The sequence below is a fragment of the Camelus bactrianus genome, chromosome 12 (genome assembly GCF_048773025.1).
Source record: "Camelus bactrianus isolate YW-2024 breed Bactrian camel chromosome 12, ASM4877302v1, whole genome shotgun sequence".
Taxonomy (NCBI): Eukaryota; Metazoa; Chordata; class Mammalia; order Artiodactyla; family Camelidae; genus Camelus; species Camelus bactrianus.
Window position 1 is genome coordinate 18,682,909 of NC_133550.1, and position 144,179 is coordinate 18,827,087.

Genomic DNA, 144,179 nt, shown 5'->3' on the forward strand with positions numbered 1-144,179 from the left:
AATCGTCCAAAAAAAAAAGGAAAAAAAAGGAAAAAAAAAAAAAAAAAGAAGAACCCCTCAGACCCACAAAAAAGCCCGACTCACACCGAGACCTTCTCTGTTATCATGGACCCAGGAGAGCGGGAGCAGGGGCTGGCAGGTCCCAGCTTCACTCTCTGGGGACAGCTGGGCAACTCAGCCCCACCTGGGAAGATGCTTTTGTTTACATCTCAGATTGCCGCCTGACGATTGGTGGCTGGGCTGGAAGGGAGGGTCCACAGGAAACGCCACACTGGGGATGCTGCCCCCTATCACATGATGGAAATTTCCACTTTGTAGAAAGGCGAAAAGAAAGAAGGGTCTCTCAATCCACCCTTTTCCCCTGGATCCCAATCGGGAGAGGGAAGAAAAAGGCGGGTGAGTGAAGCTGTTGATATTTTTCCGTTAGACTTGAGAGACTTGTCATTGTGCAGACTTGTGGCTGGATCCCAGCTGGGATGAGTGTGGGTGTGCGCACGGGGACACGCACACGTGTGCAGCCTGGTCTCTCAGCCATCTGGGGCTTAGGTCTCGCGTTGTGACTCCTCATATCTTGTTGACTGTCCCAAATCCGTTATCATTTGCCAAAGGATCCCACTTTGGGTGGGTTATTACAGGCTACAGGATTGACTAGAAATGAAGTAAACCAGGGCACACGGAGGGAAAGGACACCGGCTGGGAGCGTTCCTGTGAGTCCCTTTGCCAGGACAGGTGGCTGTGCCAAGGCTGCCTATTCCTGGGGAGCGGGCAGGGGGTGGCTGGCGCGTGGGGCGCCCCCGCCCCCGCCCCCGGGCCCGGGATTCCCTGGGCGCTTGAATTTCGAGATGCGTGTACTGAGTCAGCCTTGCACCGCTGTGGCCGCGCCGCCGCCTGCCTGGCGGAGGAGGCCTGAGCCCGCTGTGGGGGCTGGCTCTGCGGCAGCTCCGGATCGTGCTGGCAAGGTGTCACCCGAATCTCCGGACCCGTGCCCGCGTCCCCAGGGCGGGAACACTGGCCGCAAGACCCAAAATAGACTCATCGTCTCTGACAGCTGGACCGCCAGGAGGCCAGCACGATTCCCTCGGGTGGGGGGCTCCGGCCCGGGGAACTCCGGGGGAGGCTCCTTCAGGGGAGGAAGAACGTGTGAGCAGAGCTGGGTCCGGGGGCCTCGGCTGTGGGCGGTGAGCAGGTTCCAAGACTGAGTCCGCGGTTCCGAGGGCGGCGTCCGGCGCCGTCGGACTGAGACGCCTGGGGAGCGCTGGAAAGACGGCACCCGCGGGCTTTGGGGAAAGGAGAGGAGAGCCGAGGACAGGAGAGAGGAAGTCGGGGAAGCGAGAAAAGTCCAGGGAGGAGGCGAGAATGAGAAAGATAAGGGTCCAGATCCCGGGAGTGGTAGGAGTAGGAGGGAAAATTGGGAAAAGAGGAGAGGATGAAAGAAAGGAAGAGAGGGTGGGAAAAGGAGCGGGGACGCAGGGACCACCCTCACCCCCACCTTCCCGCTCCGGGAGATGAGCTGGGAGCCTGAGAGAGGGGAGAGGCGTGCGCGGGGAGCAGCCTTGGCGCTGCGGGGGCCCACAGAGAGGAGCTCTTAGCACAGGGGGGCGTGCGCCCTGGGAGGGCGCGGACTGCGGGTGGATGCGCGGAGTGGGGAACGCGCGCGCCCCCCAGCTCCCCTTAGTGATCCAGCAGGTACAGGTGGATCGGTGCCCGTTGTACGTGCATCAGGACCAGCCCAGGAGATGCGCACCGGGCTGCTGACTGGGCTAGAGGAAGGGGGTGAAATAAACCGGGGGACCCAAGCCCGGGAGACTGGGTCGCTGGTGTGCCGGGGCGTGCGAGAGGTAATGAGGGGCAGGAGTTGGGGGTCCCAAGATAACTTGGGGAGGATCCGGAGATCCCGGCCGCTGTCCTCCGCAGAGCCTTTGAATACCTGGCCCTGGTTTCACCGGAGGAGGACAGGTTGGCTCTTTATGCGTATCTCTCAGTGCAAAAGATGTCTCTCCACCTGTCTCAGGGGAATGTTAGATCCTGAGAAAAGAGGTGAAGGGGAAGCTGTTGCCATAGAGGTGTAAACAGGCCTGGGCCCCTCCGGACTTCCTGGCCGGTGCCCCATCCCCCAAGGCTGCTGGACCTGCTTTCTTCGTTATAGGTGGGTAGCGGTACTCCTTCTCACCCTTAAGGAAGGGAGGGAGTGGCCAAGCTTTCACCGTGACTGGCCTGTTTCCCAGTTTCCTGATTTCTTATATTCATCTTTATCTGCTCCCCAGACAGCACAGACATAATCATCATTATGACTTAATTGTCTTATGTTGGAAAGAGAGCACGGCACACCCAGACCACAATTTCCAGGGCCTGGTAGCTGGGATTTGCTTCAACTTTGGTTATGACCTTTTTGTAGATCTTAAATTTTGGGAGGAGGGGGTGTAAATTAGCCCATGGACTTTTTTTTCTGTCCCCATTGCAAACAAGTCTCCAAGGAGTGTGTGAGATTGGTGGAACTCTCTCATGTGGAACACAAGAAGTGTGTGCCTGTGTGTGTGTGTGTGTGTGTGTGCATGATAGAGCCTCTCAAATTCTAACAGATGAATCTACAGAAAATCTGTGCTCTTGGTAGAACTTTGTAAGGACCGAGGCACTGAAGAGACTATCTGATCTTCCCAAATGACTGCATACCATATGTGTTCAGAGACAGAAAGCTTCTCTTGGGTTAATTGTATCCCCAAACCCTCAGGAAGCAGGAAGGTTGGTATAAAGGGATAAATGACTTCCAAGGCTGGCAGATAAGAGGACAGCTCTTCTGCCAGAGCACACAGGGCTGGGCACTGGGAGGAGGATAGTCTCCACTAGGTTAATGATAGTAATGGCTCACACACACACACACACACAAATTACTATATTCCGTATAGGTTACTGAGTGCTTCTTTTATGTTAACATTTGACCCTCATAACAACCTTACCAGATCTATTCTACTGTTATAACCCTTTTACAGATTAGGAAATGGAGATAAACAGCGTGGGGGATATAGAACATCTTTGGCAGTTCTATTTTTTCACTTACTCATTCTTAAATGCAAAGAACAATTTTCTTTCACTTTGCACTTTATCATGGGCAGAACCGGACAGGTGACATCTAGGGACCCAAACCTGACTTCTTAGTCTGTTAGAGACTAATCCTGTCCTGAGAAAGCCATAAACATGATCATGCAGCTAAAGAGTGAATCTTTACCAGCCCCAGGATTAGATTTTTCACAAGTGACATTTGAGAAATGCACACTATAACTATGGTTACCTCTGACTTTCTCAAACCCGGAGGGCAAGCATAATCAATATAGCACCTTGTGGACTTCTATGTTAAATGTTTTTCTTCTTTTTTTCCTTCTTTTATATCATTGTCTTTGTTGATTTCTGTTTTTTTTTTTAACTTATCTATTTCTTTTTTCCTTATCCTTTGCACCTACTTAAGAATATTTTCTAACTATTTAAAAAACTTACACCCCTTTTTTAATTTTTTATATAGCCAAAGCAATGATTTCTATAAAAATTAAAGGTTTAATGAGGTTTTATAACTCTTTACATATTTTAAGATATATTATAATAATATTACAATTTCTTAAAATGTGCTTCCATGTTACCATGTGAAATCACCTTGTATTCTACTTCTGCTCTGATGGCTTCTTGCAGTAAGTGAGCGCCTGGAGCAGGGGAGAGACAGAAGAAAGAAAAGGAGGGCTGTTTCAAGCCAGGCTTTGAGCTAAACCCCTTCCATGCGTGAATCACATTTAATCTTCACACAGTACTCCGTGCTGTAGAGGTTTGTTACCTCCATTTTACAAAAGAGGAAATTGAAGCCCAGAGAAATTAGGGAAAGAGCCAAGGGTCACACAACTAGTAAGTGACAAGGCTGGCATCAGAACTCTGTCCCTCCTATGCCAAAGTTCCTGCTTCCGATAAATAGCAAGCAGTGAGATACAAATTACTAGGAGAACAAAAACTTAAAGCAAGAAGAGGCTTAGAGAGGTGACACCAGAGTAGGATGTGAGGGGAGGGGGAATGGAAAAACCAAATGACCTTCATGTGCCTGCTAATCTGCTCCTGATCTTCCTCCTACTCTGTTTGTAAAGGCCTAATTCCATTCATTCATTCCACCAAGCATCACTGAGTAGCATTGTCTCCCGGGAACTATATTAGGGAGTTTCTTTTATCCTTGTCTCCCTAACACCTTCCATGGTCCTGGGTAGATACTAGGTGCTCAAGAAATGTTTGTTGAATAAGTGAATCAGTCTAGTGGAGGAAAGAATAAATAAGCAAATGGTTGCACTAACAGCATGTGAAGGGCCAGGGTAAAAAAAAAAAAAAAAAAGAATCAGATTTGAGCACTCTGCCACCAAACCTGGCTTAGGACAGAGGTCAGAGAAGATTTCTAGACCAGATAATGTCTGAGCTGGGTTTTGAAGCAGAAATAAACATTAGCCGGGCAAAGAAGTGAAGAAAATGGAGGAGGATTCTCAACAGAAGGACCCTACTAAGCATTGAAAGGAGAAGGTAGGAGCCCTTTGGAAATTTAAGAGTTTCCTGGGAGGAGGCAAAGAGGGGACATGGCAGGGAGGTGTAGTCTGAAAGTCCTTCCATGGTCTCTCTGCAAGTGTCCCATACCTCTGCTCCTCCCTTGAATTTCGAAAGTGAACTGTGCTAACAAGGAACAAAATGACTGAATACAGGAGTCAGCAATACCTTTTATTACTTTATTATGGCCCTATAATAGAGAACTAAAGGTTTTTTTTTTAGACTATAGTGTTAGTGTTTTAAAATGAGCTCAAATGGAAAGACTAGACTTCATTGTCTCCTGTATGGGAAAAATAAATCATTTTTCTTGGTTCTTAAAGAGATATTCTATTTTAGCATAGATACAATCTACACAATCAAGAAAAAGACTTCCAAATGTTTCCCTTAGGAGGTAGCTAAGGGGGATTTCTCTCCTTATTTTAGTTTTTACTGGTTTAATTTTTTTTTTAATTTTAGTGTGTTATAGAGGAATCAGGAAGTAAAAATATTTTTAAGAAGTGAAGCGGTGGGGGGAGGGTATAGCTCAGTGGTAGAGTGCATGCCTAGCATGCACAGGGTTAGGGGTTCAACCCCCAGTACCTCCATTAAAAATTAATAATAAATAAGTGGGGGAGGGTATAGGTCATTGGTAGTGGGCCTGTTTAGCATGCAGGAGGTCCTTTCTCCAATCCTCAGTACCTCCATCAAGAAAGAAATAAAATAAATAAACCTAATTATCCCCCTTTCAAAAATAAAAAAATGAAATGAGATGACAGTAATGATATTTCACCCTCTTATCTCCGAAGTAGATGTTTATGCCAGTTAAGATTCTGGCTTTTGATAACAGACTTTGAAAACTTAACTGCCAGTATCTCTTCTTTAGGGATTTTTTTTTCTTTTGGTAACAACTTTATTGAGATCTAATTCACATATCATACAATTCACCCACTTAAAGTATGCAGCCATCACCACAATCAGTTTGAGAACATTTTCATAACCTTAAAAAGAAGCCCAGCATTGCACCCATTAGCTGCCACCCCAACAACCCTCAGCAATCTTTTATGCCAATGTTTCGTTCCAGGCTCCGAGGTCTGCGTGCCGCTTCGCCATTTCCACACTTGGGAAATACGCTCAGTCATACTTACATTAGGAAGGGAATTCAAAGCATAAATAAAATCTGTAAAGAATCCAAACCCTAATTTCAGTTCACAGATTAAAACCTCCACTTTTTAACATTATATCCTTGGGCAAGTTTCTGAATCTTTCTGAACTTCAGTCTCTTCATCTATAAAATCAGGATCATAATAAACATCTACCTCCTGAGAGTTCTGAGGATTCAGTGAGTTAACACATGTAAAATCCTTAGACTCATGCCTAGTACATAGTAAGCGTTCAATATGTGATAGCTCATATTATTAATGTTACTGCTTCTGCTACCCAAAGCACCATGAAATGTTTGCAAATGTCTGTACTAAGTGTTCTTTGATAAATGTGTTTTCCTCTAACTGTCGTAACTAAAATGAAGGAAACAGAAGGAAGGAAATGAAAAAAGGGCTAAATTATATTCATGCAGGACAGTGCAGCTGAGAATAACGTCATTCCCTGGGTAGTAAGATTGAAATGGTCCCTTATTTCCTGTTTACCATTTGCCCCTATTGGTCCTGCTACATCTAGTGTGTCTCCATCATTAAAACAAACATCATCTCTGGTTCCCTTGCTTTCTCTCATTTGTGTCTCTTCTGATCACTGCTGTCACGCTGGTGCCTCATATAGTAGGGCATAAACTGGCATAAACCACACTCATGCATGTTTGTTGAATGAAGGAAGGAAGGAGGAAAACCTGTCCCCTGCTCATCTTTTTTTTAACAATATTTTTCCTTCAAGTTAACACTTTATCATTGCAATATTAAAAGCCTTTACAAAGTAAATCTGCATTGTTACTAGTCAATCTAAACATGTTAAAATTAAATTATGTCTTCAGTGTGCATTGTTACACCTGGTTAAGCAGGCAGGTTGGGAGTCAGAATGTGTGGATATGAATCCTGGTGCCATTGTGGAGTTGGGCTTCCTGAATACAGATCTCGACTCCATCCTTACAAATTCTTCCAAGTTCAAATCTTGGCTCACTGGCTCGAGCAAGTCACTTAATCTGACTGCTTCATTCCCTTTATGAGTAAAGTGAGAGAAACAATTCCTACTTTGGAAGGCTTTTATGAGAATTAAAGGAGCTAATCTATGCAAAGCATTCAGAAGCATATCTGGCACTTGGTAAGCATTAGAGGTGTTTGTGAAACAGTTAAAAGAAACCCTGGGTTTCCAATTAGACATAATAACAAGCACCTACTTTATAGAATTAATTCAATGTTACTGCATGGCACATCCTGCTATTCCTACTGCTATTATTGCAAATCTTAATTTCTATTTTGTGCGCGGGAGGGGTTGGGTCCCTGACTCAGCCTTTCCACTCTTGGTCCATTGGAAGTCTTATTGATTCTACCTTACTTTTCCTCCCTACCCTGTGTTTGTCCTGTCATTTTGCCTTGCGTCATTCGGGCCTTTTACACGGCCTGCTCCTCAGGACAAGGACTTTGCTCTTTGTTTTGGCATAATTTTATAACACTGAGTACACTCAGGGTACTATAAAAATGTTAAAGAAGAAAAAGAAAAAAAGATGTAAGTCACCAAGAGGCAACTTTGGCCGACAGCTGATTGGGCTGCTGCTGGGTTTGCCCTGTTGGTACTCGGTGCGGACTGCTCAGTAGCATCTCCGGGTGGCTGGTGGCTGGTGGCTGGTGGCCGGTGGCTCGCGGGTGACGCGCGCGTCCTGCGCTGCCGGCAGCGGGGCGTGGGGAGCATGAGCTGGATCGCGGCGCGCAGGGAGGAGGACCGCGGGATGCCGCGCACCGCTCACAGGTTTGCCTGCTTTTACTAGGACTTCGCTAGAAAATCCAGGCGAGTGAGTTAGAAGAGCTTGGTGGGAGACTCAGCAAAGAACTGAAAAAGGAGCGCGAGAGGGAGGCGTTCGTTAAGGAGACAGGCTACGGGGACCTTTCTGTCTTAAGAGATGTTTCCTGCGTCCTGCGTGGGCTCCATGCTGTGGTCTTATTTTCTGGAAATTTTCCAAATGGGAGACAGGAATGTGGGACCTGGATGGAGAATGTCCGCGTAAACTGTTATGACCAAACTGACCTTGATCGTTAGCCTGCTCTAGGAAAGGGGTTCGTCTTTCCAGCCTCTCTCTGTGAATGCCTGGAAAGCAGTCAGACGGTTCAGAGCACTACGGAAAAGGGCGACTTTGTCTGAGTCTGGAAGACTCAGTTCATCACTATTTTGTTCCTTCTTGTCTTTGAAGCAATTCTTTAGTACCAACACATTTTTTAGAAAAAAGATCTGACACTTCTTTTGGCACGGGTTGTTATGTTATATTTATACTTGCTGTACAGAGGAGTCCAGGCTGTTGGTTGATTCCTATATATTTAAACTTTTTATTTTAAAGTAATTATAGGTTCTGGACCTGAAGATGGTCATTCTAAGGGAAGTGGGCCAAAAGAGAAAGAAAAAGGCCATATGATATCATTTATATGAGGAATCTAAAAATAATAATAATAATAATAATAATAATAATAATAATAATAATAATAATAATACCACAAATGAACTAATTATTATTTTGCTTTCTTGAGTTTGTGTAAGCACATTTGACTGTCCTTTATGACTGGAGTACCACATTCTGTTGATTCTTATTTTGTAGTTGGCTTTATTCCTTTGATAACTATGTAAGAAAAATAAAGTAATTATAGGTTCATCGGAAGTTGCAAAGGTAACACAGAGAGGCTCCAAATACCTTTAACCCAGTTTCCTCCAATGGTTACATCAGACATAATTTTCTTACAGTAGCAATACCAGGAAATTGACAATGGTGTGTACAATTTCTGTGCCATTTTATCACGTGCACAGATTTGTGCAGCCACCACCACAACCAAGATACAGAGCTTCCACATCTCAGAGATACAGAACTTCTCCTTTATAGTCACACCCACCCTCTTCTCTCTACTCTGACAACCATCCGGTATCTTCTGTCTCTGTATTTCTATCATTTGGAGAATGTTACATGGATGGAGTCAAGTGTATGGGATTTTTTTCATTCTGCATAATGCTCTTGAGATCCATTCAAGTCGTTGTATTCATAGCTGGGTTGTTTTTACTGCCAAGTAGTATGCCAGTTGCTTGATTGTATTTACTAGTATTTTTTTCTCTCTCTCTCAATTGATGTACTTATTTCGAAACTTAGTTAGATTAAAGAGTGAAGTGAAAAGTGTGAGAATAAAATCCAAATGTTTTTCTCTTAAAAATGATGTTTTTACAATTGGGCAAAAGGATGCTTAAACTGTATCTTTGTTTAAAACAGAGGCCACTAGAGGGTTGGAAAGGAGAAAGGAATAGGGCAGAGAAAAAGTATGTATTCAGTTAATAAGGTATAAAATTTAGCATCTTTTAAAATTTCCTCACCTGTATGATAATCTATTCTGTGATTTTACTTTAGTTGAGATAACTCAGGTTTCTTGAAACTAAGCAAAACGAAACCCCTGTAGTTAGGAATTCCCTGCCCGTCTATGCTCAGTCACATAGCTGATAACTCAGGGACAGATGCATGGCTGGCAATGTGAGCAAATGGCTCTTCTGTTTGACAAGGGTCACCCAGAGTCAAAACAGCATCTTCAGCCCTGGAGCAACTACCAAGGGTCCAGAGACAGCCAGTGTTACCCTACTCTGGCTTTTGCCCCACCTGCCAGTGGGAGGAGCATCTCCTAGAGGTCACATAAGTCAGATTTTAAAAGAGGACGTTATCCTTCACCTGAACACCCACAAGCATAGGGAACCTGGACCCTGGCGGCTGTAACCAGCCAAGGGAATTGTATCATTTCTGAATAGCACCTAGAACAGGTAGACTTGACCCCTCCATCAGCCAGCATCTATTGGAGAGCCCCCCCAACCATCACTGCCACACCCCCCAAGCAGAGGAGAAATCCCAAAATCCACTACTACCTGCAAGTGTAAATATCCCTTTAAGTTTGTAGAATTTCACATTTGGGGTTGTCCGAGACATAGCAATTCAAAAAATAACACGAACTATCAACCTGGAACCCTGATTGGACCCAAGTGTAACTGAAGGCACTGCTCTCAGTCTCCATTTGAATGATTTCTGTTACCAGAAACATATTCCTTATCCCAAACCCTCCCCGACGATGGAGGGTAGGTCCAGAATGCTGGTTCCAAAGCCTAAACACAGAAAGGACCGTCATAGCTAAAATAACTGACAATTCCTTTTATAGGCAAATCTGCTTTGCTGAATCTTTCAAAATGGGATAGAATCACTTGCGCTGTCTCTATGATTTATTCTGTTTTGTGAAACGTTAGATACTTTGTGTCCATTTGCAGACTGTTCTAGGTCCCATCTCCTGTGTTTGGACCACAAGGTCCCACAGCCTGTGGTGGGGCGGAAAACTCAGCCCCATAATCGTGAGGGAGCCAATGCTTTGCTGTAAATGGGAAGACTGAACAAAAGGCCCAGTGAATTTTGTCTACCTCTCTTATATTATACTGTTTACTTATATGACTAATGATGACAGCCATTGGCGTGGGGGACAGTGATGTAAAATGTAAACACATACATAGACCGTGGTTCCCAACAGTGCAGGAGTTGTTTTTTAAGAGGTGACGAGAAAGTTGGTTTGTTTTTTGAACTTTTTCTTTAAAGAGAAGAAATAGAGCTTTTCTGAAGGAAAAATAAGATAGAAATATCTCCTGTACTATCTCAATGTCGACAAAAATCAACCATTAGCTATACAGTTCCTTTTAAACAATTTTGTAATGCTACAGCAGTATCCATGCTTTGAAGAATGAAACCAAATACAATGCTTTACTGTATTTTTTTTATACCAGAATTCCATAAAGTCCAAACTCCTTAACCTGGCGGTCAAGGCCACCCTCAGTTAGGCTCTACATAAACATTCCATTTGAGCTAAAGTGGACCCAAGCTGTTTTGGTATTGCTGGGCCTAAACTTCTGATGCCATGTCTTCTGCCTGGAACTGCCCCCTTCTCTCTCGAAAGCCACACCATTTTTTCCTCCATGACACCTGCTCTGTTTGCCCCAGCTCCCATGCTGAGCACTCTGGTTCAGTTCCGTGCCTTGAAGACAGGGATCTTGTTAGGAACAGTGTCCAGTGCAGAGTGGGTACCCAGGGGTGATGAAACCAGGCTCTGCAGTCAGACGTGGGGGGTGTGAGTCCTGCTCAGCCAATCATTCACCAGCTTTGGTCTTTGGATAAGTTACTTAGTCATTTTGAGCATCAGTTGCCTACCTTGTAAAATGGGGAGGTAACAAGACTTAACCTGGAAGGTGAAGGTATTACTGATTTGATACAGGAGAAGTGTTTGGCACAGTGCCAGGCCGTCATGAATATGATAATTACTAATGAGAGCTAAAAAAAAAAATTCAGACTTTACAGAGTTAACATAATTTTGATCTGAGTGGAGGAGAAAGACCACAAAATTTGTTTGTTTAGGCTTCTCTGTGTCTTTCCACCCTAACTGCTATCAGAAGAAAGAAGAGAGTCCCTTTATGCCTGTCAACCAGGAAGCGAGAATCTCCAGCTGCCCACCCACTGAGACTGGACACAAACAGATTGAGACAGAGCAATTCTTCCCTTCTTAGATCTAAGAGAAATGTGTGTGGCTTGGCACCGATTTTATTTTTGGTAAGAGATAATCAAGTGATGGGTGAATTTCTATAAAGATGGGAACAAATGCTAGAATTATCTTCAAAGAGTAATTAAAATAGCCTCATGATGAGTCATCTGTCCTTGAAGCTACTTACAAATATAACCTGTAGCCTTAGAAAAGTGATCATTTCCATGAGTTAATTTGTTGTTTGAGCTGCATAATACCACATTATTAGGTGTTCTAATGTTTCCCTACAAAGTGGTTGATACTTCACTGAAGCAAGGCTTCAGTCAAATCAAGGACTTAACCATTAGCACTTCTTTTGGGTTACCCTGATGTCTAAACAAACCCCTTTTGTGCTTTGAATTACAGGTCTAAAAAGGACATGTTTAGATCACAGCATGTAGTTACAAACAGAGTGGCAATACATTACATAAATAGCACGGTAGATTGGGTTTGGGTTGAGGAGTGCAGTCCCATCAGAGTCTGATTTTTTCCTGTTCCTGGGGCCACACCTTAAATACTTACTCTTTGTTAAGTGATTGGACCTCTATGTGTGCAAGTGTTTCAAGGTGACAACCCCCTCCAAAGGTGTCCTCAAAAATTAAGTGAGGTGCACACTGATATGTATAAATTTCATAGGCTCAGAGGTGGAATATTTGCTTAAAAGTCTCCTTCGTCTAACTAAGGATATAGAAAAACTGTTAAATGATTGGGGAATTCAGTGTTCCAGTTAAGAGGAAACCACACCTGCCATGGATTGTCAATTTGCAAAGAATTAGAATACAGCAAGATCTATTTTAATATCAAAATTTTATCAAACATAATTTAATCTTTCAATGTTTCAGAGTGCCTTCAGCTCATCATTGTCAACTTCATCTGTAATGGCAAAACTCAAAAGTGCCCATTAATGGAAATTTCTGATTGGTTGAAGAAATTTATAGTCTCTTCCTCTGCCTTCAAACTTTGGGAAGAAATATCAAGGAAAATGTATGTAGTAGTTCTGAACTAGGAGACTTTTTTAATATGGAGAATTTCTAACATATTCCAAAGTAGGAAATGGTATAAGGTAACCCCATCTTCATCCAAGTTCAACAATGACTAATGCTTGTCTGCTGCATCTCATCTATACCCAAGCCTTTCCTCCCTGGTGCCCCTACCATAACCATTACTAGATTGTTTCTAAGCAAATCCCAGTTATCATACCATTTGATCCATACATGATTCAGGATTTATCTCAAAAAGCTAAGAAGTCTTCAAAAATAGCTGAGATATCATCACATCTTAAGTAAACCAACATTACCTTACTAGTATCCAATATCCAGGCAGTGTTCAAATATCTGATTCTCTCTCTCTCTCTCTCTCTTTTTTTTTTGTTTGTTTTACCCTTAGTTTTTTGAATCAGAATCGAGAGTTCACACACTCATTGGTTATTATGTCTCTTAAATCTGTTTTAACCCATGGGTTCAACCTCCATTTATCTCCCCCCCTCACCACCCTGTTGCAATTTATTTGATGATGAAACCCAGTCATTTGTCTTATAGAATTTCCAATATTTCGAATTTTGTTGATATAACTTTAAAATGTCATCCTCAAACTCTGATTTTCTGCCTTCTTCAATCTAGCCCTCATAAAATTGCTCCAGTTTTAAAGGAAAATTGCACCTTGTCAATTCTTTGCCTGTTTCCTTGGGGAATCCTCCAGCCCGTATTTTGCCCAGTTTGGCACAAATATCCTTTCTCTCAGTACCCGTGATTTACCTGCCATTTCTTCCTGATGGAATCTGGCTGACCTGGAATGCCCTTTCAGTTTGTTTTCAAAATGTGTGCTGGTCTACTAACCCATGTGCTTACTCAATGTTCTCTAAGATTGCAAGGCATCACCAGTAAACAGTAGGGGTTGCGTCGATTTTTAAAAATGTGCCACATAACTACTTTTTAATTTTTTTCTTTTTCTCCTTTTTAAAAGAAAATTTATTTATTTTTTTTATTGAAGTGTAGTTGATGTACAGTGTTACTTTCAAGTGTACAGCAAAACAAGTCAGTTATCCATATACTGGATTTGGACATGGTCGATCATTGCTGAAGCTAGAGAATGCACATGTGAGGTTTCACTAGGTTATTCCACCTACATTTGTGTAAATTGGAAATTGTCCCCAATAAGAAATAAAAATGAGAGGTAGTATATAAGTGAAGCTAAGTAATGAAAGATTTCATTTGGAGAAACTTATTGTAATCCTTTGCCAAGAACAATCAAAAAATTACATCTAAGGAACACTACACTTGCTTTTCTCATTTTGCAAGTCTGGTTTGCCTAAAAACAAAGTCAGTTTTAAGGTCAAAAATTTCAGCATTAAATAATATTTAAATAAAATGGGGGAATGGGTTGGAGTGACTGAAAATATGATTTCTGCAGAGGCGCTTCGTAGGTTTTGTGAGTTGTCTAAGCTGCCTTTCTTAAGACCCTTGGTGGCAGAGCCCACTAGCATGCCCCTGTAGTCTGCCCGTAGCTGACGAGAGACACCCTGAAGAGGAGTGACCCAAACCATTTGATTATCTTGCAAGAAAAGGTGCTGGGATGGATTATGAAGGTCACACTTACAAGCGTTCCCTGCTCCTGTGCCAGATGAATATGCAGGTCTTCTTTTCCCAGGTGAAAAATCAAAAACCCAAACTTTCCAAACACCTGTCAGCTTTTAACTTCAGTGTGATTTCTCTTCATTCTGTTTAACTATTGAAAAGAGAAGAGAATTAACCCCTTGGGGTTACATTAGCCATTTATACTAGACAATACTTTTTAAGGGGCATTCAGCCTGTATTAATAATAAATTTCTGTTACTTCATTAGCACTCTTTTAATCAAGTTACTTGATTTTAAAAAAAATTTTTTAATTGAAGTGTAGTTGATTTAGAATGTCAGTTTCAAGTGTAGAGCAAAGCAATTCAGTTATACATCTACATACTATATAATTTTTTCTTTTCAGATTCTTTTCCATTATATCCTATTACAAGAAATTGAATATAGTTTTCTGTGCTCTACAGTAGGTCCTTGTTGATCTATATTATATATAGTGGTGTGTATCTGTTAATCCCAAACTCCCCATTTAAATTAAATACATTAAATTGAAATTAGGAGTAAGTAATTTACATAATAGTAGTTAATTTTAACAGTAATCTGCTATGCAGCAGCAACAGTTAAGATTCTAGAAATGTTTTAGTGAGCAAAAGGTGAGAAGTTGAAATTTGATTGTATTTATTCACCATCAATTTAAAATATGTAATGATATCATTGGTGATATTTTTACATTTATGAGTGTACAAATATTTTACAGATTCACTCAGGCTTGGCCCCAAGCCCGTAAGCCATATCTTCTCTGTGAGCTATTTAGTTACTCAACCTGGAATTCTCCTGTCATGGACTTTTCAGGAATTTGATCCTCCCAACTGCTGAGAGGTTATTCTACACCCAGGTCCCCCAGTCCTTCTGGGGCATTACTTCCTACAGAGCCACTTTTTAAAAGTTTCGATCGGAGTTGAAATAAAGGGCCAACTGGTGCCCTTTTGTAATTCTTTTCAATAAAACTAATATTTTAGATGTATATAGTCCTGAGGTTCTAGACTTGTAAATATTTTGTTTTGCAAAAAAAATTAGAAAAGGAATTCAATAGCCCATGTGAAAACTTTTTTTTTTTACTCCCTTCGTCTCTATCAAAATTAAGTGAGAAAAAATAAATGAGGGCAGCCCACTTTTATACAGGGACAGTATGGAAATAGTCATGTGTATTGGGCTTCAAATTGCATGAGACTTAAGTCACCAAATACACCAAATATTGAAGCCAAAAGCAGGCCCAGTCACCTCCCTACCTGATAGTAAAGCACAAATCATTTTCTCACCATAAAAATAGAAGAAATGTTTTATACTTGTTTAGAAAGATATAAAGTGTCTTTTTTTAGGTTCTTCAAGGTTCATTGTTAACAAATAAACTTCAAACATATATGTAAAATATCATTCAAAATAAAAATAAGGCGTTATATTTACAAATCATCATTTCTATACAATGATAGTCATTAACCCAAATTCTTTGCCAGAGTCACTGTTATACATCCAAATACCCTACATTCTTAATTCCTTTTGTAAATAATAATAGTAATAATAGAAGTAATCAATACTTAGAAACATTCTAAGGATTTGGAAATATTCTTATGGTCTCCTATGAAAATGTTCTTACTATACACATTTCCATTTTGCAGAATATCTAGTCTGTACCTGTACAACTAACTTATTTGTGCATGTTTCTTTAAAAAAAAAAGATCTCCTTATCTTAGAAACACATATGGCGTTGTGTTGCAATGGTTGCTATGGTAAGTGTGTATATTTTAATAAATACCAGACCAGAGTAAACAGACATTGCAGCAGACGAGGGTAGGGCTGGAGGCATCAAGGTCGTGTCAGCATTTCTGTTATACATATACATGTTTTCAGGGCTTCCTACGTGTGAAATGTTAACTCTGCAACAAGTTAACACAAGGCAATGGATGCTAATGCTTAAGAGGCTGAATATCTGAATGAGCCCATGAAAGGAAGCTATTTCTCTCGGGGATCTGTGAATAGTGCAAATAATGAAAGTTTGGGGACCATTCCTGGAAAGTTTGCCAGTAGACCTAGGAATTACATTTGCCATCTGGCATTCAGCCAAGAATATAACATGAAATGTTTAAATTGGGGTTTAGTTAATATATGGTAACTTTTTCTGAATCAAAAATAATCTACTGTTGAAGAGGTTTCTCATAAAAATGTTAAATTCCTAGGCTATTTTATGAGGTTCACCAATTTAAAAATATAGAACCAACAAGAACAATTAATATTTTATGAGTTCTTACTTTTTCTCAAGCCCTGTTCTAAGCTCTGTACATGTATTTTATCCCATTAACAGAAAAGTAAATAAAAAGTATGCGTACCTTCTTTAATAAGTCACCGTGTTCAGTGCAAAAATAAGGAAGGAAGGAAAGAAGGAAGGTGGGAAGAAAGGAAGGGAAAAGTATTAGAATGAAATATAAAGAGATATTAATTTGCCAGTCTACTCAAGATATAAAGCAAAGTCTGTCACCGTAAGATTCATAAAGCCATGCTTAAAGAGTAAGACAGGTACTCTCTACCTTAGAATCCTTAAAAAGTAATTTTTTTCCCCAAATCTACTTATTACAGGCACACTATCTCACGTACATCTTCTGTCAATTAGTCTCAAATAATTTCAGCGACCACAATATACAATAACTAAGTGTGATTAGATGAGATAATACAAGCTTTGAAAGAAAATTATTCCTTTCAACATTTTTGGTGGAAACTCATGTGCCGAGAACACGTGACCGCACCTGTTTCTACACACTGAATATGAGTCTGTGTAGACACCCAAACACGCCTCGTGGGTAGAGCTACACTTGGTGATAATGCGTGTATAAACTGAGTGCTTTTCTTTGCTGAAATCCTAGGGAAAAAAGAACAAACAGAGCCTCACTTTTCCACTACAGCTGGAGTGATTTAGCTGATTGAAGTCATACAAAGGAAATTTCTCTGTTGAGAAGACATCTAAAAATGTGTTTCATCTTTTGGCCACATATTTCTAAATCCTTCTATTAGTTCATTAAAAAAAAAAAACAACTCTACTGGACATTAAAGAAATATGTAAACAATATTGTGACTAAAATGTGACCACAAAACACTGAGTAAAATCCTAGGGGATTTTTCAACAACTCACGGCAGCCTCATTTCCTCGATTTTATATTATAGTTCTTGTTCTTGTTGACTCTTTTCCTAATTGGGCATGGGAGAGTTAAAAACCTTGTTTCCTTAATGACTGCCCCAAAAGAACCAGTACTGGGGATTGAACCCAGGACCTTGTGTGTGCTAAGTGTGCACTCTACCACTTGAGCTATTCCCTCCCCCATGGGGTCCTGTTTGATTAAGAACTGGCTCCAAGAGAGCCAGTCATCCATCCACGCTGCCAGCTTGTCTGATTCATAGTGATGAAAAGGTCTTACCTTTGTATCGACTGATTCTGATTAGACCAAAGCTATGTGGCTGGACAATCTGAGAATTAGTACAAAAATGCCATCTCAAATCCCAGCATGGAGGTAAAGTGTAGATCATTTACTGTGGCATCTGGAAATGTCTTGGTACATATCGGGCTCTTCATGTTTTGTCAATCTCACAGAAAACAAAATAATCCAAAGCAAAGTCAAACCAAACCCCCCAAAATCTATCAGCACATTTGCACGTTTAAACACTGGCTCTGAGGGCAGGTTCAGGGGTAAATACGGACTATGGTGCTGTTCAGTTTCACAGGTTGGTTAATGTTAAACAAACACATATTGCAAACCATGTCTTATTACGAGGTTGTTTTCTGAGATTCTAGGGGTCAGGGTCAAAACCTGCTGTTCTATCTTTTCAGCAGAGCTGATCAATAGCTTAACAAATGACATAATCGTCTAATAAACAATGACAATACACTGCCTAAGCAAAAGGTGTTGAAACTAATTTAACTCTAGGATCAATTTTTGCTAATGTCACATTGCCCTTATCACCAAACAGCAATAAAAATGCTTCCATAATGCTTCAATATCCATTATGTCATTTGATCCTCACAGTAATAATGGTTTTTATTAGATCTAGTTTTAGCGAGCAAACTGATTTTCAGAATATTTACATGAATTTTCAACAAAGACTTACTAAGTAGGTACCTTATTAGGTTTTGAAGTTAGAGACGATTCTTTAAGTATATATACCAAATATTTATATTATGTTTACTCTGTGTCAGACACTCTTCTAAATGCTCTGTGAATATAAACTTAGTTAATCCTCATAACAGCAGTGTGAGGCGGACACTATTACTGTCTCCTTTTTACAGAGGGGGAAACTGAGGCGTGGCGATAGCAAACAACTTGCCGGAAGTCAGACGGTTATTAAGTGACAGGAATCAGATTTAAGTCTAGGCAGTCAAGCTCCAGAATCTACACCACATGCAGCTCTGCTGAATCAGACACACTGTCTGCCTCTGAGGAAGGGCTTCAAAGTCTAGGAGGGCAGACACATAGGCAAATACGTTAGTAAAATATGTGGGCACAATGGTAAGGCTTGTAGGAAGCAGAGACAGCACAGAGGAGGGAGGGATTAACTCTGCTTTGTCTCAAGTCTTTCAACTAGTAGGTGGCAGAATAGGGGCCCCATCCGAATCCTTGACTTTGGGCTCCAGAGTCAGTGAGCTCTACGTGTCCTAATATCATACTGTTTTTCAAAAACAGCCAGATGTTCAGAAATAGAAGGAGAGCCTAAAGACAGGGAGACACGGATGAGCGTCGTTTGTGGCTCATTATCGGTGTTCAGTGTTTACTCCTAACACCATATTTGATAAAAGAATTTGGAATTATGGTGAGAAAATAACAATGCACTCAGGAATATAGCATATGAGTCAAAGGATAAAAAGTAAGTTTCTTTAAATAGGGGGAAAAAGCACTATGGCTCCTAATAGTTATGAATGTAAATGTAAATACAGGTGTACAGATCTCTCTCTGTTTTTTATATGTATTTTTATGAAGTACAGTCAGTTTACAACGTTGTGTCAATTTCTGGTGTACAGCACAGTGCTTCAGTCATATAGGAACATATGTATATTTGTTTTCCTATTCTTTTTAATCATAAGTTACTACAAGATATTGAATACAGTTCCCTGTGCTGTACAGTATAAACTTGTTTATCTAGACCTCTCTCTTTGTGTATGTGACATATAATACATAACTTAATATATGTGTAGATACCCTCAGCCTTCTTGTGTGTATCAACCCAACTGGAAAGCTCTCCATTTTTCCAGGGCTTGTGGTCAGTCAGAAAAAAACAGAGGCAGATGTTCAGAAATAGAAGAAAAGCATAAAGACAGGGAGACGTGGATGAGCATCATTCCAGGCTCATAATGGGTGTTCAGTGTTTATTCCCTAATTGAATGATTGCTTGATCGACCAACAGAAAACAGGAAGAAGGAAGGGAAAAAAAGACTAAAAACAGTCCATTCCATTATTCACCTTTTAACTTGGTAAAAATGTTGATGAGCAGAATTATTTAAATCTAATTATTTAGAATAGGAATTTTATGCCAACATATCAGAATTTCAGTCCAGCGTGTCTCTATTGGACAAACACTTTGCTATTTCTCTGACAGTTGTATAAGGATAGCTACTACCTATTTATGTTTCTAAGTTTTGTGGTCCAAACGCAGCAATAGATGCTCCATGGGAAGAAAGAAAGAACTGTTTTGCCAGTTTGAACTATAGTCATGTTTATAAGTGTATTTTGGCACATAATAGGTCCTCATAAATGAATGAGTGCATTTCATTTGCTCCTTCCAATGGTTTTGTTGTCATCCCAGGAATGGTATATTTTTAATAAATGAGAAAATGAAGACCCAGAGAGTTTACCAAGTTGTTAATAGTTCCAAACGGTAAGTGATGGACTTAGAACTTGAACCCAAATCTTCGGTATCCAGTGCAACACTAAATGTTAGCCTGAAAAAGGAGGAAGACTTTGTTCAACCATTCAGATCCTTTGGATGTCAGAAGACGGCTCACACTCACATAGATTAGAACAGTTGACTAGAGACAGTTTCAAGACCAAAAAAGTGAGCTCCTCTCAGGCTTCCTCTGAAAAAACTAACAGTGAAAGTCTTAAGTTTCAAAGGAAATATCAGCCTTTTAAACTCAAAAAAGCACGAGCGAAATTATTTTCATCAATATGATTGTCTTATGCACATGGAAAAATCAGATCAGCCATCATTAAAAAGCAAGTATCAGTCTTCCAATTGTTATTTATCATACTATACTAGATACATGGGGAGGATATAGCTCAATGGTAGAGTGTGTGCCTAGCATTCACAAGGTCCTGGGTTCAGTTCCCCGTACCTCCACTGAAAATAAAATAAATAAAAACCCAATTCCCTCCCTCCTCCTAAGAAACATACTATACTAGATACCACAATAAAAGAATTAGAGACTATAGATGCTTTCAAATTAGGACATTAATATTACTAATTCAATTACTCATATAATTTAGTTATCAATCTTTACTTAGATGTATTTTTAAACAATTAAGAAAAGTTTAAATAGGTCGAACCTTAGAGTCTAACTTAAAAAAATCTTCAAATATCTAGGAATAACTAAAAACAGAATCAGGATTTCTATAGTTAAAGATTCAATTTTTACGAGTCTTGAAATTAGCTCCTTTTTCATATGTTTTACACTATTTGAAGCAAAATACCTTATGAACCTGAATTTTTCTGTTCTCAGTCAAAATATAATACAACAATTCTGTTGGTCTGAACACAAAGCAGAGGGCCCAGCCCACCTAAACACTCTCTCCAAGGCCACAATGCAGGCAAGAATTGCCTCATCCTACCCTGGTGGTCATTACTGTTTGCAGTAACCTTAATTTTTACAAATCCTAACAAAGCACATTTTTTTTCCCATATCTGACATTTTGAGCTCTATGTGGCATTGCTGGGCTGGTCTTTTTTATGAACTCATTTGAACTGCACAGAACAAAGAAAGACATGGCACCCAGACCCCCGTGATCCCACCAGTGACCTCTCCAGTCACATTTCTCAGCATTCCAGAAACACCAGGCAGCCAGGAGCCAATTCCGGCCTCCTTGCTTTCACTCATGCTGTCCGTCGGCCTGCAGTCTCTCCCCCTCCAATGCTCCTGGCCACTTCATGTTTATTTCAATCTGAGCCCATCTACCACCTTCTGCAGGAGGTCTCCTCTGTCCTTTTCAAGCTGAGTTGAGTACCACACTCTCTGATCCCTCAGTTCCCATGGGCATGTCACCCACCTCATTATAGAGTCATGACCTACTTAAGTAATGGATTCCCTTGTGAGACCAGGGCTTCTTGAGAGCAGAGACTGGGCCTTATGTTTTGTCTGTCTTACCTTGACCCCTGCTATAAAGCCTGGCACATAGGTGTTCAATAATATTTACTGAATGAATGAATGAAGATGGCTGATTACTATGATCTAATAGAAACTGACTATCTCACAGCATTATGAAAAATCACTGAGGCTCCAAATATATTTAAAAGTCTCCATTTCTCTCAACAACATTTTGAGATCTATTAGAGTACCTCTTGCTGATGGGGAGAAAACAATCCATCCTTCCAGAACAAACTGGACATGTATAATTTTATCTAGACTCTAAATAACTCATAAGTGCCCATTCAGAATCGAAGATTTTTTTTAAAGAGAGTTAATTGCTGCTAGTTAAGCACCTAAAATATTCTCACTAAAAATAAAGATTTACGTAGTGGCTAGTGTCTGGGATTGATGAACAATTGTTACAAAACCTAAGAGAGGGAGCTCTTTGTTTTTGTTGATTTTGTTTTTAATAATGTTTTTTTTCTCATTGTAAAAAGTTAGTTTTTTAAGGTTTAATTTTTTTTAAGTTTTTTAAAAATTTTTTAAAGCTCAGTTGGCAACCATACGTGAGAGAAAAATAAAGATTATCCACATCTTCACAATCTGGAAATAACTGCTATTTATATTTTGATATGTGTTTTTTCAGGCATTTTTCCCTTTGCAAATGTTTTTTATCCATTATATATATAATTAAAAATAAACACATATTACTGTTAGATTTTATCTCTTGCTTTTTAAAACTTGTCATAATTATAATTTTCCCATACCTTTATTATTCTTTGACTATTCTTTGAACATGTGATTGGTAATTTACTGCTTAATATTCTGGGAAAGCAGCTCTATTAAAGGACTAACAGCTCCTTGCATATAGCATGGGCATTCACTGTACCATCTCATAGCTGGCTCTGAGCCTCGGAAGGAACTACTGCATTTTAATATACAGCAGGATCTCAATTAGGACAATTATTAGAATGTTTCTTGTTGCAACCCTTAGGTAAGTTCTAAAGAATTGTTTTGGATGCACAGATTGAATCAATACTTTTAATAAAGACTTTTATTCATTTGACATTTATACAGTGCCTACTATGAACTAGGTATAGCCTAATATTAATAAGGTAAACAAACAAAAGAGATTGTTGACAGCTAATCTAAACTGGCTGTCTAGACAAACTTGAATCCATCCCCAAACCTCCTAAATATACCATCTGCCCAAATGTCCCTCTACTGCTGCCTGCTGAATGAGGTGAAGACATTTACTTTTTCTGAGTCAGCTTTCCTATATTTAAAGAAAGATTGGTGCTCCCAACTTTATGCACAGCCTTCCAGGAAGTATAATTTCTAACGCATGCAACCCATAAAGTACAAACATTTCAGTGAATCTTGCCATGCTGGGCGCTGCTAACCCTAGTAGCAAAGGACAGTACATCTGTCAACAAGCATGCTGTGAAGGGCTCTGACTGCGCGGTGGCCGGGCCCTGGGGTTGCTCACAGCCCAGCGCAGAGAGCGCTCCCCAGGCAGTAACCTGCCCTCTCACTTACTGAGGAGCCCTGACCCGACTCAGGAAATCCTCTGCATTCCCCGAAAAGTCCATGAGGAAATGTCAGTATCACTATGCTATGTCTTACTCTACTCAAATTCCTTTGAAGAACACTGTATGGTGGACACGCATTTCTTATTTCAATATTCTGGGTAGGCCAGCCTGAGCATATCTTTTGTTACTAGGACACTGATTCGTTTACAGCAAAGATTTGTGTCATCACCTTTTCGGAGAGTCCCCTCCCCTTAGAACTCCTGCTGAGTGCTCCTCTGCCTCCTCCCAGTCTAACCAGGCACCCTGTTGGGTCCCAGCTCGGGAAACTGTTGGCTGTCCAAATGCGAGCAAGATGACACCGGTTGACAAAGTCCAATCGCTGATAAAATTACAAAATCCAAGTGCACTGAAATCGTTCTGGTAGGGAATTTGCTTCTAAAGGGAAGGCATGGGTGGGTATATGAAAGAGCAGTAAAAATTAATGAGCTATGGCCCAAATAGAATGTAATTTTTTTAAACCATCAGTTGCTATTAATTTGAAAGGCAGTCAACTCAACTTAGCACCAAATTAATACTGTATTCTGTATGAAAACTTAAATTAACAAAGTGATTTAATTGTTTAGGAAATGTTGAAATTTAATCATTATAATCATACGTCTCTTAGCAGTGCTGTTTTCAGAAGCAGGCATTTTAAAGGATAGGAATCATTCTTCAAAGCAAGTCTTTAAGAGCTCTAACTGAACACTGAGAATGTCAGTCCATTACTTAAATTATAATCACCCATCAGCCCCACGGACCTTGTCATCCTTTTTCTACCATGGTGTATCTCCTAGGCAGAAGCCTGGAATGAATGTGTGATACCCTTTTCTCTGCCTCCTTTCAATGTGGGATCAGGAAATGAAACGGACCAGGAAGATGTGAGTTTCTTGAAGCTGGAACACTGAGAACAAAACATCGTGAACAACATGAGCTGTCTTCTGACTAGGTTTTTTGTTTTTTGGTTTTTCTGTCAGCTGAGGCTAAAAGGAATTTTCTATTTAGGTCTGTGGCCAAGTCAGTTGAGTTTGTCAACCTGCACCAAACTTGTTTGCTAAGTTTGCAACACAGTGACTATTCAAACATTTCCAAAATGCTCCATTGTATAACTGTAAAGGTGGTTTAGGCTGGGCTCAAGAGAGGGAGGAGGCCATCAACCAAGCAATTTCCTCAGCACGCGTGGCTCATTGCCCTTCTCTTGGTCAGGGGGGTGTTTTAGAACAGAAAAGCAGGGCCGCCCTCAGCATCCTGGGCTGGGCAGCCTTTTGGGGCCTCTTAATTGGGAGGGTCCCAAATTTAGACTTTTGAAAGTTCTCATCAAATAAGCCTATTCATCAAGTCACTTGTATATGTGTGTGAAGGTGTTATTTTGTGAAACAGGAACATTGAAAATGCATTACAATTTAGTCACCCTGTTTTGGATTTTTTTTTTAATTTTAAAATTATATTTGGAGCCTCGAGAAATGGAACTGGCCTGTGGACATCGGAGAGGCTCTGCCGAAGGGGAAGTAGAAAATTATTTATTTTTCTGTGTTTATAATTAATTTCGTCTGTGGCTTTTGGGGGCAATACTCATATTTTTCTTTTTTTAGTCTTTATTTCTTTTTTGGTAAATTGAGGTTAATGATTTCGTAACCGTGAAGAGAGAGACTACAGCACACCGACGCTTTCCTCACCCTGCAGGTCATGCAAAGAACGTAAGCACTCAGCTCACCTTCAGGGTAAGGTGAATTCTACTCACTGAATGATTTAGGAAGATTTCTGCAACATTTCTGTATGGATTTTCTTCTTCTTCTTCTTTTTTTTTTTAACCCCCCCCCCCCATATGTTCATACTAAGAGAGATAACATGAAGAATTTGGACACCCAAAGTATGACATCAAAAAAGATCACAAATTCTCCTCATTGCTATTAAACCCGAAACACAAAAGCTGGAGAGTAAACCCTACATTGAAAAGAAGTAATCAAAATCTTGTTTCTCACTGCAGTTGTGCTAGTGTCCTTCCATTTCTAGGAATGACTTGTTCAGATAGACGTTTACCTACAATACTATAAAAAACAGTTGGGTTAATGTATGTGTTGTCCGTATTTGGAAGCACTAATATTGGCTGTAGGATGAGGACAGACTTGTAATCTTGGAAACTGATCTACTTAATTAGATTTTGAGTTTATGAATCTAGAGACTGAACATGGTAAGAGGTAACTTCTGGGAGAATAAGGTATCAAGAAAAGTGTTGTACAGAAGAGTTAAAAAGAAACAGAAGTGAGGAAAAAGGTGACCCAAAGGGAAATTGAAATAGGAGCAAAAGAAAAAAAATCAAGTGAATACAGACACAAAAGCAATACAAAATTATTAAAAATTAGGAATTTTGTTTGTTTCTTAGTCAAAACTGTTTCTATCTTCTTCCAACTTGGCTCTAACCAAATTGTATTTCCAAGTATTATTTCGTCTCATGACTAAAATTAGAAATTTGGATACAATCATGATGAGAACAAGAGGTTATCTTTCCCTGGGTCATTGCAAAATGCCATAATGGTCTGGCTAAGGGATTTTTTTAATTGTTGATGAATTTTAACTTTATCCAGCTGGAACTTTCTCTTTGAGGACATCGATGAAGGTAGAAATTTGAAACAAGGAAAAGTGCTTTTAAATATGGACAAGAAAAAAATCTCATTCAATGCATAGGTGTGATCTGAGTCAATTTATTTTGAGCCAGCAATTTTGTATATTTGATAAATAACATATTGGGATTTATATCCTAGGACCTCTGTACCGTTTGAAAATGATAGCCACAGACTGCTGGGAAGGGTGCTGAAATGGATGAGTTACCACCATCTAGTCTCTTTCTCTTAGTAAAGAAAAATGAAGATTTTATTACTTTTATTCTTTCTCATAGAATAATCACATAAAATTCACAGCATGTGTTGTGAGATAGTGAAGGTGATGAATGGAAATGGTAGAACAAGAAAGAGGTAAACTACCACTGACCTCACTTGAAATCCTTTCCATCTGCTTTCTCTTCTGCCAGTGTCCTCAGACAGGCAAACATCGGCAAAGCCAAACCATCAGTCAGCTTCCTCAGCGTCCTCCTTGTCCCCAGCTCCCTCTCTACCCCATCACCCTCCCCAGATCTCTTCCCTGCTGATTTTATGATTTTCTTCAGAAGCTTTCAAGAGATCCTGATGACAGAAATCTGAGCTCCCCAGACTTAATGCCTTTCACAGTCTGGACTGCTCCATCTTACCCTTCTATTTTGTTCCAGAAGTCTCTCTGTAGCCAGATTAGCTTTTACCATTGCCAGAATATGCTTTTAGCATGTCTGCATTTTTCACTCAGGATGCCGCTCCCTTTCCTCTGTACCTGCTGGAATCTCACCTGGATTTTCAGACCCTCTTCAAGGTCCATAGGCTCCCTGAAGTCATCTTGGGTGGTCTTAGTCCCCGGAGATTTTTCATCTTCCGGAGTCCTGGGACATATGATGCAATGCTGCTAACATGACATTATAGTCTGGGAAGTCAGGTCTCCCTTGAAGTGGACATAGCTCACCCCCTGCAAACTGGAACTCCCTCCCTCAACACAGACCAAGTCTCATATACTTGCTCTTGGTGGCACTTATATGAATCCCTTATGTGAAGGATCAAAGTGTCATCTCATTGCTCAGACTTGCTTCATTATTCACTACCCACATATTTTTTAAGTCTGTACATATTCTGGCTCATTATCTCGTTGTATGGTGATACTTGAACCATATCAGAGCCTAACAGAATATGTGGCATTTGCCATATGTTAAAAATGAAGAGCATAAACTCATTACCGAATGTATAGGAAATTACATCATGGTATGATATTAAGAAATATTTAAAACACTAAACTATGTAAGTCTGTGTTTTCCTTATGAAAGGAAAGTTACTGTGAGCTTTGTCAAGATCAGACTCTATATTTCTTCATTAATTTTGACATGTCTAAACATGTCAAATATCAAGGGGGAAAAATTCCAAAGTGATTTTAATTCCGCCAACTTTTGTCAAATTAGTTTTTGTATGTTTATATTTGATTTTTAAGTCACTGTTAGGAAAGATTCATGATAAGAATTTTGCAATTAGAGGCGGTTTAAAAGAACTATGAAAAGACCCTTCATAGAAGTCTCGTGTGTAATTTTTATTTTAATCCAACATGTGAACTTACTATAGTTATTAGTGTACTTGAAGAAGATCAGAGTTACATGGAAGCCAAAACTTAAATTTAAGAGGGGTAAAACTCTAGGTATTTATACATTTATCTCTACCCTATTTTATATGAAGATATCATAGTACGAAATGTAATTCCTATTAAATGGAATTTAACTAGAATATAAGTATTTCATTTTCTAACAATTAGTGAAGGTTTTTGCTTGCTTAATCTTATTCTCGTCTGGTAACTTTGCAAACAGAAGTAACATTAAGTTGGAAAGATTATAATTAAATGATGGAAGTAATCTGGAAAGGAATATTCTTTAAATTTCTCTGAAATGAACACTAGTATATTTGCTATCATTTTTTTCCCTAGACCATGATAATTTTCATCTGATAAGGGATAAAACTACAAGGTAACTCTGAAAATAAAGAAGCAGCTAACTAAAAGACAAACGAAAGTAAACATACCATATTAAAGTTAAAGACCAAATGGGCACATTTGAAAAGGAAGAGAAAAATGGGTAATTGAACATTGTTCGTTTAATGTCGTGTGTCAACTTAAGAATTTCTTTCTCAAAGAACAATGTTTAGTTGTTTTTTTTTTTAATAGAAATAGGGAATTGACACAACTGTTGCAATCTAGCATTTCTTCTGATTGGTTATTGGATAGTTCGTTCATGTTATAAATATAAAAGAGGCAAAGAACCTTTAATTCTGGGTTGATTTTTAATCTGTTTTTCTCACCCCACTTTCAGAATGGTAAGTCTGCCTTTTACATTTTCATCACAGAATAAATTATTTGCCAACACATTTTAACTCTTCCTCTAGTATGTGGAAAGCTAAGAAGATTTTTCTGAAACGGGGAAAATGCCTATTTAGAATTCTTTAAAAACTCCAAACAGTGTTTTGCTTACTCAGCGCATGCCTTTGAAATGACAGCAGTGGCTGGAAGGACTTATGATCTCCAACCTCACAGCACCTTGAGTAACTTAGTGCTGTTGGAAGTACCTGTTATTTATAACATTTCCTCTGAATAAAGTTAGCAATTCAAAAGAAAATAATTCTTCTGCTATTTAATATTTTTTATACATTCTGATTACAGTGTTTCTTTGGACAGTCTGATTCCATTCTTATTGTATTATTTTACTTTGACTGCAGTTCCTAAACCGCTTGAAAAATGAACATTTCTAGATTTATCAGTCAACCAACCTGAAGAATTTTGATATAGAAGGACATGAATTGAGGCAAAACTTTCAGTAAGTGAGTATTTGTTGCCTAAAAGCCAAAATTCCCAAAGCAAATAGAAATTGGTGTAACCGATGTTTAATCCAAGTGTACAACAGTACACTGATTTAGCTTCTCTTTTTTTTTAAGAGCTGACGCAAGTTGGACCAAGGGAGGTGTTGGGGTGAGGTGGTGGTGGTGATTGGCTTGTCTCGTTCACTCCCACTGGTCTTTAAATCATTGACTAGATCCTCAAAGGTTCATAGAAGTCATCTCTGCTTCAGGGGTCTGCCATTTCCAAACAGTCCCGGAAAGATTGCACAGGACTGGATAAATAATTAAGGTAAAGCTGTTTTTAGATGAAAATTTGCAGTGTTAAAATAATGCTTCCTTTCTTCTTTTTAAGCTATCAATTATTTATTATGGTATCGATTATTCATTACGAATCAAAATGTTTGAAAATACTACTTGGGTAGCTTTATTTTTTTTTTCTCACTTAAAAAAAGATCAATTCAATAGAATGTCAGACATTGAAATTATTTACCCAGATCCTGATTGCCATTTTCTTTTGCAGATAATTTTAGGTTTGAGCATAAAATTAGGACAGTGGGTAATAGAAAAGGGAAACATTGCAAAACTAGCAATTAACAAGTGTTCAGTTATTTACGTCTCCTGGTTAATCACTGAGTAGAGTGAAGAGTTGACCTAATTTGTCTCAGGAAAAAAAATATAAAATTTGAAAAGTGCATTCTCAATGTCATAACATTAAAGACTTTCTTTATCTTGAAAACAAAAGCACCCACAAAGACTTAGTCTAATCAAAGAAGGAACGTCCTGTGACCACAGCAGGTGTGAGAGGCTAAGGGTTTGGGCTGCATCATTGTCAAATTAAAAAAAAAAAGTTATTCTTGTCTTATCTTCTTATGTAACCATTTTAATGAAGGAGTATTTTTCCAGCAAATCTACTAGAAGAAACTGAGAGATTGAGTTGAATATTAGCAAAGCTTCAGATTTTGAAGGACTGGAATCAATTATCTGAAAATTAGAACTGAACTCCTCAAATTTATTAATCAGACAAGGAGAGAATGCTCGGTGAATTTAAGTATCCTTGTATTTTGAGCTTCTTGTGGAAGAGCAGATGGTGATTATTTTAACTAGATGGCCCAGGGGATAATAAAACTGAGTGTTTTATAACTCAGTGAAAAGATATTTGAACTGACTATGTAGGTCATATTCATGGACAACTTGTTGGCTGGAAGAAGTTTTATTTTTGACAAAGGAAAGAAATTTAGGGATGTTTCCTAGAAAAGATTGTCATTTATTTTACAGGCCAAAAGCTTCCAGTTGTTCAGATTTATATTTAGATAATGTTTGGGTATTTTCTTGAAAATCTTTTTTATTTATACTCCTAAGAAGTATATCAATAACATTTAAGTACGGAGAAATGTAGTTTTGAGAGCTAAACTCTTGAGCTTTCTTGAACCATGTTATAAAAAGTGTGCTTCATGGGTTATAGAAGCTACTATTTTTGATATGCGAGTTACTTTTTTAAAAAGTGAAATAATTTATTCTCAAAAGAAAAAAAGTACCTCTGGAGGTGGTCCAATATCTATTATATAGAAAGTAGACATTTTGGAATTTAGTGCATCCTCAGTGTGTGACAGATGATTAAATATCACGCATTAACATGGGTAGCATAAAGAGCTCATTATGTTCATATCAGATATGCTACACGTCCCAGTGCCTTTCTGGAAGCTAACCACAGTTTGGGAAAATACGAACTAAAATTTATGCAGGAATTTAAGATGTTTCTTGACTTTTAAGATGACTAGAGAATCTATGTCTTTTTCTAAGTGCAGAGCTAGAAAATTTGGAAGCAAAAGAATATATTCAGATTTCATGAATAGTCCTTTATACTTCATTAAAAGGCTGCTTTAATTCTTATATTAACAAGCATGTAATATTCTTAATGAAGGGGAAAGACCTCAGCCATAGGGTTATTTATTTTAACTTTTCTAGTTCTCTCTTGGTATTATTTCTAAGTGACTAAGTAGAGGAAAGGAATGAAAATGCTGAAGTATCAACACCAGCTACAGTAGTTGGGTAAATGCGGTTCTGCTGTTATTGGCACTTTCTTTTCTAAGATGCACCTCAGACTAATTGATAGTGAACGCTTTTACGGAAGCTAATTTCTGTGAGAAATCATGCCATAGGCGGATAAGCCACCTGACTATCCGTGAGTGGCATTGTTGGGGACATCATTTAAGAGAATTTAATATAAAGGTCATAGTAGACTGATTTTATTGTCAAAGCTATGTTCATTTATCTAAGATACATTTTGGATGTGGATTTAAATCCATTCCTTGGATGCAAGATAATTTGGCTTTCATGATCAGCTACTTCCTGCTCCCTGAACCGAAGGGTAAATGAGCAACGAGTGAGGTTATCTGCTACATTTCAGAGTACGTTCGTCAGAGCTGGGCCGGCAGGAAAGACAAAACAAATAAGGATGATGGGAAATGCTCTGACAATATTTTCACTTTCACTTCTCAAGTAAAATAAATGTTAGTAAATCATGTTATAAAGAAATGTTGTACGTAATGTTAAATAACTGGAATTTGAATATAAGGAATCAGCTGTTCCGGACATTCAGATCGCTTAATAAATGTGATGAAACAAAGTCTTCAGAATGGTGATAGGATTGCAAATACCTTCGTTTCCAGTTTTGATTTTACACCTTCATGAATGAGTGACGTGAAGCAACAATACAGAAGACCACTGCACTGGAATAGCCAGTCTGTTTCTGCAAATTCTCCTTTTGCAGAGAAACTTAACTTCTTTGGAGAGAAACGCTTGACTATGGAAAGTGATGTCAAACCAAATGTGATTTTTCTTTTAGAAGGATTTTGAACATCCTTTGTGCAACAAAGCCATTCTTTCTCTTGGTAACCAGAAGGGAATTTTTCTATTTCACTCTGAAATGTTAACCTATAAAGCTGTAACAGGAATACACACACTTATCTGTAAAGGAGACGGTATAAAATTGCACTGGTCTCAGTAGAATGGACCACCAGGCACTGTGCTGGATGCTGGGAATATGTGTCGTCTACAAACCTGGCACTGTTCCCACCTTCATGAAATTTTTTGCCTAGTGGAGGAGACAGTAATTTATCAAATGGCCCAACAACTAAAAATGTAAGAGCAAAGTATGGTAAGTATTGTGAGGGGGAGGAGACCACGCTCCACGGGGACTGAGTTTTGATGTGAGTCCTCTCAGACCAAGCGGCATTGAAAGATTTTCGTATTCTTTTGGTTAACTTTGGGAGACACTTGGGTTAAGAATGTGGGGTAGGGCATTCCACAGGCAGAGGGAATAGCATGTTGAAGCATCCTGAGGTGGCAATGAGCAAATGAAAGAAATCCGGTGTCTCTAGTGAGTAAAGGGTGGGGAAGTGTGATTCAAAACAGGACCTTTTAAAAAGCTATGTCTGGATTGAACTATGTAGAGATTTACAGTATGTTAGGAAATTTGACTTTATTCTAAAAGGTGATGATAAAATCATTTCAGGGCCTTTAGCAGCTGTAGTAATCTGGAATAACATGATGGTCATGGAGAGAGAAGTGGGTGAATTTTAAATAAATGTTGCAAGAAGGATTTCTGGGACTTGGTGATGGATTGAACATGGGTAGGGGGTTCAGGACAGATAATGAGAGGTGTCAGTGATGACAGCCAGCTTTCTCTAAGAGCAGTTGGGTGACTGGAGGCACCGTGTACTGCGATGGGGAGCAAGGGAAGAATCTATAGCTATGAAAATTATATTATAATAGATAATACATTATATACCTATAATATAATATATTATTCTATTGTATTGTATTATACTTTTTGATCACAGTACTGGCCAGCATCATTCTTTTCTAGTCTCTCTATGCAGTGATTCATTGATTAGTTTTCAATAAATATTTATTCAGAGAAAAATGCAAAAATGTAAATCATGCTATAAACAAATAGTTTGTTCAAAGATCTGTTTTCTGTACTAAACAGATTTCATCAGGTGTAGGGATTCTGTCTTATTCATGCTTTCTCCTTCATAGTTTCTGGCTCAGATTTCATTCTCAATATTTGTTGAATAAATAAATAAATACCATCTTTACAATACTTCCATACTGAAGTATAATCATGTGATTAATCATGTGATTAAGTTTTGGCCATTATGTTGTAGTCTAAATGCTTCCAAGTAGGTACTTTGTGCTGCAGGCAAATGATTCAGTGTCCAGTTTCTCCTAATGTTCTAATTCTTTTAAAATAGTGCTTTTAGCTGTTGTCCCCTTAAAACAGATCAGTAGTAGAACCTTCTTCAGTGCTAGAGATACGAGCTGTGAAAATGGGTTCCAACTTTTGTGAGAACTTGGCTGGGGCCAAAATGAGGATTAAAGGCCAAGGTCTTAAACTACTATTTCATGCTTCATGGGATAGATCACATCACCTTCAGAAGAGAATGAAATACGTGTTTTATATGTGGTAAAAATAGCATAAGGCGAGGTTTCAATCTTCCTATTTGTGAAGGAGTACTGACCTCGCTTACACTGTTTGTGCGAGTTTTGAGAACGATAAACTGCTCCAACTGCCCAAGGTAAATTATATGCAGGTGTGGTTATGCATATGAAATACTACATGTGTTTGCCTGCAGCCGTAGACAGTGACTAAATTCTGATGTTTGGAAGAGGGAAAAGAGATTTAAATTTATTGAGGACCGACTATGAACCAAACTTTGACACGCATAATATCATTTAAACCCTCACAACACTGCTTTATGGTGAATGATATGATTCTCATTTTACATGGGAAGAGGGAATGTCAGAACTTACTTAATTTGGTCAGGATTTACGCCCTGTTTTATTTATCACCAAAGCTAGAGTTTCTGTTCCCTGTGTGGGCTTTTGGTTCTCTGCAGGAGAGACAGCAGCACAGAGGCGGCGTGGTGTGAAGGATACTTAATCTTTCTGGGCCTCCATTACTTCATCTGTAAAATGGGAATAAGAACAAAAATAGTACCTACTTCAGCAGGCTGTGAGAATTAGATGAACTGAGAGATATGAAGCCCTTGTGACAGTGTCTGGTATGGAGTTAGTACCATAGAGTGTTTGATGGTCTCTCTCTCTCTCTTTTTTTTATCCTGAGATGAGCATGGCTTAATGTGAGTAAAATCAGTGAGGTTTCTATGAAGAAGTGTAACATGAAACAAACCCTAACTGAAGTCCCCAGGACTACTGGCATGTATACTCCTGTAATCCCCCAGGGAGTTGACTTAGCAAATTGCTGAATGCGAGAGGGGGACAGCATTCCAGGCGCTGTGACCTGAATGTGACCTGAGGTGGCGGAGAACACGGTGAATTCCTGAAACTGAAAAGGGGCTAGTGTAACGTGGAAGCAGTGAAACCAAAAGTAGGTGGACCACCTAGAACCTTGTGGGTATGCTGAGAATTTTAGACTTTATCCTAAGAGTATAGGGAAGATATGAAAGGGTTTTACACAAATGACCTAATCTAAGTTTTGTTTTTAGAAGTTCACTCTGGCTGCTGGGTGGAAAATGAACGGGAAGGGGAAAGGTAGGCAAGAAAGGACTCAAGGCGTCAGTTACAGTTGCTGCAACTGACAGTGTAAGAAATAACTGTAGCTTGGACAAGACCGGTGGTGGAAGAAATGGAAATAAGTAAACTAACTTAAGAAATATTTTAGTTGCTTGTAAAATCAACTGGACTTTTTAAAGGACTAGATGTCAGGGGTAAAAACAATCAGAAGACTGATATTTCTGGTTTGAGGAGGCTGATAAATGGTGATGATGTTCTTTGGAGAGGAAACATTGAAAGAAGAGGGAACCATCACAAGTTAGGTTTTAGACACATTGAATTGAAAATACCTTTGAAATATGCAAGTGTATATATATCAAGTCACTGGACACATGGAACTGGACATAGAGGAGAGGCCTGGGCCAAGGCTGTAATTTGAGGAGTCCTTGGTTTCTGAAACCTTGGGAGTAGATTGGAATAAGGGGGTCTTGGAAGCTACACTTGAGGAATTCAAGCTATGAAACTTCAAGCAAAAATGATACTTTTTGTTTTGTTTCATTTTTTATTGAAGTATAGTAAAATGATACTTCTTAAAGGAATAAAACCACAAAAGTTCTGTAAAATAATATGAGTGTCAATAACAAATAGAAGTTTTAAGAATTCCTAGGAGCCAGAAAGCAGATAGGGCTGGAACACCTGTGAAAGGGAAAAGGAACCAGGGTGAACCCGATAAACGGGCTTTTTCCAGAGGGAGCCCTAGGGCAGCTCCAAGTTAAGTCAATAAATACAAAGAGGAGGTGTGGATCACGAGCCACTGATGACCAGGTGTTCACCAATGAGCCTTGGCTTGGACTTAATCTGTGTGGGCTGCCTTTTTTTTTTTTTTTTTTTTTTTTTTTTGGCCACTGGGTAAGACTGTGACCTAGTCTGTAAAGAGCCTGAGAATAGACTCAATAATAGATGTTAGGGGCTGCACAGCAGACAGCGGGGGATACCCGCAGGAATGGAAGCTCAGCAAGAGGAAAAGACATCACTGTGTTTTCCTCCCAGAGGAAGCTCTCCCGCAGTGCCAGCTGTATCTGGGAGTGGGGTCCTGCAGATGTGGGGCACACAGGCGGGCTGCACAGATGCCACTGACACAGGACCTACAGGGGAGAAACCCATCAGTGGCATGAGCTTGCAAGATTTCAGAGAAACCCCAAGTTAACCAGCTCACTCTTCGTTCATAAATATGAACTAACGACCTAGGATTGCTGAGAATTTAAGAAAAACCAGGCATAGAGAAGAGAAGGGCCAGGATGAACAAACAGGATAACTCCAGAAAAAAAGCACATAATTTAGGGAAGAAAAAGAGCTCCTGGGAAATTTTAATCAATATCCTTAGAAAGATTTGAGTAAATTTGCATCTATAAAACAAAACAAAACAAAAAAAAGGTGTTAGGAAAAAAGAAGAAGAGAATAAACAAATTATCAGATATTTGTGAAAAATAATTAGTAGACAGGTTGAAAAATGAAGTGAAAAATATTTCTAATTTGAAAAGCTACATGCACTCCAATGGTCACAGCAGCTTTATTTACAATTGCCAAGATATAGAAGCAAACCTATGTGTCCATCAGCAGATGAATGGATAAAGAAAATATAGTGTGTATATATATATATATGTGATGGAATAATACTTAGCCATAAAAAAAGAATGAAATTTTGCCATTTGCAGCAACATGGATGGACTTGGAGGGCACTAGGCTAAGTGAAATAAGTTAGAAAAAGACGAATGCTGTATGATATCAATATGTGGAACCTAAAAAATACAACGAACTAGTGAATATAACAAAAAAGAAACAACCTCAGAGATTAGAGAACACACCAGTGGTTACCAGTAGGGAGAGGAAGCGGGGCGCAAGATAGGGGTGGGAGAGTGAGAAGTACAAACTGCCAGGTGTAAGATTGACTCAACATAAGGAATAGGGCCAATACTTTGTAACAACTGTAAATGGAAAGCACTCTTTAAAAATTGTATTAAAATGTGCAGTGTTTTTCTAACCTACCCTCAATACCTGTACCAAATGTGTGGATTTTTTCACTCCGGCCAGTTCTCCCCAACTAGCTATAAATCAGATTTAAAAATCTTCTGAAGTCGCTCACAGAACTCAGGAAAGTGTGTCTACTAGGTTACTGGTTTAATATAAACGGATATAACTCAGGAACCACTAGACAACAGAGATGTTTAGGAGGAAATATGTGGGAAGGGGCACAGAGCTTCCGCGCCCTTTCCTGGTGAACCACCCTCCCAGTACCTCCGCATAGTAACCAGTTCAGATGCTCTCCAAACCCCTTCATTTAGGATTTTTTATGGAGGCTTCATTACCTAGGCACAATTGATTAAGTCATTGGCTATTAGTGATTAGATCCACCCCCAGCCCCTCACCTCTTCTAGGAGGCTGGGAGTGGGGCTGAAAGTCCCAACCCTTTAATCACACGGTTGATTCCCCTGGCAACCAGCCCCTCATCCTTAGGGGCTTTCCAAAAGTCACCACATTAACATAAACTCAGATGTGGTTGAAAGGGTCCTGTTATGAATAATAAAAACCACACACACCATTATCATTTCAGAACTATTTCAGGAATAGGGACAAAAACCAAATATTAATTTATCATATTACATTAGCAGCTCTGTGCCAGGAGCCAGGATGAAAACCAAATACATATATTTCTTATATGTATCACACAGTATCACACAGCTGAAGATCAAATTTGTTATTCTGAACATGACATTGAGGAATTATCCCTGAACACTGAGTATTAAAACAAAGAGATGGAAAATAAAGAGAAAATCTTAGCAATATTGATCTAGAATTCTGATACCTGGAACCAATACCAGAGTTCCAATAATAAAAGTTTTAGAAGGATTAAATACAGGGGGAGGAAATGGTTTTAAAACAGTGGAACATTTTTCTGATCAGAAGACGGATACAAGTCTTTTAAATAGATGTGCTCTCCACTTGTGGGGTAAGAGGAATTTTTTTTAAAACTACTCACATCTAGTTATGTCCTGGAGACATTTCAGATTGTGATAAGGAGAAAAATTCTAAAATCTTCCAGAAGGAAAAAATCAAAGAAATAAAACTCAGACTCAGTGGAAGCTAGAAGTTGGGAGACAAATGTCTTCAATACTGTGCAGGGAAATGATTTTGAATCTAGAATTTAATTTTTTTGGAGGGAGAGGTAATTAAGTTTACTCACTATTTTTTTAGAGGAGGTACTGGGGATTGAACCTGGGACCTCATGCATGCTAAGCAAGCACTCCACCACTTGAGCTATACCCTCCCCCTGAATCTAGAATTTAAACAAAAAAGTTTGAGGACAAAGTAAAGATATTTTCCAATGTGAAACAACTTAAAAGTTTCACTTACAAACCTGGACATATTGTGTGAAAAAAAAGTTGTTCAAGGTAGTACTGAGCACAATGCAAAATGAATTGAAGAAAGAAGATGGAGTGGCCTTCAAGAACCATTGGCAGCTGAACGAGACTAGAGGATGGAGGGAGGCCCTTCTCAAAGCAAAAGAGCATGAATAATTTGCTTTCAAAGTTTTAGTCATATAGGATTATATGTCATTTATGATGTAGTCAAATATACCACTTGGTTCTTTGGGACCTACCATTTACACAATCATAATGCTGTCAATGCTGATCATTGGGTGTTAGTGTTCAGAAACTTCCTTTTGATAACTTATGAGAGATTAAATTGTTTTACAGAATAGGATGAAATATAAATGAATCTCAACATTGTAAAAGTATTTCATGAACTAAAATGATTGGGGGTGTGGGGGAAGGAAAGAGGAGCCTAGAAGGAGGTATGATGATTTCCTTAGCTTTCGTTAAGTGTCAGTCTTGAGTTGACAATCCAAGTCAGAGAGGTTTTAGTGAATAGTTTAAATACAGAATGAGTAACTTTAAATGAAGAACTAAAAACAGTAACTGTCATTAGTGACGGCTGCTGGGTAGTGAAACTGATCCTGTGTGGCACTGAGAGAAACCTTTGTGTGCAGTGAGTACAAGGTTCTGTTTCTTCCTTTGAACTGTGTTCATGTCTCCCTGCTCTTCTCTTTGGTAATTTTAAGATTTTTCTCTTTATCTCTGATGTTGTACACTTAACACTACCTGGCATTAATGAATATATTTTCCTTCTGCTTGAAGTACTGTGCGATTTTTTAAAATCCTGAAAACTACTGTCTTTCTTTAGTTCCCAACAGTTCTTTTCCACTAGGTCCTTTTTGTCTCCTCCTAGTCTCGCAATTCTCTCTGATTTAGATTAACTATTAGGATATGTTTAAACTTCTTATTCTTGTGTTTCGTCCCTATGTCTCTTAACTTCATATTTTTCTTTCTTCCTTTGTGATATAGTTTGAGTGATTTCCCTTCATCTGTCTTCCAGTTTCATTACTCTCCCTTCAGCTGAAATTTTTTCAAATTTCAATGACTATATATTCTATTCTTAGACTCCTTTTGTTGGGTCTTTCTCAAACCAGCCTGATCTTCTTTTATAATGTTCTTGTTCTATGGATGCTATTTCTTATTTTGAGCCGTTTTATTATATTCGTTTTTAAGTCCATTTTAAATTGCTTTGCAGTTTGTCATCCCTCAGGTGTGAATCTTACTATTTCTTATGCCTGCTGACCCTCATCGTAATGAGTTTCCATGTGTGATGCATAACTTTTGCGATATGGGATCTGAACTCACCTTGAGTATAAATTGCCTTCCACGGATGGGCTACTGCAGCCCTGGACTGTGGAGGCTTTCTCCCGTGGCTGTTCCATATTTGTCAGGAGATTTAGGGATTACAGGAGTTCTGGAGCAATTTTTATGTTAGTTTCTCTGCTCAGGATTTCCTTACCAAATGGGTAGTGCCCGTTCCAAGAGCAAAAGTGTTTCTCCCACTATAAGGACTCAGCAAGAATTGAATGAATCTAATAGTAAAAGTTTCAGAAGAAATTGTGCTAACCACATTACTGGATTCATAGCTTTTTTTTAATGATGCCAGTCCACTCCTTTTCACTTTATAATGGAGGAAAATGAGGCTTAAAATAGTTAAATAACTTGTGCTGAGGTTCAATGAATTAAAGGCAGGGTAGAGCCTAAAAGCTGGATTCCTTTCCTGTTAAAATGCGTTTGAACTTTATATAGATGGTGACTGATGCTGATTCAAAGATAAACCCGTGCTTCCTTTTGTTACTATTCTTACCTCTGGCTTCCTGATCCAAGTGCCTGGAAAGTGGCTTCCTAAGCCTGACCCTCCCCTGAGTTGCATGTTATTAAGCATTTTGGAGGTGTTCATTCTTTCACGCCCAGTTAACAAATTAAAGCAGTTTTCTTGTGTTACTGCTAGTAGAGATGCTGGTAGATTCTGCCTTGACCAACCTTCCTGTATCAACAGTTTACCATTGTCGCCACTTCATATAGATCGTGCAACCTGCTTACGAATACCTAACGCTCCTTGAAGACTACTCCCATGGGTTGAGATACATTTTTTTCTTCTTACAGCGACTAGCCAAGAACCTGCCATACATTGACATTCTATAAATATCTGCTACTTTGGCAGTTTATGAATAATTTCCTTTTTTGCTTCCATTTTCTTTCTTTGTATTGGGTGATGGAAACTTTGGGGGCATATGTATGTGACGTTCTCAGGAGTTTACTTCCCTTTCCATGTTTTTTACAGAGAACACACACACAAATAGGTGATTCATATTTATTTATCCAATTTAGAGAAAATTTTAACGACTTATTTTGTGTTCTGTTTGCAGAAGAGAGTGTTCTGAACGTTAACACCCAGGGGGCAAGCCTTAAGCTGAAGGTACAGTATACTGTTTGCACTGACGGAGCCTGTGCGTGGACGAGGAAGCGCTGACAGCTCAAATGGATCCCCTGGAACTGAGCAATGTCAACATCGAACCTGATGAGGAAAGCACCAGTGGAGAAAGTGTTCAAGGCAGCTACACCGGGACGGGAAATTTAGAAAAGGCAGCAATGAGCAGGTATGGGGTTAAAAATGGCCGGGTCCCATGGGAAAATTTGAGAGATAACAATGACATTGATGTTAACACATCCAGCTCCCTGATCCTGAACTACACATTGTTACAGCATTTTGGGGGGTCAGTCCTCTGTGTGATGAATTTAGATTTGCAGGGACAGTGTTCTTGTCCCCATTTATAATATAGAATAATTTTAATTATATCAGCCAATCACTTCTCTTACCTGTGGTCCCATTTGGCATTTTCCCAGAACCCCCCTCCTTTGACTGCCCTTTAAGCATTGCTAGGTCTCCAGAGTTCTGCAGGGACGGTTCTCTCACTAAAAGTGTCCCATGAGCAAGGTCATTCACAACTATCATGGCTTCACCCACTGAACATGTGCCGTATCTTCAGCCTGTTAGGCTTCGCAACTGGATTTCAGCTCATCACATCCAGCTGTTCACTACCCATCTCTACTGGAGCAGGGCAAGAGAGGGACTGGAGAGCTGGGTGAGGACCAGCTCATGAAGGGTCTGAATGGCCTTATTTATACAGTCAAATGTGCCACGTTTAACACTGAACTCCTATAATTCCATTCAAAGTTTTCTCCTCCTCCAACAATCTCCATCTTGGCGAAAGTCACCACTAGCTCTTAGCAACTCAATCAAAAGACCCTTGGTGTCAACTGTGACTCCTCCCATCCCCCAGACGGCACATCCAATATTTGACTGTATCCAGTTGGTTCTACCTCAGTAACGTGTCCTTGTCTGTGTCCATTCTGTGGCCGTCTGACTCTAGACTCTCTTCATCTGTCACCTATTAGAACAGCCCTGATTTGTCTCTCTAATGTCTTACGTTTTGCTCTCTTTCAACTAGCCCTCCACATCCCTTGCAGAAGTCATCTTTTACAACTGCAGGTTGACTCATGTTCCATCCCTGGGTAAAACCTCTCAGTGGTTCCCCATTAGCTATAGGACAAAGATTAGATTATACACATTGCTTGGTGTATAAGACCCTTCATGAGCTGGTCCTCACCTGGCTCTCCTGTCCCTCTCTTGCCCTGCTCCCTGTCCTGTACCCTCTTTTCTAAACTTGCTGAGCCACTCAGAGCTCCTTGTGTCTTCATGCATATTCCCTCCTGTCTGCCTGGAATGCCCTCTCTCAGCATTACCCCCTCACCTTCACCTTCTTCTCCATTAACTGCCCTCATCCTTCAAGACTCAGCTCAATGTCAGGGCACCTATGAAGCCTTCCCCCAGTTAGAAGTGACCACTCTCTCCTTTGCACACCCTTTCCCTGTCCAGATGTTCATGATGCCACAACAACAGGTTCATGGCACTGCCTGGTCCATGGTAGGTGCACCATGTTATTTGATAAGTATATTAATTTCTCACAAAATGTTATATAACACAAATCAAGTCACGTTGTGTGACTTAAGACACTCAGAAGTGAACTTGTGACCAAATCTAGGCCTGAATTAGGAAATACTATCCTCAAACCAAGATGTCTTATTTCATTCACAATATCCAGGAGAGACTCTCTGGTCCGAAGCACTGTTCTTTCTCCAAGGAGTCAGTGCCATAAACTTCAGTATTGTTGGGCTGGAGAGGCCATGAAGGTGTTAACATGGCGCTTTCTAGGTTGGCTGACTCTTGAGGAAGGAAAATGGGGCTTTGGAATCTGCAGAGGAATTGCCTGACTTTGGAGAAGATATTTATCTTCTTTGACTTTCATTGGAAAATCCAGAATGGCCAACTAGCACCTACTTTACTGAAGATTAAATGAGTGCCTGGAAGATAGATGATACACAGTAAACTAATCAAATCTGAGGGCTCTTTTTTTTCTTAGAAGGATGCACATGGATATAAGCTCTCCGCAGGGGGCAGAACTGAAGGGGACACGGTCCTCAGAATCGTCCTCCATGGTTCTGCAGAATCATTCAGTTTGGTCCTCTGAGAGCCATAATGGAAGGAGCAAGAATGCGCTTGTTAAATTTTGGACATTGTGTTCTGGAACACTTACAGTGACTTAGCTTGTTACCCCTGACCCAAACGTGGGTTTTTATTTTGCAGTTTTATAATCACTTTAAAAAAGTGGGTTTTATTTATATTTGGTTTGGATTGACCTCTCAAATGTAAATTTCGGGGGAAGTTCAATATAATACATTTATTTGGAATCATTAAACTTATGTTTTCACTATATGCTGGGTTTGGTATTAAACCATTTAAGACGCTGGGGACATTTCTTATATACTTTATAAAAGATGGCATGTTTTGTGACTACAACTCATCTCATACCAAAATAAGAAGAAAATCTATTTACTTTCACATTTAAAAAGTTAAAAATTACTCATGGACTGAAGGATTCTAGCTTATTGGTTAAGGTGAAAGATAGAAGGTTGGACCTTCCAGAGTTTAAATCCAGATGGCATTTTTGTTTTTATAATCGTTAGGCCCAATTTAGGCTCCATTTCATCTTATTGTCTCAGTTTTCAACTCTGAACGTGACGAACCAGTCTCCACATAGCAAGTATATTAACTCCAGACTATTAAAATAAAGCACAAAAAAAATGAGGGGGAGTACAGAGACAGGAGAATGCAGCATCTGAGGTCATTATGCTGCCTACCAGAAATGGGAGGGAAAATGCCAGGAAATGGTCCTAACGTGTACGCAGCGAGGTACTAGAAAGCACGCTTCTTGGGTTCCAGAGGAGCACGTGTGACACTTTATGATTTTGCCTGCTGCTTCTAGCTACACTTTCTATTGTTTTCAAAGAGTAACGTTGTTACCCCTCTTTCTCCTAAGGTATTTTCAGGATTAGCTTCTACCATAAAAGAGAATTTGTACAGATTTCCTATAATAATGATTCCCCCCCCTTTTTTTTATTTCTAAGGGTTATTTTGATAAAACACTCTCCGATCATTGTATCTTACTTTCTCATGCAAGAAATGCCCTAAAAAGCACAATTGATTTAATTATACAGCACTTTTAAGAAGCGTGCATATTGGAGCATTTCCTATAACAAAAAGAAAGCCTGTGTGGCATTTTGCAGCTTCTAAATGCAATGGTGTTTATCTGTTTTATATACAGTAGTTTGTATCTGCTAATCCCAAACTCCTTTAATGAAAAAGAATATGAAAAAAAAATGTATATGTGTGTATAACAGAATCACTATGCTGTACACCGGAAACTAACACAACATTGTAAATCAGCTGTACTTCAATTTAAAAAAAAAATGCAATGGTGGCAGCTGGACTCATTAGTCAAGCCTTTTGGAGACGTGGCTGGTACTAGATCTGGGTCCTCAAATCCTCTGGCACAGAGCTGCGGGAGCCGACCAGTACAGTCGGGGTGAGAGCTTCCAGCCTGTGCCAAGTAGACCACAGTCACAATGTTCCGTGGATAGTGACATCTTAAAGTCCTGCTTCCCTCCCAACTCTTCTACTAATTCACTTGGATTTCTTTAATGTTTTTCTTAGTTTCATCCATTGTCTAACAACCCAAGTGCATTTTCAGAGTAATTAAAATACACACACTGACACACACAGATACAGCTGAACACAACACAGAGCTACCATCGGACTCCTTTCCAGCGAGGGGTATGTGTATAAACAGCTGGAGCCACAAAAGAGGAAAATGCTGGGTACAGGGCCTGTCTGAGACTGCCTGGTGCTATGGGAGACCCTAGACATGGAGTCTGGTGAGGGCAGGCATGCTGCCTCACTTTTCTGAGCCATAGTATCTTCATCTTTAGAGCAGGGACACAGAAGTTCCTCTCACAGGGACATTTGAGCATCAAGTGATCTTGGATCACTTAATGCCTAGTCACTTAACAAATATTTACTGAATTAATAAGCTCATCTGATCATGGTGCATTAGCAGTTGGGAAAACTCGGTCCCTACGCTGTTCTTTTTCTTTGGACAGGCTCTAAATGGCAACACATTTGGCTCTGATTATTCTCTTTCTTGCATCGTCCATGTGAGAAGAAGAAATGTGGCTTGAAAAAGATCCCAACTAAAAAATATTTTCTTCCTTCTTAACTTTCTCTCTCCCTCCCGAAGTATATTCACTAATGGAGCACAGTCATTGGTCTGGGGAAAACGCTAGTATGAAGGGAGGAGAAAAAGTGTTCTGTGTGTCTTGTTTTTCCTCCCCGAATTCAGGTACTTAGATCACCTGAAACACAAATCTAATTCAGAGCAAGGTACTTAGATGTTTTTGCAGTCTCATATTCCTTTTTGTGTGGGTTTTCAGTCAATTTGCTAATGAAGATGCTGAAAGTCAGAAATTCCTGACAAATGGATTTTTGGGGCCAAAGAAGCTGACAGATTACGACGATGAACATGTAAGTGAATCTCTGCTTTCAGGGCAGTAAACAGGACCCGAGGGTGTCTGATCTACCTAGGTCTCTGTGGGAAAACAATGTGACTGAAATTTTCCAGGCCTGGATCAGCAAATTCTCTGTTTATTCAGGCCCTTACTGGAATAAGGGCTTGTTTTTCCTGTTCGCCATATGGCTGCATAAATCATTTATGAAATTAATTTGTGTTTTTGGAGAAATCATTCTAACCCAAATGTGACTGGCAATCACGCACACTTTCCCTTCTTTTTATTACTTGACCTGTAATTAAAAAAAAATTTTTTTTTACTGAGATCCCCTGCTGAAACCAGGCACTACATTCCATTGAAAATTACATGCTCTTATTGAAGTTGAGAAGTGGCTTTTATCCGTTGTGATTTTATCTTAGTCTTCAACGTTGGATGGTAGCCTCCTCTGGTAAAGATAATGTGGGATATGAATAATCCAAAAAAGGGGTCATCCTTCAGCAACTATTTGCCTATAATGTATGTCTTTTCCCCCAAGCATCCTGGAACCACCTCCTTTGGCATGTCTTCTTTCAACCTGAGTAACGCCATCATGGGCAGTGGAATCTTGGGCCTGTCCTATGCCATGGCCAACACGGGGATCATACTTTTCATGTAAGTCAACAGGCATTTATGTATTTAGTTTGAAGCCCATGCCTACCTGGGGCTCTTTCAATGTAACAATCCTAAGTTGGATATTCATGAATAGGAATGATCTGAGAAGATATTAACATATTCTCTTGCTTTCAAATAAAACGGCAACAAGAAATCATCAGAGCAGTCTAATCATGGTGCTTGTTCAGCCAGCCAGCCCTACCCAAATGGGGGTGCTCCACCACCCCCAAAGTGCTGGGGTAGCCCTGCCAGCCCACAGAGACTATTTCAAAGTAATTCATTGTGAAATAATTTGATGTTTAATAGTTAGAAAGATCTTTCCTAGTAACAAATCTGATTTTATCACACTTTCGGGAAAAAGATCTGATCCCAAACTAGGCCTATAGAGTTCTACATGCTCTGGTCCCATCTCACATCCCATCCCTCCTGCCCCTATATGTCAGGTGCAGTGAGCACACTGGCCTTCTCTCCATCCCATGAAGGTGCCTTATTCCCTCTCACCACAGGACCTTTGCACGTGATCTTGGAACCTTCTTCCCTTTCTTCTTCACCTAGTTAACTCCTCATAGCTCAGCTCAGCCTCACTTCAGTTATTCCTTCCCCAACCTCCATAATTGGGACAAACCACTTTATTATACATTCAGCACAGTATTAACATTGTAGTGCAGTGGTCTGATTCATTTGGTTAATATCGCTCTCCCTTGCTAGACTACCATCTCCAAGGGTTGAGCCTTGTCTGTTTTTATTCACCCCATGTCTGTATCCCCAAGGCTGTGCTTGGCATGGGGAATATTTGCAGAGTGGCCAAAGGTTATTCCTGAACCTTTGCACTTTAACCACACTTGGTCAAATGCTGCCTAGGGATTGCCATGTCACATGGCTGGCCTGGAGGATGGACATAACACAGCCTGTGACAGACAGCCACAGGCATTTGTGCATTACGTACAGCCTGGTGTTCTCCAAGGCACAGTTGGCAGCAGTGGAATTCTTCACAGGAATAAAGTCTAATGTTAGTCAGGCATCAGTGTGAATGCAGACCGCAGTCCCTAATACGATGTTAGAGTGTTAAATAACTGTCTAAGAATGCAACATTTATATTATAAATATATGCTATTTATGTTCTGAACATCACTTACGATTAGGTAATCACACAGCTATTTGAGGGTCGAGGATCAGGCCAGACTATAAATATTTATATTGTGTCAGTGTTTTGTTTGAACTCTCAGGTATAATATTTTTTAGCTGAATGAGTTTTTGTATCCACTTTGCTTTAATAAGCCATATTTGAATTAAAGTAGTGTTTTTAAAAGTTCTCTGAATCTTAATGGTTAGAGATGTATTGCTATGTATAGTTGTGTAGTTTCATAATCTACAGCATGTCTAAGACGAAAAGACTGCCTTCTCCATGTTAATTACACATACTATTAAAATTAATTAGGAATTTTTCATAGATTACCGATGAATAAGAAGTAAGAAACACGTCCTCTGATCCTGGAGCCACAGGTCATTTTCACGGGAGGAGAATATTACACTTTGAAAAATGAGAGCCCCATTTCAGGCCTATAAACATATAGCAGATTAATTTGGCCAAAGCAATCTAATTGCTAGATATCACGGGTGTGTTTTGTGTATCCACATAGCCCAAACTGGATTCAGCTATTTCCCTTAATTCATAAAAAGTGACCCAGGACTTCAGCGGTTTTGCTTCTAGTCTTTTCTGCCAAAGCAAGTATATGTTTAGAATACAAGGAATGTTCAGTTTTCCAGGGAACAAAGTTATGTAATCTGAAATACAATCACATAATTGTTTAAAAATGGGTAAATTCATAAGGCATATGGGAAAATGTATGAAAAGGACATTGATTAGACAGTTCTGGTGAACATATTTTGTGGGAAATAAGAGCACAGTAGAGCTAGAGTAGTTATAACATTTGTAACTCATGGTCTGAATTAACATTTGCAGCACTGACTGCCTCAGGAATTACCGAAGAATTAGATCAATTGTGGGGAAAATGTTTAGTGTACTTTCATCATATAAAACAGACAAAGAATATGGTTTAAAAAAAATTTAAGTAATCACCTCACACCAATCAGAATGGCCATCATTAAAAAGTCTACAAATAATAAATCCTGGAGAGGGTGTGGAGAAAAGGAAACCCTCCTACACTGTTTGGGGCAGCCACTGTGGAAAACAGTATGGAGGTTCCTTAAAAAACTAAAAATAGGGTTACCATATGATCCAGCAAGTCTACTCCTGGGCATATATCCAGAGAAAACCCTAATTCAAAAATGTACATGGACTCCAATGTTGATAGCAGTGCTATTTACAATAGCTAAGGCATGGCAGCAACATAAATGTCCATTGACAGGTGAATGGATAAAGAAGATGTGGTATGTATATACAATGGAATATTACTCAGCCATAAAGAAGGATGAAACAATGCCACTAGCAGCAACATGGATGGTACTATATATAAAATAGCTAAATAATAAGGACCTACTGTATAGCATAGAGAAATACACTGGGTTTTTTTGTATATTTTTTCTATTGAGGTATAGTCAGTTTACAATGTTGTGTCAATTTCTGGTGTGCAGCACAATGCTTCAGTCATACATGAACATACATATATTCATTTTCATATTCTTTTTCACCATAAGCTACAAGATATTGACTATAATTCCTTGTGCTATACAGTATAAACTTATTGTTGATCTATTTTATATATATTAGTATCTGCAATTTCTTGTAAAAACGTATAATGGAAAAAGAATAGGTGCATATATGTATAACTGAATCACTTTGCTGTACACCTGAAACTAACACAACATTGTAAATCGACTATACTTCAATAAAAATAAAAACTTTAAAAAGTCAGGTAACTTTTAGCATCATGCCTTAATTTATTATATAGGTGCTTCTATCTACACTCTGACTTTTGCTCTCCAATTTTTGTTTTTGGAGAAGCACTGATCACTGTATCCATAAAGAAACCATACCTGCCTATGGCACATGGGGAGGGTCCTGAGCCAGAAATGATTTTTTTCTAGATACAACAGAGGTTTTCCTGCACCCTATATTTACCTTTCTCTGTTTTCTCTATTACACAGGCAATTGCCTGACACTCTGGTTCACAGAATATCCTGTCATCTAGTCTGCAGGATCAGTAGTAATGGAGCTCAGACTTCGCTTTGGCTTCCATATTTCTAAATTTTAGTTTAAAGTTTAGTCAGGTCTTTGAATAGCCCTTCATTTATAAATATGCATGAGAATGTCATGCAAATATGATACACCTATACCCACATGCTGAGTAAGTACATATAGTATTTGCTAATTTTGCTATATATTTAGCATCTAAGTTATCAACCAGATTCTACTACTGGGTAACACTGAAAAAAAAAAAAAAAAGCTAGGTTGGGGAATTCAGGTAGTACATTTTGCACATCAAATAAAGCACATTCCAGTTCTGTGACGTGAACGGACATTTATGGAGTTCTGAAGGGAATTTTTCAGCTTTCCCCAAATCTACATACTCCTAGAAAGTTAACAGTTTAAAAGGCCAGTGTAATAATGCATTGTAACATCTCACATCAGTAAGTCTTATATTTTGTAGAAGTGTTATTTCCTCCTCTCTCTTCCTTCACAGAATCTTGCTGCTTGCTGTGGCAATCCTATCACTCTACTCCGTTCATCTTTTATTAAAGACCGCCAAGGAAGGAGGTATGCTACTGTATAGACCCAAGAAATTACGTTTTGATTCTCAATAAAAGGTTTATTTCAGTCTATAACTCTATAACTATAGGATGAGTTTAGTCAATTTCCCATTTCATTTTCTTCTGACCCCAATGGCATGGTCTCTCCGTATTTTCAGTTAACTGGGCAAGTGAGAGAAGTTAAAGTCAGCCCGCTCAGGTTCAAGCCATACAGAGAAAAGGACTTTTGATGGATGACAGAAGTAACAGTTCTGGCTTCTTGTTTGGGGAACATTGACCATATTTTGCATTGGCTTTTGAGATTGTGTATCTGGGGTTTATAATTTCCCATGGTGTTTATTTACATGTGTGAGGAGGCTCCAGGGTAGAATTATATTATAAAGATATTTAAGTCATTAACCCAATCTTTCTAACAAAGTTCTTTTAATCTTTGATTATAGGATCTTTAATTTATGAAAAACTAGGTGAAAAGGCATTTGGATGGCCTGGGAAAATTGGAGCTTTTATTTCCATTACAATGCAGAATATTGGAGGTAAGGGGAGATAGCTTTCAACAGACCAGTTACACTTTCTGAAGGGTGTTCAAGAAATAAGAAAACTCGATGGCAATGAACAAGCACTTAAAATACAAAAAAAAAAAAAAATAGCTGCTTTTTAGTTCTTAAATTTAAAAAGTAAGGTTTCTTAAATAGATTTTCTGTCCCTCTTTACTTAAAAAGAGCAATATCTAAGAAATGCAATACTATATGAAACTCTGCCAAATGAGTTCTGGAATTAAAATGTAGAATAAAACCTTTCTTGATTTCAAATGTCTTTAATTATTACTTTAAAAAATTAAAGCATTAGCACTTACATCTGTCCTTGCCTAAACAGTAGATGTTTCACAGTTATGACTGAGTCTATTTCACATTTTTCATGATAAAAAATGTCCATTTCCCTTGAGACACAGCCTGCATAGAGTCTGCTCATTGGAGAGAGTCCCTAAAAGTCGTGCTAAGGCAAAACTCTGGCCAGACATCAGAAGCACTGTAAACCATAGATTTCTCGGTTCTCCAGATTCTTATAATTAATTCCTACTGAATGATCCTTTCCAGAGAGAAGCCTAGAAGTACATATTTTTAATAGTGTTCCAGGTGATATGTTTGCCCACCAGCTTCACTGGTCCTGTCATGTTTTTGACTCTCAAAAGGCATCTTGACCCAAATTTCAGACATCCTACAGGCTGCCGGGCTGTATCCTCTCTCATGACCCAGACTGTATCATCCCATAGTGGCACTGACTTCCTTACCTCCTGCCCACTTCCCAGATGTGTTATTCTACACTTCTGTTCTTTCATCTCTCGATGAACAATACCAGCAGCATCCAGTTTCTTAAGCTGGAAATCTGGATGTCAGCCTGAACTCTTCCCTCTCTCCCTGACCCTGACCATCCAATCAAGTACCAGCTCGAATCATTCTTTCTCTAACTTGTCTCTTGAGTCTCTCCTCTCCTTCTGTTCTCACCAGCATGGCTCAGGTGGTTGCTGTTTCTGCTCAGACGGTTGCAGTAGCCATCTAACTGGTCTCCCTGTCTTGAGTTTCCCCCTCTTCCATCTCTAATTCACCCTCCAAAATAACTTTCTCAAATTCATATCTACTCTTGCTTCTCCCACGCATAAAATTCGTCAGCACGCCCTGATTATTTTCAAGATAAAATTTAAGCTCTTTAGTCTGACAGATAAGGGTCTTCGTCATCTTTCCTTTGCCTGCCTTTCCGATATCTTTTCTACCAGCTTCCATCTCTCTCCCTGGCTATTCCCCATGTGTCCTGTATCTCACCATAACAAGCTACATTCAGTTCCCCTACTTTCACAGTCCTCCATCCCTGCCCCGTAACACACATTCTCCAGCTCTCCCTCTATGCTCCCATGTTCCATCGTTTCTTTAGGCTACTGGGTACCACATCCTCTGGGCTCCCGTGGCCTTGTTTGTATGTTACTATTTTTTTTTAAAGATATTTTAAAACCCTCGGGTCAAGAATAGACTTTTGGAGCCTGATGTACCCAAAATTGAGTTTGTTTCTGTCACTATTTGTGACCTTAGGCAAATCACTTTACACATCTAAGTGCAATTTTTCCATCTATGCAAAGGAAAGTAATATTTCATCCTCACAAGGTCATGGTTATAAGGGTTCATGCTTCCTCTCTGTGCCTAGTTCTTGGATTCCATATCCATGTCTCTGGAGCTCTCCCAATGGTTTTTAAATGGGCGTTTTTACAATTATAAGACAAATTTATTTTAATTGTGGAAAAATAAAGCATTACATAAACATAAATTGCAAATAAATGTTTAAGTGAGTCATCCTTAGAAATAACCACTCCAGATTTTCCTCTGTGTCAAATTTAACAAATATCTTGTTACTGCTAAAATTGAATCATCTTGTAATACTGATTTGCAGCTTGCTTTTTTTATTTAACAATATGCCTTGACTGTATTTGCATATTACTCTTTTTAATGACTTTTGAGTTTTCCATTGCACGAATGCACCATAATTGGTTTACTGACTCCCGTGATGAACAGTTTTGGGTTGTTTTTTACAATTGTAAACAATGCTGCAATAAATAAGCTTGCACGGAGATCTTGCAAGGAAGTCATTCGTTTTAATTAATAAAATCATTGAAATTATCTAGGGTTTCTGGAATGCAGCAATTCCTTTAATCCCCTTTATCCAACTAGACCTGCTCCTGACGATGGATAGTTGGTAAGCAGATAAACAAGATCCAGCCATATCTTAATGATTTGTATTTGTGTCTTTCATATTTTTATATAGTCAGAGTGCAATTCTGGGTTGATTTTGGCAGTAACACCAGAATTGTTTCATTCATTTTACTGGCATTGGGCCATAAGCATATAAGCCCCTCATTCCCCACCAGATCGACTGCTTTACATTTGTTTCAGATTTTCAGCCTTATCAAGATTTAAAATATAAAGCATTTCATAGGGTCCCCTCATGGGTCATCTAACATACTTGCTTGGACAACTGAACTGACTGGACATACAGGTATTTAGCCCTGAGCCCAGCAGGCTGAGAGAAAACAGCATTGTCTGTTATTCCAAATGTAGCTGCTATTATGCTTCTAAATAATGGAATAAACCATAATATGGTCTCTCAATCAAGCCCCCCCCACACACACACACACAAATAGCGTGGCTTTAAGGGAGTGAGATGAAATTTCATACACCATCCCTGAAAATGCGCCCCCTTGGGTTACTCTTTACCATTAGTGGTGATTGTGGCCTAAAAGAAATTATTGTATTTCTGTATTTGGCAACTCTACATTTAGAACATTTAATTTTCTCAATCCCTTGAAAAACGAACATTTACCACGGATGTTTCAACATTAGCAGAATAATGTTGACATTACCCAGGCCTGTCTGGATCATTCTGAATTTTCAAAGACCAAACACATTAACAGTGGTGACATCACTGAAAGTCAGCAATTAACAGCTCTAAAATTGAATGGTACCTCACTGAACCCGTTACCCAAAGATACCTCCTCTGTTTACGCTCTGTAAGATTTAGCGAAGGTCTTTGTAAAGATTAACTAAATGATGTTTACAGAAGATACATCACAGATATTGTAAAAAAAAAAAAAAATCATTTCATTTCACAATAGAGAAGAGACACTGGCCTGAAATCAGAGACCTTATATTTTGGACGTGGTCTGTCGTCTTCAAGCTGTGTGATCTTGGCCGTGTCATGTAAGCTCTCAAAATCTTTATATCCTCAGCTGTGGAATGAGGATGGTAAGGTGCGACCTGCTGTTTCGTGTGGCTTTTCAGCTGATCACGTGCAGGGCTAAACAATGTGAGGAACTGTGATCGCCACTATTACTTTTATTTGAAGTTAAGGATGTATTTTTAAACTGTTAATAGTTCAAGTTGCAACTTAGCTATCTACTTTAAATGTCTGTTCGCAAAAACTCACCGGAGGGGTGTGACACACATTTAAACCTTGCAATGTAAAATCTGTCAGTTTTATCTTTAATTGAGTCTTTTGACCATGTGTCAAATAACAAGTTAATATTATACTTCATTGAGTGGATGGACTTGTGAAAAGGATGTTGCATAAATCCCTACTTTACTGTAGGCAAAATTGTATGTTATGCATATGTATACATGTACGTTTTCCTGGGAGAAGGTTTACAGATTTTATAAATCAGATTTTGAGAAGAGTACATGATCATGTAAAGGATATGGAAAAAAAATTCATTGATAAAGGTTGGAGAAGCTATTACCTCGTGTATTTTAAAAATTTTTAATTTTTGCCATCATTTGGGGAGGGGTGGTGATTAGGTTATTTTTATTTCTTTTAATGGAGGGGCTGGGGATTGAACCCAGAACCTTGTGCTTGCTTAACACACACCCTACCACTGAGCTATATCCTCCCCATCACCTTGTTTTTTTATTTGTTTGTTTGTTTTTGTTTTTAAATCAATCCAGTAGGATGCAGTTTATAGAGAATCAATGGTCTGAGACTTTCCGTGCCACTCAGGGGGATTACAGGGGACTAGACTGGTGTCCACCCCGGGAGGGCCAGAGTGACATCTACTCTCCCCAACTCAGCCTGTGATCCCTCCCTCTCTCTTCTGGCCCCCGCCTTTTGTGGCTGGACCCCTGCCCGGGTTATCGATACTAAAACAGGCGCACTCAGTAAGGCTGTGATGACTTACTACCACTGAGGGAAAAGCTTCACGATTATGGCTTCTCTGAAAACCTCAGAGCTGGATTTAACACAGAATCAGCATTGATACTGTAAACAAAGCTCCGTAGGCAAGAGCCAAAGGGCTGAATGTCTGTTTATGAGAAGCACTTTTGGAAGCAGGACAGAATACACAGCAGACGGCTTTTCCTTCCGTGCGCGGGGTTACGGAGAAGGATGAGTGTCCCAAACGCCTGAACTTCTCACAACTTGCCTGTGACCTCTGTGCTGTGCACACCACTAAGCTGTCACATTTTCCATTTTAGCCATGTCAAGCTACCTCTTTATCATTAAATACGAACTACCTGAATTAATCAGAGCGTTCATGGGACTTGAAGAAAATACTGGGTATGTCTTCTGTTCTCTCTGTAACATCAAGTGACTCGTTCGACTTGGTCTTTTCTGATCCTAATATTCTTGTCTCTCTTTTCTAGAGAATGGTACCTCAATGGCAACTACCTCATCATTTTTGTGTCGGTTGGAATCATTCTTCCACTTTCTCTTCTTAAAAACTTAGGTAAAGTCATTTCCAGTGTTTATTTTCATTTCCTGTTCTAATAGGGAAGCTGACTGGAGATGCCATACTCACCTTGCAGAATCTCTCTGCTAACTCCTAGGTTACCTTGGTTATACCAGTGGATTTTCTCTCACCTGCATGGTGTTTTTTGTCAGTGTGGTAAGTGATTTTTGACACGATCCTTGGAGCTTGGTGGGCCTGTGATGGTTGTGGTGCCTGATTTGGCGTCCTCCGTTTTGTTCAGCATGAAATAGTTCTTGCATCACAAGCAATTCTCTTGTATGCTAATTTGGAATGAGAAAGGAACAGTGATGAGCTTAAAAGTAGTTGAGTTAGAATGTCAAGGCCATTGTCAATAGTATGTTCTAGGCACACTGGATGTGCATTTGGACAAAAGGAACACTCCTAGCAGGAATGTGACAACGACCCAGGATTTAGAAAGGGGGAGGAAGACGAAGTGAGGGGTCTCAGAGGATAAATGAGTAGGCTATATGTAGAATGAGCCATTTTCACATGAACCAGCCATTTTCTCTTACTCATTCTACCCAGGAAGGGAGGGTGACCTTAAAGAAAGTGGAATTAAAGAAAGAAATCCTTCTTGTCACCCCAATCCCACTCCCCTCCAAAAGGGGGAATTTCTTCTAATATCATGAAGGCCAGCATTTATACAGCACTTCCCCAAAGAAGCAAAGAACAAGGGGGTAATGTCTGATGACCCGTATTTCCATTAATTTGCAGAAATGAAATATGTGAAATGGAGCAAGAAAGTGACCCTCTTTCTCATGGAAGAGTTTGCATGAAGGTTGGGACAGGTTCATGCAAAATAGTCTTGTTGACTCTCAGGGATGGGGGTGTCAACCATAGTTCCAACTCTTTGCTTAGAACAGAGGTAGAGGGCGTCTCCCTTGTCCATTCATCTAAAATGAATCCGCAGCAGAGCTCCCTCACCTCTACCCCCTCAGCCACACAGATGGAGTTTTGTTTCATTGTTTTCCTCGAAAGGCTGACTTGTCATTGTTGTGAATGACTGGGTCTAGGTGATTTACAAGAAATTCCAAATACCCTGCCCTCTGCCTGTCCTGGATCACAACGCTGGAAATCTGACATTCAACAACAGCCTTCCGATGCACGTGGTAACGTTACCCAACAACTCTGAGAGTCGCGGTGTGAACTTCATGATGGATTACACCCACCGGAATCCTGCCGGGCTGGACGAGAACCAGGCCAAGGGCTCTGTGCATGGCAGTGGAGTAGAGTATGAAGCTCACGGTGATAAGTGTCAGCCCAGATACTTTGTATTCAACTCCCGGGTGAGTGGGAGGCCGAGGCCTCTAAGAGCCCAGCAACGTGGCCTCTGAGTTTTTATCTCATAAGCTGGGAGGGTCTGGGGTTGCCATCTGTGTTGGGATGTTAAACATGCGATGTTGTCTTTGTCTTTCAGACGGCCTATGCAATTCCCATCCTAGCATTTGCCTTTGTGTGTCACCCTGAGGTCCTTCCCATCTACAGTGAACTTAAAGAGTAAGGCGGCCATCATTTTAGCATTCTCATTTGCTTTGAAAATGTGCTTGTATGTTCAAAGGTGTTCTATGCAGAAGCAGAGTTTACAGCTTTCTCCTCACAGAAAGTTTTTGCTACAATCACTCATCAGTAATGAGCTTGAACCACAAAAGTGTGAATCTACCCCCTGACTCCACTACCTTCCCTGCTTCCTTTTCTCCTATTCCTCCACCCTAATGATCTAGGGAGGGGTTTAGGACAGGGCAGGGAGGAGCCAGTGTCCGTAAGGATTTGGGCAGCGTGGGGAATTTGATTTTGGATATTGGTGGGAAAAAGTGATGGCACCTCAACTGGAAATGACCCACACCCATGAAGAGCAAAAATTATGATTAGGGTGGCCTTGGTAGGTCACTGCTCTCACTTGTTGTCAGTCCCTCACCCTTGCCTAGAAGACATTCCATCGCAAGGATGGGCCACTATCTGGCCTTCATTGTCTGATCTGTATAATGGAGACACTGGCTAGACGATCTTGTTTCTTCCAGCTGATAGTCTATGATTCCTTAATTCTTTTTTGCCATTGACAGCTACTTGGAGATGAGTGGGTCTGAGCCCTCCACAGCAGCTTCCTCCTTTACCCTTAGGAGAGGGTATCAGATGATAATTCTCATCTTCTTTACCTAGACATCAATGACCTCAGTCTTCGTTCTCACTAAGTAGCAGTAACTTGCCCCATATCTTCTGATTTAGCTCTTTAAAACCTTTTGGAACATTTTCAATGATTTTTGATGTCTTTAATTGGAAAAATCGCATGGAGCAGTTACTCTACACTTGATCTTAGCCAAGAGATGAAGAAGTGATAGCAGTTTTTCTAGAGGCCTGATGACAGACTTTAAGCAGCTAGGGGCCTCTGGAATGGTTTCCAGAAGCTGTCCAGATGACAGCAGCAGGCTTTTGGGGTGCCTGAACTCCTGGAAATAGTGCTTTGCTGATTCTAGTGGGGTTTTGTCCTCAAACCTATCTCACAATGAAATGTGGAGGCATTCTACATTAGGAGCCAGTTTGATATTTGTGTTAATTGCGTTCTTAAATACTCAAGAGACAAGCATACTTATCACCACAAAATTAACTGATCCTCTTCTAGGGAGATAGTCATTTCTAAGACTGAAGGAGTAGTGTTTAAGGAAAATGGAAACAGATCTTCCATTGTTCCCTAAGGCAAATTTAAATAAGCTATGTTTCTGCACTAGAAATATATATATATACATATATATATATGTATGTATAATATATAATGAGCTACAGAGACATACATTCTTTTATTAATTTTAAATTTAATTGTAAATTTTAATTGTAAAAAGTGATTTTTTTAAAATTTTAGTTGTAAAAAGTGATATTTTCCTAAGTTAAAAAAAAATAAAACCCAAAGCTCAGTGTTCTTTTCCTTTTCAGTCGGTCCCGGAGGAAGATGCAAACAGTGTCAAATGTTTCTATCACAGGGATGCTCATCATGTACCTGCTTGCTGCCCTCTTTGGGTACCTAACCTTTTACGGTAGGTCACTCTACCAAAGTCATTCTCTTTATGAAAGTCCTAGTTGGAATACTTGTTTTATTTATTTATTTTTGGGGGGGGGATAAAGGTAATTAGGTTTATTTATACACACACACACACACACACACATATATATATATATATATTTTTTTTTTTTAAATGGAAGTACTGGGGATTGAACCCAGGACCTTGTGCATGCCAAGCATGTGCTCTACCACTTAGCTATACCCACTCCTCCTGGGGTAGGTATACTTCTTTTAATAACTCTCTACATGGAGCATGATCTATGGATACACATCTCAATTCACATGCTATTTTAGCCTTGTCATTTGACCTAAGAATATGGAACCTGAATCAGGCTGACAGGTTACAATCATTTGTGAATTCACACGTATTTTATAAAAAACATCCCTCAATTTTAATTCTTTTCCTTAAGGGACAGATGACATTTCTTCGGCTTGACTTCCCAGGCTATCCAAAGCTAGACGTGATGAGAGTGAACTGAATCGCAATGTTATAAAGCTCTTTCGGCAGAATAACTAACTAGCAAATAACAAGCAAATGTCAGAAAAAGTACAAATTCTTGATTTGGGGTCTGCTTCTTGTTTATCAGTCAAGTCAAATCTGGGGGCTTGGAATATCAGACAGATTTTCTGGTTTATCTCATTCTATTCTGTTACAGTGGATGGTGTCTTAAGAAAAGAGAAGGACATGATGGAATTCCCTTTGATCTGGGGATATATTCAAAAAATAAAGTGACGAAGGCCACGTTAGATTATGCCTGTGTGGCACCTTAACAGGACACAAAAGGAGCAGGGTTGTTCTTTTCCATAGAGATGGTCCTATAGACAATTTTCAGGGAATCAAACATTGACTTGGTAGCATATGTTCACCCTAATCAATGTTTATCAACATAAATATATTTTTAAAATACACCTCTCTAAGTTTTTGCCTTTTTTTTTTCTGACTGACTTGGTAAAATTAAATTGATTGCAAGACAAGTTGGGAAGGAAGAGATTGGTGGCGCCATCATTTGCTTCGGGTTTTGTTTTTTTTGGGGGGGGGGGGTTTGGACTAATATTTGGCTATTAACCAAGCACTGCTTTAGACTGGGCATTAACTCTTTTCTGGTTGTGAATTAACGAAAGTCAGGTCAATGGCATTGAAGGCATTTTTACCTCTCTTTGTCTGATTTTGAGTGGGAAAATTAACGTACATCTGATTCCTTGTCGTTTGTGTCCAGAATTCTGAATGAATGTGTTTTCCAGGAGGGCAGCATCTTAATCTTAGAGCAATATTCATAGGGAGACACTATAGAAATCAGACCAATTCATCCTTGCATTGTTACTTAATGTAATGAGTCTCATAAGGCAAACAAAAACTTGGAAAAAGCCCAAAGGTATGTCTATCAGTGTCATGATGGAGTCATGATTTGTTGAGCTTGAAAAAAACATTAGAGATCATTTGTCCTAGGGTTTCCATATTGGGTTTGGAGAAGCTGCGTCAGAGCTCACTGGGCAGGTGGAGGTGGAGGGGGGGGTGGCAAGATGTGAGGAACAGGATGGAGGGGTTTAGCCCTTTCATCCCTCTCCACCAGAGGACCTCAGCCTGTCCTCTATTTTGTGATGCTTCAGCAAAGCAGAGAGAGACATCACAATGCAAATGATTAGAGAAGAGCCTTAGCAATTTTATATCAGCTCCTGCACCTTTAAAAGCCTCAGGACCCCTTTGTTCATTTGAGCAAAGGTCACACAGCTAATAAGCTAAGAGACAGGATAACAACAGAGGTGTCTGGATTCCCAGACCTGGGTTCTTTCTGCTCAACTCTGTCTCTTTTGCAAAACATTGTGCTAAGTAAGCAGTGCCGATGTGGCCGCACCAGGTGGACTCATTTCCTTCTTCCTCTTTGCAGGAGAAGTTGAAGATGAGTTGCTTCATGGTTACAGCAAGGTGTACACATTTGACACCCCTCTCCTCATGGTACGCCTGGCAGTCCTCGTGGCAGTAACACTAACGGTGCCCATAGTCCTGTTCCCCGTAAGTACACGAACCTCTGGTAAAAGAATCCCCCGTAGATTAGGGTCAATCAGTACAAATGTTCTGACTTGCTGTTGACTCAGTTGTAATGTGAGTTTGCAATTGCAATGTCCAAGAACATTATTATTTTCATATAGCATTTTGGACCCACTTAAAATTGACCATTTAATATTTGGATAGAGCAAGTCTCTTCAAATGTTAAGTACTTTTTCAATGTAGAGGGAAAAAAAATAATTTCCACATATTTATTTTGTTTTACAGCTTTATTGAGATTGAAATTTATTTTTAAACTCAAATTCAAAAAAGCAGATCTTGAGTTCCTATCTTGTGGAGTAGTAGAAATGAGTAGGAGTTTATATAGCTTAATTTGAAAGCCAAAACCACATTATCTTTCAAATTCTATTGCATTTTTGCCACCGTTCTGAACGTATTTCATCCCCCACCCCCTAATCCCAGTTTGTTGTGCTGCCTTCACATCCAAAAGTTGCCTTAACATCCAAAACTCACCTTAACGATTCCTTGAACGCTAATGAGACATGTTAAGTAAATTACATCCTTGAACAAAATTTCTTGAAAAGTGGTCATATTATCCATCATATGTCTCTTCTACTGCCCCCAAGACTGACACACACCCTTTGGCAGACTCGTGCTGGGACACAGTCCCTTCATGACATTTGCTGTTGGGGTCAGTTGTTCTGGGATCACAGAGCAGGGCTGATCATGGAGACCTGGGCTGCATGCGTTAAAACCACCACCTATGGATAAACACAAGCCTGCACTTTCCTGCCAACTTCTCTTTCATAAACACTGAATTTACCACTCTTTTTAGGGGGGAAAAATCAGCAACATAGTAACCAGCACTGTCCTGGACAGAATGTTCCATACAGGGCCAAACCGATGAAGGTTACTCCTATAATGACACTGTGGTCACTTTAAACGCAGCCTGTGTGCTGAAATATTCTTTGGCACATTCCTTTTCCATGAGTGCATGAAATCAGATCCTTATTACTATGGTGGCTAAGAGTTTACTTTTAAATAATGTCTTGTCTCTTATATATCTGAAAGTATTTCAAATGACAGGCACTCAGCTTTAGCCTAAAGTCAGCTCCATTGTGGGTACAAGGCAGAAGACAGCTGTAGACAGAAAATGAACCATAGGGTAAACTTCCCAAAGCAAACGGCATCGCCAAATAAAGATTATCTGGAGCCTTTCTTTCTGTGTGTAAAGATATTACTGATGAAATTTTGGGACACAGTAAGCAGTCACATCATTGCTGAATCAATGCATTTTATGAAAGAAATCTGTTACGCGTTTCTGTGTTGGTCTATTCATAAGTCCTATATAGAGTGCTTGCAAGTCATGGTCTCAGGAGATTAAAGGACTTGGTTGTGGTTCCACAGCTAGTTGCTAACAGTTGAACTGATGCGTTGCTCACAGCATGATACTGACGGCTGCAGTCCTGATAATGGGCAGCGAAAGTCAGCCTTTCATTTAGTGATGACCGCTCCACCTTGACATTAACAATCCAGATCTCCCATAGAAATTCTTCCCCATGGTAACAGATAAGGCACTGGCATGAATCTGACTATCAGGAATGGCAACACATTTCCCACTAGGTGTATCTCCCATAGTAGTTTGGAAACATTTCCCATCAGATGCCCATTAAAACCAAAACTGACCATTAGAACCAGATTTCAGGAAAACAACTGCTGTCCTTTGTTAAGGATTTTTACTCCACATTAGCGTTTATGAAACTTTTTGCACGTACTTCTGTTTCACCCTTACGTTACATTGAGAGGCTTTGTATATTGTCCAAATCTTCCCCTGGATGTTAAGGGTGAGCTCAACAGTGTTTGCTAAGAAAAATGGTCTCCAAATGAATCTCGCCCTTTCTTGTGATTGTATAAACTGCCTTTTCCAGCAAAAGCGTAGACTCTTCTCCTGGCTGACATTCGCCATGAACATCAGTTCAGGTGGGGTTCTTGGCTTCATGAACGAAGCCTCCTTGGAGGTTATGGATGATATAAAGGTGGATCCAGTCTCTCTGTCCCAGTCAATTGCGACAAGGCTACATTCAGACCCTTCTCCCCAACAACGACAGAAGTTGTTAAGGGTGTATTTGTTTGTTTCTGACAATTTGGAGCCAAGATTTTCCATGTGTCAAACACTGAGTCAAACAGCATGGTTCTCCTGGTAAGTTTCTTTGAGTTAAGAAACTCTTGACCAATACATTTATTTGCTTTGCCTTGATAGCCCCACATACAAATAATGAAACAAATAAAACCCAATCTGGATTAAAATCTATCCGTTTTAGATATTTTTTTGTATTCTCCTTTATTCAACTACAAAGTTGGTTCTTTTTCTTAGGAGCCCAAGAAGAGATGACAAGAGTTTTGTTGTCGGTGGTGGCGGTTGGCTGGATTCCCTTTTCATTTCTCTATGCATTGTCTTTTTTTTCCCCCCCGAGTCAGGTTAGCTTTTTCCCTGTTAGTAAAAGGCACAGAATAAATGCTTGAAGTGTTTCTTGAGCACATAAATAAAGTGAATTAAGATGCTGGCTTTCTCACTAGCCATCCAACATTGTTTTCTCTTTCTTAGAAGCGGGAGGGAGGAGCCATGGGGCTGGGGGTGTCTATTATGGGACTGCACCTCCTTCCTGGGGACTAATCATGCCATTTTCAGCTTGTGCTTCTCTTTGAGCAGAAAATGCACTTACTACCATGAAAAATAGAAAACCCGATAACCCTAATGGGTTTATTGAGAACACATAGACTCAAATTCTACCCACCGCACCTTAAAAAAAAGAGAGAGAGATCATATCTCAGAGTCTCTAGCTTCTTCTATTTCATTTGATTATAGTAAAACCATTCCTTGCTCTTACGTTGCCTTTAGACCTCCCGTTTTGAGGCATATGTAGATATAGTCATAGAAAGATGGCAGGTGTCGCTGTGAACTGGACTAGAACACTGATGCCAGTGTGGTCCAGGCATTTCCAAAGCCCCTGTCCTAAGCAGTCCTGCAAAGTGAGGCTGTGATTCACTTCAAAGCAATAGAATTGACTGAGTGATTGATTGATTGAGTTCAGAACTAACAAGGCTTCCACTTTCTACGCAGCCTCCACATTTCCGACTTTCACATGGGGCCCTACATCAGAACACAGCATCTCCTGAACAGGCTCCTGTTCGGAACGCTGTCTCTGGAAACAACAGGTGTTTTCTCGAGAGCTGCGGGGAGCTCTTCTGGAACTGTTCCGGGGTTAGAGGCTGTGGAGGGTGCTGGGGATGTCCCCACATAAGGCATCTGACCCACACTTGCAGGTTCTTGTCAGTTTGTGTCGGTGGAGCAAAGGCCCCTAAGTGGAGCAGCCGGCACGGCTTTGTGGATAATAAGCCGGAGTCGCCTGTGTCCTGACACAGCCAAGGGGAGCTGCCGGGACCCGTGACGCCAGGCGCACCCTCAAGGCTGCATTTTAACCTGGAATGACTAGCAAGCTTCCTTCTACTCTTTTCCTCCACCTAGCACGGCCGGCAGCCTCTATCTCCCTGTTTGCCCCATTGCCCATCTAAGACGTGCACTGGCAACCCTACATGCCTTCAGCTCTGTTTGGGATTTCCTTATTCCCTACTGACTATGAAGAGCAAACTTTCACCATTTATTTCAGCCATTATTCCACAAACTTTCCATACTATTACATCATTAGACCAAATCTTAGTCCTTCTGGGAGCCTTGAGACCTGAGAAAACTGCATTTATTTACATTCCAAGACCCCATACATATAGGATTGCCTCTAACTCAGCTTACTCAGTTAAACACATTATTTCAACAAAGGACTAAAAAGCATATACGTGTGACCTCTGCCCGAAAATAACCTGCATTCTGCTTGCTTAGGCTATAAGTTTGTCATTCTCAGACAAATAAACCCTTAAACCCTATGTGTGTACCATAGAAAGCTTATTTTTTATGTTTATTTTTTGATTTACAATGTTGTGTTAGTTTCTGGTGTACAGCATAGTGATTGAGTTGTATATATATATATATATGTGTGTGTGTGTGTGTGTGTGTGTGTATTTAGAAAGCTTATTTTAAGCTCGGACAATGTTGAACGAACACTAATTGTAGGTCATAATTTCTAGGATGCTGAGGAAAACAAAATCAAACTGTTTGCTTTGCTCAGTCTACTTTTCAGAGTGAGTTTCATAATTTTCGCTCATCCAACTTTTAAAATCCGTTACAAACTCACTCTTTAGTCGTTTCCAGAGACTAGCTGGCTTTGCCATTCTGGAAGTGAACTTGCCTTTTAAAACTAAACAGATGGCTTTAATTTTTGACAGAGTGGTGTGAAAGGAATGTCACGTTAGACACAGCAAGCCATTCAGCTCAAAGCATTTGTCATTCATACGTGTGTTTCAAAATATAGTTTACATTTTCTCTCTTTTAAAAGAATTCCCACCTCTATACCATTAAAAGACTTCAGAGGCAAAGTTTTAAGGGAAAAAAAATCACTCCCAATCTCGGCATTTCTCAAAACGGGAAATCCTAGCTTAACTAAAGTGCTCACTGCTTGCAAAGCCAATCAACTAATTCCACTGAGTCAAAAAAGTGTCCTCTAAAAGATTTCAAAGATAAGGATATTTCCAACTTTGTTAAGCTCTTCAACCATAAACGGCACTCCCTCCCTCGACCCACAGGGATCTTTTTATCCAGTTACATCAGAGTAACTTGAGCGGCGGCTACAACCGGCGCCTTACTTGACCCTTCACCTGCTCTTTTCAGCTGCTGAAATAGGGCTGAAATCTGTCAGGGATCCTGAAGGAAGGGAAAAGATTCATTCTGTTCAATTTAATTCAGCATTTATTGAGTGCCTGCTGTGTGCAAGACACTAAGGTAGAAACTCAGAGGAGCGTTAGCATCATTAGGTTTTGGTCCTTGCCTTTTGGGCATCTATAATCTGTAATTGGCGGGAGGTAAAGGGGGAAAAAGGAGAAAGGAGTAAATACAAAAAGTATTACATTTAAGAAAAAATCAGGGGGCAAAAAATGCTAAATAAAATGTGAAATTAAGAAACACTGAGTTTTGTAAAAATTCTGTTCACGATCACATGCCAGTAAATTCAATGCTTGCCCTTCACAATGAATCCAGTCTGATAAGACATGATTAAAAATCAACAAGGGTTTTTCCTGCATCTCTGATTTATGCATCTTATCTAGCCTTTTATCTCTTTCTGACTGAGACTATTTTTAAGAAAACATTCTGAAAGCAAAGAAAGTGAGCACAAGATATATCCCCTGAGGGAAAAGTGACCCTCTCCCAAACATTGAAAATCAGCATCAAGCTTGCACAACAATATGAATATATTTAATACCATTGAATTGTTCACTTGAAAATGGTTAAGATGGTAGATTTTATGTTATTTGTACTTCATCACAATTTTTAAAATTAAAAAAAAATAAAAGAACCAGCATCAAGATCTTTTCTGGGAGAAAAAGGAAAACCAAGAATGTTTGAGAGGGACGAGGATATTTGAAATAGTAGATAGAGTCAAAAGCAAAGCCGTGACCTTGCCTTTAAACTTCCTGTTGCAGATTCGTTCATCAGTGATCACACTGTTATTTCCCAAAAGACCCTTCAGCTGGATAAGACATTTCCTGATTGCAGCCATACTCATTGCACTTAATAATGTTTTGGTCATCCTTGTGCCAACTATAAAATACATCTTTGGATTCATAGGTAAGTTTCAGAAAGGCTTTTATTTTGTCAACTCAAGTGCTACCTCCATTAACAGAGGACAGGGAGCCAGTGATGGAAGGTCAAGGATCCCCATCCGTCACAGGCTCACAGAATTCCTAGTAGCCCAGCTGGGCTCCAGTTGGTCACTTTCCCTCCCTCCCAGTGACACTGGAAGTTATTCACAGGATCAGAAAACGTTAGTTAAAACCTACCTCTAGGTCATGTAGCCTAGCTGCCTTTTCCGGCAGACCAGGAAACTGAGCTCCACAATAGTCAAGTCATGATACTTGGAGTGGACCCAGGATTTGAACTTAGGTATTAACTCTGCATCAGAAAAAGAGGAAGGAAGTTAGATTTTACCTACAGGATGCCCTCTGAGGTCTGTGAGTATCAGCTGAACATTAAAAGGATGTCTTTGGAGAAAGAGGAGGTTGACTTTGTAAAGTGTATTATTTCTCTTAACTGAGTGACCTGTTAATATATTTAATTTTTCATTCTGCTGATTTCAGGATTCAGTCAGACTTGAAATACAATGTAAAACTTTAAAAACTCCGGTGCAAGCATTTGGAAAAGTTAGAAGTAAATAGGAAGGGGGTGTGATGGGTTCATAGATGTATTTACATTACTAATTTCCTATAAATTTGTAACATTCAGTCTTTTTGTTTTTTAGTACATGTTATGTATAGTTAGTATGCAGCTACTATGTAAGGTACATTTAAATTGTGTTTATAAACATATCTTCTTTCAATGAGCATCCACAAGCTTATAGTACCTATCGTGCTAAGATTACGGAAGGCTTAGGTTTGGTTACTTTCAAGTGTACGCCCCTGGGTCTCTGCCTTGCTGATTCAGACCTGCTGAGTAAGACTATGTCCTGTCCCGTGTCTCTCCTCAGGGGCGTCTTCTGCCACTATGCTGATTTTCATTCTTCCAGCAGTTTTTTATCTTAAACTTGTCAAGAAAGAATCTCTTAGGTCACCCCAAAAAGTCGGGGTAAGTAAGGTTTGCCATTTCTCCCATTATAAGCTGCTCTCAGACTACATAGAGAAAACCAGGAGATGCATGTGGTTCAAAAAAAATGAATTGACAAACAAGAACTAAAATTCAGAGATGGGCTGGAACTCTCCAGTGGAGAGAAAGAGGGAGTGGATTTCTGCCACTCAGAGAATTCCAGGATTTTTTTCTCTTCAAGTGTTATATATCCTGTGTTGAGTCCCTCCCACCTGTCAAACGCTAATGGATTCTGCGCACAGGCGCGTGTCCACCACCAAGCTGTTGCTGTATTCTCTGAGGGAAATTATGCCGGAAGGAACTAGGGTCCCTAGGAGTGTTAGGAAGTTATTTAAACATTTTGTTCCTATTCTTTAGGTTTGTAAGGCCAAAAGAAAAAGTGTTGCTTTTGTTCCCCGTCCTTAGTACCTTTTTGTCCCCTGGTGTGGACCAAGATCCAGAACACAACCATTCATTTTTTTGATTGATCTCTTTAGGTATAATTTATAGTCTTATTAACCTAAAGAGTGTGTATTTCTTTTCCATAATAGTATTACAGAAACTTATACTAGAAATAATTGTTTTTCCCAGATTAAATATTATCAACTGCTCCTTAATCAAGTCTTATATTAAGGTTGGAAAGGTGCCTCTGACTGAGTGACCCTGAATTTTGCCTGGGAGTCATTCTCCTCGTGGGATTGTTCTGGGACTTGAGGACAGTTTGGTTTCAGAAAAATCCTCCCATCCCCGGCCCCCAAACTTCCACTCTGTGCAGCCCATTCTACTTGGACTTTTCCAGCAGTGTGGTCTTGGCCAAATACTTGTCTTTGTCAGTTTGCCCAGATGTAAAAGTGAGTAAAACTATCTCCTGGATTCTTTCTAATGAAGAAAAAAAAAACTTCAGCTGCTGCTTCCTATATGTAGAATTAGGAGGTTGATCTGTGTAGTAATATATAAGACCCCTTCTAGTGTTAAAATTATGAAATATTTATGTGTGTCTATAATTCCATGTATATTATATGTACATGGGTACGTATATATGTAATTTCAAACACACATACACTTTGGGGTTTTTTTCAAAGAATATGCAACATGCATTACCTTAGGCTTTTGTTTTCATTTGTTTTACAAAATTTAATCATATCATACCTACTACTCTTTTATAACCTGCCCCTTTTCACCTAAAAGATTGTGAGCACTCCCTAGGTCATTAAATCTTTTTCTGTTACCTGATTTGTAATGATTATGGGATATTCATCATTGTGATGTACCAAATCAATTAACCATTTTTCTATTTTGAATGTTTGGGTTAAATCTCTCTAGTATTGTATTCACCCTCTTTCCCCAGCTAGGGTTCTAATTTGATTGAACAGCTGGGCATAGACATCTGAGCTGAAAGAACGGTATAGTTCTGTATGCAAATCAGATTGCTGCCTTAAGTAAACAACTTGTAAAAGCAAACTGTACCGAGTGAGTATAGTTCCCATGTTCCCTAACAAGTTCTCTCTGACTTACAGGCTTTGATTTTCCTCGTGGTTGGAATCATCTTCATGATTGGAAGCATGGCACTCATTATACTGGACTGGGTTTACAATCCCCCAAATTCCAAGCATCACTAACCCAAGGAAAACATACTTTCTTTTCCCAGTGGAAATGGTTGCGAATTATGCTCCCAAAGATATTTGAGTTATCTTGATTGGAATGTTATTCATAGGAAATAACAGGAAGATTCCAAAGATGTTTACCAGCAACATCACCAGCCACCTGCAGAAGAGGAAAATCATTTTTTTTTTTTTTTTGTCGTGAATGGCTGTTTATGTATTTAAAAATCTGTGGAGTCCATTTCTACCCAGGTTTTACTAGAGCAGTGTGAGATGGTGTATTTTTGCTGCTGCACCAGCAGAATAAGAGGAGCTGCACGTAATGGTCATCAGATAATATCCTCTTCCCACCTCCTCGCCCCCTCCCACCAAAATACCAAATTCCTGTATTCTCGGAACATCAAACAAAAATGCCCTGGTGGCAAAGCTATCACCACTCAATGCCTTCCCTCAGTCTTGCACCAAATACTCTGCGTCTATTTAGTAACAGAGGCAAAAGGCATTATCTTCTGAACTGTCCCTGTGAGGTACCTGAATGATCAGACACCAGGCTAGAACATCTTACTGTCAACACAAGGAATATTTTGCCCATCCTGTTTGTGGCATCAAATTAGTGGATTCTTCATTCAGTAGATCTTTTGTAAGTGTTAAGACATCTTACCAAACATAGAGAGGGGCTTGATTTAAATTATAGAGGAACAGCAAAAATAATGCTTACCGCTGACCTGCCTATTCGGGAAGCATTTGCTTACCCATGTGATTCCCAATCCTCTCGTACTTTGGTCATTGAACAATGCTCTCCCTCTCGTCTTCCATTCTCATCCAGAATTTTTAGAAGACCACAGTTCATGTGGCGCTACACTACCCAGTATTGTTTGATACATTTTTATTTGATAAACATTCAGTGCAGGAAACTGTGATTGCTTATTTGTTTCTGTATATAACCTTATTCTGTAGTCATCAGAATTTTAATGTATGGTACATTTGATTTTTATTTTTTACGTGTGTAGTTTTCTCTCCTTCACGGTCAAACATTTATATTCCTGGGGGTGGGGGCAGGGAATTACCTTGACTGGCTCAGAAATCCATTTGTATGTATCTGTCTCTTGGGGATATCTTAAATTTGAAGCCTAAGTTATATGTAGTTCAGTAATGCTCTTCTTCAATGTTTACAATATTGAATATAATTATCTACAAGAAAATAAGGTCCCTACTTGCAAATAATTACCACTACTAAGGTTGCGTCTTTAATTTAGCATGTTTAAAATAGGATTTTAGTTCATTTCGCTTGCACAGGTGTTTGCTGACGTTCACTTGCCATTTAATACAACGTTGAGTGGTTCTCTCTAAAAATAAAAGTGCTAACACTACAAAAAGATGCAAACTATTATTCTTGCTCACTTCTACAACATAGTTACCTGAAATGGATTTAAAAATTAGTACTCACTGCCTAGAATTTCTTTTTTTTTTTCCCCCCTAAATCAGTAGCAAGCATATTTGTGGTATATTTTATATTTTAGTGTAGCCAAGTATGAAATACAAGTAGCATATAAGTATGATAATATTAAATCACATTTCAATAGCTTTTTCTGGAATGTGCCTTAAGTAAATATATATTTGTTTTATGTATTATTTTCTAGAGGCAGAATACTGCAAAATGGTGCACTTTATTAAGGACATTGAGCATTACTAGAAACTATCATAACTTCTGACTTACTATTACTGGAAAAAAATTTGCCAAATAGCATTTTTAAGATATATTTCCATTTTCATTCACCCAAGGAGTGTATCAAAATCGAAAGTGGAAAAAGGTACCTTCTGAGTGTTAAAAAAAAAAAAAAAAAAAAAAAGTCTAACCTGAATGTATTTAAATGTAAATATCAAAGATTAATCCAAAAAATTGAAAAAGTGTAAAAATCTGTATATATTTTGAATGCTTTACATTTGAAATGACTAACTTGAAAATATCAACATGTGTAATTGTATAAATACTCAAGAGCAATACTACAGTGCCAAATAATAAAGCACCATTTCTCCTCACAGCTATTTTCAGGATTAGAGTTCACATAGACTGCAGGGCAGACGTACATATGGTATCTTGTACTGGTTAATTTAGCCCCATTTATAAACAGATGAAAATTTTTATTTTCTTATTTCATTTATAAGATGGTTCAATGTATTGGGAGGCTTTTTTTTTATTATGGAAAGTGTATATTGGTATATAATAAATGAACTTTTCAAGTGACTATGATGTCATTTTCTTTCTATTGTTGAAGGCTGTGAATTATTTATACATGAAAAAAATTTTTTAATGTAAATACTGTCTTTTTTATATTGGTATATGGCCCATTCTTATTGTTACTCTTGGCATATAACTAACATTTGTAGCTTTCAAAATAGTTTCCCTCTTATTTTGGCAATATACACAGCTCATCCTAAATCATTCTTATTTTATATCATTCTAGAATGAATGTGGAAGAAACGATTCTCTTTATAATGCATTAGGGAAATGGCATTTGGGACAGAAGAAGAGGGAATAGAAGAAAGATGAGAATAGTAAGATAAAGATATGGGAGATTTGGAAGAAGAGAAAGCAGCATGGGAGTGCTGAGAGCTGGGTAGAATGGACTTTTAGGGGGATTAAGAGCTCACAGGGTAAGTGTATGCTTAACTTTTGAAGAGACTTCCCAGTAGTCCTCCAAAGTGGTTCTACCATTTTCATCTTCACCAGTAATACATACAAGTTCCAGTTGCTCCACATTTCTGCCGGCATTTGGCATTGTCTTTTGTATTTTACAGCCTTTCAAGTAGGTGTGAAATGTTATCTTGTCGTGATTTTCATGTCCATTTCCCTAATGACTAGTGTTGGGAATGGGGATTTTTCACACATTTAATGGCCATTCATGTCTCCTTTTGTAATGTGTCTGTTCAAATCTCTTGCTCATTTTAAAAATTAGGTCATTTGTCTTTTAATTGTGTATTTGTCAGAGTTCCTTATATATTCTGATACAAGTCCTCTGTCAGATTGCAAATATATTTTCCCAGTCTATGGCATGCTTACTCATTTTTCTAGAGGTGTTCTGCAATTCCTGTTTTACTGAGATGAGATGGATTGGACTTGTATTGTCATAATTAGTGTTTAGGTTTTCAAATTTGGAGGGTAAGAGTGTTCTTTTCTTTCTCTCTTTTTTGTTGATATAATATTCACTTGTAGTTAGCTTTATTTAATGTAGGCTGATCTAATTCTTGTTTTATCCAGAGATTTGATTAAAAACTAACTTTTTCTACATCACTTTAAATCTTGGTTAGGAGACCCAGTACTACCTAGATAGGCCCAGCACATCAAAAATGCTTTCTGTCTACTTGTAATCAACTTTGTTATTTCTCTCATCCCTTGTTACAGGTGCATAAATGGGAAACAAAAGATATGACTTCATTTGGTTCTTATTTAACACCTTGGAAGTTCAGCCATTTTCTCTTGACTCTGCATTTTCCTTCATGTGCAGAAGCGGTTCGCACAGCCTTGGCTTCTCTAGCATGCATCCTCATGACTATCTTCCCCTACCAAAAAAGATTGTACTAATTATTAGTGTTGCAGAAACTGATTTAAATGAAAAAATCAATTTAGAGCCTTTCTTTATATTATACACCAAAATGAAGAAATTCGGTATAAAAGCCCAAACAACAAGTAGACATTTTAGAAAAAATTATTTGATAGCTGCATGTGAAAGTAAAACTTGATGGAAAAAAAAATCATGAAGTTAATGATGAATTCACATAACTATGCAACAGTAAAAATACCTCTGTACATTAAAGAATAAACAATTAAAAATAATGGCTCATCCAAAACACAGACCAATATATCCTTAATGTCTGGAGAGATAATACAAGTCAATAAGGGAAATATTAAGAATCTAATAGAGTGGTAATGGACATGAAATCATGGATGAGTATTTACAAATACTTTACAACTTCTTTACATCTTTATATTTTTCAATTGAATCTAAAGACAAAATTAAATGAAAGCGCAGTTCACAATTGGGGAATACTCATTGATGACTGAAGCAGAAGCTGAAAGGATGGGGCAGATCCTGGCCAGAGGTGGGGCTGGGACAAGATGGGGAAGACTTGAAGAAAATGATGTAGCATAGCCAGTAGACCAAGATTTGAGTCCCATATCCATGTTTTGAGCAAGTTGTTCAATTTTACTGAGCTTTAATTTTCTTATTTTTGTTGGAACGATTTCTGTGTAATGCAATTCCCAAGATCGTTTAGCCTGGAATCATTGGAAATGTCAGCAGGTTCTTTCTTATAACATAGTCACATCTCTAGCACAAATGCTTGGCAATAATCACAAATAAGGGATGGAAGAATTCTTTCCAGTAAGAGAGTTCCAAAGCACACCTTGCAGCAATGATTTCTGCAGCTTGGTCCTGAAAGTGAACAGATAAGTCAAATGTGTCTGAGAAATACTCAGCCTTGCCACAGTTTGCTCAAGGTGATTAAATGTTGATGTGAGTAGATTGTGATAAGTCACGTCTGTATATTGCAATACCTAGAGTCCCCACTACAAAAACTATACAAACAGATAACTTCAAGGCACTATCAATAAACCAAGATGAATTTCTCAAAAATGTTTGAGTAACCCACTGGAAGCCAAGAAAAGAAACAGAAGAATGAGAACAAGAAGAAACAAAGAGAAAACAAACAATAAAGTGGCAGACTTAAGCAATAACATACCAATAATTACCTTCAGTGTAAATGATCTAAGTGCATCAACCAGGAAAAAAAAAAGACTAGAAGAATGAATAGAAATTATGACCTAACTATATGCTGATTACAAGAAACTCACCTCAAATGCAGTGACATAGGTAGGTTGAAAATAAAAGGGTGAAAAAATAAATGCATACAAATAATAATAATAATAGAAAAGCAGGAGTGGCTATATTCATATCTGATAAAGTAGACTTCAGAGAAAAGTATGAGAGTCAAAGAGACGTCCCTTTGTCCCTATCATGTACATAACGATAAAAGGGTCAATTCAGCAAGAAGACATACCAACCCTAAGTGTGCACACACCAAACAGCAGAGCCTCAGAGACATGAAGCAAAAATGGACAGAACTGAAGGAGAAAGATGAATCCGCGATTATAGTTGTAAACTTGCACATTTATCTCTCAGAAACTGATAGAACTACTAAACAGAAAACCAGAAAAGATGCAGATCTGAACAAAATAATCAATCTAAAAAGGTTCTAGTTGATATATGGAACACTCTATCACCAGCAGTACAAGACACAGATTTTTTATTTCAAACACCTAAGGAATATTGACCGAGATAGACCATATTACGGACCACAAAACAAACCCAACAAATTTAAGAGAATTGAAATCATATAGTGTGTTTTCTGACCATGATGGAATCAACTAGAAATCAATAACAGATGTGCAAATTAAACCACCCACTTCTATATAATCCATGGATCAAAGAAAAAGCATCAAAGGAAATTTTCAATACACAGAACTGACTAAAAATAAAAACAACATATCGAAATATGTATGGTGCATCTAATGCAGTGCTGAGAGGAAAATATATAGTGCTCAAATGCTTACATTAGACATGAGGAAGGTCTCAAATCAGTAATTTAAATTCCTGTACTAAGAAACTAGAAAAAGAAGAACTGAATAAACCAAAAGAAAGCAGAAGGAAGAGTAATAAAGGTAAGAGCACACATCAATGAAACTGAAAATAAGAAAATAAGAAAATCAATAAAACAAAAGGTGGTTCTTTGGAAAATTCAAAATGGATAAACCACTAGAAAGACTGACAAAATACAGAGAGAAAAGAAAGCACTGTGTTTTAGTTTAATGGACAGCAATTTTCCTCTTCTAATGGTACATAAAATAATGGTGCATCTTAAAATTTAAAAGTAACTTAAGTTGAATAAAATATGCTTTTGTTAAAAAAACCTCATTAACATTTTTTGGTCAAAAGAATACAGACTCCTTTTCTTCTAGTGTTTCTGTGCATGGTGGTACAGAACAGTTTCACCATGAGCCGCTCTAATCCTAGAAGGGTGTGTGTGTGTGTGTGTGTGTGTGTGTGTGTAAGGTGGGACGGAGGGGGCCAGGCCAACTAAAGGAGGGTTATAGAAGGTGACCAAATAAAACATGAGTTCCCTGCAATCTAAACTTTTTTCCAAATCAACTTCATTTAATCTAACCAGTTCACTTAATAGACTGATAGGAAGAAAATATTATATTCATGTTATTAAAGAGAAATTGAGTCCCGAGGAATGAAGGAGTAATCATGATCTCCACATTGCACTTGGCCTTCCTGGTCTCCAAGAATCCCAAGTCTGGCTCAGGCTGTGTGTAGCTCCGGCAATAATTCTCCTAGACAACCACCTTTACTCTTAACATTTAGTTTGACGTTAAGTGTAACTGTCACTAAGCTGGAGTATTTCCACCAGCCCTGGGGGTGCAGGGAGGAAGACAGAAACCCGATTCTCCCCCGTTTAGACAGCTCCGCCTCCCCGGCACAGGGTAGTGGAGCATTTGATCAGGGTCATTTGTGAATAAGCTGCATGAGAATGATGGTTTTATGGTCAGGATCCTGGTATTGTCATCTCAAAGGAAAACTTGACTATTCTGTACAAAGTGATGGCCATTTTTTTCCCTATGACTGCCAACTTTTAAACTTAAAATTTTGGAAAATCACCAAGTTTTAGTTGGGGAGTAAAAGATTGTCTAAACCTGGTTTGCAGCCCAAACCTCTGCCCCTAGATGGGTAATCAGCATTTCTTTCAGCCCATGCTAAGTCAGCAGTTTAGAGAGGGCCCCAAACAGTTGCCGTTTTGCAATTATCTCTGTTCCTAAAGGTACAAGTCTCGGCCAGCCGCCGATGGGTTGCTAAGTGGCCACAGTTGCTGCTAAGGTGACAGCAGTCCTCGTCTTGCTGTGTGTGCAGGAAAATTCAAAGAAGAAGATGGACTATTTCATCCAATAACTACTTAACTATAAAAGATGCTCATCACATAGATCATTTTCTATTTAATAGTGTTATGAACTGAAGTACTGTTTAGTAAAGCTTTATGTAATTATTTTCGCTATTTGTTTAGAATAAGAGTTAACTAAATTAAATTATTTTGTTTCCAACTCCAACTTGGCTGATGGGAGGGTATAAAAATTGAGAAGCGAGGCCTTGGAGGCTTGAGTGCCGGGGGACCCAGGGAAGCACTCCCACCCCTTGGCATCAAACTCCGACCCACAGAAAACCAAATGACCAGATCCTTCCTGGGGGCCTGCTGGGTCTCCAAAGCAGCCTTCAGCTAGAGGGAAATTTAGAGGAAGACTTGTCATGTGAAAGTTGCAAAATTGCTGGATTCCTGTAACACTTTCAAAATCTCCTTGAAGGATAGATTGCCCAAATATTTTGTCAGAATCGAGTGTTGAAGTAGAGTGTCAGGATGTAGCTTCCTGGCTGACACAGCTCCACAGCCCCATGTTTCTCTCATCAGTGACACACACACACACTGCTATGCACTGAATGTCTGTAAGCCTGCCACCTTCACGTGTGGAAGTTCTAAGCCCCAGTTTGACGGTATTTGGAGGTAAAACTGTTGGGAAGTAATTAGGTTTAGATGAAGTCCTGAGGGTGGGACCCTCGTAATGGGATTGGTGTCCTTATAAGAAGAAGAGACCAAAGCGTTTTTGTTTTCTCTCTCTCTCTCTCTCTCTCTCTTTCTTCCATGGGAGGATCACAGTAAGAAGGTGGTGGTCTGCAAGCCAGGAAGAGGGCTCTCATCAGATACCAAATCCATAGGCAACTTGATCTTGGACTTCTCAGCCTCCAGCACTGTGAGAAATAAATGTCTACTGTTTGTCACCCAATCTGCGGTATTTTGTTGTGGCAGCTCAAGCTGGCTGAGACACACACACAAACCCCCACCTCACTGTACCATGTGCATATACACATGCCATGTCACACATACACGAACACACACACACACATGTGCACACTGCACCGTGCACATATACACACTACACTACCCGCAACATGTGTACACGTGCCTCCTCCCCACCACTCCACACTCATAAGGATGCCCTTGGTCCAAACTGGTCTCCTGGAATTCTCCAAGTGTGCCATGCCCTCTCTCACCTTTCAGGCCTTGACACATGCTATCTCCTCTCCATGGACCATTTCTCTGTGACCCTCTTCAGCTGGCTGATTCTTCCTCATCCTTCAGTTCTCACCATAGACGACTCTTCCTCCAGAACACTTTCTGGACAGCTGACATCCCCATGCTCCCACCCCAACTTGGCACAGACCCACTGGTGCACTGAGGTTGGCTTGTATTCGCTCTCGGGAGCTCACCTCTCTTCGTAACGATTCAGTGATGCCATGTGGGTAGCTCAAAATTGCTGGGACTCTACACCATGGAAATGGGCAAACACTACAAATCACGGGGTTGGTTTGATTTGGTTTGGTTTTGTCTTTTTGGGAGAGCCAGTTGTTAATACTTAATCAGCACCCCACTATTTAGATCCCTCTGCGGTCTTCCTGCAGCTCCTTATAATTTCCCTTTGTTATACTTGATGCAGATTACACTTGCTGGTTCCTGTCTAGATACTCCACCAGAGTCTAAGCTCTGTGAGGGTAGACCCTGCCTGTCTTGTTCACTACTAGTACACCCAGCACCTTGCCTAGTACCCAGCTACATCGGCCTCCACAAATATTTTGGAATGGATGGCTAGATGATTTCCTGTTGTCCCTCTCCCCCATATTTGATATCTGACATGGCCAGTGACTACCTGTGGGCCAGAAAGCCATGGGAACGTGGTTACAGGACACCTCTTTTCCAGGTAACAGTGAACACTTCTGCAGAAGCTCAGAGCCAAGCTCTGGACAGCCTCTGTGATTGGAGAGCTCCATCTCTCCAGGGTGACATCACTATTTTATCCCTGGACAACTTTTAAGAAGATAGAGGAGGTGATGCTCTTAGAAAGCCACAAATTGTGACTCAAAAGGGAGGCTCTGAAAACAGCTTTCCCCATTTGTGAATGCCTGGACTTGCCTTAAGATGAGATCAATCATTTTTTGCCATGATCAGAGAGAGAGAGCTATAAAGTGTAAATGTCCTGTTAGAATGGCATATCTTGTTCTAAATTCACAGTTAAAGTAGACGAATTCTGTAAAATCTTTTCTTAAAATCAAGCTTTGATGGGAGATATAGGAGAGAGTAAAGGAGCCAAGAACTGAAGGATGCTAATTGCCTAAAACAGGAGAAGGATAATATGGTAGACAATCTCCAAAGATTTCATCTCCACCAACACCACTCAATGCCTGCCATACCTCCCACCGAGAGGCGAAGTCCCCTTGAGTCTGGGCTGGCCATGAGACTTGTTTGGACCCACACAATGTAGTTGAAATGGCCCTATGCCACTTCTAAGCCTTTAAGAGGCCTGGAAACTTCCTCTTTCACACTCTCTGGGGAAGTCACTATGAAGAGTTTGCTATGCATCCTTCGAGACCTTTCCTTATATTTTTATATCATAGACAAAAATATAAAATTGTTTCATATCGTTATTAAACATAAATTTATATATTGTGTTTATTCTATAATTTTCTTTTTATTACTTTACATAATTTTTTAGACGGATTTTTGTTCATTCATATAGATTTAGTTTATTGCTTTAACTTTGGCAACTCCATTGTATGAATACATCACATTTTATTTAACTATTCCTCAAGTAACAGCCATTCATTGTTCCTAATTATTTTCATTACTACAAAAATGCTGAAGTGAATTATGCAGATCATAATTCACATCTCCATATATATACATGCAAGCGTTTCTCTAGCTGGGTCATAGAGCATGCACATTTTTAATTTAATAGAAACTGCCAAATTATTCTGCAAAATAGCTGCATCAGTTTATTCTCTCACCACTGGTATATGAGAGTATTCATGCTCCCTCAGTCTGTTAACTCTTTGATACTGTCTTTATTTAATATTTGCCTTTGTGATGGGGAAATACAATGCTTCATTGTTTCAATTAGCATAAATAGGAGTGCCTATTTTGCAATCTGTTTATATCTACTGCTTCATCGTTGGAAAGTTACTTGTTTATATTATTTGTCTATTTTTTTTTGTCAGGATGTTTCTTTTTTATTCCCCACATTAATCTGTGTGATCAGTTTCTTACAGATGCTGTGCTGATGTGAATTTAAAATGACCTGAGCAAAGTATTCTGATCCCAGGTATCTCAGGGCACGTCCGAATTTAGTCACCCCATTGGATTTCATGGGAGAATACATTTATAAGGCAAATATTCATAAGAAGAAGAAGATGGGCGGACAGAAAACCACTTACGCAAGACCCTTCTGAAATTAAAAGTTGCTCTTTGAATAGTTTCTCCTGAAATATTTAAAATCATTCACTTTACACAAGGAAAATTCTCCTGCTCCGAATGAAGTCACAGCTTAAAAATTTGAGCGCTGTTTTTCTATTCATGGTCTTTCATCAGACGATAACATTAGTATTTCCTAATTTTCATGTATTGGTTAGTTCATTTGGAGTTTCGGTATTTTGTAACTTCTCCTTAATGCTTAGTGCGGAGTCACTGCCATGAAATTGGAAGTGTGCACTTGGAACCCGCGCGTGAACATTTATCCTGCAACACGGAGGCTTTTGAAATGCAGCTTTAGCACGTTAGGGGACTAGGGACTTAAAAAGGAAAGGCAGGTCGAAACAATCTTGTGTTGCTAATTTCATCACCCTTAATATCTACCTTGTATATTTTTAGCTTTTCATAGCCCACTCAATACACACAATATAATCTTCAAAAGAAGCTCATAACTTCATGAATTACATACAGGATTCCATGGAAAATTCATTTTCCAAACATTCTTTGACTCCTTGAAAGAATTTTGTAGGAACACAGTCTACCAATCAAACCTGTATCGCTCAGTCCCCGAGTGTTAGCTTCAGCACACCATTGACCTTCCTGTGCCACAGCCAGCGTTTGTCAGACCCGTTGGCATCATGTCGTGCACACTGTGCCCCTTCAGAAGCCCCAAAGCATCCAGCTCTCAGCCGTCCTTCCTGCTCTGCAAACCTACTAATAGGAGAGCTTCTGGTACTGGTTGATTACAGCTATGGCTAACTTTAAGTCAGCTGTTTTCCTCTTCCTGGAGTACTTACATATAAAATTTCACTCACACTGAGATGGAAATCTCTGATTTTTTAAATTGTGGCTAAAAAAAACATATAACATAAAATTTACCATCTTAACCATTTTTTCATCTTTCAAAACCAAAACTCAGTACCCACTGAACAACTCTTTCCCTGCTCCCCACAGCCCCTGGCAACCATCTTCTACTTTCTGTTTTTAAGAGTTTGACTACTTTAGGTACCTCATATAAGTGGAACCATGCCGGGTTTGTCTTTTTTGTGATTGGCTTATTTCATTTAGCAAAATGTCCTCAAGATTCATCCACATTGTAGCATACGACAGGATTTCCTTCAGCACGAATGAATAAGAAAGTAGAAAAATTATAAAATTAGAAAGCAGTAAAACAGAAGCACATAGGTGTTTTATGGTTAACTTTATCAACCACAAAATCCACGTGGTTCAGATTGGGCAAACCTCCCTCTGGACAAGAATAGTTGGAGAACCGGTGTGCGTTAAAGCTCAAAATGGATGGACTACTTGCTACTCTCCCTTAAATGTCATAGAAGCGGGGGGAAAAAAACCAAATCCTTAGAAGCACTAGAGAACCAAAAAGCTGACATTAGCAGACCAGAATATTAAGGAATTTCTGTATGATACAAAGCAGATGGACTGGACTTGGATGTTGGCAAAATTTAACAGTGTGGGAATCTGCTTTCCAGGCAATTTCCTATAGCATTTGCCCCAGTCTAAACCTAAGAATGTCTCCCCAGACAACAGAGTTTATTTCTAGGGGATGCCCAACATGAGCCCTGGGGCTGGAGAGGGAAGTAATGTAATGTCCCATGTCACTTCTGGCTTCTCTGTGGACATACAGCCTCACACTCAAAACATAAGCCTCTCTGACCTTCAAAAGAAGCCCACCCATCCCATGGGCCCACTCACTCTAGGGCCAGGTCCCAGCATTTGAGAAAACAGAAAGGAAGCCAATATATGGAATAAGTAGAAGAACTATCATCAAGGAAGCACAATTAATAGAAGAAATTAAATAAATCCTAAAAAATGATTTACAGGAATGTTTCCTGAAAATTCAAAAAATTATATCCACTGAATGAGAAGAAAACAGTATGAAATTTAAACATGAGAACACTAAGTCATTCTTGGGAGTTTAAAATCTGGTCACTACAATGAATGCTCAGTAGAAGGACTGAGTACAGGAAAGAGGAGGCTAGAGGCATATTTAGCAATCAGGTGGCTTTCCAAAAACACAGTTCAAAAAGAAAGAAAAATGAAAACTATTAACAGTTAATAAACTTGGAGCCATATCCAGTTAAATATATATCCAGACATTTTCCCAATAAGACGAGAGAACAGAGAGCATGGAGGGAAAAATAAAATCAAAGAAATAATTGAAGAAATCTCCACATGCTAAAGAAAGACATGTGGTTCAGATCAAAAGGGCTTACCATGTGCTTTATGCAAATATTAAGAAACATTTGGGTGAGTTTTTTGAATTCCAAGGATAAAAAAGAAAATGCTACAAATTTTCACAAAGAGAGAGAGGGGGTGGAAGAAATGGAACATTACAAAGGAGTTAGAATGAATCTGGCACCAGATTTCTGATTGGCAAATGAAGAAGTTAGAAAACCGTGGAGAAATAGCCAAAAAAAAATTCTGAGGGAAAAGAATTTGGGAACTTTTCACAGCTGAATTATCATTCAAGTATGAAGGCAATATGAAGATAATTTTGAGCATGCAAGCAATTTGGAAATTTAGCCACCCATGGAAGCCTCCGAAAACACTAATCAAAATAAAAATGTAATCTGAGGAAGGGAATGACTTGGGATACAAGAAACAGAACAAGAATAGGAGAAATGGACAAATAATTTCTTATAATGTAGCTGTAGTAGGTATTCCAATTGTTGAGCAAAGATTTCTAAAAGAAAATATAAATTTAAAATTACCTGGAACAAAGGAAGAAGGAGGAGGAAGAGGAGGAGGAGAGGGAGAGGGAGAGGAAGAAGATAAGAAAAGAAGAAAAAAGAAAGAAAGAGAAAGAAAGAAAGAAAGAAAGAAAGAAAGAAAAAAAGAAAGAAAGAAAGAAAGAAAGAAAGAGAGAAAGAGAGAGAGAAAGGAAGGAAGGAAGGAAGGAAGGAAGGAAGGAAGGAAGGAAGGAAGGAGGAAGGAAGGAGGAAGGAAGGAAGGGGGTGGGGAGGGGAAGGAGGGGGAGGGAAGGGGAAGGAGGGGAGAAGTAAGAAGGAGGAGGGGTAGCAGCAGCAACAAGGGGATGAAGGAGAGGAGTGAGGAGGTGAGAAATGAGCAAAATGATGTCAATGCCATTGTCTTGTATAGTTTTAAGGGAAGGCTGGAGGGAGGGGACTGTGCTCAGCAGGGTACAGGTTAGTGGGAAGCACCCCTCCCCTCCATTGTCACTGAAGATTCCATTAGGTTTCCAGTTCAATTAGCAGGAACCACAATTTATCAGAACCCCAGGAACCCTATAGAGCATGAGCAGATGATGCCTATTCTGGTGTGACTATTTCCTGACCACTTATTTATTTATAAAGAAGTTGTCCATAAATTTTATCATCCAAATCTCTGTATGCATGAGGGTGAAGGGGGCTGGATGGAGGCAGAGACAACATGTAGAAACCAGGACTTTCCCAGAAAATGAGGATAATGGGCATCCTATCTCTAAGATAATTATCCCTCAGTCACACTGGCCACACTGGCTGGAGCCCTGCCGCATTGGCGGAAACAGCTGGGTCCTTGCTTGGCCACAAATCATCTATGGGTTTTCATCAGCATCGTCGAAGAACTTCTGTTATGATGTCCGTGTGTGATTCCGTCCCATTCCATGTTTGCAAATGTCAGTTCCCAATTCAGGCTCTGCTAATGGCTCTTCTTGCTGAGAGCTTCCTCCTCTGCCTTCCTGTTGACTCCTGACGTGGTCAAATCAAACAAAGAAGTTGCCACATTTGAGGTCTGTTGCAAGCCTTATTTAAAACGGTCATTTTCCTACATTAGACAGGGGGTGTAAAATGCTCCTTTGAAGGGACTTAAAAGATAAAATTGCTATCTCAGAGGCTGAAAGCTCTGTACACAGTGTCCATCTGGGCTGGTCGCAGCTGAGGAAAACACAAGGAAGCATGTGTAGACAAGGAGACCACCTGACAGGCTTATTAAAGGCAGCCGTGCTTGCAGGGCAGGAACACATAGCAGCGAACAGCCGGGAGGGCCCCAGCTGAGCCAGTCAGGGCTTCCCACTCACAGCCCTGTCTCTGCCTCCTGCAAATCTAAGCGGTGTCTCTACAGGCAAGGCTTTCTGTGATGTGGGCTTCCCGGGACGGGGGCCCAGAATGCAGGTCCTGCTACATCCTCTGAGATTTCAAAGTGTTTATTCTCTTCCAATGTCCTTCTCCTTTCTTGCCATCCTCAAGATCCTTTAAAAAAACACACACACATTTAGGTTATAATGAAAATTGTCCAAAATGCAAATAAGTATGTGATGAATAGGTGTGGCGTTCCCTTTCAATTATTCCTGAGTTTTCTGGAAAGTCAGTATCCAGTCTTCGTAAGCAGACGGACAAGTGAGTGTGAGAGAAGGGGTTAAAGAGATGCAAAATTGAGCAGCTAAAACAACTGGGTTATTTTTCTTTATCAAACGTAGGCTTAATCCCATGGAATTAGACCTGATGTTCGCCATCAGTTGATTCTCCCTACAATATATTAGCTACGGCATTAATGAGACTTGGGCTCTTTGTCTTGGTAATGCTGAAATCACCCTCTAATGTTTCTTCACTAAAGAGAAAGATTTAGTACCAAATAATCACAACAACAAGGCTGGAGCTTGAGGGCATTATGCTGAGTGAAGTAAGGCATAGAAAGACAAATACTGTATGACTTCATTTATATGTGGAATTTTAAAAAGTTGAAGTCAAAGTTACAGAGAACAGATTGCCAAAGTTGGGGAGGTGTCGGAGGGCATAAGGAGGTAAAGGTGGTCAAAGGGTACAGACTTCCAATGCTAAGGTAAATAAGCCCTGTGGATATAACGTACAGCATGCTGCCTACAGTTAGCAATACTGTCATGTATATTTGAAAGGTGCCAAGAGAGTGAATCTTGAAAGTTCTCATCACAAGAAAAAGATTGTAATTATGAGGTGATGAATAATTAAATGTGTCATGGTAATAATTCTGTAGTATATACATATATTAGCTCATGATGTTGTACATCTTAAACTAATACAATGTTATGTGTCAATTATACCCCAATAAAATTGTAAAAAAAAAAAAAAAAAAAGAAGAAAAAAAAGATTCATCTTAGATCCTACCCGAAGTGGTTTAATTCCTGAAATTTTAAAAGAAAATCTCAATGAGACAAGATGGGCCCCAGAGTATGCCTAAAATATCTCTTTTTTTTACAAAAAAAAAAAGTAAATAAATGAAAGGGAACATTCAAATAATGCTTACTATGTGCCTGGAGCTATTTTAAGTGCTTTACAAATATTAATTCATTATAATGAAGTCAAAAGGGCTTCACTCTAGTAAAAAACAATAATATGAAATGTTTCTAAAAACATAAAAAACCCTATTTTTAAGTCAGGAAAGGGAGAGGAAGAGGGAGGGGGAGGGCAGACAAGAGGGGAAGAGGACCAGGGAACCAAGAAACAGAAACAGAAAGATAAGGAAAGAGAGATAGAAAGCGGGATGTTTTTCAATAGGGAAGTTAACTGAAGAGCACTAATGAGGAGAGAGAAACAGTATGAAAAGTTACTCATCAAAAACTAACCACCTTCCAGCACTGGTAGTTCGGAAAAGCCTTTTATGAGAGCATGACCCTCACAGCAAAAAGAAAACAGCGTAAAAGTTTGTTTTCACTTTGGTCTGAAGAAGCTTCAGGCTCCTCCGCTGGAGTCTGTTTTTTCCCCTCGATGAGCAGCGCGAGGCCAATAGCAATAAAGATGGTTAACGCGAATTGAGCCTCACCCCTGTCACTGGCACTGGTATGAAGCCCTTTGGCCCTCGTCTCAGGTTCTGCCGATGGGCATGCATGTCTCTATTCCCTTACAGGCGATGCTGATGCCATTGGGTTATGCATATAACAGAAAACAGAGGATGAAAGGTGAAGGACCACATTTCCTTGACTCCTTCAGAGTTCAGCTGGTCACATAGCTCACGCCAAGCAGGCATACCTGCATGAGATTTGGAAGATTCAAATTCTAGGCTATCCAGAAAGGTACAAGTTGTTCTGTTAGTTCTCCTGGAAAACAGCGCCATGGTGGGTATTTCTGTGTTAGATATAGGAGACGCTGGTCCTTGCGGACCATCCCTAGCTTTATGGGTACCGAGAGTAAGGGGATCCATTTACCTGCCCACATCGTGGCAGAGGTCAGGGCTGGGAGACATTCTGGAAGCTTCCTATTTAACCAGCTTCCTGACTGTGGTCGAGGCACAAGCTCACATAGTGGGCTGGTACTTCAGGACCATTTTAGGAGTCATGTCTAGAAGCTCAGCCCAGAGCCTGTTACTCCAGCCTTCAAAGTTTCATAAGCACCTAACTCCTTGCACTGAATCTTTTTCTGCTTAAATTAGCTTGAAGGGATTCAGTTAATTACACTGAAATTTCACTGGAGAGCGATGACTGACTGGGTTTGGTTGGACTGGGAGGTAGTTAAGATCCAGCTGCCATTAAAGAATGGAATACTAACTATTCACAACATGCAATGGCAAAACAGCCACTTAAGCCATCATCTATAGCCACACGGAGAAAGGGTCCCTTAGCATTTTGGGCAGATGGGAGCTACTTCCACAGCACTGTATGAGTGGCATGAGAAATACGAGACCTGTACTGAGGGCTGGATGCTTCCAGGGCACTTTGAAACTTAAAGAAAGGAAATTCAAGGCTTAGCATTGTAAGTTTTTAGATCAAGGCATGATCAGAGAACCAGAGAGTTTCTCAGGTCGCCCTACAAGAACCTCTTATCTCAAGAACAATGTAGCCAAAAGTCAGGTGCAGAGTGTCATTACGTGGGTTGGGAAGTCAAGTCTTACAATGTATTTTGGGCGAAAGCAGAGCATTGACTGAGAAAGAGTAGAACCATGAAAATTAGAATGGTGACATCTGGGAAAATAAGATGATTTTGAATTCCCCCAACTCTACTGATCGTTCTTTGACAGCAAAATCGCCTTCTCGTTCTCTGTCTGAAATAGTTCTTGCTTCACATCTCCTTGTATTCCATCTCCAGCACTACTCATTGCCTTTAGCTCTTTCCCTATATCCCAGCATCCCCTGGGAGACCACTTAGAAAGTCAAATTCAGGATGAAAATGCTTTCAAGGCCCCCAGTTGCAAAACTTCACTAATTAATTTTACTTATTGCTACATAACATAGCAACCAAAACCTTATTGGCTTAAATCAACAAACATTTTACCTAGCTCATGGGTCTGTGGTTATCAGTTTGGGCTGAGAACAGCTTCATGGTCATTCTAGTCTGAGCCAGGGTCAACTATTTATGGCTGGGTTCTCTCCCGTGACTGGGACCCTAGCTGGAATGGCTGGGATGGCAGACATTCATATGGCTTCCCATTCTCCAATAGGGTAGCTTGGGTTTGTCCACATGGTTGTGGAATGGTACCTAGTGTGAGAGCAAAAGCTGCAACTCCTCTTGAAGCCGAGATTCAGAGCTTAAACAACATCACTTTCTCCATATTTTAATAGTTAAAGCTAGTCAAAAGCTGGCTCATTTTCCAGAGATGGAGAAAGACTCCACTTCCAGATGGGGATGATGCAAAAAATTTGAAGCTACTTTTTCAACCTACCAGATATATAATGACAAAAAAACAACAAAAACAAAAACTAAGCCGGCTGAAAAAAAACAAAGAAATGATTTCTGATGAGGCTGGCGTAGACAGACCAAGGCAGTGGTGGTGATGGTGGTGGAATATAATTTATGTCAAGTGAATTTAATAATACAGATGCACTTAGAGATTTGGGATTTAATATGCTGGCTAGAGCGGCTCAGAGTGATTCTCAGTTTTTGTTTGGCCGATTGTCTTAAAATCTGAATTAGTGGCCATACTTTAACTGAGATGCAAAAATGAAGAAACACATAGACTAATGGTAAAAGAACTGATAACCAGATCAATAATCACATACAAAGGGCCAGGAATTGCAGGTTCAATAAGAGCTACCACTTTGTTAAGCTTATGATGATACCACACTGTCACTCTCCAAGTTCTAGGTCTTCACAGTCAAATAGGTGAGTTAAATAATATGCAATATTGCTTCATTGTTACTATTTCTTATGGAAAAAGAGCTCCAGGAGATTCTACTTGGCTTTCGCTAAGCCAAGAAGCATATTTATAGTAAGCACTTGTGACATTACTGCAGGGACCATCCTCAAGGGACTATAAGTCAGTGAACTGACTCAGGTCTCAAAATTGCATGAGAAACTGTGACTTTTATTGAGGTTATTCAAATTCAGCCTCTGCTTTCAGAATCTAGGATTCTGTTTGTTGTACCATGATGTATTTCCAAATGAAGACAATTTTGAGAGGGAAAGAAGGCACTGAAGATAAAGAAAAAAAAATATATATATATACATATTATATATATAACTTTATCAACACTTTATCAGTAAGTTGGCTTATACTGGTAGTATATACAAGAGTTCCATTCAAAAATTATTTTTGAAAGAAAATTCTTTCTTAAAAGGAAAATAATATAGCTTTGTGCCTTAGTACAAAATTTTTAAAAATTTATTTATCTTGATTATTTAAACATTAAAAATTAATGTAAGCAAGTTGTTGGAGATCTTTATCTCACCAAGGAAAATAAACAAAGCAGGATTTAAACATTTTTCTTCAGAACTATTTTGAAAACATTGCAGAACTATCTAGGAGGCCAAGATTGAGGACCAAGATCTCAAAGAGAAGACATCATTGATGTGAGCCCCATAGTCTGTACCATTTTTTCCTTTGGAGCATTTGCTTTACATAAGCAGTACTGAGCCAAGCAAAAAGCATCAGCTAGTCTGAGAAGATAAACAGATTTCAGATGTCTTACCTGCTAGAAAGACAAAAAACATAATTCAATATCCACAAAGTAGGAGAAACGTGTTACAAACCCATGTTTTTAGGTTGGACCCCAAAGGGCTGATTCACCAATAGTAAAGGTGAACCAGAAATAAATTAGTTTCAGCAAATGCTGAAACCCACCTTTAAGTCAGATCTATGCTTGATTGCATTGAGATAATCTACGCAACCCTGACTTTAACAAGATTTTCCCGGAAGACTCAAATCTATTTTTTCCAAAGTACCTAAAGGAAATTATCGAGTTGTAAATAAAACAATTAAACTTCGAAACTAAGTAAGTACTTAATGCCCTTAATCACAGCAAAACACAGGATTAGTGATCTACAAGATAGAGTAATAGAAAAATTGCAGTGTTGCAGGTCAGACTCCTGAGGAAGCGGACTCTAAGACAGAGATTCGTATGCAGGAAGTTTTGTGGGTAGAGTATTGGGATAAACACTTAGGGGGAAATAAAGAAACTGAAGGAAGTGGATTTGGGTAGAGGAACATTCTGGGGCTTGATACAGTCAGTCAACTCCATTGGAAACTCTCAAGTTGGTTTAGTCCTTTAGAATTTTCCTAAGGAGGGCAATGAGGACCATCTCTGCACTGATCAGTTATCAGATGTAGGCTGTTCCCAGAAAGAAATCATGAACTTCAAGGAGGTTGCTCTCTTTAGCTGAGTTCAATTCTTGGAAAAGACTGATACCTGAGAGCTGTTAGCAACTGGGAAAATAAGCCTCTCAGTCCTGACTGAGGGATGTGGGTGGTACCCAGCAGCATCCACAAAAAAAGGAGAGGGGAAAGAAAAAGAGTTAGACATATTTGTTGTGTACATAAGTATATTTAGTGAGGAAACACTTATTTTAAAAGTCAACAGCAGCATTTCTTAGTGAGAGAATCATTTTTTATCTGACAAAGCACTCTGATGGCCCACGGTTCTGGACAACGTGGGTGTGAAACAAGCAGAACGCTAACTGCTGCAAATAACAAAGGGGAGAAGATGGAGTTCTGGCAGCCCAGGAAAGAGGACCTGAGGAAACTAGGCTGAAAAAGAAGAGAGATGAGAAGTTGAAGCCAAAAGGGTGAGGAAGAGGCCCAGGGACTTGGCCCTGGGAGACAAGTGGTGGCCAGGAACACCTTCCTGGCAATGGGAATGCTCAGCGGGCTTTCCAAAACAGGGGTGTCTGAGAGTCCACAGGAAATTGCAGTGCTGTGGTATCAGCGGTGCTGTTACCCTCTAAGCCTTGGGTGACATTCTTCTAATTGGCCTTGTGATGGAGATACTTTGGGAATATTTAGGACAAGAGCCTGGGTCTCTTGGTAAAAAAAAGAATAGCCACAGGAACTGAGAAGTAAGCAGGAGTTCTGCAAGGAAGAGCTGCCATAATCGGCAGGAACACACTCAAATCTCGGGGAGGATGCTGTAGACCGGCCCTTTAGCCATTTTCATTTTAATATCAAGAAAATGACTCTTTGAGATATAGCACTTGAATTAAATATAAATAAGAATAATACCAGTGGTTTTTTTTTTTTGGTTGAAGTATAGTCAGTTTACAATGTTGTGTTAGTTTCTGGTGTACAGCATAGTGATTTAGTAATACACATACATTTTCTTTACATATTCTTTCTCATCATAGGCTATTACTAGATATTGACCATAGTTCCCTGGGCTATACAATAGGACCTTGTTGTTTATTCATTTTATATATAGTAGTCAGTATCTGCAAATCTTGAGTTTCCAATTTACCCCTTCCCATCCCCTTTCCCCACTGGTAACCATAGGTTTGTTTTCCGTGAGTTCTTCTGTTTTGTAAATAAGTTCATTTGTGTCCTTCTTTTATTTTTTTAAGATTTCACATACAAGTTGTATCATATGGTATTTTTCTTTCTTTTTGTGGCTTATTTCACTTAGTATAACAATCTCCTGTCCATCCATGTTGCTGCAAATGGCATTATTTCATTGTTTTTATGGCTGAGTAGTATTCCATTGTATATATGTACTACAACATCTTTATCAAATCATCTGTCGATGGACATTTAGGTCACTTCCATGTCTTTAATACCAATATTTATTGAATTCTTAGTATATAGCAGTTTTTCCAAACTCTTTAAATGTATTTACATATTTAATTCTTACAACAATCATATAACTAAGTAAAACCATTATTTCCACTTTACAAATGAAGGTTAGGTAACTTGTCGAAGATCACACAACTCTTCCATGGTACAGCTGGGATTTGAACCCAGGGAGCTGATTCTCCACAGCAAGTGTTCTTATCTGCCAAATCATTTCCCCCTGGAAATTTATCACTCACATAGACAGTCTTTATGATCAATTTCAAATCCAATTTCCACCACATCACAGCTCCCTTTACTTCCCTGTGTTCTGATGTGTAGAGTAAAATGTAAACTAATCTCTTTTTTTATTGTCCTTCAGTATTTTATGGGTGATTGTTTCATCAGGTTTATGGATTTAAAGCCACTTGTGTTTTTCAGCACTTTGGAATTGAGACAAGGTAAAAATTCTTGGCATCCTGAAACGTTTTTGCAGACCCTGAATCATCTCTGTGGCTCTCAGCCCTCTAATTTAGAATGAGAGAGGAAAAGGCAGCAGGAATTGAAGAGGAAAGTATTTTTTTGGTTTTGTTTTGTTTTCTATTTTCTGGAACTTAGGATCCAGCAGTGGTGGAGTAGGTAAGTGCCTTGGGCCCCTTATGTAATGACTTGCACAGCCAGCACACAACAAACACAGACTCATTAGACACATTTAAGTAAAACCTTGGCATATAATAAAAGGAAGTAACCGAACAAATTATTTCCTTTTGCAGGAGCCATGTGATATTCACATTAAATTGCTTTTGTGCTGTTTTAATGTATTCTGGCACCTTCCGAGTGCACCTTCCGGCCTCTTTGTGCCCAAGCTGGTTCGCACACGTTCGTGCGGGCACAAGTGCTGGATACACGCTATCAGCGTTAACACCGCACGTTTGGGGAACTTGTCATGTCTGAAAGCAGGAGCTTCCTCTTCTGGTGGATTGAGGCATGTTCTTGCTTGTTTCAGTTCACGTCTTCCTTCCCCCAATGGCTTAGCAACTCAAGGAAACTGACAGCTCGTTATTTTAGAACTTGGAAGATGTGCTGAAGTTGGCAAGCGTGAGCCTGTCTTCTCCAGGATGACTCCCTCCCTGATCCTCAATGCAGTTTCATTCAATTACACAAATATTTATTAATTGACTTAAGTACAAAAGACTAGGCTGGGCACTGCAGGGAGGAAAAGGGACATGGCACACTTCTGCTATCAGAAGTCTCATGGTAAGGGCATTATAGACCCTGTACTTAAAGTAAGGTGAAGTGTCCTGAGAGAGGGACAGAGTGCTGCGTGGGAGGAAGGACACACCCAGAGCCCGTGGTGCCACTGTGCACAAGGGTCAGGGCAGCCCTGCCCTTCCCAGGCTGGGCAGGACACTCATCTCAGACCCGTTTCTTATCTCTCCTCTCCCAAAGAGTTGGATTGAGGATTAACCAAAATACCACACACGAATGTCCTTAGTACAGTCCCCAAAAGATTGTAGGCACTTAGCAAATATTACTTTCTTTTGCTTTGATAGTATCTTTGAGATGGATTCTCCCCAAAATGGGAGTGAGGTTGGCAGGAAAAGAAAGGGCATGGAGACAGACATTTTAGGCAGAGAGATCGTGAGAGGACACAGAGGTGGGGAAGATGGATTTCATTAAGAAAAGAGTGAACACTCCAGTTTTACTACTCGGAAGTAAAGAGATGGAAAGATACGTTGGGGCCACACTGAAGAGGCTGCACTGTCTGGATAGACAGGGTGGTGCCGGGGTCACGCCTGGGCTTTGGGGGCGGATTGTTCAGGTGCCACTCCTAGTCTCTGTATGAGCTTGAGCAGACTTCTAACTCTGCGTCTCAGTCCCTTAGCCAATAAAATGGAGTTACTGTGACTGTCTTTGCCATATTCATTTTCTGTGGATTAAAAGGGTTAAAGTGTGTAAAGCATTTAGAACCATGCCTGACACGCAGTAAATGCCCAATAAACCCTGGCTAGCTCCCATTAGCAGGCTGAAATATTCATCATTGACGTGGCGTGGTCAGAAGGCATGTGCATGCCAGTCAGAGGAAATCAATCTGCCTCTATCTAGGTAAATGCGCCTTTCCGATCTGAGGAATGGCTCTGCCTCTTGACCTGACTGAGATAATGTGGCGGTTTCTTAGCTTTCTCTTCTTCAGATGAACCTGTAGGCTCCCCACCTCCATGAGGCTCCCTAGTTCCCTCCCTGTAGGGGGACTGCCATCTGCCACCTGGAACCTCCTGCCAACAGCAGACATCATCTCTTCTTGCTCGCTGGTGATTGGAGAACTGATCATAACATGCTAGACAGAAAGATGACTAAATGGCCAGAGACCAGCTTGAGTAATAATAGTTCAGATTTTCGGGAACTAAAAGACTCATCTTCACAAAGAAACCACAGGAGCCCCTGCGTTCAGAGACTAGAGACCTGCCCAGGCAAGGTCCAGCTCCTGATGCCTGCCTGGCTGTGCTCCAGAGGCTGGGTGCACTGGGGGAGCCTCCCACAGAGGGACCTTCTGGGGGCCCCAAGCCTCCTTCCCCAAGATCTTATACCTAGCTGGTTGGTTCACATATTTGTGGGGTAACATTGTGTCCGTCGAGTTAAGAGCATGTATTGCCTCTGAGTAAGAGATAGGTGGTTGGGACTGAATCTTTTGCTTTCAGAAAACCCATTAAGTGAAATATGCAATCCACATTGTTTGGAGAGAAAAGAAATTATATCCAATGCTAAAACTAGGACCTAATCTCTCAGCAAAAAGAAGAAATTAGGAGGGGAATCGAGTGTGTGTTCTATAACTCCATGGTGAAGTGGATGACAGTGAATTCCATAACTTCAGACTAGGCATGAAGTACAAGATTTATTGGGGAAACGTGAAACCCGAGGACATTTGGAGACCCCATCCTCCTTATCATACAATCCTGAAAGTGGACTTACCAGTGGACTTGGACTGTTGGACTCAGGTGCTGAGCCGACTGAACGGAAGTGCCGGCTGGTTAGAGGAGCACTGAGAAAGGCTAGTGGCCCCGGACCCGGTGAACACGAGGGCCCGGGGGGATTCATGGCCTCTCCTGCTGTGGGCAAGAAGCCACCCATGTCCTTGGCAAGCTGGGATCAGGTGCAGCCCTTCCCCCTGGGAAAGAGGGCCCTTCAGTCCCAGCTCACTTGTTGTTAACAATCCACAGGGCGCTCCTGGGTCTTTCCACAAGGCTCATTCCTAGATGAGCCCACACACTGGGGAGACCACGTTTTGATCCAGGAGGGAGAGTGTGAGCTGTGCTCTGACTCCAACAGCAACGGAAGGTCAAGGAGGAGGAGGAGCCAGGAGCTGTCACAGCAGCACTGAGACATGCACTGAAGCTGCACCCGTGTGGCTCTGGGTATTCAAGATGGTGAAGTGTCCCCAACCATATCCTCAGAAAACAGCTGGACATATTTTAGAATGTTTAGCTGAGGGGGACTAGGCTCAAGTTTAATGGTCCCACAGAAGGAAAAATGGACTTATTTAGTGTAATCCCAGACAGGAGACCTAATAATAATGAATAAATTTTACCTCAACATAAAAACAAATGAAAACATAATTAGAGCATTGCCCAGCAATGGATGCCGGGGTATCCTTCAGAAGTGTGAGTTCTCTATCACTGCAGCAGGGACTGGGGACCATCCTTCAAGATGGCAAGCAGGCAAGATTTCTGCACTGGGGGATGGTTGCAGTAAACAAAAAAGTTTATCTTTGACCTACACTTACCAAGGCTGTTTTTGCTTTTTCAGTGCCCCAAACTCTTAGATGGCTTTAAAGTTGCTGCATAGAACCCCAGAGAATAAAGAGTTTTGCTTTGGTTTTTTAGGTTCTACAAAGGACCTTAAGGATCATGTAGGTCAGCTTCACCTAATTTTGCTGATAAAGAGACTGAGATGCAACTTCTAGATGGCTTCAAAGGTTACACGGTTGTTAAGCGGTAGAACAGCGATATGAACTCATGCCCTGGGGTACCATGTCGGTTTCTTAACTGCTTTACGTCCCTCTATTATCTCCCCAATGCTATTTATCTTGCATGTTCTACACATACACCAGATTGCTGTCCCTACGGCACAGATCTGATTATGTCCTTGCAGTATTTAAACCAAAAGCATCCTGTGCTTTTTAAAAATATACCTAGGATTCTTTATTATGGCATTTAAGATTTAACCTTCTTGGTTTTATCTCCAATTCTAACCCCTCAACCCAGTTCTTTTTATACACTAAGATGTTAAGTTAAATGTGTATTGAATACAACGGGCTTGGGGAATAACAATTTCATGTCTTAGACTATTTCTTGCCATATTCCTCCTTCATAGGGTTTGCTAATCATCTGGTTGTTGACCAGCATACGACAAACCTCAGAATTGTTAAAATGTGCTGTTTTTCAGGAAAATCAGCACAAGGCACCATGGAGCACGTTTGGACCAAAGTTACACTCGGGGAGATTCACATGAAAGCCTATAAATGTGGGAGGAAAAAACCCTAGTCATAGCTCACTTCCAAGAATTTCTTAATAATTCCTCTTCCTTTCACCCATAAAAAATAAATCAGAGCTTTTAAAACATGCCTTCCAGATACCAGCTTCTCAGAAATCATTTTGCAGTTGTGTGAGAGTATGTGCCTTCACAAGATCAGGAGTAGCATTTGGAGTATTTTAATAGAAAAGATCAAGCCCCTGGATGCATTTAAAAGTCAAATGGAAAAGGCTCTTCCAGAAACACGTAAGACATCTGTAACTCTGGACTTTAATAGGAGCGACGAAATAAAATGTATTAAATCACTGCTTAATTCATGACAAGGATGACTTAGACTCTTAATCACTTTTGCAAGCCATCATTTCCATTAATGATAGACAATCTATACTCTTCAACTTGCATGTCAAATGAGCCATCCTTTGAGGATGAAAAATAGAATGACATGTGATGGATCTGTTGTTTGCCAGAGTGTACGATTTAGCTTTTGCTGCCTAACAACTTACTACCCAAACCTAGCAGCTTAAAACATTTTTGGATTGTCAGGGGATGAAAGACCATCACTCAGCATCTCAAGCAATGATCCCAATGATCTCAGCCTCCTGCTATCATGTCTTGTGCAATTCCCTCCCCTTGAATGTGGGCTGGATTTAGTGACTTGCTTCTAGCAAATAGAATGCGGCAGAAGTAATAAGACATCAGTTGCAAGGTTAGGTTATAAAAAGACTGTGGTTCTGCCTTGGCAGGCGGGAGGTGGGGGGTGGGGGGTGAGGGTCTTTTTTCACTTGCTTTCTCTTGGATTTCTCTCTGGAGGTCAGGAGGGAAGAAAGCTGCCATGCTGTGAGCAGCTCTGCTGAGAGGCCCATGTGACAAAAAACTGATATCTTTAGACTTTCCTCCAGGTGATTGTGTAGCTTTACTGATGCTGTAATTGCACAGGGAACACAGCCTGGGGATCCAGATGCACAGGCGCCATTGTAAATTATCTGAGTTGTATCTATTTTCTGAAGTTGTCACTGAAGTTCTTGCTTCCTTTGGGGCCTTGTTTATCTGTTTTCCTTTCTGGGTTCTTGTCCAGTCATTTGCTCATCCTAGCTTTTAACAAACCATACGCATTCGACCATGCCAGCTTCCATTCTAACGCAATGGCTTTTCTATATGTATTATACTCATCATTGCAGAGAAAACTGATTCCAACTCCTTCAACAGCAGAAAAATCGATCTTGAAATTCACTGTAACACACAGAGCAAAAATAGACCATATTGAATCCCCTTCTCCAGCCCTATAAAGGCAATTTTTTTCTTTCATGTTCGTCGCACTAAACAGTTGTTCAAAATTAAGAGTCTCATGTAGTTTACAATGAGGCTGAATCATTAAATGTAGTTTTATATAATTGGTTATTGTAATGCTTCCTTTATAAAAATTTCTAAAGAAATACCCATTGATTATTACACAGCATAAAGAAATTATTTGTAGGTAAAAAAGGAGTTTGTGGTTCAGTTTATAAAAAGCTGGCAACCAGTTCCTTTTCAGAAAAATAATCTAAAATTCTATGGAGACAAATAGCAGATTAAACTGCTTTGAGAATATCTCTTCCAGAAATAGAGCACATTGTAAGTGTGAATGAGAGTACTTTGTACCTTGTAAGTTAATATTGATTTTGTCTATGAATGTACATAGAGTCAAAAGTAGAGAAGGAAGAGATGCACTGATTATTACTTAGAAATTTTAGGTTTTTCTTAAATGCCCTTTATTTACCCGTATTATAGTGAAATCATTCTTAAAGGGTCTCATACATATATAATTTCAAGAATATAGGAACAGTGATTGAGATAAGGTCCACCATAGACTAAAAGGTATTGAATTCCACATGACAATAGTTATCTTCTTGTATATAGTATATTATATATTTTGTGTGCTTTAGGCGTACTATATTTTTATGTGATTTTTAATGCTAAGGAGGTCAAAGAAGCTGGTAGAGACTTACATAATCAGAATTGTCTCATGGCTTCTTGTTCATGAACTCAGTATATAGTTCAAATAGCAATCAAAGCCTCACACCTAATATTTTTATAGCAAATTAGAAGTAAAAGGGATTTTCTCATCTTTTTCTTCACAACAGCCATATAATATTTCACTCCCCCCAGACCACTATATGACCCACACTCAGGGGTTCCAGCTCCAAACACATTCCTTTCACATATATGTGTCATGTCACATAGCTTTACCCCCCAGCCGCCCATAACCAGTCTATTTCTCGCATCCAAAGGCACTGAATCCACTGTGTGGGAAACAGTCTACATGAGCTCTCTGTCCCTCAGCAGTTACAGAGCTCGGTGGGCCTTCCGGCTTAATTTCTTGTTAATTCTGTCAGCAGGCATTCTGAGGGTATGGAAAATCACAAATACCTACATGACACATCATATTGATTAAGCTCAAGCTCCAGCAGTGAGCAGAAAACTTCCTTGGTGTGGGGCACACTTGTCTTGAATTCGGTACGAACATGTACATACATCTGTTGTTTATATTCTCTTGAATATTCTTAGCCAACCTTCATGTTTTAAAAAATCCTATAAGCATATGAATAAGAGAAAGATCCTTGTACATGTGAAGTGTTTTATAGTTTATAAAGCACTTTCAAATACATTATTTATTTAATCCTGCCACCAAGTTGTGAAGGAAACAGAGAGCAATTGTCCTAATTTTATAGACCTAGAACCAAAACCCAAGGAGAGGTTAATATTCCCTTGAGTTTAGACGGCCCTGCTCACGGGGCAGCTCATGTCAGATCATCAGAGCTGGAAGGATCCTCCTTAGACACAAGGCAAGGCAGCGTTTCCCAGCGTGTGTTCTGCACCACACTGGTTTTTTGAGATGCTCTATAAAAAGTCGTGCAACATTGTAAACTGACTATAATTCAATAAAACAAAAAAAGTGGTTCAGTGCTCCAATAAATTTAATACACACTGCATTTTATATCCCCTACATGAGAATCACAATATGTATTGGCATCAAAAGGCTCTGAGAAGTATTACCATTTTTTTTAAGATGATTATGCTCAACTCAGAGCTTCCCCCAATTGACTTGCAAAACCTTGACCTAAGGTAACCCCCAAATTACAGAGATGAGAGAGCTGGTGTTGAAAAATGTAAACTATTTATTCAAAACCACACAACTTACTTACATTAGAGTTAAGGATGGAACTTAAATCTCCAAATCCAGATTCAACATTCTGCCTAATATCCCCCACGGCTTCTCTGTACTGATATGCTTACTTCTTTATTTTAGGAAAAATAATTGGCTGGTTTCTATATTCAAAATTAGAAGCATATCTTGAATAAAAACTCTTGTAGAAAGGAAAAGAGACCATTCTTAGTTCTGAATTCACTTTTGTGCTAATTAAAATAATCTCAGTGAAAGTAGCCTTCATTCTTGTCTGCCAAGATTATCAAGAATTTTTAAAGCTTGTAACAGACTTGCCAGTTGAATGTTTTTACAGGTGAAGACACTGAGGCTCAGAGAAATAAAACAGCTTGAAGAAAATCATCCATTAAAAGGAGAAGCCATGATTTAAAGTCGCATCTATCTGACTCCAAACCTGTTCAAACTAACATCCTAAGGGTCCCATTTCTTTTAGAAGATTCTTGAAGCCTGACCACTCTCCATCTCATATGATGACTACTGCACTAAATTTTAAAGAGCAGGCAAATCATACAGGCAGAAACTAAACAATAAAACCTATACACAGATCAAGCAGACTGGGAACAGAGCGCATGAGAAAGGGAAAAGGATTTAGTTAGAATTACACTAGACACCGTATGCATTCTCTTCTTAATGTCTCTAATTCTGCAATAAGTATTTTTAAATGTAAGACCAAAATCCTCAAACACTTTTCAACTTTCTTTGTACTATAAACCAAGCTAGCCACCATTGGCACGCGAATGAGGCTTGTCAGAAAATCAGTATTTCAGGTCTAATGGAGACTTAAAGTCCTTGAGCATTTATTTAATCAGGACCTGAATTCCATCAGTGATGAAAGGACATCTTAACACCTCTAGAGGGAGGCTGTTTTATTATTGGACAATTCCAACTGTAGGAACTCCAATTAGATTCCAATTAGGAACTTCACTTAGAAGAGGTACATTTCTGTCTCACTCAAACTACATCTTTAAGTGTCTAACAAGAGAGACTCCATCACTAAGCTCTTTTTTTTTTTTTTTTGAATGATTGAATGGTACTGATGTGAAATATTCCTTCTTGTAATGTTTATCCCATTATTCTAACTCTGTTTTCTGGGCAGAAGTTAAATGATCTTCCCAGAAGGTATACAACTGGGCAAGATGCTTTGGGAACAAAACCAAATCTAGGTACCTTAAAAAAAATGATACATAATTCAATACTATAAAATCCACCCTTTTAAAGTGTAAAATTCAGTGGTTTTGAGTACAATTAGAAAATTGTCTATACCACGACAATGATCCTCTCCTCCGTGAATTAAGACACTAGACGGGCATTCAATAGTTATTTCAACTAGCTGACTTCGTATCAACTATTAGATCCCAAAAGCACCCTTCTAAGGCAGCATTTTCTTGTTAGAAATACACTAAAGAGCCAAAGGTATTCACAAGTGTCAGAGAAATAAGTATTATAAATATGACATTTTATCTGATAATCTAAGGATTATTCTCCAATGTAAATTTCCACCTTATTTTTGGCAGTGCACATTTTTCAGGTAAAGTCATGAATGTCTGCTGTGGGCGATATTTCATGATGGAGACTTATAATGGATAAAACAGTATTATGTGTGTGGGTTTGAAATTGCTCATACCTATGCAGATATTTACATTGTGAGTTACATAAATACGGTTTTTGAACTGAGGCATGTAGTGACGTAGAGGAACGTGGATTCCGTGTTGGAATAATGAGACTTGAGATGGATGACGGGAGCCATATTCACAGAGTCGTGTAGGTGAAGCTACGTGCGCCGTCCTTACATTTAACATTGTTGAGAGTTCTAGAGTGGGAGCTGATCGCGCTGGGTCTCAGTGGGTTAGTGTACGATAGCAAATTATACAAATACATCTACCACACCATCAAGTCAAGAAATTAAGCAAGAATTAGGTTTGGTAAGTATTCAAGGAAGGGGTGTCCTGAAATTTTGCCCTAAGAGACTAGAGTTTTTTATTTAAAATTATTTTTAAGTTGGATTTTCTAAGCCCCCAAATCAAATGAGTTGACCCTCTACCCCCCTCTACTGGAAGATATTGGTACTTGATGATCTAAAAAATAGATAATAAAAATCCCTTGCTGAGGTGCTACTAATTTGTTTGAGAATTCCAATATTCTCCTTTGGCTTCTAACTATAATTTGCCAGTGCTTGTTATCTTGATACCATAGTTTCTTCTTAACTTCTGGGAAAGGACTGGACAATTCATCTTTGACTTGTAATTCTTATTAAGACCACATAATGAAGGAAAAAAGGAATTTTAACTCTGATTACAGAAGAGTGGACTGATAATTATTTCAGTTATCATACTTGCTTAACAAGATACTTTGTAATGGGTGGGGAGGGTATAGCTCAAGCAGTGGAACACATGCTTAGCACGTATGAGGTCCTGGGTTCAATCCCAGGTACCTCCACTAAAATAAGTAACCTCCCCACCAATAGGTAAGATACTGTGTAACGATTCCTTCATTTGTTTTAACAGACTTCACCTAAGAAACTCAAACAGCTTTTTAGGTGTATTTAAGTAGCCTACCATTTATTTCCCTTCTCCCTTTTTCCCTTTGCCTCTCATTTCTCCATTCTTCCCTCACCCTCATCCCACCCTTGCTACCCTCAAGGCAGTATCTATGTACTTTTCCAGCCAGCAACCACCACTCTCTTCTAAATCAAGGTAAGAGTATAATTTAACAACATCGTGGACCTAGAGATCGTCATTCTAAATGAAGTAAGCCAGAAAAAGAAAGAAAAATACTATATGATATCACTCATATGTGGAATCTAAAAAAAAAAAAAAAGAAAGAAAAAGGACACTATGAACTCATCTACAAAACAGAAACAGACTTAGTACACAATCTTATGGTTACTAGGGAAAAAGGGTGGGAGGGGATAAATTTGGGAGTTTGATATTTACAAACGTTAGCCACTATATATGAAAATAGATTTTTAAAAAGTTTCTTTTGTATAGCACAGGGAACCGTGCTCAATATCTTGTAATAACCTTTAATGGAAAAAATATGAAAACGAATATATGTACATGCAAGACTGGGACATTGTGCTGTATGCCAGAAATTGACACATTGTAATTGACTGTACTTCAATAAACAAAAACGGGAAAAATAAATAAAAAGTAAAACAAAATTCTATAAAAAACAACAACAACGACAACAACATCATGATTAAATGTGTTAGCGAGTGAGTAGAGAGACTTGGTGCCAAACCATTAACGAGTTGCTTGGTGTTACAAATTGTAACCTCCTTAGAGCATTTCAGTTAACTTTATGAAGACGTTGTATAACAGAAAAGGAGACCCAGGACTAAGACTTAAGGACTGACTCAGAGCTTTGCTGAATCACCAACTCCCCTTTTAAGGTGCTTCTTGCATTTTCTTAGCCTTGTGCTGCACCCAGGTAGCCTTCTTTACTTCACATCAGTCCGGGCATCAGCACAAGGCTATAGGACGTGCAGACTCAGAGACCTAGACCCCACATTGCCCCTTAACCCAGCACGTCAGCAGGCTGCCTGCTCAAAACTATGCCTCTTCTATTCCCCTGTCAAATGACTGCCAAACGTTTCAGCTTTGCCCAGTCATCCTGTGTGTGTGGGGTCTTTATCGCCAAAAGGTGTTTTTAAAGATAAAGTTATATGATATACCATTAAATTAATAAGACTAATCTTCCTAGGTGGCTTATTGGAATTAGCTCTGTTACTTCATAGTCACGTATTTTTTTACTGGTCTCAAATTATCCAGTTAAAATTCTTACTGCTTTGGATGAGCAGGTTGGCTTAAAGTCTTTAAAGTATTCCCTATAAAATTGTAAAATATAACTTGGATTCTGAAAAAAAAGCTACGAATGTTACATTAGTATTTAAAATGTCACAGAAAAAGGCAATAAATAGTTTAATGCTAAGATTCAGCTTAAATCAACTCTAGAAATTTTAAGACTTTATGATTATTTCTTGCTTTTAGTTAGAATGATAATAATTTCTAATGATCCCTATTAGAGGCTAGAATAATAAATAAATAAAAAACTGGTGACCTCATCTTCTTTGAGGATATGGTTTCTTTTTCTTATGCCAAAAATCCAGGACTGACAAAGCCTTCATGTAATAAAGAGGTTCCTTTCTGGGCACCACTGCCACATCCCAGCAGCTCCTAATGAGCAGTGAGCACCTGAAGGTCACCCATTCCTCTGAAGAACTGCTCCCAAACGTTAATTCACTTAACTGAAATTCATTCTGCACATTACAGTCAGAATTGCCTCTTTAAAAATGCATATTTTTCTTGTCAACCCCTATTTAATTCAATAAGTGGCTACCACTTATCCTTAAAAAACCCTATCTTGTTCACCTAATTTTTTCCAGCACATTGTAGTGTTTCTCACACATAATCGTGGTGGATGGATAGGTGGGAAGATGAGTGGGAGGAAGTGTGGGAAGACAGGTGGGAGGATGAGGGGAGGATGAGTGGGAAGATGGGTGGGAAGACAGGTAGAAGGATGGGTGGGAGGATGGGAGGATGCATGGATGGGTGGGAGAAGAGGTGAGGGGAATGCACAGATAGATGGGTGATGGGTGAATAGATAAACCAGAGGGTGGATGCAACTAGCAAATTTCCATTACAGCCAACTTCCAGCTTCCTATAGGATTTGGTTGTAGCAATTGTGGAAACTCTCCCAACTTCCCTCTAAAATGAGCATGAAGAAAGAAAAAGACGGAAACTCACAACACCATAAACTTATATTTAAAAGCAATCTAACTGTGTTCAGAAAAATATACTCAAGTTTTGCCTGCAAACAGAATTAGAATTCATCTCATGAAAAAAATACACTTGAGACAAGCAAATACATCTTCCAATGTGATCTAAACCAAATGAAAGGAAATGAACTAAGTGCTCAACTTAAGTTTATGCGGAAGAATTGCAAGGAAGAAGGAAAGTGAATTAATAAAGATGAGAGCAGATCTTAATTAGTTTCCATAAAAGCACTAGGCCAAATAAACTGTATATTAATAACTCTAAGAGTTGGTTCTCATAAAGACCAATAAAATAATTACACCCTTGATGATACTAATCATGAAGCTAGAAGCAAGCTAAATGCATCTCAACATTAGAATGAATAAATAAATCACATCCTTTGCATACAATTGAATGCTATACAGTAATAAATCTGAAAAATCTACAGTTACATGTACCAGCACACTTGAATCTCACAAATACAATGTTAAGCAAAGGACCTAGACAAAAAAAAAAAAAAAAAAAAAAAAAAACCACACATAATACATGCCTCCTTTTATAAGAACTTCAAAAACAGTCAAACTAACCTGTGGAGATAATAACCAGGCCAGTGGTTACTTTGGGAAGAATGATTACCTTTCACTGTAAAGTGCTGTCTGTATCTGCAATGGGAGGTTCTTGAGATGCTGGTAATATTCAGTCTTGACCTGAATAGTTATCTCACTGGGTTCAATTTACTTTAATTCATCGCGAGATAACTTTGATTTATGTACTTCTCAATATATATGTTATATTTCAATTAAATGGTTTTTTAAAATGTAATCAATAACAGAAATTTTTAAGGCCACATATAAATTTAGTCAAGAGAAAAATGTCAAAATATTAGTAATGTAAATAGCGAGTATCTATTGAGTACTTACTATATGCACAATGTTGTGCTAAGCACGCTGTAACGTCACCTCACAACAGACCTGTGACATACCTACTTTATTAGCGCTAGTCTATGAATGAGGAAAATGATCCTTATCATAGTGAAGTAACTGCTAGAGGTCACACAGCTCAAAGCCCATGTTCTCAAACACTGTTTCACACTGCTTCAGAATAACTGCAATCCTCAAGGCACAAACAAGTTTATATTTCTTGCATGCTGTGTATATTTTTCTGCAATGAGTTTTCAGACTTTTGGATTTCATGAAAAAGTTGGAATCACCAGCTTTCAGTTTTTTCTAGTAGAAATGTTGCGTTTCATTACCACTTATCATCACAATCATTTCGTAAAGAACAAAAATGCTGACATTGAGAGCATAGGAGGTACACAATCTCAGAATTAAGGACTATCCTCTGAATTAAATCAAATTGGGTTTTCAAACCCACTACATTATCCTTATTTTTCTCATTATACCAGAAACTCATGAGAACTTTTTTGCAGATCAGCATTTGGGATGCACTGTTATCTACTGGGGTTGGGGCAGAGAAATATTCCAATTTTATGATGATAGTACAACCTTAACACTCTAATCTGAGAAAGATAAAATAGACCTATATAACCAATGAATGAAGACACAAATGTTCTAAATGAATAATAAGGTAGATAGAACCCAGACCTATGTTAAAATAATAATAAATGCTTATTTTTTCAGGAATCTCAGGTTTATTTTAGGAATGTAAAAGAGTTTTATACCAGAAATGCAATCAATATAATTAACCAAGAGCATGTTTGCATCAGTCAGCCATTGCTACGATAAGGCTGTATAACACATAGGTACAAAATCTCGCAGCATGCAGCAGTAAGCATTAGTTCAAGTGTCAGTCAGTGAGTTGGCTGGAGGTTGACTGATCTAGGCTAGCGTCAGCTGCAAAGGCCCTACTCTACATGTTGCTCATTTTCTTTGGACCAATGGACTGGCAAAGGCATATTCTTCTCACAAAGATGGCATGCATACTAGAGAGCAAACAGAAACATCGAGCCATGAAAGCTGAGGGGAAAAGTTGGAGAAGACCAACGTGGAATCACCAGCTTTTAATTTTTCACACTGTCATTTCTGCCTCATTCTATCAACTGAAACAAGTTACAGGACTGAATCCAAAATCAAGTGATGGAGAAATAATATTATTCTCTTTTGGCGGCAAGAACTGTAAACTCATAGGAGAGGGGTGAAGAATTGATGCAAACTACCTCAAAGGCAAGGGAGAAAAAATAATACAATCATCTCAATAAATGCAAAATATATAATTGAAAGAAAAAACCTACTCTCTTAGCAAACTAATTTAAGAAAGATACTTTAAGCAGGGAGGGTATAGCTCAGTGGTAGAGCGTGTGCTTAGCATGCAAGAGATCCTGGATTCAATCCCCAGTACCTCTATTAAAAAAAAAAAAAGATAAACATAATTACCCCAAAAGATTAAAAAATAAATAAGTAAAATATAAAAAAGAAAGATACTTTTTCCCATCATGATAAAGAATATCTATCTTGATTTTAGCCATTATCATACTCAATTCTAAGACACTAAATTCATTTTTATTAAAGTCAAAAACAATTAAAAAAATACAAGTTATCACTCACTCAACACTAAAAATTCTTGCCAACTCAGTAAGAAAAGTAGATATAAATATCATCCACATTCTTTTTTTGGTTCTGGAATTGGATATATTTCAGAATTTAGAAGCTTTATTTTAGAAAAATTAATTTACTATATATCATGGAATAACAGAGACTGACATAGATTTCTGTGATCAATGATATTGCTGCCTTAAAATGTGTGAATATTAACAGAAAGGAATCATCAAGACTGTAGATTCAGTCAAGTCAGATTTTAGTGCCTAAACGTACAAACTTTCCATCATCAAACTTAACTGCAAATAAGAGATTGTGAACTATGATTAAAAGAGAGACCAAATTATGGTATCAGTGGATTGTCTGCCTAGAAAATCCCATGGAATTAACTTGAAAATTATAACAAGAATTCATCAAGGTGATCTCTTATTAAAGAAAAGTGCTTTTGTAAACACCAACAAAACTCAGAAAACATAATGGAAAAGATGGTTTTCATAATAGAAACAAGAACCTTACACAGAAACTAGCTTAGCAGAAGTGTGTAATAATTTTTTGGATGCCAACTTCATTTTACCAAAGAAAATGAAATAAACAAAAAAAATTGTAAATAAATTCAATTTAATTTGATGGGAAGATTTTATTTTGCAGAGTTGTCAATTCTTCCAGATTAAAGTTACTAAAATGTATAAAAATTAATATATAAAATAACATATAAAATTAATGATATTCTACTTAATTTCCTAATAAGGAATGTTTTGGAATTTGATAAAAATAATTCCAAATTTCATCTGGAAAATAAATAACTGAATTTTTTTCAACAGAGTGGCTTCCATTATCTTATAATATTAGTTCATTAGAATATGTACTCCAAAGTTATAATAATAAAATCAATAGTAATGAAGTTGAAGTAAAACAAAAGGAATATATGTTCCTTTGTAGCTCTTGACAGAGTCACTTTGGAAATGCTCAAAAATCTATAGCACATGTTTAGATAAACTTGAGAATAGCTTTCATTTTGTGGACTTTGCCAAAAATATTTCGGTGTGTAGACCTAAGTTGTTGACTACAAGCTGTTAGTTTCTTCAATCTACAATTTTTAGCTTTCTCTAGCTTAACTCAAGGACTATCACCATTCACCAAATTTTCTTTTTATTCTTTAACCTGAGACGTTTCAAATTTTATTATAATTTCAGAAGATATCTGAGCTGATACCTAGATAACAAAGTGGTAAACCTGTGTGATTTTGTTGTACTTTCATTCTACAGTGTGCATCTACAAAGTAGCTGGTAATAAAACATACAGGAAAGAAAATATGTCCATACACAAGATTTGTTTTGTGATACATTTCCGTCCAGAGTAAGAAATAAAGGTGTTGCCTATGGAGAAATCGATTAGATCTAAGGTCACTACCACTTGCCTACCCTGGGGTCTCAGTAATTGCTACATTTGTTAATGATTAAACCTCAGTTATAGGTAATGTTTCTTATCTATTCTCATTCTACCTTACAAGGATTTTTCTCACAGTATAAAGTCACAGCTAAGCTACTAGAAGAACTTGACCAACTTGTGTTGCAGGTTGACAAAGCCCCGTTTTCATCCTTGTCTCCAGTATTGAAGATGAGAATAGCTCCTAGTGGAATGGGACATGGACAAGGCTTTTAAGGATTTCACATCTCGTTTAAGATCCCAGGCTCTTCTATGTTCAACGTTTTGCTACAAGCAAGGTTAAACTGCTGCAGACGAGTCTGCTGGGAAACAGAGAGCATCTCTAGATTTCTACGTGCAGTCTACCCACTGTGAAGATGGCCAGTGCTTCCCACGACTTTCAGAGCAATGCGTAAACAAATTTCCACCTGTTCTACAAAACATTATTTGTAGAATGAAAATAAATGACGTCATGCAAAAGAAATAAAAATCTGTCTGTGAAGCAAGATGATTTTAAGTAGAGTTTGTTTGAAATTAAAATTAAAAATACCCTGATTTGTAGATACTAACTACTAAATATAAAATAGGTAAACAATACAGTCTTACTGTAGAGCACAGGGAACAATATTTGATAGCTTGTAATGGCCTCTAGTGAAAATAAATATGAAAAGGAGTATACATATGTCTGTATAACTAAATCACTATGCTGTGCACCAGAAATCGACATAACATTGCAAATCAACTATACTTCAATAAAAAAAAATCCTGATAATTTTTGGCAATAGAGTGATCTAATGAAAGAAACTGAAGAAAGATAAATTCTGGCAAGTATAAATAAAAAATGTACTAGTACAGGATAAAGAAGATGTGTTTTATTAGCAGTAATGCAGGCAAAACAGACAGCAGGGCTTAAGTCAGTGGTAGCCTCAGCGTGAGTCAACAGCACCCTGACCTGACACTCAGTGGCAGACACATGGTCTGACCTCACCAAGGAGACTGTCTTGGGCTCTGTGTGTCCCTTAAAAAAAAAAAAAAAAAGAGAGATCGGTCATGTCAAATGTGTGAAGAAGGAACTAAGCAGGATTTGGAAACCTGGCCTCACACCATATTATATGAGAAAAAAATCAAGTAAAAAGTAATTTAGCATGGAAGTCCAAATGGGAAAATGAATACTATTTTCCAATACTTCGTAGGCTCCGTTCCATATGCTTCAGAGGTTAAAGGGGGATATGGACTGATGAGGACTCAGCGTAAGGAAAAACCTCATAGTTTTCCAAACAGCCCAGTGATGGAAACGTTGTTGTCGGAGCTGCCTGTGGCTGGAGGAGCACCAGTATAGCAGGGCGCGGGGATCACGTGACAAGGCTTTTGCAGGAATCGACAGGGAGTTTGGACTAAATGACCTTAAAAGTCTCTCCCCCACCTGAATTCTGCGATTCCTTTACTCTGAAACAAGAATTTAAAAGTTGCCAAAAAAGAAGGGCACACTTGATATCTTAACTCCATTAAGTCACCTTAATTAATAACTGCCCATGCATCATGACAAGGCATGGCGTGGATGGAAAGCTAGCCAGCAATGAAGCGAGACAGGGGTTGAATATTGACTCTGCTACTTGCTGACTGAGTAGACGTGGACTAATTCTTAACCTGTGGGAGCCTCAGTTTCCTATAAAGTGGGGATAACAGCCTGCACCTCGCAGGCAGCACATGCAAGAGGTCTGGCTCCAAAGATTCTCAATCCACAGTAGCTACTATTATTATCACCCGAGAGAAGGTCTGAAAAACAATAGTCTAGCTACAGCAATGCAGTACTGAACTCAGCACAACTTGATGAACTTTACCTCCTCAAATGGAAGGAAAATACTGACTAAATTGAGTAAGGAGTGAAAAGAAGAAAATCACATTCTCAACTTTAAGAAACGGTATAAAACTTCTTTCTTCACTAGTGTAGTAACCTTCCATCTTTTGCATCTTTCCAAATTGCTCAAACACCTGTTTGGGTTTTTTTTAAACATTTTTTTAATTGAGTTATAGTCATTTTACAATGTCAAATTCCAGTGTAGAGCACAATTTTTCAGTTATACATGAGCATACATATATTCATTGTCACATTTGTTTCTCTGTGAGCTACCACAAGATCTTGTATATATTTCCCTGTGCTATACAGTATGATCTTGTTCATGTATTCTGCATATGCCTGTCAGTATACAAGTTTTGAACTCCTAGTCTATCCCTGCCCCCCCCCTTAAACACCTGTTTGTTTAAATCCCAAAGAGGATTTGTGTAAATGGATAACCTCTGGCTGGAAACAAACACAGCTCGACTAGAGATGTGCTGAACTCATAGGAGTGAAAGCGGGGAGTGGGCTGAGAACTGACAATCTCAGACGGCGGCTGCTTTTTTCACTCATTTAAACCCCAAGTAAGCAGTGCACAACTTCTTGGCAGGAGGCACATTTTCTTTTCCCTAAATGTTATTTTCTTTAAATCATGAAGTTTCTGATGAAGAATTTTTTTTTTATCTAAATGTTGCTATTTCTCCTTCAGAGAGATAAGGAAAAAGGGTAAGCACCATTTTTATTACTTTGTGTTTACCAAACTCTGGTTGAAAGTTGAAAGTAAACACAGAGTTTTCCTAAAATTTTCCAAGATCTGTTCTTTAGGTTTAACTACAATGTGTAGAGCTGCATGCTACAGTGGGAGTACCTCTGAGCTCTACCTGAAAGAGACCTGGATTCTGGTCCCAGCTTGGCTCCAGAGTCATCCTTTTGAAGCATAATAAAACATGTCAATCCTCCATTCAAAATCCTCCAGGGCCTGAAAGCCCAGAGTCATTACCACAGCTACCAGGCCCTATGATGTGTCTTCTCCCTTCACTATTCTCAGATCACATTCCCTGCCACTCTGTTCTCCATCTACCCATTCTGGCCACATTGACCTTTGAGTTTGTGTTGACCTCAGGGCCTTTGCACTTGCTATTCTGTCTGATCTGTCTGATCAGTCTGTCTGGACTGATCTTTCCCCAGATGGCCACATGGTTCATTCCCTCACCTCATTCAGGACTCTGCTCAAATGTCACCTTCACTGAACATTCTATATAAACGAACACTCTTCTTCATCACTCTTTATTCCCTTACCTTGCTTAATCATGTTTTCTTAATGCTTACCATTACCTGACCTACTCTATATTTGTTTAATTTTTATTGAATGTTCCCCTTCCCATTAGCATACAAATCCTTGAAGGCAGTATCCACATCTGTTTCACTCACTGGTGTGTGTAAACCCACCATGTAGAATAGTACCCAGCATATGAAAGGCACATGGTAAATACTTGCTGAACGAAGGAATTAAAGAATGACCTTGGACAAGACTCATAATCTCACTTGTGTTTCAATCTGTAAAATGAGGAGGTTAGAGCAGAAAATCTTTAACTAGTTTTCATGCTCTAATATTCTATGATTCTTTAGTTTCCTAGGCCAGTGTTCTCAACCATTAAATTAGGAGAAAAAAAAAAAAAAAAGGAGCGAGAGAGAGAGAAGTTCCTTAGGAAAAATACGCTTCTGGGAGACCAAAAATTTGAAGTAGATATAAGGTTATCATCACTAGAATTTAAAGCATTGCTTGTAGGAAAAAAAAACTGTTCCTATTCAGTCTTAAACATATCCCTCAAAGATACCATCACAGATATCTAGATACCTATCTTTTGCTGGGAAAGAGAATTTTTCCCACTGTGTTGGTGGCAGCTCTTTAATACTCAATTCTACAATCCAAACCATCTCCACTTTGGAAGATTCCAGAGTTTGGAATGTGTCTCTTAGTCTGTTTGGCTGCCGTAACAAAAAGTCCACTACTAGGTGACTTATAAACTTACAAAAATTTATTTCTCACAGTTCAGGAGGCTAGAAAGTCCAAGATCAAGGCACAAGCAGATCTGTTGTCTGGTGAGAGCCTGCTTCCTGGTTCACGGGCAGCCGCCTCCTCACTGTGTCACATGGCAAATGGGACAAGTGTACTGGGATCTCGTTTATAAGGGCATTCACCTCCCAGAGCCTCCACTTCCTGACATCGTTAACACTCCGGGTTCATATTTCAACATGTGAATTTTGAGGGAAGCCAGGCATTCAGTCTATACAAAGTGGGGAAAGAGACAACTCATTCCTTTAATATTAAGAATTCAGGACTTGGCTACTTGAAACATGTGATGATGTACGTTCTTATATCCACAGACAGACAATCCAGAAGGGGGCTCTAAAAATGTTGGACCAATCAGATTATCCTCCGCCTGTAAGACCTGCTTTGCACGGGGTCGTCATTGTCATCACGTGTCCTCAACTTCTGTGTATCCTTCTTTCTACAAGATGTTAAACGTTGTCTTCAAAAATGTTTAGGGATACACCCACCCCTATTTTAGAGACGATAAAACTGAGTATCAGCTAGAATAAAAAAATCTGACCAAGAATATTTTCCCTCTTATGTAAAACTGTAACTCTAGGGCTTAGAACATGGTAGAATATAAAATATGTACTGAGTGGATGCGGGAGTGGCAGAGCTGGGATTTAAATCCAGATGTACCTAGTTCAAAGCCAGTTCCGTTTTCACTCTACCCTGTGGCCTCCCAGTTCTCATATGTCAGGAAGGTCAGGGGAACCTGCAGTGTGGCAGAATAGACCCCATCTTCTAGAAGCTTCTTACTCCATGGCCTTTATGACTCATTTCTAGCCAGGAAATGTCTCTCTGGAATTCTTCTTGGAATCATGAAAGGGTAAAGTGCGGCTGAAAATAAAACAAGCAAAACAAAAACATCAGGATGAAAGCTCAGGAATTCTGTTCCAAATCCTGCCTCTGAGGCTTACAGTATGTCCCATAGGCTCCCTGAACCTCGGTGTTCTTGTCTGTGGAATGGTGTCACGAGTCTCTTTCTCAGAGGGTCACTGAGAGGACTGACTGCCTGGCAGTTGGGAGGCGCTCGGATTCTGCATTCATTATAAAACACTCATGGAAAGGTCGCGATCTCACGGATCTCACCGTCAATGAGGCAAGTGACCGCTAGGGGGCACTGGACCAGCAGGAAACGCGGAAAGAATGAGACTGGAGGAGCCGAAGACGCGTGTATTTGCGTCGCGGCTTCTCCCTACTGGACGGACTGTTGAATTGCATTTGGGGTCACCGTGCTTGGAGCCTTGGGGAGAGCAGCCGTCCTCTGAGGATTACTGAGCAGTCCGAGGCCGCGAAGAAAGAATTCTATTTCAGCGCCGTGGGTAGGTGACTGCATCAATGTTTACAAGCGTGCGTCTCATCCTCGCCGCAGCAGCGACAGAACGATAACAGTCTCCCCCTGAATTTTCTAAAGAGACCAGGTTTTAGTTTTTAATCACCGTGATCGGAGATCTCTCTCAGTGTTTTACTAATACACTGAGATGGAAGCGTCTGGCAGCTCAGTTTAGCAGGAAAATACAAGTAAATTGTATTTGCCTCCCTGGTGTAAAAGATGTTTATGCAATATGTCATATAAAGCCTCGTCCCCTGTTCCTTCCCTGGCCCTTGTACAAAGGAAGATGAAATCTTTCAGAGACACGCGGGCAGGCGTTTCCAGGAAAGGAAGTCAGAAATGAGAACTTGAGGTCGCGCCGCCCCACACCCTGTGTATGTCCTTGACACAAGACAGAAGTATTCACCCTCCCTCCACACTCCATACTATTTCTAGCATCTTCTGTTTGTGATTGCCAAATCCTTAACAGTGAAGATGGGACTCTGTGAAAGGACCCCTTTCCAAAGGCTGATGCCGATTTGCATGTGATTTACTACACAGACTGAGACAGTTTTGAGAGTGTAAGGGGGTGCGATGAATAATGAGTTTGTAATCATTTGGTGCTTCACTGTGTTTAGAAACTATTCGACTAAAACATTTACTGCCAATATTTTACCTGAAAAAAAGTGCTCCTTAGAAAACGTCTTTACACAAACAAATGTCTGTGCTTGTTCTATACAAACAAACTGCCTTGGCTCCCAGGGCAAGTTGGTACCTGCCTCCTGGAGTGTCTTCTGTCTCCTCCTGTCCCTTCCTCCCTCCCTTATAGTCTATTGGCCCTGTGAGCCCTTCTTTTACGGAGGCTCTCTCTGGTGGCTGCGTTTCTTCTGGACTTCCTCCTCTGCCTCCCTTCTGGGTCAGCTCTATACAACTAAGCTTGTCTCCTCTCTGGAACTGTTTTAAAATGCTCGTATGCTATTGTCATTTCCAAAAATGGGTTCTTACTAGTTTTCTATCTAAAGGCTACTTAGAATCCCCTTTTCCAAGAATGAAAATGCCATACTGATTATTTAATTAATCTCCCCTAACTCGTAAAATGTTGCCTCTGCTTGTTGAGAAGATGAACGTAGCAATAGAGACGGGGACGGTCTGTTGACCAGGTAGATCTGGCTGCTGGGGAAAGAAGTAGATGCCCGGCTGACGGATGGATGTAAGTCCCATAAGTGCGCACCACCAGCGGGGTAATTTCCTATGAAAGATAGAGTCTGCGTGTTTACTGGAAAATCCTTCTGAAAGGAAATGAGCATTATGAGTGCACTTGAATATTATGTATTAAAATTCAGCCTAAATGAGGAAGTAGAAAGGAAGTCATGGGGCAAAGAGGAGGGGTGGAGAAGACCGAAGACAAAGGCCATGCTTTGTTGTTCTCTGTGCTTCCTGGGCAAGCAATGAACAAAAGTTGGAACGTTTTTTGTTATCAAAAAATCATCTTGATTGTTCAGACTCCTCCCCAATCACTTCAGGTGGGAGGTGATACAGATGCGTAACAGAAAAGGAAAAGATAAAAATAAAAGCTTGCTATATTTGAAAACAAACAGTGTTTTGAGGTTTTCTTAGCTATGTCTTCTCCTTTTTGAGCCACAGACATTCTCCTTTCGGTCTCGCTTGCCCATGTGTTCAAAATAGAAGGTTCCAACACAACAACTTAAAAAAAAAAAAATTCTCTAGGGTCACCAGCTCAGAGATAAAAAAGAGCTTTCCTTAGGTGGGAGCTGTCCTGTGAGCCATTTCCAACCAGCATTCCAGAAGGAGTCCAGAGACTGCAAGGTATTTTTAAAAACAGCTCTGGATTTCCCTTAAGAGCCAACCCAATTATCCACAAATACATTTATGACATGATTTCATCGGCTGCTCTAAATAACAACTTGTATATATCATTGTTTAAAAAAGTACCTAGCACAGGGAACTATATTCAGTATCTTGTAGTAACCTATAATGGAAAAGAATATAAGAACGAATATATGTCTATATATGTATGACTGAAACATTATGCTGCACACCAGAAATTGACACAGCACTGAAAACTGACAATACTTCAATAAAATAGAATGCAAATTAAAAGAAAAAAACTATCAATTGGGTCTGTCAATACACCCCTGTGACCTGTACACACACTTGGTCTGCCCTCGCCCACCCCGCCACTCTCGGCTGCCCCACCTGAAGTACAGAATGTTCAGTGAGCATCATTTCCCTAGGGCCCCCGAACACTGGTCTTCTGTTTGGAAGTTCAGTTCCCAAACACTTCCCCAGAACACTCAACCCACAGTTAAACTCTATTAGTTAATTCGGTCTCCATGAATACACCACACACCACCCCTTATTTTCTGGTCAAAACAAAGTTAAACAAGAAATAAAAGATTGGCAAATGTTTTTCGCATCAAGCAAAAGATGTTACCCATAAGAGCCTCTTGTTTCAAGGCCCAGAGGTGGTGGACAACAACTTTCTAAGCCCTGAAGTACAGAGTTGCCTCCAAGTGGGGTGGAAGGTTGGATCCCAGGGCACCAGGCATTATAATTATAAATTAGCTGATTTCTCTCGGGTTCTTGGCCATGTTGGCGCTAATTTACCTGAAGTCATTACTCAGGACACAGGCTTGTAAGTTCCTCACTTAGCTCGTTCTTTCTAAAGCACTGGGAGTGGCTCCCTGAAAGAACCTTTTGTGAAGTCATGAAACTTTTGCGGGCAGCATGAATATTCCTCTTCTAATTGCCAAATTCCTTTTCTTAGTGTGTAGGATTTCCTCAAAGTGAAATACTCTGATTCGGTGATTTGATACGAAGGGCACGCCACAGTAAATCTCCTGTAAAAATCTAATAAATCAAGGAGGGAAGTAAAAATCCCTGACGGCGGCTTTTCCTCCTTCTCAGGTGAGGGGAGAAGAGCTCCCCCCCTTGCAGGACATTAACCCTTGCCTTGCCAGTTTCGTCTCATCTTGCAGCAGTCACGTCCAAAAGAATGGCTAAAAGTGCAGTCAGGCTCGCATTATATCGTTCAATAAACTGCAGTATTTAAAATGGACCTAATCCTTTTTCTCATACCATGTTGGAAAAAAACAATCTGAAGTTTTGTGATGTGTCTTTCCGGCTAGTTTAAACCCTCTATGGAAAAGTCGGTGTGGTTGGGTGTTTTTTTCCCCTCCGACCTAAAAATCAGCCAAGTGCCACCTCCTTCAACCAGAAGTCTGAGCATATTGGAAGGACAAAGAGATTAGGAAGGTCATTCTGATCTAGGATTAATGAAATAATCCAAACAACTAAATCCCTCTAACCACTCAGCCGCTACAGAACTCCAATTTAATGACTCTGAACGGGAAAAAAAAAAATGACGATCCTGATTGATCATATTTTGCCACTTTCTTGTTCATTCTGTTCTGCTTAGCGTCAGTAACAGCTAATGGCCTTAATGGTGTCTCTGTCTGCAACGCGGTATCAAGGAAGTGTGATTGGTTGTCACTTAACACACGCACCCATCTGCAAAGGGACGGGGTTTCTGTCTATGGGCCATGATGTCAATGACATTTCATGACAGCTGTGTCTCAAGAGTGAGTCTCCCTTATTGAAAAAACATTAAAAAAAAACACTTCCTGGGGAAGTCTGTCTCTCCCACCAGTACTGAGTAGTGTCCCCCTCCTCTGAAAAGGAAAATCATTCAAATATGATAACTTTCCAAGTTTGTTGGTGCAACTCTGTTTTTGCCTAAGAAAAAAGAAATATGTGATTATGTGAATTCGATACTGAATTGTCTCCGGTATAGAATTTCCCTTTAAGCTTCAGGACAATGTATGTATTGGCTTCTATGGTGAGGATTTAACCCAAGAGCGAATACACCCAGTTCTGATGAAGAGATCAGCTTTCCCTTACAAGAGCAGGAAGGACTGAAAAACTATCCGTTTGCCTGGAGGCAATACCCTTCACCCAAGCACATTATTATTGTAGTAACCTACTTCATAAAAAAAAAAAACCCAACAACAACATTGGATCAAAATTAAGTTAGGGTGTCTGATAAGCTGGAGCCTTCATTGCTTGGATTTATTCTTCACAAGTCCACATTTGACCCAAAGTTCTAGGAGATTAATTTAAGATACCTGAATGAAAACACTCAGCCTTGCTGGTTTTGCAAGCTTTCCAGCTACATAGATCTGAACTAGCCTCAGAGAGTTCAAGGGATTCTTAAAGTTTCCCAAGTCCTATGGAGAAACTGAGGCTAAAAGAGATCAAGCAACTCGCCAAAGAGCACAAGCAAGCAGTATCAAGAACCGGTCTCCTCTGCCTCCTAGTCTGGGACGCCTCCCTTTCCACTATATGACTGTTACTTAGGTCAGCGGATTCGATGCATGAACCATGACAATATGCACCCACCCTTCACTTTGACAAATACTCTTAGGTTCAGTAAACTTATATAAAACATATTTAATAACCAGCATTCAGGGAACTATTATCTTGCAAAAAAAATCAGTATTTAGTAAATCCAACCATCTAGTTTTCGGATATACTATATCCCATCAATCACAGCTCTAACTCTAGGAGAAATTCAAGCATAAACCTGGAAGAATAAACTAGTGGGATGGGCCCCATTAGACATGGCAGGTCTCAAGGCAGCTGTTCCAAGGGGTGGGTGAGCGAGCAGCCAATCAAGAGCCGCCACTGAGCGGCGAAAACGGTGCAAGAATGGGGCAGAGGTGAGCTTGTCGGAGCCTGAGACCCAGCCCTGTGCTCACATTGACTGTCCAGCCTGGAGAGGGCTTACAACCATCCAAAAAGCTCTTCCAAATGCTAGTAACAAACACAATTATGCCCCAAGGACACTGTTGTTTTTTTAATGTCTTCAGTTACTGGAAATTTCTGAACAATGCCCCCTCTCCAGTCCCTACCCCCAGGCATTATATAATCCACCATTATATAACCACTCTGTGACATTTTGATAGCCTTCTCTTAGTTCACCAGAACCTATTTTTCCCCGTTCTCTGAGGTGAATTGTGAAAGCATCTTAAGGCACATGACTCAAACATTGAAAGCCATGTTGTAGCTGAAGGCACTACGCAGCTACACACCAGCTTACGCACACACAGACACACACACACACATACACCATTCCCTGAAATATGTGGAACCTTACACACAACTAAAGAACAAATTGAAAAAAAAACTGAAGAAGGCAATGTGTCCCCATCCAGTGTAGAATCCTCACTAGAGTAGATTGTATGAGTGAATTCATCCATTAATAGAGTAACAGAGTGCCAATGGGAGCCAAAGCATCACTGTGGTAGCTGTCTTCTGCAGGGCACTTAAGTTCTTCTTCTTTTTTTTTTAAACAGACCTACCTACTGAGCATTAAAACTAAATACCACTTTGCTGCCTTTAGAGGCAAAAAAATGCCAATTACCAAACATCCCAGAGAATTCCTCAATCCCAAATCATACCCACTGGTTGGTGGCACTAACTGACTGGCATTCTCTGGCTTCTTACCACAAAATGGACATAGCCTAATGGCTGTTGAGAAAGGTCAGTTCCCAAAGGAAACTCACCATTCAACCCTCTCATTTTACAGTGAGGTAACAGATGCAGGGACAGATGGGAGAGGTCCTGGCTCAGGCTGCCCTCCTTTCAATCACTCTGTTAGAGACACAAATCAAGGTGAAACACAACTGGATTGGAATCTTCCTAGTGATGCTACAGTCTTGCACATATTTTCCCAACTTTATCAATGTGCCCTCCACTGACTGTGAATGGACCCTGGAAAAGACATCCCTTGACCATACTGACAAGGGATGTAATAACCGCTCCTCCCAAACTTGGGATTTTAAGTGACCCTACTGTGTGCTCTCAGCCCCCTCTGCTTTTCCTATGACAGTACTCATCCAACTGTATTTTTTTTTAATTGATGTATAGTTGATTTACAATGTTGTGTTAATTTCTGGTGTATGGCATAGTGATTCAGTTATACATATATATATATTCTTTTTTTCATATGTTCCTACTTTACAGAGGGAAAACTGAGGCATTAAAGTAAAGTAACTTCCCCAGGGTCATTCACCTAGTAAGTGGCACCTCTGGGAACACAGCCAAGGTTAAATGAATAGGGGACTGGAGCTCTTGAATTTTACTCTATGTTGCCTCCCACTCATGCGAATGCACTACTTTTTGCTTCTGTATCCATCTACCCCACCTCCCCACACCACTCTGTGAGCTTTCTTAGAGTAGAGACTATTTTGATCATCTTTGACTATCAAGCACAGTGTTAGGGACCCAATAAAGTATACAGTCACCTGCAGGGGATCGGTTCCAGGACTCCCTGGATTTAGTGAATACTGAAATCTTCAGATGCCCCAGTCCCCTATATAAAATGGCAAAGTAAGTAGCCTCTGTATTCGTGGGTTCCACATCCACAGATATGGACAGCCAACTGTACCTCTGTTTTCCTCATCTGAGCTCTAAATCAAATGAGGGGTGAGACCCAAGAGTAAGGCAGATATAGATTAAAAATATCAGCTTCATTACTGAGAAAGACTAGACTGGAGGAGGCACCTCGTTGTAGAGGAATCACGGTCTGCCTGATGCCAAACCCCTGAATTACTCATACTGACCCTGTCAGTCATGGCCAGGGCCGGGAAAACCACTAGCATTCACTCTAAACTGTAGGGTTTGAAGAGCAGCTGGGAATGTGTGGAGACAGGGGGAGGAAGGGTGTATCCACACCTGGTTGACCAGCCCAGATCTTGATTTTCTACGTGGAGAGCCCCTGGAGAGGGAGGAGCGGAAGTTTTTCCATCAGAGTTAGGAAGCCCAGGCCAAGGAGGTTCCGACAGCCTCCCCTAACCTCAGTGCCTGGAGCTCAACGTTCTTGACTTGGTTAGGCAGGAGAGCCACTGTGAGGGTAAAGGATAGCCTGGTCATAAGCTGTGTGACATAACACAGAATTAATCAGCACCCTGATAGTGGACAGCCCAGATCCAGAGCAGATCTGGGGAGAGCACTCCAGTTTCTTAATTCCTCTATCAAGTGCACAGTCCACTGGTAAGGAGGGCCACCCCTCTTTTAAGCTCAGGTTTTGACTGAGGGCTGAACTGGGCTGGATGGGGACATCCTGGCATATCTTCTGGGTCCTGGGGGTGGGGTACGCACCTAAGTCCCAGCTTTGAGGGGCATCAGTGAAACACAGAGCCCTGATGAGAACCAGAATGCACTTCAGGCCAGGAGGTAAGCACACCCGTGACACTTCGTTTGAGGGGGCAGTGGCATACCCCTCAGCTGTCAGAGGAGTGGAGGGTTCCACTGGCCGCCCGCGATGCTTCGCTTTCCCATCAAAAGACATCAAGTCCTCCCAAGGCAGCAGGATGTTTCTAGAACCTCACAATCTGCTTGCTATCATCGCCTCCATCCCTTTCCCCTAATCATCTCATTGGATTCGTATGTGTCAATATTTTCACTTTTGAGAAGGGGGCAAAAAACAGACCTATAAGTCAGCCAGGCAAAACAAAATAGCACAGCCAGGCCCAGAATTTGAGTCTTCTTGAACAGACAGTCTATACTCAAAGAAAATAATCTTTTGCTTACATTGTCTAAATTGGCTCTTCTAGCTCTAAATATATTAAATTTTGACTTTCCAAATTGCTCTGGCTCTATTGGCCCATGGGAGCTGTTCTCTGCTGCCAATTAAGAAGTAGGGAATGGACACAAGGAAAAATTGGCCCGTTGTGAACAGGAACCCTGGTGTCATGGCCTAACCCAGCCCCTATCACTGGATTTTGTTCAGAGATCTAGGTGAAAGGACCAGCTGAAACTCTTTTATCCATCAGCTATTTATTTCCATAGATATTACTTTAGAGATTTTATCCTGCTCAAATCCATTTTATCCTAACCATGTAATTAGGATCAAACTAAATTCCTGCACAAACCCCCTGCCCATTTCGGTCTAAGCCTAGCACGGTGGTGAAGAGGTTCTGTAAACAGCTTCATCCTTGTCTGTTCTGGTCTGCTCTGCACAGATAAAATCAGTGGTCAAGACTCAGAGATTTCACTGGTGGCCCCAACTCTACCACAGATAAGCCGGTGAGGGTCAGGAAAGATCAGACCAAGGGTGACTCAGTAAAATCCACTGTCAATGGGAAAGGCATCAGAACAGGTCCAAATGACAGTGACATTTGTTTAGAAGGACCATGGGTCTATAAAATGTTATCTCTGCAGCTAAGCTGTTCAAACAAAAAGACAAGAGCTTGAAATAATGGTTAAATTGATGTAATCTACTGTGAAAGGTTCGAACCCCATCTGTGGTATCATCCAAGGCCAAGTTCAGTCAGGCGCGATGGGAATGATGCTATCTCCGCCTGGTCCTGTCTGGACAAACACCACCACCAAAAAAAGCATTCGGCCCCAAGCCAGTTGTCGACCAGAGATAATCCCCAAAATCATGGGGGCAGCAGCAGTGCTGTTTCTCCACTCACCTTTCAGTAAATTAATAAATGTCAGAAGGTTGTGCTTGCAGCCCAGAGAGTTAAATTTCACATGCCTGTTAAATTCAGGTAAATAAAGTAACTAATGGCATTCTGATTTGGCTTAAAAAAAGATTAAAATTTTTTCACTGGACAAACTGCCAGACCCAAATATTATGATTTTTGAAGATACAAAGAAAGAATTGATATAAGGCAACTCTCAGTTAATGTAAGAAAAACAACATTAGCAGTAGAAAATAATCTAACATTTTCACCTCACCAAACTCTCCATATTGTCTTTCTCCTTCCCACTTACTAAAGTACTTTTCAGAGTTATACAGTTAACAGAATCACTCGATTGTCAAAATAGTCTTGCCTCCATTATCCAGATTAAGTACTAATTTTGATAAACTTTGGTTTATGATCCTTTAAATTAGTTAACTGTGGAGTGGAAATCAAAATCACAACTGGAAAATGTCAGAGAGAGTTGTCCATTTTCATCAAGAATATTTGCATAAAATTGCCTATCATTTGAAATAAGAAGCCTATTTTTGAAATTAAAAAATTTAATTGTTGAAAAAACCCAGCATCTTAGAGTAATACAAAATAATGTCTAAAGTTAATATCAATATTAATAAAAATGAATCAATAAAAGTAATAAAAAAAAAGAAGCACCAACAATACATATTTGCACAGAAAGTGAAATAAAGCTTGGAGAATACTTTAAGTTCTAAAATGAAGTGCAGTAGAAACTAGTGGGAAGAAACTGGTCTTTGGCACTTCTCCTTTGTTTCTTAGTACTTCTCTCCATGGAAGACACCTGAAAGTCCCTTCTAATAACCAAGATTAGGCAAATTATAATACATTTTTATACTTTGAAAAATCAAAGAGGCCTACAAAAATAAGAATATATACTTATCAACCATATATGTGTATGTTTATTTCTGTAGTCTCTATTCTGTTCCACTGATCTGTGTGTGTGCTTTGTGCCAGTACAATACTGTTTTGATGACTGTAGCTTTGTACTATAGCCTGAAGTCAGGGAATGAGATACCTCCAGCTTTGTCCTTTATTCTAAAGATGGCTTTGGCTATTCAGGGTCTTTTGTGATTCCATACAAATTTTAGGATTATTTGCTCTAGTTCTGTGAAAAATGTCATGGATATTTTAATAGAAATTGCATTCAATCTGTAAATTGCTTTGGGTAGTATGGAAATTTTTAGCAATATTAATTCTTCCAATTCATGAAGATATTTTTTCATTTATTTGTGTCATCTTCAATTTCCTTCATCAATGTCTTTTAGTTTTTCAGGGTACAGATAATTCACCTCCTTGGTTAAACTCATTTCTAGGTGTTTTATTCTTTTTGATGCAATTGTAAATGGAATGATTTTCTTGCTTTTTCTTTCTGATAGTTTATTGTTAGTATATAGAAAAACAACATATTTCTGTATGTTAATCTTGTATCTTGAAGCTTTACTGATTTTTTTAAATAATGATTTATTTATTTACTATTATTATTATTTTTTGTGGTGCCTCCATATCTCTGTCTCCTTGGGCAAGGGAAACAAAAGCACAAATAGGCAAATGGGATATAATCAAACTTAAAAGCTTTTGCACAGGGAAGGTAACAATTAACAAAATGCAAAGGCAACTTACTGAATGGGAGAAGATATCTGCAAATCATAATTCTGAAAAGGCATTAATATCCAAAATATATAAAAAGCTCATACAATTCAATATCAAAAAATAAAAATAATAACCAATCTGATTTAAAAATGAGCAGAAGACCTGGGCAGGCATTCTTCCAAAGAAATACAGCTACCAAATACAGCAATTCCACTCCTGAGTATTTATCCAAAGAAAATGAAACACTAATTAAAAAGATACATGCACCCCAATGTTCATAGCAGCATTTTTTACAATAGCCAAGATATGGAAGCAACTAAGTGTCCATCAGCAGATGAATGGATAAAGAAGATGTGGTCTGTATATACAATGGAATATTACTCAGCCACAAAAAGAAAAAATTTTGCCATTTGCAACAATTTGGATGAACCTGAAGGGCATTATGCTTACTGAAATAAGTCAGACAGAGAAAGAGAAATTCTGTATGTTTTCACTTATATGTGGAATCTAAAAATAAAACAAACAAATGAATGTAACAAAACAGAAACAGAGTCACAGATATAGAGAACAAACTAGTGGTTACCAGTGGAGACAGGGGTTGGAGGAAGGGCAAGATGTAGGGAATTAAGAGGTACAAATTACTATGTAAGGAATAAGTAAATTACTGTACAGCACAGGGAATATAGTCAATATTTTATAATAAGTTTAAATGGAGTGTAATCTATAAAAATATCAAATTACTAAGTTGTACACCTGAAACTAATATAATATTGTAAGTCATCTATATTCCAGTAGAAAAATAATAATAAAATAAATAAAGCAGGGAGAGGGGGCAAAAAGAATACATAACATCTCCTGCTGTCATGTCAACCCAGAGTTAAAGTTTAACCATCTTTCTTGACATGGTGTCCCAACAACCAGGTACTTTTTGGCCTCTGAGCTCCACAGGGAATTGGCTCAAAGGCAGAAATGTGCTGCTCAGAGTTTTCCTGGTGAGATGATGAAAAGAGCAAGGCTTTAGGGGTTGGGCATCCTATGAACAACTTCTCGTGTAAACTGCCTCACACCTATTTGGGGAATGGACAGAACCGATCCCGGGGCCCACTTTTGTGGGCCACCTCGCTTCTAGAGAACAAACACCAAGGGCATCTGGGCTTCGGCTCTGACAGCTCTGTACCCTGCTTCCTCTCACTAATATGTTATCCTCACACCGTGTGACCAAAACCTCTCTCGAGGTCTCGGTACAAACTTTCCCAGTCACAGCCACGCCCACAACCTCCCCTGATTCTCATTTCAAGAGATGGCAGAAGCTCAGCTCCTTTGGGTTGGTTTTAACCCCAGCGGGTCGGTGGGTTGAAAGAACCAGAGTGGGCTTCTGTAAGCTACCAATGGACACTTCTGTTTCTCCCCAGACTCCAACTTCGGGATGGTTTGAGGAGGGCTCAAGAGAACAAAGGAAATGAAGCCATTTTGAAGCTTGGCCATTGTGATTGCCTCTCTGTCATTTCACACATAGTGAGTTCTGAGGGGTGACAGAAGGTTGCCTCTAAGACAGGATGTCTGTAGGGGTCAGTAGACAGCCTTTGGGTGAAGGTGACACCAGCCTCACTGGAGTCGTCCTGCAGTGACTTCAAAGGAGCCAAAACATTGCTTTCCCTGACTCCAGAACAGATGGTCCTTCCCTCGCCAACTCCAGTCGAAACTCCATCCTCCTCTTCTCCAACAGCCACACAAAAACACTCCCTCGGCTTAGCTTCCGTTGCATTTTGTACTGCTCATGATATTAAATATTCAATGTGCATTGTACATGTGTAATTGTTAAACCCTCCATTAAATGATAAAAAGGCAAGAGCATTTTTTTTTTTTACCTCCATAGCACCTACTACTGTGCTCTGATCCAGTAGGAACGCAGTAAATACGGGCTCCACTGAACAGAGACTTAGTCTGCCACCATTACCAGTATGTTGCTGAGATTAGTGTTTATGTCGATTATTCTAAAATATCTGAAAGCTTCAAAAAGAGATATTCTAATAGTCCCAGTGCGGGGTGGTGGGGGGCTGGATTATTTGAGTTAGAATTTGAGCTTGTATGCTTTTTTTTTTTAAAGGAAAGATTATTGAGACCAAAAACCTGGTACTTAAGGATTTCCTTATGTAGGTCACTGGATGTAAGCAGAAATATGTAATATGATAAGGCAACATTTCAATTATTAATAATAATTAACCATGGTAGAACAGAGGGATTTTTTTTTCCTGCCGCCGAAATATATGTGCCCTCCCTTGGAGGGTGGTTACATAACAGACCACTGAAATCCAACCTGCCCCACTTCAAAAATTAAGTGTTTAATGGTACAGAGGCTGTTCACCAACCTGAAGTATTGTAAATTTCTCCTTCTGTCTCATCCTAAGAATTGCCCAGTCATTTTCACCGGGCTCTTGTCCCAGGGACTCATCTAAGCGTTGCAGACAGGCACAGCCAGCGAGCAGGCCAAGTGGCTGGAATCAGATCCAGGAAATTCGAATTGGAGAATGACACACAAACCCACCATCCCCTGGCTGGCCAGCTGCAGTTATCAGAATCACTGAGTTGCCAAAAGGGTTCATTTTACATCCATGCTCCAGATTAACTAGTGATGTTGACAAACTTAGGTTGGTGATCCTTTTGTTCACTCTGGGATGAAAACTAAAAATCACCCCTGAAAAATGTCAGAGTTGCCTGTTTTCTTAAAAAAAAAAAAAAAAAAAAAAAAAAAAAGCTGGAAGCAATTCACCAGCAAGCGATTCCAGTGAGGACAGTAAAGAAGTGAGTGGCAGGATCACGCAGACTGGCTTCTGAGGTTCTCGCCTCTCCCGCTGGGCATCCCACCCACACTTCCTCTGCCCGAGAGCGAGCAGGACGGTGCCTCCGCGTCTGCCTGGAGAGAGCATGTAGTGCAGTCGACAGTGCCCTGGATCTGCATTCAGACCCGTTTCCAGCAACACTGACTGTGTAAGGATGTTGACAAGAATCTTTCCTAAATTATTTATTTTTAAATTAAGTAATGCATGAATACAGGCTCCTTTTAGGCCACTCAAATACAGAACTATGTAAGAAAAAGGGTTAGTCCTCCTTCACTCCCACTGACTCCCCTCTCTTCTCTAGAGAGATTTTAGTGCACATCCATTCAGATCTTTTTCCTGTGTGTGTATATAGATACACATATATAACCATTTTATACACACACACACACACACACACACACAATATATAACCAAAACCTTTTACAAATACTCTTCAGTGATCCACTGTATTCACCTAACAATTCGTCTACTGTATTCAGCTAACATACTTTTCCCTGTTTATGGGGACCGTGTGTATTGCCAGTACTCATGTATTCTCACAGTAAGTTACTTCACCTCTGAGCTTCAGTTCAGCTCCCTTCTCTGAAATATGTGGATAATGAGCCCACTTTCACAGGACTGCGTAAATGAGAAGTCGTTTTTTGAACAGGGACTCATGGATTCCCTCCTGGTGAACACTCTGTGAAATCCTCACCTTTATTTGTAGTTTACGTATTTATTTTCTGGCTTTGGCCCTGCTAGAATGTAAGTTTCTGGAAGGTAGGGTCTGTGTCTTTTTAGCGATGTGTCCCCAGTGCCTAGAACAGAGCTGGCACGCCATATGAGCAGAATAAATGCCCATGAGTTGGCTGGTTAGCTGGCTTCTTGGCCATTCTCATCTATACTGGTCCTGCCCAAAACTGAACAGCTGAGTAGGAATCAGCAGTGAGGAAGGCTCGCTCACCTACGTGGTGTGTGGTGGTGGTCAGGCCTTTTTTTAAATTTTCAATATCACAATGTTTATTGATGGATACAAGTATATAAAATCAGGGCGTGAAGATGACTTGATAAGTTAAGTAGACAATTTCAATACTATAGTAAGAGGCACCGAGGCAAATTCTCACCGTTTGTTTCACACCCACAAAAACCACTTCAAAAGCAGTACGATCTCTCAAAAGTGACGAGCTTTGTGCAAAGAGGTAGAGGCAGATGGGACAGGTCCGGCAGACATACTGTGGAGGCCAGAGACATGGGAGCTGAGCAGGAAGACAGCGTCAGAACTTGGGGTGAATGAGGGTGTCACCAAGAAGGATGCCTAAAAGAGAGGTTCCAGCAGAGGCAACTCACCGTTTTGCCTCCTGGGTGGGAGGGTCCTGGGCCCCAGGTATAAGCAGAGTCTGAAGGGGCAGTTCTATCTCTCACCATCAGAACGCAGCCCCTGGATAAGGGGGCCAAAAGGTACAAACATCCATTGATGAAACAGTCATGCGGATGCAATGTACAACAGGGTGACTATAGTTAATAAGCTGGACTGTATGTCTGAAAGTTGCTGAGAGAGTAGACCTTAAAAGTTCTCACCACACTCACAAAAAAAATTGTACCTATGTATGGTGACGTATGTTAACTAGATTTATTGTGGTGATCATTTTGATATATATAAATATCATATATATTTATTTATATATAAATATCAATTGTTACGTTGTGCACCTGAAACCAATATAATGTTATATGTCAGTTATATCTCAGCTTTTTTTTTAATTCAAGAGGATACTATATTTCACCTATCAAGTTAACAAAGATCAAAAACTTGATGACACGCCATGTTGTGGGAAAAATGAACAGTTATTCATTGCTGGTTGGAGTATAAATTGGTAAACCTCGATGGAAGGCAATCAAAATACAGAATGCACATACTGTCTGACCCAGCAGTTCCATTGCCATGAATTTCTTGCAAAGATGACAATTTAAAGTTTCTATACTCCAACTTCAAGAAAGGAAAATGATAACTGTTCTTTGGCTATAGTCCCAAGCTGTAAGCAACTATTATCAAAACCATCCCAATCAATCAGTGAAAATTCAATTTAGTAACTTCACTTCTTTTTTTTTTCAATTTGTCAGTTTACAATGTTGTGTTAATTTCTGGTGTCCAGCATACTGATTCAGTTTTATATATATATATACACACATACACATAATATTTCAGTTTTTAAAGGCAGCATCTGGCCTCGGAGGCAGCATGGGAGCTTCCCATGGAGGGAGTCTGCAATCCTGCAGTGTTGGAGCTGGAAAGGTATTGGGAGAATCTAGTCCTGTGACACTCAAACTCTTCATGAGGCTCAGAATCCCCTGGGCACTTGTTAAAATGCAAGTACCTGGGCCCCATCCACAGAAATTCTGATTCTGCCAATTTCTTGGCTCCACAGTCAAAGAAAAGAGCCAGGCAGTGCACACACCCTGGGAGGGGCAGAGCCAGAGCACGGACACAGTGAGGTGCAGAGAGTTGCTCAGCCTGAGGTCTGAGGGCCAGCAGGAAGTCTCCTTCCCTCTCTTCAGTGGGCAGCAGCAGAGCACACAACAGGGCAGTGGTCCTCCACGTCTGGACCTTGGACCAGCAGCATCAGCATCACCCTGGGGCTTTTAGAAAAGCAAATTCTTGGTCCCCACCTCAGAACTATTGATGACAAATTCTGGGAGTGAGAACCAGCCATCTGTTTTAACAAACCCTCCAGGTGATTCTGATACTTCCCAACGTTTGAGAACCTTGCAACAGGGGATAATCAGGTAGCCATTCATATGTGTGGCCTTTGGGAAAAGTTCAACTTGCTTCTGGATGTGGTGTACCTAGCGTTCCAGAAACTCACTGGAAGACCTCACTGCCAATACACTGTCAAGGTCATGCTCCGAAGTCAAGAAATGACTCCACTTTCCTATTCAGAGCAACTGATCAATTCCAGTTCCAACAATTTCCAGAAATCCATCACGTACTGGAAACTGATGGAGCGAAGTGCCAACTTCAGCTGAGCTGCCTTCCGTGGGAACTGCTGTGAGACAGAGGTGCCCTCACCAACACAATGAGCATCACCGTCATCGTCATCATTGTCAACATTTACATAATGCTTACAATATCCTGGACACTGTTCTTAGAACTTCATAAATATTTATCCACTTAATCTTCCCCACACACAAATCACAAAGCTGGCACTCAATTTGGGTTCTCTCATTTTACAGATAAGAATCTGAAGCAAAGAGAGAAGAAGTGATTGGCCGATAATCCCATTGCTCCTGAGGGTCAGAGGAGGATTTTGAACCCAAGCGGATGGCCTCCTGAGCTCTGCGCAAGAGAGGCAGTCTAGGTGGTGGTGAAGAGGACTCACGCTGGAGCCAGGTCCCAGGATTGGAAGCTGGCTCTGACACTTAGCTGTAACAATCAGCTACTAGCTGGTCTCCGGCTCTCTAGTCTCACCCTTTCCTGGAAATCCATCCTCAGATAATTATCTTTCCTATGCAAATGCATTTTGTCACCATCCCCAAAACCCTTCCATTTTTCTCCTCCCTATAAGCTAAAATCTAAGCACAATGCTGTTCACGAAGTTTCCACCTACTCACCTTGCTTCCTCTTTTACCATTCTTCCCAATGCACTGAGCCACACCATCCCAGTTACCCCTCCTTGATTAGGCCAGCCTGTACTTCCTCCACTTGGGAAATTCCTACTTACTTTTTGTTGTGGCTAAACCACTGCTTCCTTTGGGAAGTCTTCCCTGGGTCCGCCCCTACTCAAGCTTATCTTTTTTTTTTTTTTTTTCCTGCTTCCATTGGCCAAATCTCCATTATAGTGGTTAGTATATTGTGTTGGAATTGCCTGCGTGTATCTCAGGTTAGCCTCTGAACTTTTGAGAGCTGAAACTGTCCTTCCATCTTTTTGTCATAGTCCCAGTGCACATCATAGATGCAAATAAATAAATATTGGTTAAGCGAATGGATGGAGTGCACAGGGGACAGGTGAGCCCTTTGCTTTAGAGAAGGCAAGAGACAAAGTTTGAGAACAATTAGAGGGGGAACTGAAGTAACAATGAAGTCATGGTAGTTGGTGTGAGATAATGTTCTAGGAAGCCAGTGTGTAACAAGGCAGCCATCCAAAGCACCGGGCTGAGCTGAATACGTGTCATTTCCTGGCATGATATTATTGAGATATCTTTAACTGGGCATCCAGTCCTAGGAATCACTTAATGGTAAATGCCTTTATCTGTCCAAAGATTTGTCAGTACTCTGTGCGATACAAAATTTTGAAAGTCTCAGTAGGATTCTCTCCTCGTTGAAGATGGCCTTCCTGGTGGAGATTTAGGTCACGGCTGCATGGATGAGAGAACCCGCCTTGAGGATAACCACTCACAGAGGCCACACAGAGGAAGAAATGGAGGCAATGGTGAGAGTGAAAGGAAAGATCGGACACAGATCTGAAGACATGAAAAGCCCAGAGTTAAGACTTCAGCCACCAAACATCTGAGTCTTACCAAACCCAAAGAAGACTTTTTCTTCAACTTAAATTTTCCTTTTGTTAAGAATAAAATGAAACTACCAATAATATATCTAAAATTCCATTGCAGTGGCTCGCTTAGTTTAATGGCGCATCCAACAGTGCTTGCTGGATGGTTACTTGAGTGCAGTCCTCTTGTCACTGACTTTTATATACTAATATGTCAATAATATTATATATTCTAAAATAAATTGTCATATATGTATGATGTCATTGCATATATAATATACACACATATAAAAATATACAAATCTATCTATACACATGTGTGTATAGATACATATACACCTATCAAGAAAGAATAAGATGGCACTTATACTAAAAAAGCAACCCTAATGGCACAGTCCTTTAATAAAAGTCTTCCATATTAGGAGCCTCCCCAGTTTTGAAAAGATCTCTCTGAAAGGTTAACAGCTGGCTCAAAACTGTTTCTGGGGTGAAATTCTCCAGACTTTCACTTCCAGTTATTGTTTAAAGTTTGCCAGGTGATAATGGAGAGACGCATTCCCAAAGGAATGAACTAGAAGCCTTGTCCACATTGCTGGAAACCCTAATAGAGGCTAATTATTAAAATGCAGCACAACCATAATTCTAAATATAAGGTGAAACCACATATCCTGACATTTTGAAAGGAATAATAGTATCAAGAAACACACTGAGCCCCTCGCTCTGTAGACCTTTGCAGGATGGATGGCCCCAGCCCTTCCTGGGCTTGCTCTTTGTTCGGTTAGACACCCACACACATACCTGCAAACACACAATTAAATTAAGAAGGTAGCCTGTCCTAAGTGCTACAGAATTTGTACAAACCCGAAAAATACTTCCAGAATCTGGAGTAGCATCTACAAAACAGAACAGACTCGCAGACACAGTAACCAGTCTTATGGTTACCGGGGAAAGGGGGTGGAAAAGGATAAATTTGGGAGTTTGAGATTTACGGATGTTAGCCACTATATATAAAAATAGATTTTAAAAAAGGTTTCTGCTGTATAGCACAGGGAACTATGTTCAATATCTTATAATAACCTTTAATGAAAAAGAATATGAAAATAAATATATGTATGTATATGCATGACTGGGACATTGTGCTGCACACCAGAGACTGACACATTGTAACTGACGGCATTTCAATAAAATTTAAAATACAATAATAAAAAATTTTTTTAAAGAATCTGGAATAGGAAGAGACCAAATACTGAATGGGGAAGACTCTGTGGAAGAAGTAAAGTGAGAGAAAGAGAGGCCTTGAAGGAAGTACAATTTCGAAGAGAGAGGGGCATGACAGGAAAAGCATATGTGGGGGGCAAAGACACACGGACAAACTTATGTACTCAGAGACTTTGCATATGCTGTTCCCTCTGCCTGGAACGCTTCCTCTTAGATGTGTGAGGGGCTCATTTCTCACTTCTTTGGGTCTTTACTCAAAACCTGCCTTCAGTGGGGCCTTCCTTGGCTGCCTTATATAAACTGTCAACCCTTGCCACGACTTAAGGTTGCATATTACCTTTGTCCACTTCAGATTTTCTCTTCAGTACTTATCACCAACTAGCTTATATTTTATATTTTAATTATTTACCTTGTTCATTGTTTCTTCCCCTAGAATCTCAAGTCCCCACAGCAGGGAATTTTGTCTGTTTTGTTTCCTACTGGATTCCCAGCACCTAGCACAGAGTACTCAGTAAATGTTTGTTGAATAAATAAATAAGTTGTATGGAAGAAAAAGGGGTTGATGAACAACCCCTTTATTAGCGATTATTAAAATATCAAATTGACAGAACTAGAAATTTTACATGAGGGGACTAGGTTATGAACTGGGGAGACAGTTTGGAGACCCCTGGGGAGAACTTGGAACGTCCTGCCAAGGACTCATAAGTGACAAAACTCCTGGGAGAGTCTGAAGGGTCATCTGGTCTACTTCTCTCATTTCTAGGCAGCCCCACAGCTAGGTTACCCCAGACAAAACAAGCTACTCAGCTTTCTATTTACACAAGTTTCATTGCATGTTTCTCTGAGGCTGAGGCAAACATCACAGAGGTCAAATTTACAGCCTGGTGGCTCCATTTTCAACCTCGGGGGGGAAATTTACATCTTTGCAGAGCGGAGCTGTTGAATGCGCTCTCAATGTTTCAGATGATTGGGCTTGGATATAACTTTCGTTCACTCTGATGGAAAAACTGGAAAGGAAATGGTGTTCGAGTTGAATGTGAATTGTTTTCTGTTCTAGAGTCAGACAAGCAGCTCCCTGAAGCCTACAAGGGGCTTCTGAGTCATCAGCTCACCCCTTTGGTTGTGCTTCCCAGCGGAGGAAATTCTATGTATTTGAGGCCAGGGATGACCAGTGTTCATTACCTGTTTGAGCACCACAGTCAGGGTCCTAAACTCCACCTGCCTTCACTTCCAACATTTCTTCCCTGTCTACATGGAAAGAAGAGGTATAAGAAGACATTAGACATGATGGTTCTACTTCAAAGGTTCTACATGGAGGGTAACTGGACTTCTAGCCTCCTGCCACTCCACACTGAATGCCGCTTGTGTATAAAGCATTCCCAGGTGCAGGTGCCCACCAGCAAAGTAAGTCCCAGCCTGCTCCCCAACAGGGAGCATGTAATCTAAAAAAAAAGGGAGAACAAAAAGAAATGGCAGGGGGAGGGTATAGCTTAGTGGTAGGGCACATGCTTAGCGGGCACATGCTTAGCATTCACAAGGTCCTGGGTTCAATTCCCAGTACGTCCATTAAAAATATATATATAATTAAACTTAATTACCTCCCCTAAAAATAAAATAAAATAAAATAAAATAAAATAAAATAAAATAAAATAAAATGCATTAGAAAGAAGTGGTAGATAGAGCAGAAACAGGGAGACATCAAGTTAATCACAACCACACAAAGTAGGCATTCAATATCTACTTGCTGTGCTGAACTATTTGCTGAAAGCTTAATTTGATTTAAGTTACCCTCATTTTGTTGGTTTAAATGGGTCTTAAAATAACTGACAATAAGCTAGTGCACCAACCAGCAAAAACAAACTCCTGGCTACATGCTCTGATGGATGAGATGAAAAATCAACATTCCTAATTAACATCTGAAATTCTTGAGTGAAATATTCACCAAACTGTGATTAAAAAAAAAAACTGTTAAAAGGATTCAAATACCTACAAGCAAATTACTTGTTTGTTTGTTTTGATTCCCTTTTTTAAATCAAGAGATAATAACCTATTTTTTTAAATTATTTTTTCTTGCATTTCTCATTCTATGCTCAATATCCAATATTTGCTTTTCCGACATAAACATACCTAACATTACACAGCTCATATTGATTTTAGACCAGGAGAGGCATAGATAATATTCATCAATTTGGTTAAAAAAAAACTGAAAACATCAGTGCAAGTAAACACAATGGACAGTCATCGTGCATCTGTTTTATTTGGAGACGAGCGGTCATACGCTGGAGGTTTTCTTGTAAAGTTTTGGGAGTGAGAGCACTAACCATCAACTATCCCACTAGTTCCATTTTTCAAAAAAAGTTTGTTAATAACATGGTGATATATGTTACCTATAATGCACTTTCCTATTTTGAAGAAATGACTCATGTCTCTTTGGAATTTGAAGTACTGATTTAAAACTAATAAAAGAAAGATTTAACCATTATTTTACTTTCCTCCTTAGATGTATTTTTATTAATCAATTTGCCATTACACTTTGCACAATCAAAAGAGACAGATTTTGCTGACATCTTAATGCTTTTGAAAATTATCCTAATTTTCTTAGGACCCATCATTTCAAACTTGGTTGTGTTAAGACCTTTCTGAAAGGGAGAGGGAGAAACTGAATGTTTACTGAACAGCTTCTCTGTGACTTCGTCTTTGTGTTTTGGGTGTTTTATATCTCAACTCATTTCAATGTAATATTATTCTTATTTTACCTCTGAGAATACTGAGACTTAGTAACTGACCCGTGGTCGCACTGCTAGAAATAGCAGATCAGAATTGAACCCAGCTCTGTTGAAGTCCAAGGCATGGGCTCTTGTCCACATGGTAGGGAGACAGGATTATGCAACGACTGCATGGAGCCTCAGAGATCTCTTAAGCCAACAGAGCAACCCTCCCTCCCTCTCCATCTGCTTACAACTCTGCCAAACACACACATTTCACAGACAAGAACACTAAAAATCAGATCATTTAAGTGCTTTGCCAAGCCACAAACTATGCAAATGGTGAATATCCTCATACAAAGTGTTATTTAACAGTTTAAAAGATGTAAAATTATTGATTTTTACATCTTCCCCAACCCAATCTTTTTAAATTCAATTTTATTGAGATACAATTCATATTCGGGAAACTTCATCCATTTAAAGTATACAAATCAATGAGCTTTGAAGCCCTACCTCTTACAAGCAAGATACAGAACATTTGCATCTGCCCCAAAAGGTTCCTCGTGCTCCTTTGTACACTTTTCTCCTCTGTACCCAAGCCCAAGGCAAAAACTGACCTGCTTTGGTCACTGTTGGTTAGTTTCCATTTCCTAGAATTTTACATAATTGGATTCATACAGTGCATACCCCTTTGCATCTGAATTCTTTCCCTTAGCATAATAATTCTGAGATTCATCCATGTTGTGGTGTGTATTTTGTGTAGTTTGTTCCTTTTCATTGCGGAATGGTACTTCATTGTATGGATGTACCACATGTTGTTTCTTCATTACCTCTTGATAGACATTTGGGTTCTTTCCATTTCTTACAGCTATTGTGAATGAAGTCGCTGTGAACACATGTATACAAACCTTTATGCCATCATCTGTTTTTGTTTTTCTTGGGCTGCCACAGTGGGATGCCTAGACCATATGTTAGGTATACGTTTAACTTTTTAAGAAGCCAGCAGTCTTCCAAAGTGGTTATACTATTTCACTTCCCACCAGCAATGTCGTATTCTAGTTGCTCCACATCTTTGCAAACATTTTGTCAAAATGTCCAGTCTTTTTAATTTCAGCCATTCTGGTAGGTGTACACTGGTTTTCACTTGCATTTCCCTGATGACCAATGATGTTACACATCCTTTCGCTGGCCTGTTAGATATTATAATATCTTCTTTTATAAAATGTCTGTACTTCAGTTCTTTTACTTATTTTTTATAGAGTTATTTGCTTATTATAGAGTTTGTGTTCTCTAAATATCCTGTACAGAAATTCTTGGTAAGATATATGTTGTGGTGGTTCTAAAGCCAGTCCAAAAATTCTTGGATACTTCTCCCATCAAGAGATGGGGCTTAGTTCAACTTCCCTTGAGTGGGCTGGATGTAGGGACTCACTTTTACTGAATAAAATATGACAGAGCTGTGAGCTATCACTTTGGAAACAGGTCATATAAAGACTGCAGCTATGCTTTCTGTGTGCTCTCCCTCTTTCCCTCTTGAGCTACTCACTCCAGGAAAAGCCAGCTGCCATGTCTTTAGGACAGACGGGCAGCCTATGGAGGGTCTCATGGGACTAGGAGCTGAGATATGCCGGTAGATTGTCTGCCACCAGCCACATAAGTGGGCTTGGACGTGACTCTTTCCCCAGTCGAGTCTTCAGATGACTGTAACCCTAGTCAGCCGCTTAACTGCAACCTCCCAGATTCCTGGCCACAGGAAACTGATAATAAGTGTTTATCCTTTTGGGTTGCTGAGTTTTAGGGTAATTTGTTACACAGCAATAGATAACTAACATACATGCACAGCCAAAAGTTTGTCCCATTCCATGGCTTGCCTTTACATTTTCCTAAGGGTAACTCTGGAAGAGCAAAAGCTTTTAATTTTGATAATCTGATTTATTGTTTTTCTTTAATAGTTCATGATTTTTGTGTCTATCTAAGAGCTCTGCCTACCTCAAAGACATAATGATTTTTTCCTATATTTTATTCTAGAATTTAGGTTTGCAATTCATTTTGTATACATTATGAGGTAAAAACCCAGGTTCATTTTTTTCTGACAAATCTATACTTTCTCCATTATCATTTGTTGAAAAGAATTTCTTTTTTTCCCATTGAATTGATATTTTTGTTAAAAATCAACATAAATATATAGGTCTGTTTCTGAACTTTTCTGTTTCATTGATCGATATGTGTGCCTTTTCAGCAATACCACACTGTCTTGATTACTGTAGCTTCAGTAAGTCTTGAAATTTGGTAATACAAGCCCTCCAACTTGGCCTTCTTTTTAAAAATTGCTTTGGTCATTCTAGGTCATTTGCATTTTTATATACGTTTTAGAATCAGCTTTTCAATATTTACCAAAACAGGCTGCTGAGATTTTGGTTCAGAATGCATTGAATCTATAGATCAATTCAGGGAGAACTGAACCCCTAAAAATATTGAGTCTGTAATAACTCTACCTAATAAAACTGAAAAAGGGGAAAAAAATATTGAGTCTTGGCTGTGTGTTTTTTTTTACAATATCATTGAGTTTGGCAGGTATGTTACCAATATGAAAAATCAGAGTTAAAGGCCATTTCCTGTTGTACAATTACTTGCCTTTTTTTGAATTTAGTTTTACAAACCTTGACTTCAAATCTGAATTCCACGACTTGGATATGCCTCAGTTTTCTAATCTGCAAAGTGGAAAGTCTACTTATCTCTGAGGATGGCAGCTGGAGCTACACAGGGACAGAGTAGGAGAGTGGAATTCAGAAGTATGGTCCTATTTGGTTCTAAGAATTCAGGGGTGACAAATCTTTTCCTAGAATAATTTTGGAAATGAATTCTTCAAGAACGTACCTGAACTAGAAAGTAGATTTGCCTTGCTTTGCTTTCACTTTCTGGGGGCCTACAAATGAGTCACACAAGCAGCTAATGCTTTGTGCAAATTTGATATGGCTTTGTTTCATTCATTCATTCAACAAATACTTACTGTGTGCTAGGCTTAAATTGAATTAGGCTCTGAGTACAGAGTGTGCATGTGTGTGTGTGTGTGTATTCTTGGTGTGCATGAGTGTACCTACAATGTGTTGTACATGGGTTTTATTTTTATCTGTGTGTACTTTTAGATGAAAACTACTGTAATTGCTCTTGTCTTTTTCCTGCACCTTTTGAGCTAAGATAGAACTTACGTATCATGGATTATTTCAACCTGTTCTGTTTATTTTGTCCCTGATATGTTTGCAAAAACATAATTTCTCTGGCCTCTGCACTGAAGTGTGAGGAAGGAGAAGATGAAAACTGAGGTAAGAGGTAATGATAGAGTGATGACCTTGCCCTATTACAGAGCTGAGGCTCCCGGCATCCCACAGTAACAGAAGACATACAGCAGCTGACAAGTATTTACTGCGTGCTCAGTAGGTGCCTGGACTTGAATATACCGGAGGCTCTTTATGCTAATATTGTCTCAACTTGAACTGCACTGTTCGCTTGTAATAACTTGAGAAGGCTGAAAAGACGCAGGTAGAGCTGTTAGGGGGCTCCTGCAATCGTACAGGTAAAAGGCAACTGAAGTCAAGACCAAGGGTGGCAGCAGAAATGGGAAGAAGAGGATGGATGCAAAGAATATCACGGTTGCTGATGGGCTGATATGGGGTTTGAGAGAGAATGATACCCTGGTCACTGCAACTGCAGGATGCTGCCAGTTCACTGAGACTCGGGAACCACACGTGCCAGTCAGGATTGGTGGGGGGAGCATGATTAATTTGTCTTATTCATGTTGAATTTGATGTTGGCTTTTGAGACAACCAAGTGGATAGATAAGGATATATGTGCCCTGGAATTCCAAGGAGACCTGGGTTGGACAGAAAAAAAATTTCAAGTCACAGCTCTAACGATGGGAATTCAAGCTTGGTCATAGAGCTTGCCTAAGGAAAATGTATAGAGGAGAAGGGAGCAAACAGGGCTTTAGAAATTCTAACATTTTATAGGCACGGAGAGGAGCAGGAGCCTCAAAGGGAATCAAAGAAGACCAAGGAGAAAGTTAGTTGACTTTCTCTAAAACCAACAGAGAGTAGAAGCCAGAAGAAAAATGTTTCAAGAGGGTGGTCTACAGTGTCAAATGATGCTGAAAAGCCAAGTAAAGTGAGAATTGATTTGGCAAACTATTTTATAACAGGATGTAGTTTCCAGCTAAGGAGAATCTTAGTGAAAGAGAGAAAGAGAAGGAGGGAGAAAGGAGGGAAGGAAGGAAGGAAAGAAGGAAGGAAGGAGGAAGGGAGGAGGGGAGGGAGGGAGAATGGGAAGGAGGGGAGGAGGGAAAGAGGAAAAAAAGGAGATGATATTCTAAGACAAAAACAAAAACAAAACTAGAGGCATGGTTCTTGGCACTCTCTACCTATGGACTATAGTTTCCAAGTTTCAGATTCCTCTTAAAATCGTCTCTGGCAAACAAAGAAAAATAACTCCTTCACCTTTTGACAGATTAGGATTATGTCAGTGCTCTCTCTTGAGAAGAATTCTAGACGTGGGACTGTCTGGCTTAAAAAAATGCCTTTCACCTCCTATGTCAACATACCTTGAAGGAAACGCCTTCTGGAAGCTCCATGAATATCTTGATTCCCCGTAAGATGCAGTTCATGACATCTCTATAGCCTGGAGCTCCAAGCCAGTTAGCCAGCCGTAATCCCACAGATTCATTTCGTAACCATCATTTACACAACCGGAAATCGATGATGTGTGTTGAATTCCTTTATGCTCAGGGGCAAACAAGCTTTGAAATAGGGAGAGAAGCGGAAGGATATCCAACCAAATGAAAATTAGGCTATGACCACAGTATGCAATTTCTCCAAAGTTGCTTTTGACACATGAATTTTTTTTTTTGGAGATTCTTAGCAGATTGACTTTTAGAAGTCAAGACATCTGAACTTAGTTTTGTTAAATAAACTAGCTTGCTTTATGATGTGGGCAAGCTATTTAACCACACTGAGCTTTGGTTTCCTCATCTTTCAATTAAAAAATGTCTAGCCTACCCACGCCTCATTATCGTCACAGTGATCAAAGGCTATGCACATAAATGTTCTTTAAAAACCACCAAATGATATAAAAATACCATAAAGATGTTTTCATTAACATTCCAACTTGTTGTAAATGTGACTTAAATGTCCAAAGACGGTTAAGACAAACAATCATCAGAACATCTCTGAGAGTTTACAGCAGAGATTTTAGAATTTCATTTTATCTAGGCAACAGAATTCATAGCCTATCATTTCCTTAGTATTTTAAAAATTCTAACCTGATGCTTTCTCAAAAACAAACTCACAAATAAATGTCTTACTCTGGCTTTATCTTAATCCTTAAAAAAAAAATCTGCATCTTATCCAGATGTACAAGTCACCCACTTCAATTTTCATCCTCTCCATGAGACCTTCCTGACTTCAGCCCAGGGACACTGCCCTGCTCTGTGTTTCTGGGACCCGTGATCTCTGTTCATCCTGGTTATGTCTATGTTCTGTCTCACCAGGTTCATTGAACAATCCAAAGTACCACCCATGGTTTTTCTACAGTTCCTCATAGAACCTAACCCACACCAGCCACGTATGTTTGTTAAACTCTTAAATTGAAATAGCATGAAGCAGTGTGTGGGGTAAAGAACAGAAGGCTCAGAATTTAGAAAATATGGGCTCTAGCTGAGATCTGCCATTAGCTGGTGGCACTGAGTAATTCATTTAAACATCCCTGAGCCTTCCTTATCTGTAAATGAGAAAGTTGGACAAAGTCCAGTCTCTTCCAGTTAATTTCATGACAATCAAGTTTGTATCTATAGATTCTTTCCAGCAATGACCTTCAAAATCTCTCCCTAAAAAAGTTTACAACCTTAGGTCTAAAAGTACACTCATCAAACTTAGAATATAAGGAAACTTCCTCAACATGGTGAAAACCTCCACATTTATGAAGAACCAATAACTAACATCGTGCTCAATGGTGAAAGACTGAAAGCTTTCCTCCAAAGATCAGAAACAAGACAAGGATGCCTGCTTTCACTGCTGCTGTTCAACACTGTACTGGAAGCCCTAGCCAGAACAATCAGGCAGGAGAAAACAAATAAAAATCTAAATTGGAAGGAAAAAAGTGAAACTTCCTCTATTTGTAGGTGGTATAATTATATAGAGAGAAAATACCAAAGATCTACTAAAAAAAAAAAAAAAGTCACCTAGTGGAGGTAACAACCTCAGCAAAGTTGCAGGGTACAAGATCAACACATAAAAATCAGTCTGTTTCTAGACACCAGAAATAAAAAATTCAAAAAGAAAGTAATAAAGCAATTGCATTTGCAACAGCATCCAAAGGAATAAACTACCTAGGAACAAAAAACCAAGGAGATGAAAGATTTGCACACTGAAAAACCACAAAATATTGCTGAAGGGAATTAAATAAGTGGAAAGAAATTCCATAGCATGGAATGGAAGACAATATTGTTAAGATGGTAATACTTTCCAAACCAATCTACAGATTCAATTCAATCCCCATCAAAATTCAAGAGGTCTTTTTTACAGAAATAGCAATTCAATCTTCAAATCCATATGGAATTGCAGGGGAGCTTAAATAGCCAAGACAATATTGGAAAAGAAAAAAAAAAAAGTTGGAGCATACATTTTTCTGACTTCAAAACTAACTAAAAAGCTACAGTAATCAAGACAGTGTGGCACTGGCATAAGGACAGACATATAGACCAATGGAATAAAATTGAGAGTCCAGAGTCAAACACCTATGGCCCATTTATTTTTGACAAAGCTGCCAAGACCATTTAATGGGGAAAAAATAGTCTCATTAACAAATGGTGCTGAGACAACTGGCTACACACATGCTAAACATTGGAGCTGTATCCTTATCTCACACCACATACAAGAACTAACTCAAACTGATCAATAACCTAAATATAAAAGCTAAAACTCTAAAATCATTGAAAGAAACATAGGGTTAAATCCTTACCACCTCAGATTTGGTAATGGATTCTTAGATTTGACATCAAAAATATGAGCAAAAAAAAGAAAAAAATATTTAAATTGGTTTATACAAAAATGAAAACTTGCACATCAAAGGACATTATGAAAAAAAAGAAAAGACAATCTATAAAATGGAAGAAAATGTTTTCAAATCATATACCTTATGAGGGTTTAGTATCCAGAATATATTAAGAACTCTTACATCTCAACAACAAAACAAACAGCCCAAGTTTTAGATGAGCAAAGGATTTGAATAGACTTTTCTCCAAAGAAGATACACAAATGGCTGAAAAGTATATGAAGAGATGTCCAGCATTCACTGGTCATTAAGGAAATGCAAATCAAAGCCACAATGAAGGGGCCATAAGTCAGAAAGATGACAGAATAGGAGATCCTAGGCCTCATTCCCCCTCAGAAACACCAACTTAACAATGACATATGGACCAAAATACCTTTCTGAGAAGTAGAGTCTAGCTGAGAAGTTGCAGTACCCTAGAAGAACACAAAGCCAAAAACAGCCACACTGAAATGGGCAAGAAGAGCAATTTCATTTTACCCACATCTGCTCCGCCTCCAAGCTGGCACAGCTTAGCGCCAAGAGATATTGCCATTGCCCTGGCCTGTGACTTGTCCCTCAGGGAAAGAGAGTAAGGCTTGTGTCCAACATCTTAAGCTCTCAGAGAGTTGCCTGAGGGACAGGTTTCTGTCTCACCTCACTAAGAGCACTGACAGAACCAGAGTAGTCTGGATGCCTGGGGGCAGCTACAAACAAAGAAAGGGAACAGATGGCTTGCTGTGGCCCGCAAGGTTCTGGGTGATCAGGAGAAGGCACATAACTTGAGGTTTCACCTCAAGGAGGCAGCAAGAGGAGTGGAGCACACCTACAATGACCCAGAATCTCAGAGCATTGCCTGAGGAACTAATTTCTACCTCATTTCACTAGGAGCATTGATAAAACTGGCATGGTTTGGATGTCTGGGGACTACTGTGCACAAAGGAAAGCAATGGGAGGCTTGCTACAGCCAGCATGACTTGGTACAATCAAGAGAAGGCACACAACTTGAGACTTCTCCCTCAGAAGAGAAGAAGAGTAGTGGAGCATTCATCCAGCATTCCAGCTTTTTAAGGGCTGCCCAAGGGATTGGTTTCTATCTGGCCGGATTTGAGATGCTGAAGAGACCTGGCATGTACTAGATGTACAGGCACTGCTGAGAACAGAAACAGCTGGGGGGCATGGTGAAGCTTTACAGGATTTGTGGTACAGTAATCAGACACCAGAGGGAGCAGAAGATTCAGATCTCTTGAAAAAAGAAAGAAAGAAAGAGAAAAAGGAAGGAAGGAATAAAGCAAGCAAGCGAGAAAGAGAGAGAGAGAAAGAAAGAAGGAAGGAAGGAAGGAAGGAAGGAAGGAAGGAAGGAAGGAAGGAAGGAAGGAAAGAAAGAAAGAAAGAAAGAAAGAAAGAAAGAAAGAAAGAAAGAAAGAAAGAAAGAAAGAAAGAAAGAAAGAAAGAAGGAAGAGAGGAAGGAAGGAAGAAAGAAAGGAAGGAAGGAAGGAAGAAAGAAAGACAGGGAGGAAGGGAGGAAAGAAAGGAGGAATGGAGGAAAGAAGGGAGGGAGGGAGGAAGGAAGGAGGAAAGAAGGAAGAAATCAGTAAATCCCCCCCTAAATAGGAAACTACACTCACAAGTCCAGAGAAGACACATTCACAGAAAGAGTTTGAGAGGCTCCCAGAATCTCCAGCTGGGCTGACTAGTGAAATTCTTCCTCTGTCAAAGCCAGTCCATAAGGACTAGGAAAGGTGGCTCTTCAAGTGTGCAAATGCCAATGCAAATATACAAGGAACAAAATGAAACGGGGAAACATGGCCCAATCAAAGGGGAAAAAAAATCTTCAGAAATTGACCCTAAAGAAACGGAGATCTATGAATCACAAAGAATTCAAAATAATCATCTTAAAGAAGCTCAGTGAGTTACAAGAAAACAAAGACAATTAAATGAATTCAGGAAAACAATACATAAATAGGAATATCAACACAGAGATAAGAACTACAAAAAAGAACCAAAACATTCTGAAACTGAAGAATATAACTAAAATGAGAAATTCACCAGAGGCATTCAAAGTCAGGCTTGGTCAAACAAGAAAAAGAATCAGAGAAGTTGGAGAGGTCATTTTAATTATCCAGAGAAGCAAAAAGAAAAAAACAATGAAAACGAGTGAAGAAAGTTTAAGGGACTTATAGAACCAACATTTGCATTGTAGGAGTCCCAGAAGGAAGAGAGAAAGGAGCAGAAAGCTTATTTAAAGACATAATGACTGAAAACATCCCAAATATGGGGATTTAAATGATCATCCATATTCATGAAGTCCAACATGTCTTAACTACAATAAATTCAAAGAAGTTCACACTTAGACATATAATCAAATTGTCAAAAGTCAAAAAGAAAGAGAGAATTTTGAAAGTTCCAAGATAAAAGTAACTTGTCACATATAAGAGAGTCATCATGAGACTATCAGTGGATTTCTCAGCAGAAACATTGCAGAAAATGATGTATTCAAAGTGCTCGGGGTGGGGATAAAAAAGCTACCAACTAATAATACCATACCCAGCAAAACTTTCTTTCAAAAGTTGAAGAGAAATAAAGACTTTCCCAGAAAACAAAACCTGAGGGCATTTATTACAACTGGATCTACATTAAAAGAAATGCTGAAGACAGTTCTTTTTTTGAATTGAAGTATAGTTGATTTACAATGTTGTCTTAGTTTCTAGCATACAGCATAGTGACTCAGAGTGGATGGATCTAGAGATTATCATACTGAGAGAAGTAAGTCAGACAGAGAAAGACAAATATCATATGATATCACTTATATGTGGAAACTTTTAAAAATGATACAAATGAACTTCTCTACAAAACTAGAGTTCTTAAAGTTGAAATACAACGACACTAAATAGTGATAGCACATGAAAGTATAGAGTTAATTGTTAAAGGTAAATATATAGATGAATAGAGAATGCTGTAATACTGTCACTGTGGTTAATAAATTATTCCTAATTCTAGTATAAATGTTAACAAACAAAAGTATAAAAAGTTACTATAGCCAAAAAAAAGTTAATTCATAAATAATATAAAAAGGTATCATTTGTGACTTCAATAATATAAAATATGAGGGGAGAGTAAAAGTATAGTTTTGTATGCTATTAAAGTTGTTATCAACTTAAAATGTATTGTAATAACCGTAAGATGTTCTAAGTAAGCCCCATGGTAAACACAAATAAAATACCTATAGAAAACACACAAAGAAAATGAAAAGGATTTAAAGCATATCACTACAAAAAAAAATCAATGAAACATAAAAAAGACAACAAAAGAAAAAAAAAGTAAAGAGTCGAAAGCACTATAAAATAGACAGTAAACAATTAACAAAATGGTAATATTAAGTACTTACCTACCAAAAACTACTTTAAATATAATAGGTTAAACTCTCTAATCAAAAGACAAAGAATGGCTAAAGAATTTTAAAAAAGAAAAAGAAGAAAAAAAACAAGATCCAACTGTATGCTGTCTACAAGAGACTCACTTTAGACTTGAAGACGTACATGTATCAAAGGTAAAAGGGTAGAAAAAAATATTCCAAGCAAATTAAAAAGAGAGCAGGAATGGCTTTACTTATATCAGACAAAATCGACTTTAAAAATTATCACAAGAGGCAAAGAAGGATGTTATATGAAGTAAGGATCAATTCACCAGGAAGATATAACAATTATAAATACATATGCACCCAACATCAGAGCACATTAATGCATAAAGCAAATATTGGCAGACCTGAAAGGAGAAATAATAGCACAACAATAATAGTAGATTTCAATATTCCACTTTCAATAAGAACATTCAGTTAGAAGATCAATAAGGAAACAGAGGACTGAAACAGCACTATAGATCAAATGAACCTAGGAGACATGTACAAAACAGTTCACCCCACAGCAGCAGGATGTACTATTTTCTCATGGACACACAGAACATTCTCCAGGACAGAGAACATGTTAGGTCACAAAGCAAGTCATAAATTTAAGACGACTGAAATCATACCAAGTATCTTTTCTAACCACACTGGATTGAAACTGGAAATCAATGTCAGAAGAGAAAATGGAAAATTCATACACGTTGGAAATTAAATAACACACTCTTGAACAACCAATGGGTCAAAGAAGAAATCAAAAGGGAAATTTTAAAAATATCTTAAGACGAACAAAAACACAACATACCAAAACTTATGGGACACAGCAAAAGCAGTGATAGGAGAGAATTTTATGGTGATAAACAGCTACACTAAAAAAAAAAAGAAGACAGATCCCAAATAAATAACCTAATCTTACATCTCAAGGAACTGGGGGGGAAAAAAAAAAGAACGAACTCAATCCAAAGTTGACAAAAAAAAAAATAATTTAGTGCAGAAGTAATGTAAATGGAGAACAGAAAAAGAATTTAAAAAATCAACAAAACTGAGTTGTGTTTTTGAAAAGCTTGATAAAATTGACAAAACTTTACCTAGACTGAGAAAAAAGAGAGAGGACACAAGTAAATGAAATTAGAAATAAATGTATTAGAAACATACAACTGAAGAAGGCAAGGGTGTCCTCTCTCCACTTCTCTTCAACATAGCATTGAAAGTCCTAACCAGAACAACTAAACAAAAATGAAATAAAAGGCAACACCAAGACATATTATAATTAAGATGGTAAAGAGTAAAGATAAAAAGAGAATATTAAAAAGTAGCAAGCAAAAAACAACAGGTTAGATACACTAAAACTCCATAAAACCATCAGCCGACTTTGCAGAAGAAACTCGGCAGGACAGAAGGAAGAGACATGACATGTTTAAAGTGATAAAATGGGAAAACCTACAACCATGAATACTTTAACCAGCAAGGCCTTCATTCAGATATGATGGAGAGATCGAAAGTTTTACAGACAAGCAAAACTAAGAATTCAATGCTATCAAACCAGCTTTACAAGAAATGTTAAAGGGACTTCTCTAAGCAGAAAAGAAAAGCCACAGCTAGAAATATGAAAATTATAACAGGAAAAATATTATTGATAAAGGCAAATATGCAGAAAATGTAGTAATCAACCACATACAAAATTAGTAGGAGGGTTAAAAGAGAAAAGTAGTGAAATCATCTATATCCACAATATGTAATTAAGGGATACACAAAACAAAAGGTGTAAAATATGTCAAAAACAGTAAATGAGGGGAGTAAAAATGCAAGGTTATTACGAGATCAGCAACTTAAAATAATCATATGTATAGACTGCTATATATAAACCTCATGGTAACCACAAACCAAAAACCGCTAGTACACACATGCACACAAAAGAGACAAGAATTGAAACAACACTAAAGATAGTCATCAAATCGAAAGGGAAAAGAGCAAAAGAAGAAAAAGGGAACACAAAAAGTACCCAAAAAAATGCCCAAACAATTAACAAAATGGCAAAACACACATGTCTATCAACAATTACTTTAAATGTAACTGGACTAGTAGCATATGTATACAATGGAATATAACTCAGCCATAAAAAATGAAATCTTGCCATTTGCAACAACATGGATAGACCTGGGGAGTATTATGCTTAGTGAAGTAAATCAGTCAGAAAAAGGCAAATACTGTCTGTTTTACT

General features: G+C 39.4%; 1 protein-coding gene across 4 annotated transcripts; it reads left to right on the forward strand.

Annotated features, from left to right (window-relative positions):
• Positions 1-277: 277 nt before the first annotated feature.
• Positions 278-69,360, forward strand: SLC38A4 (solute carrier family 38 member 4). 4 transcript variants are annotated; one of them, XM_045523559.2, is made up of 16 exons: positions 278-396; positions 39,554-39,784; positions 44,016-44,106; positions 44,626-44,741; positions 48,386-48,459; positions 48,893-48,985; positions 53,459-53,540; positions 53,627-53,709; positions 53,810-53,868; positions 54,747-55,019; positions 55,151-55,230; positions 56,659-56,759; positions 58,672-58,796; positions 64,380-64,524; positions 65,420-65,517; positions 67,032-69,360. In XM_045523559.2, the coding sequence occupies exons 2-16, from the start codon at positions 39,666-39,668 to the stop codon at positions 67,131-67,133; spliced, it is 1,641 nt and encodes a 546-aa protein (XP_045379515.1). In that variant the 5' UTR covers positions 278-396; positions 39,554-39,665; the 3' UTR covers positions 67,134-69,360. The 4 variants fall into 4 exon arrangements, with proteins under 4 accessions (XP_045379515.1, XP_045379514.1, XP_045379513.1 ...); XM_045523558.2 differs by lacking the exon at positions 278-396 and adding an exon at positions 686-707; XM_045523557.2 differs by lacking the exon at positions 278-396 and adding an exon at positions 7,200-7,452.
• The last annotated feature ends 74,819 nt before the right edge of the window (positions 69,361-144,179 follow it).

Bases quoted from the DNA above. Each gene is read 5' to 3' on its own strand.
- SLC38A4 (XM_045523559.2), top strand. From the start codon at position 39,666: ATGGATCCCCTGGAACTGAGCAATGTCAACATCGAACCTGATGAGGAA. The intron at 58,797-64,379 runs GTAAGTACACGA...TTCCTGTTGCAG, and splicing joins TGCCCATAGTCCTGTTCCCC to ATTCGTTCATCAGTGATCAC. The intron at 65,518-67,031 runs GTAAGTAAGGTT...TCTGACTTACAG, and splicing joins GGTCACCCCAAAAAGTCGGG to GCTTTGATTTTCCTCGTGGT.